The sequence below is a fragment of the Erythrolamprus reginae genome, chromosome 5 (genome assembly GCF_031021105.1).
Source record: "Erythrolamprus reginae isolate rEryReg1 chromosome 5, rEryReg1.hap1, whole genome shotgun sequence".
Lineage (NCBI taxonomy): Eukaryota > Metazoa > Chordata > Lepidosauria > Squamata > Dipsadidae > Erythrolamprus > Erythrolamprus reginae.
In genome coordinates, this window is record NC_091954.1 from 83,573,968 (window position 1) to 83,695,863 (window position 121,896).

General features: G+C 38.5%; 1 protein-coding gene across 2 annotated transcripts; it reads right to left on the minus strand.

The window, feature by feature from the left end:
- Window positions 1–49,951: 49,951 nt before the first annotated feature.
- Window positions 49,952–100,363, minus strand: IRS1 (insulin receptor substrate 1). Of its 2 annotated transcripts, XR_011559222.1 has the most exons (3): window positions 95,573–100,363; window positions 89,967–90,068; window positions 49,952–51,126 (listed from the first exon to the last, which is right to left on the minus strand). XR_011559222.1 is itself a non-coding variant. In XM_070753307.1 (2 exons), the coding sequence occupies exon 1, from the start codon at window positions 99,145–99,147 to the stop codon at window positions 95,587–95,589; it is 3,561 nt and encodes a 1,186-aa protein (XP_070609408.1). In that variant the 5' UTR covers window positions 99,148–100,363; the 3' UTR covers window positions 49,952–51,126; window positions 95,573–95,586. The 2 variants fall into 2 exon arrangements, 1 of the variants encoding a protein (XP_070609408.1); XM_070753307.1 differs by lacking the exon at window positions 89,967–90,068.
- Between the last annotated feature and the right edge of the window lie 21,533 nt (window positions 100,364–121,896).

Below are 121,896 nucleotides of genomic sequence, written 5' to 3' on the forward strand. Positions count from 1 at the left end.
GGAACTGTGCCCTATTTTGATAACGTCCTGGTCTCGGGGAGTTCCGCAGAGGAATTGTTATGGCAGGTTAAGAAAGTTCTGACCAAGTTTCAAGAGGCGGGTTTGAAACTTAAATCTAAAAAATGTGTTTTTGGGGTGCCAGAGGTAGACTTCCTGGGATTCAGGGTGGATGGGAAGGGAATCCATCCCACCCCGGAGAAAACAAAGGCAATCTGGGATGCCCCCAGACCCCAGTCAAAGGTGGAACTACAGGCCTTTTTGGGGCTTCTCAATATTTATGCGGTTTTTATTTCGCACAAGGCGGCGGTGGCAGAACCTTTACATCGGCTGCTTGACAAGCGGTCTCCCTGGCGCTGGGGTGAGTGGGAGGAAGCCGCATTTTGGGCGGTTAAAGGGATACTCACCTCAAATAATGTCCTGGCCCAATATTCCCCTAGTTTGCCGTTAATCCTCACTTGCGATGCTTCCCAATATGGTGTGGGAGCGGTCCTGAGCCACCGGTTGCCCAACGGAGCTGAAGCCCCTTTAGCGTTCTTTTCCTGAACCCTGGCCAAGGCAGAAAGGAACTACGGGCAGATAGATAAGGAGGCATTGGCACTAGTAGCTGGAGTCCGCCGTTTCCATGAGTATTTGTACGGCAGGGAATTTGCGTTAGTAACCGATCACCAGCCTTTATTGGGGTCGTTAGCTGGTAACCGCCAGAGCCCTATAGTGCTGTCCCCGCGCATGACGCGTTGGATCGTTTTCCTGGCCAATTACACTTATACGTTGACATACAAACCTGGTCACCACATCGCTCATGCTGACACTCTCAGCAGATGCCCCGTAGCCGAAGAATTGGCAGACCCCGCTCCCGCTTGCTCCGTTTTAGCGTTGTCTGAAGGACCCTTAGTGTTGGCCGCTCCTGATGTGGCCAGGGAGACTGGGAAGGTTCGGATTTTAGCCCAGGTAAGGCAATGGGTCCTGAGGGGGTGGCCAGTCTCTTCCCCAGCTGATCTTTTCGTTCCTTTTTTCCGTTGTCGCAGTGAGTTCTCAGTTGAGAAGGGAATTCTTTTGAGGGGTGGCATAGTAGTTATACCAGGCAGACTGCGGAACCAGGTGTTGGCTCTTTTGCACAAGGGTCACCCTGGCATTGTAAGAATGAAGGGCCTGGCAAGGGATTACGTATGGTGGCCAGGTATGGATAAGGAGGTGGAACAGCGGGTCGCTGACTGCGCTGTGTGTCAGGAAAGCCGGTCCTTGCCCCCCCCCCGTGCTGAACCCCTGGCATGGGAGCCGCCATCAGGCCCCTGGACTCGTTTACATATAGACTTGGCTGGCCCCTTCATGGGGCAAACCTTTTTGATATCTGTGGATGCCTTTTCCAAGTGGGTGGAGGTGGCCCATTTAAAGTCCACACAGTCTCAGGCTGTTATTGACTCCCTGATGGCTCTTTTCACCACACATGGATTTCCGGACCTATTAGTTTCGGACAATGGCCCGCAATTCACATCTGTCCTCTTCGAGTCGTTCCTAGCAGCAGCAGGCATCAGGCATGCCTTGACCTCACCTTGGCATCCGGCCAGTAATGGTCAGGAGGAACGGGCAGTTCGCTCAGTCAAGGAATCTCTCAAAAAGATGCCCCAGAGTTCTTGGAAAGAGAAATTATCAGATTTGCTATTGGCCCAACACTCTACCCCGTGCGTGACGACAGGTAGGACCCCAGCGGAACTCTTAATGGGTCGGAAGTGAAGAATAATCCTTGATAGGCTGCACCCGGGGTACACAGCGGCCGTACATTGGCCAGAACCTGCGGGACGGAAGGTGTCAGTGGGAGACGCGGTATTTGCCCGCGCCTATTCCGGCCCAAGGACATGGAAAAAAGGTACGGTGTGCAGGGAGCTGGGGCCCCGTTCATTCGAGGTGGAGTTACGGGATGGACGTGTATGGAGACGACACCTGGATCAGTTAAGGCGGGACCAAGGAAGAGGTTGTGGTGAACCGGGGGCCATTGAGGGTAACGGGGAGGTTTTCCTGGAACCGCCCTCTGCAGCCAGGAATTCCGAAAAATCAGTTGTGACAGACAGCCAGGAAGCAGTGGTGGTTCAGGCTCCCCGTGATAGCCAATCGGTACCGGCATTAGAACCAAGATTAGGGCACTCCGTAGAGCCCCGGCGCTCTGAAAGAATAAGCCGCAGACCATCATATTTACAAGATTATGTTTGTGTTAACCAAAGGGGAAGGAGTGCAGTATCGGCATAGAAACAGCCGGCTGTCAGAGCCGCGCTCGCTCGTCCCTCTCCAGGGTGCTGATTGGGCACGTATGCCCCAGTTACATTGTAAGCAGGAACTTTCCACTGTTTGGATTGGTGGCTGCCTCAGGCAGCAAGCTGTATAAAAGCCTGTGTATTCATGATTGCTTTAAGCCTGTACCTGCCTCTGTTGGCACGCTGTTGATTAAACCACTATGTTATAATAAGGCCTCAGTTATTATAAGCGCCTTGTCAGTCAACAAGAGTGCTGATTTTCCATCAACTTATCAAGTAATTAGAAGGCAAGCATTTGACCCTCAACACCCCAATCAACAACTAAAAAGTCAAATACAACCAAGCACCATATAAATACCACTCAGAGAATAGCCCAAAGCACACACTCTGCTACAGAGAAGTTCCTTGAAAATGGACTCCAGCATGAGTCCAAAAGTTCAGAAGACTAAACCCCTGGTCCCAGTGATGACCCAGATTGGATCCTGCAACATTATACTGGTACAGTGGAACATGTGTATTTGCCTTCATTTGTTAAGGATTATCTTCTAGAAGCAGTACAGCCTATGAGAATGTAGGGTAAGCTGTAGCCAATGGTATATAAAATAAATAATTATGATGTTGTTTATATCATCTTCCATTGTAATGATGTTAAGAATTATTGCAGTACAATTTGTTAACCTAGATCAGTGATGGTTAACTTTTTTGGTGTTGAGTGCCCAAAGCATGCAAGCGCGCACATGAATGCAAATATGCGTGGCACAATTCACATGCTTCCGCTCCTGTACATGTGCACATTCCCTGCGTGTTTGGCCCCCATTCATGCCAGCAGGAATCCATGCTAGCTGGATCTGGACTGGGGTGATGGCCGTCATGCCCATGAAGAAGGCTCTGCATGCCACTTTTGGCACACATGCCATAGGTATGCCATCACAGACCACAGAGATGGGCTGCTAAGATGGAATGGTGATGTGTGCTAATCCCCGTGGCTCTGAGTGGTAGCGGAGTCCAGCATGATTTTGCTACTGCACCTGTGCAGGTAGCAACGCAACCGCGCGGAGACGCAGGTGTACCCGTGTTTTGGCATGGTTTCTTGCTTCCATGGGTGCAGAAGCAGAAAACCACACCAAAACATGGGTGCACCTGTGTCTCCATGCATGATTTTGTTATTTGCACAGGTGCAGTAGCAAAATCGCACTGGACTCCGCTACCACTCAGAGCCACAGGGGCAAGGACACGTCACCGTTCCACCTTAGCATCCCACCTCTGACCTAGATGAATCTAAAAGTTTCTTATTCAGGGTCAACACACTTTTAGAGTATCACATTTTTGTAATGGGGAAAAGATAAAACTATACTGTATATTTCCCACCTCCTCCCAGGAGTCATATAATCCCTTTTTGCAATCTTCTGACAAGCAAAGTCAACGGGGAAGCAGAATTCACTTAACAACCATGTTTCTAACTTAACAACTGCAGTGACTCACTTAACAAATGTGGCAAAAATGGTAATACGTACTGAAAAATTCTTGCTTGGAAGCAGAAATGTTGGGTTCAATTGTGGTCATAAGTGGAAGACTACCTGTAGTGCACAGAGATTACTGAAATCTGATTTATTGGCCAGTGGTATCCCATCAGGTTCCAGCTGATCACTGATGCTGTTCTACATAATCATGAAACCATTGAGGAAAATCATCCAGAACCATTGAGTGAGTTGCTATCAACCTGCTAATGATTCCCAGATGTAGTAATACTTGCCATCCAATTCCAAATCAGTCAACATTGTCTAAGTTTGATAAACCAAACAAGATGAAGATGGTCTTGTGTTGTAATCATAGGTTCATAGGCACTGAACTTTGGGATGGAATATTGCTGAAGGGTGATGTTTTAGCCTAATGGGTGCTGTATTAACCTTATTCTTCCTCTATCAAAAGGCAGCAAAGTCCAGGCTGAGTAAGCAAGTTTCAGAATCCATGACCACGTGGAAAATAATTAACTTGATATACAGCATGAAGATAACGTATAGCTAACTTCCATATAAGGAAATATATGCCTTACTCTCATTTCTTTGCTAATCATCAGTAAACACACAATCCAGGAAAAGGCAATGAATGGAGCTTCCATTAATTATCTATAGGGAAGTCACAAGGAGGTTGCCTTATACAGCGCATGACTGAATGGTAGTTGGGGGATGGCTTAATGTATGTGGCGTTTGCTAATTGGTTATTCTGTACCACGTCAGGAAAAGTGAAATACAATAAAAGGAGAGATCTCAACACAATCGAGGTCGTCTCATTGAGAAAATTTTCTCCGTTGCTTCATTTTGATTTGGCAATTATGGCACCCTGTGCCTTCCTAGAGGTCGGCCCACTGGGGGAGGGCTGTTTGCCTTCAGTCTTGGAAAATAAGAAACTAAACATAAAGCCTGAAGTTAAGATTGGCTTGGATGAGATTACATTCCCTCTAAAATAATAGATCTACACTTTGGAGCAGTCTTTGATCTTCAGCTGTTACTGGGTTTACTCAGGCATGCTTTCACATTTAAGTCTGGTGCAAAGCCAGTCAAATTTGACAACCGTGGTTCATCACCCAGAAATTAGAACTGATATAAAATGCAGAAATCAGGCTGTTAAACAAAGCACAATTCTGTACAGGATGTCACATTATGTCTCTACTGGAGGGAAAACTGAAGTAGTTGACAGTCGTTTACTGGATACAGTTTAAACTTGGTTTAAATTTTAAAACCCTAAATAGCTTAAGACTGATATTCTGAGGGACTTCCTTTCCCATTATAAACCTGTTTTGACTCTTAAGATCAGAAGGAGAAACTCTTTTGAATATCCCCCTGCTCAAAGCTCTATCTTCCTGGTATAATTAAAAATGATTAAGAAATTTACTTATGTAAGGATACACTCTTTTGCCAGGCTTGAATTGATTACACTGTTTATTAATTTTATCTTTATACTAGCTGAATGCCTATACTCTGCTACAAAACTATGATTGGGCTTGATAACTTGACACTTATAACTTGAAAATTAATGAGTATTATAATAGGCCTCTCCTCTCCCCTTCTCTCTCTCAGTCTTTCCCCACAGAATCCTCCCCTATCCTCTCCCCTTCTCTCTCTCAGTCGTTCCCCACAGAATCTCCTCTCCCCTTCTCTCTCTCAGTCTTACCCACAGAGGCCTCTCCTAACCTCTCCCCTTCTCTCCCTCAGCCTTGTCCCACAGAATCCTCCCATATTCTCTCCCATTCTGTCTCTCAATCTTTCCCCACAGAAACCTCTCCTAAGCTCTCCCCTTCTTTCCTTCAGCCTTGTCCCACATAATTCTTGCCTATCTTACTCCCTTCTTCCCCTCAGGCTTTTTAGCTACTTCTCTTCCTCAGGCTTGCCCCACAGAGGCCTCTCCTAACCTTTCCCTTTCTCTCCCTCAGTCTTTCTCCACAGAAGGCTTCCCTCTCTTATCCCTCCCTCAGCCTTGCCCCACAGAATCCTCTCCTATGCTATCCCCTTCTCTCCAGAGTTATTTTCAGCTTGGGAGGGAAAATAGAACGCCTAACTAATTAGCATCAGAGCGTGTTAATAATAATAATATAAGAAATACTAATGATCTAATTATTGTTTTGAAAAATCCTTTCCTAGCACACACGAAGAAACCAAAGGGATCATACGTACCAATTTTCATGTTTGGTATGTATGTAGACTTTACAGTTCTGGAAATTTTGTGATTGCGGCATGAGTGGTTTTTGCTTTTATATGTAGAGATACTGAGTTTTATTTTTTAAATTTTATTATACTTATGTTTTTGACTTTGCAGGCTCTTGCTTTATTTATTTTAATATCTTTGCTAAGATCTTACTGAGTAAAAAAAATTGAGAAGGAAACCAAAAAACCCCCATACAGATAGACAGATGACTATATGGAAGACTTTTGATCAAATTTTATAATATAGACTTATCATTTTCCTTCTGTTGGCTATGAGATAAAATGGATAGTTGACACCAGAGATGGTATTCACTTATCTTTCCTACCTGTTCACAAATATGAACTTCTATAGGGTTTATATAGTTTTATGTATGGTATGCATGCGTTGAATGGTTTTAAATTAATGGGTTTTTAGATACTTTTTAAATATTAGATTTGTTTATTGCATACTGTTTTATTATTGTTGTGAGCCGCCCCGGGTTTGTGGAGAGAGGCAGCATACAAATCTAATAGATAGATAGATAGATAGATAGATAGATAGATAGATAGATAGATAGATAGATAGATAAACATGCATGCTAAGACACTGCATCCACACATGCATGCAGCCTTCCCTTCATGTGCTCTGCTCACACACATGGCTTGCACATATTTTATTTATTTATTTATTTATTTATTTATTTATTAGATTTGTATGCCGCCCCTCTCCGAAGACTCGAGGCGGCTAACAACAATAAAGAAGACAATGTAAACAAATCTAATATTAAAAATAATCTAAAAAAAACAAACAAAACAAACCCCCAATTTAAGAAACCAATCATACATACAAGCATACCATGTATAAATTCTATAAGCCTAGGGGGAAGGGAAAAATTTCAATTCCCCCATGCCTGATGACAGAGGTTGGTTTTAAGGAGCTTGCAAAAGGCAAGGAGGGTGGGGGCAACTCTGATATCTGGGGGAATCTGGTTCCAGAGAGTCGGGGCCGCCACAGAGAAGGCTCTTCTCCTGGGTCCTGCCAAATGACATTGTTTAGTCGATGGGACCTGGAGAATGCCAACTCTGTGGGACCTAACTGGTCGCTAGGATTCGTGCAGCAGAAGGCAGTCCCGGAGATATTCTGGTCAGATGCCATGAAGGTCTTTATAGGTCATAACCAACACTTTGAATTGTGACTGGAAATTGATCGGCAACCAATGCAGACTGCGGAGTGTTGGTGTAACATGGGCATGCCTTGGGAAGCCTATGATTGCTCTCACAGCTTCATTCTGCACGATCTGAAGTTTACGAACCCTTTTCAAAAGTAGCCCCTTTGTGCATGGCTTCAAGATGTGCCCAGTTGGATGGCATAGATTAGGACTCAGATGGGAGACTATAAGAAATCTTAGTCTAGACTGGAAAGTTGAAAAAATATTCAGAAGTCATGCTCCAACTAAATACCATAGCAATGAAGTAATCAGCAATCAAAGTGTTCTTTAAATATTAACCATTATTGTAACTTTCATATTTGAACACGTGGTCTGGTTTTTTCATGGTTGAAAATTGTATATCATCACCCAGCAGATATGAGGAATTATGTTTCCTCACAGCTATAATTGAGGATTGATTTCATCATGCTATTGCACAAAATGTTTTAAATTTTAAAGTAAATCTGTTTAACAGAAAAGTGTAAAATTTTGCCATGGAGCTAACTGTATCACCATGTATGGCATAGTGTCATGCATATGAATTATGTGTCTGTGCATATATATGTATACTCCCTTGTGTTGAGATTTAGCCCAAGCTATTCATTTTGTTTGTTTCTCTAGTAGAAAATGTTTCATTGTACATTGGAACTCAAAAGTGCTTGATAGCAGCAACTGAGGCCAGATTGCAGTTTAACCGGGAAACATCACTGAATTCTTGGCTATAGCAATACTCGGGCACATTTAGATATTTTCTGTTCAGTTTTTCAGAACCCTGTTAGCAGCTTCTTTTCCCTTATATGGTCGTTCACACATTTTTAAAAAAGGAACAAAAATATTATATTTTCTACCCTGTAGGTGGGCTCCAGTATTTGACAATGTGTATAGCTTTTAAAAGCCTGCTTGCAAACAGTGAACCAGAATTTTCTAATAAATCGCAAAGGGAATTTGACAGTAAAAACTTAAAACATTTCTTCTTTTTAAATGTTGCAAATCTATTCAATCTAATATCTGACCTTAGTGGCCTTTTTATATTTAAGGTTTACAGCTATAAACAATTTAATCTGACCTTTCCTACCCTCCTTATGTAAAGAGCAATATGGCTCACTAATATGATTTTGCATTTTGTACTTGCAAACTAAAAAGTTAGAAAAGCTATGGAAATATTTTAACCATAAGTAATTTGGTTATGCAATTGGTTTCTGTTGACCATTATTCCATCCATTTTGCATGATGACGACCATTTTCAGATATCATGCTTGTTGCAATTATAGGCATTTGATTTTGACATTCCCTTTTGGTAGAAAGTATTAAAGTAAAAATGCAATTTGTGGCTTGTATCTCAATATTTCCCAGTTCTTCTCTATTATTCATAATGTAAAGCTGCATAAAGGCTTATATTGATTTAAAAAGAAATCTTGAGATAGAATGCCTCATTTTTTTTACAGAATTGATTAAAAGTACATTATGGTGCAGTATATAGTGTAACCGTGATTTTCTTCAAGGTTTTCAAAGAATTTTTGTGAAATAGTTATCATTCTTTCTAAAAGATTCCCTGGTCATCCTCATAAAACAATCCAGATCCCCTGAGAATGCAGAAGCTAGTTTGAGATCTTAAATGCAAACATGCCCTCTTGCTTAATTTGCTGATAAGCAAAAGTTATTTACTATGCTAGTAAGGGTTGGAGTACATAGACTATGTCCTTTAAAATTTAGTATTTGTTTGAAGAGTAAAATGCAATAGAAAGCAATGTATTTTTAATCACAAAAGAAATATGTTTTAGCATTTATGGACAAAATGCAAATATTTAAAAAGTAGCATTTAAAAATGCATTTCTTAAACAGAGGAGAATTTATGCAAACCATAACTTTGTGAACTAAGTATTTGAAATACCTTTGAATATTAGTAGCTCAGGGTGATAGTTATAATGTTGGTTTGGTGGTTTAGTTTGGTGATTTTACTTGCGTTTGGTGATTTGGTTGCAAACATCCCTATTTGAGGGTGAACAACCCAAAACCAGAGCAGGACTCAGGAAGGTATTTAAAGGCCAATGCTCCTCCAGAGAAGCACAATCTGAAGATATCTCCTCAAATGAGAACAAAATGTTTGCAACCAAATCACCAAGCTCAGAGCATGAACTAAATATTGTTTGCTTTCTAAACAATTGTTTAGTTGGGTTTATAAAATGCTTAGAAAGTGTGATTTAGTAGAATCATTTGTGACCCCTTTCTTACTCATTCAATATTTATGAATAGACAATGAGTTTTAAATAAAACATAATATTTTACTTATTGAAAAATATTATCCCATCCAATGTTCTACAAATTATTCTCATTTTAATAAAAGAAAACTTGTTTTCAAGAAAGAATTTGATAGAAGTTTTAAGAAAATTCTGAAGGAATAATAGAAAACATGCTAAAAAAAACTAAGCATCTTTTGCTTAAACATTTGAGAAACTGAAAAGCAGATTGCATTATAACATTATACATATTTTTTTCCAGTTGACGCAATTGGTTAACAACTGACATATACTGTAGACCAATCCTGCCTATATGTTTCTGTGAATAATGAATCACATATTTTCAGGTATTATGTGCGTTATTAATATAGGTTTAATGTGACATTTAGTACCATTTAATATTATATTTCTTTTTTTCTCTCTTTGATTTTATTAGCTGATGAGCTGATATTGATAAGGGCTTCAGCTTAAAACTCATAGTATCTTTCCTAAGAAGACAGCAAAATAACTCAATTATTATTTTTTTAATTATAATTTTCATAAGTCATAGTGAAGATGGTGCATTTTTCATGGAATTTTTATTAAGAATTTTATAGTCTACTTATTCATGGATGGTTTTGACTACAGTAAATTACATGGGTCCAATTTTGATCCAATTTTGGGATGTATTTTGGCACCTAAAATTCTTCACTTATCTGCAAGTACCTAAGGTATAAAACATAGATTTATTAATTAATATACTTTATATTAGACAACAGTTTAAAGAGAGGAATTACATAAAACATGATATTAAACAGAAAAGCCCTGTATCTATAAACAGACTGATAATAAAAAGCTGATCAGCTTTTTAGGAAATTAGACCAAGACAAATAAAAACCAACAACATTTGGACTATATTGCTGAAACAGATATCCAAACCTATATTTTCATTGTTAGCCTAACTTTGTCGTTCCCATCATCAAAAAATCCTGGTATTATTTTGAACTAGGGAAAAATAAAGTAACCTGATAAACCAACCGTTTGCTTTAATGATGCTCTGTTATTGTCTCAGCCTACAGGAAACACTGGCCTGTATATGTCACTCACATAGCTACCATCAAAGGCCTTTTTATCACTTAGGGTAATGGAGTACCCTTGAACTGTGTTTAGTAAAATGAAACTTCTTATACTGAGGGTTGAAACTTGATGTGTTATTTCTGGCAAATTGCCCAAAGGAAATAATTTGAGTGCATATGTTTGTTATATAGGATGTACATAATGACACTTAAAAAAGAAACAGACAAAAAAGAAAAGAAAAGAAAAAAAACTTCACTCTTTCCCTCAAAAGAAGATTGCACTGAAAAATAATTTTCTCCTCTTTTCGAACAAGATTCTTTAGCTTTTATTAATTGGTTAGGGTAAGAGTGAAAGAATATCGGTGACAGAAAACGTACTGTATGACTAAAGCTGTCACCATCACTACCTAATCAAAATAGCTTTATTGATTGCCGATTATATTGTGGAAGTGTGGCATGATACAGGATTTATTTGTTTGTTTGTTTGTTTGTTTATTAAATTTGTATGCCGCCCCTCTCCGCAGACCCGGGGCAGCTCACAACAATAATAAAACAGTATATAATAAACAAATCTAATATTTAAAAAATATCTCAAAACCCATTATTTTAAATATATACAACACAAGCATACCATACATAAAACTATATAAGCCTGGGGGAGATGTCTCAATTCTCCCTTGCCTGACAACAGAGGTGGATTTTAAGAAGTTTGCGAAAGGCAAGGAGGGTGGGGGCAATCCTAAACTCCGGTGGGAGCTGGTTCCAGAGACTCGGGGCCACCACAGAAAAGGCTCTTCCCCTGGGTCCTGCCAGATGACATTGTTTCGTCGACGGGACCCGGAGAAGACCAACTCTGTGGGACCTAACCGGTCACTGGGATTTGTGCGGCAGAAGGCGGTCTCGGAGATATTCTGGTCCGATGCCATGTTGTCAGGCATGGGGGAACTGAGATATCTCCCCCAGGCCTATATAAGTTATGTATGGTATGTTTGTAGGTATGTCTGCTTATAAATGGTTTTTTTTAACTATTTTAAATTATAAATTGTAAATTATTAGATTTGTCAGGAATTGTTTTTATTGTATTGTGAGCCTCCCCGAGTCTACGGAGAGGGGCGGAATACAAATCTAATAAATAAATAAGTAAATAAATAAAGGGCTTTATAGGTCATAACCAACACTTTGAATTGTGACTGGAAACTGATCGGCAACCAATGCAGACTGCGGAGTGTTGGTGTTACATGGGCATACCTAGGGAAGCCCATGATTGCTCTCGCAGCTGCATTTTGCATGATCTGAAGTTTCCGAACACTTTATGTTACAAAAGTTAACAGGATTTAGATTATCTGATAAGTAAAATCATATTGCTAGTTAGTTTTTCGTCTGTATATTGTCATCCAAATCCAAAATTCAAACTTGAATTGATGGATATTTCTTAGTGAAGGAAAAGGAAAAAAAACAACTGGTACCATACCTTTATTTTCTTATGGTCAGAGCCCAATGGTAAATTAATAGGTTTTTCTATTCAGCTACCTGCATTCCCTGAAGAACCAGACTATATGTGGAAAACTATAATATTCACCATTGCGGTTTTTTTTCTGATAAGCTAAAAATATTGTCCTCTAGAACCTATGCAAAACATTTGTAAGAGATGTTTGACACAGAATGGGAATTCAAACAGCATCTCTCCCCAAAAGTGTTGAAGAAATCATGTCTTCTAAAGACTCATACAACTACTTGAAAGCCACACTGGTATAGTTGTTAAGGTGATAGACCAGGAGACATATCCCTAGTCCCTCCCCGCTTCATGCATGGTTTGTATGAGATGTATGATTGTTTTTTATATTAAAGGTTTTAAACTGTCTTTTTTAACTATTGGATTTATATTGTTTTGTTCTTGTAAGCCGCTCCGAGTCTCCAGAGAGGGGCGGTATACAAATCTAATAAATAATAATAAATAATAATAATAATAAATAATAATGTCCCTTAGGCATGAAAAATAGTTGGGTGACTTGGGATCACTCATTTTGTCCCAATTCAACATTTCACTCAGGGTTGTTCCTGGAAGCAGGAGCATTAAGTATATATGATATCTTGAGTTGTATAAGCAAACAGATGGGATATGAACATAATTATTTATTTTATATTTATTGGATTTGTATGCCATCCCTTTCCTTTGTAATATTATAAAGGGTGACCTGTCTCTGTAAATACATATACAGCTGTTTCATTTTGCTGGCAGACTCACTAGAATTGTTTTCTATGTAAAGACACACACATACACACACACACTTCAGATCTGCCAAGTCCTTCAGAGAACAATGGTGTTTCAATACATTCAGGATATATGTTTTACTGCACAACACACATTGGAAAATTATATTTCCTGAATGTATTGCATAACTAAATGGCTTTTCCTGTGTTAATTTCAATCGTCTTCTGAAGGAATGCTAAGACACCAAGCATTTGTTGAATGCAGGAGTGGGAATATCCTGTTTCCTTATCTGTATGTAAGTAAGTATCTCCAAGATTCAGGAGTTGCTTTCTGAATGAAATGCCATGGAATTGTGTTATTCCCATGGGCCAAATAGCAAGATAAATGGCAAAGCAATATTCACTTTGTGTGCCTGGGTGACCATTGCATGCTACAAGGATGCCCAAGGCCATGCAGGATGGCAGTGTCAGAAATCAGAAGCTCACACAACTCTCCTGGGAGGATTCAGGTTCTGATAGCACCTTACATTTTTTTATCTATCACCAGTTGCACAAAAAAGCTTAGTGGCCTACATGCAACCCATGGGCCACTTATTTAAGCCTGGCATTCAACAAAAATTCAAAATAAATTATATTCCATGCAGCCACCCCCAGTCTTCGGAGAAGGGGCGGCATACAAATCTAATTATTATTATTATTAATAATGCTGATGATGATGGTGGTGATGATGTAATTGAATTTGTTTCACAAAGATACCACAAAGATTTTTTGAAATTACAGAATGTATTGAGAATAAAACTTCAGCGTTTACCCCAATTACTATTTGGAAACTGAAAGAGAAGAAGAAATAGTTGTGCTAAAACACGGTGGATCAATACAGAAATAAATGTATTAATAATTTCAATGAATTTTAGTCCATGAGCAAACTTAAGTATTGCTTTTGTCAAGTTTTTATACCTTGAGGAGTGGAATTGGAGACAATATATCAAAATTATAACTGACCATTAAGAATTCTTATTTATTTTGATTATTTATTTATTTATTTTATTTAGATTTATAGGCCGTCCTTCTCCTCGCAGACTCGGGGCGGTTTACAAGAGTAAAAAAGACAAAGTACAATAGAATAAAATCAAAACATTAGAAAAAACATTATAAATGATAGATAAAACCCAATATAAAAAAACCCCAATCAATCATCCCTCATTCATACTAATGGCCAGAGCAGAACTATCACTCACATTCCCCAGGCCTGCCGGCATAAATGTGATTTTAATGCCTTTCAGAAGGCGAGGCGTGGTACAAATCTCGGGGGGGGCTTGCTTCCAGAGGACCGGGGCCACAACAGAGAAGGCTCTCCCTCATGGACCCACCAGTTGGCATTGTTTGATTGACAAGACCTGGAGGAGGCCGACCCTGTGAGACCTAACCAGTCGCTGGGACATGAGGTAGAAGACGGTTCCGTAAATAACATCTCAACTTCCTTCCAGAAACAGTTTGTACTAGCAATTACTATGAGTACAGGCTTTCCTCACTGTAATGTCCTTCATTTCTTCCATCTTCTTGGTCAGTCAACCAGGTCATGTGGAGTTTGCATTTTTACAAACTTTGCTGATAAACTCAGTGGAGAAAGTGCCCAGAGAAATTCTGTGTGGAAGCTCTATGTAAAGCCTTCAATAAACTCAAAGATAAACAATATGGATTGAAAACAGTCTTTCATAGTGAATATTCTCCTACTACTGCTTGGCCTGAACTTGATTTAATTTCTCCCCCTCAGCAAAGAGGAAGAGAGTTAATTAGAAAAGGTTGTCAACTGAAAAACGAGGTAAATTGCCAGAAAAATAGATTAAACAGACACTCTGTACCAAAGTGAATGTTTTATTAATTAAAATACATTTAAACAAACTATCAAGAGAAGTGAGAAAATCCTGATTAATTTATTGCTTGGATTGATGCACAGGAAATACAAAATAAATCACACATTGATGCATTCGGTCCTTGAGGGTCTTGCCCATTTGCCATAATAAGCATAGCTATTGCAGATTATTACTGAGGAAGTAATTATTCAGGGACTGTGTATTAAAAAGATGCTCTTGAAAACATACAATATTTGCTTAGTCGTGGAGGCATATACTTCTACAGATGGAAATCCAGAGGTGCAAAGGTAGCAGATTTAATTCCCACACGATTGTTGTTCATGCACTATAATGGTCAGAACAAGCATATTGTTCTGCCCCAGCTATGGACCACAAAGAATACAGCACACACAAAGTCTGTACAAATCTTAGTTTACTAATTAAGGACAACTAATGAGCTTTCTTAGTAGTCGTCAAACACAAATATAGTTTAAAGCAGTATTTTCTGAGAAATGGCTGTTAATTCAACTTTATTAACAGCCAGCACGAGTCCACAAAATAATACCTCTATTCTGGTAGTGCAAATCGTAAATAATGATACCAAATATGTTATGTATAAAGCAGGATGCTTTAATTGTTTTTTTTTTCTTCTTTTTATTTTCTTTCATTTTCTTTTCCCTTTTCCATTCTTTTCATATCGGTCTTATGTGTACATATTGTCATTGTGTTGTCCCTTGTTGTGTATTTTTAATGTAGATATTTAATAAAACTTTTTTTTTAAAAAAAAAGGACAGTTGGACAGGGGAAGTAGGCACAGCGATGTGCTTATGTATGCCCCTTAAAATAATAAAATAATCTCATTGATTAAAAAAAACAAAAAACCCTCTATTCTGAATAAACAGTCTTGTAGATATTAGCAATCTTATGGTAGTTGGCAAAATGCCCAGAAGAAATTTGCAGGAAAAATGCCAAATGAGAGAATAAGAGACAATCAGATGTTTCTGGAATCAAGAAACGAAGGAATATGAATGACCTTGTGTCCTACAAATTGGCTCCTTTGTCACCATCCCTTAAATAGACTAATGGAGTGGCCAATTAGCCCCAAGCCTTACTCCCGAGGAGACTTCATCCTGAGGAACCATTACTGCCTTTTGGCAGCTCTGCATGCCAGTACCTTGAGAGTAGCTCTTCCTCTTCTTCCTTGTCAATGGAAGCTTCTGGAGGTTCTGAAGGTCCTGGCTGAATCTCCAACTCTGGCATTGAGTCCTCTCCAGCCTTCTCACTGTCTGACTCAGATGCCAGCTGTAGAGGCTGTTGATGCATCATCACATCAGCCTCTTCGCTGTTGGGATCAGCTACCAGATGCAACACATATAATTATTGCCTGATGCATTTTGAGTTCAGTAATCCTACAGGTCAGTCAGCATGGATTCAATCACAATCATCTGAATAGAATAGAATAGAATAGAATAGAATTCTTTATTGGCCAAGTGTGATTGGACACACAAGAAATTTGTCTTTGGTGCATATGCTCTCAGTGTACATAAAAGAAAAGATACATTTGTCAAGAATCATGAGTTACAACACTTAATGATTGTCATAGGGGTCAAATAAGTAATTAAGAAACAATTAATATTAATAAAAATCTTAAGAATACAAGCAACAAATTACAGTCATACAGTCATAAGTGGGAGGAAATGGGTGATAGGAATGATGAGAAAAAACTAATAATAATAGTAGTGCAGACTTAGTAAATAGTTTGAAAGTGTTGGGGGAATTATTTGTTTAGAAGAGTGATGGCGTTCGGGAAAAACAGTTCTTGTGTCTAGTTGTCTTGGTGTGCAGTGCTCTGTCTGTAACAATGTTTTGAGGGTAGGAGTTGAAATAGTTTATGTCCAGGATGCGAGAGTTCAGTAAATATTTTCACAGCGCTCTTTTTGACTCGTTAGTATACAGGTCATTAATAATAATAATAATAATAATAATAATAATAATAATAATATTATTATTATTATTAGTTACTGGATTTGTATGCTGCCCCTCTCCATAGACTCGGGGCGGCTAACAACAATGTAAGGAAGGTTGGCAGCAATTGTTTTTTCTGCAGTCCTCTGAAGTCTGTGTTGGTCTTGTTGGATTGCATAACCAAACCAGACAGTTATAAAGGTGCAGATGACAGACTCAATTATTCCTCCGTAGAACTGTACCATTTATTTATTTATTTATTTAATTAATTAATTGACTTTCATACTGTCCAATCCCAAAGGACTCAGAGCGGCTTAAAACAATATAAAATACAGAAACAATAAAAAGAAGTCAAATATGCAATCTAAAGTCTAAACCTTGATTAAAACCCATAATAGACTAGCTCATCAGCATACATACAGACCATTGATACACTTGGCCATGCTACTTGTTGATTCAAGGACCCCAAGCGTACCGGCAAAGCCAGGTCTTCATGGCCTTACAGAAAGCCCATCAGCAGCTCCTTGGGCAGTTTGAGTTTCCTGAGTTGATGCAGAAAGAACATTCTTTGTTGTGCTTTTTTGATGACGTTGTTGATGTTAAATGTCCATTTTAGGTCTTGAGATATGATAAAACCGAGAAATTTGAAGATCTCTACTGTTGATATGGTAAAGAAGTAAAGAAGTAGAGCTTCAAATGAAGATGAAAATGAGTCTAGGTTCAGTTCAGTTTATAGCAGCCATAGTAGTTTGGCTTGTGACTGTTGTAAGTAAGCCTTGTCAGTCTCAGGACATGCCTGATTCTGAGGATGATGATCCAGGCTCCTCAGGTTATTCTGGGTTAGGGAGGCTGTTAGAGGAATTTGGAAGCCGAGAGTGAAGACGATAGTGATGTAGGAGTATAAGAGGGGACTGATGTGACAATAAGAAGTTGGTCTCTATCAGATAGTGAGGCAAATGTATCAGGAGATGAGTGGTTAGATCCTAGATATTGCAGAATGGCAAAAACAAGAGAAGAGATCCAAAGTAAAAAGTATTAATCCATATGAATAGCTCTGTGGAATGTAAGATGTCATTTCCAGGTTAGAGCAGGAAGTGAAGGCAGATTCTAACAACATTGATAAAAGAGAATGGGGGAGAGTTGTGGCGTTCCTGAAAACAAGATGTGAAAAATCTCTGCTGTGCTTTCCGAAATGAGACAGAAACTGCAATTATTATTATTATTATTATTATTATTATTATTATTATTATTATTATTATTTATTAGATTTGTATGCCGCCCCTTTCCGTAGACTCGGGGCGGCTCATAACAGTTATAAAAACAATACATGGTAACAAATCTAATGATTTAAAATCTAAAATAGCAGTTTTTACATTAAAAAGTCTAAAAAGAAAACCCCAATATATAAAATACATACACACAGTCATATCATGCACAAAACTACATAGGCAAGGGGGAGATGTCTCAGTTCCTCCTAGCCTGACAACAGAGGTGGGTTTTAAGGAGTTTACGAAAGGCAAGGAGGGTGGGGACAGTCCTAATCTTTGGGGGACTTGATTCCAGAGGATCGGAGCCACCACAGAGAAGGCTCTTCCCCTGGGTCCCGCCAGACGACATTGTTTAGTCAACAGGACCCGAAGAAGACCAACTCTGTGGGACCTAACCGGCCGCTGGAATTGGTGCCGCAGAAGGCGATGCTGAGTTTATTGTGAAGCCGGTAAGCCGATGAACTAAAAGTGGTGATTTATAGTTCTCTTATCTCCTAGTCAGCCGAGAATGGAACGTAGGAACGTAGGAATGCTTCTCAGAGCAGTTAAAGTATTTCAAGCTGAGAGAGTATGCTTCAGTCTTTATGCTTTGCATTTTAATTTGCTAAAGTTTCATGTATCAAATCTGGTGTAAACTTAAATAAAAGAGACTATTATTCAAAGGAGTGGATTTTGAGAGTCTTGAAAAAATACTGGAATCGTGCCTAGAACAGTGACAGGTCCACATCTATTGAAATAAAGACCAACAACACAAGGCTTTCTATAAAAGTAAGAAGTCATGTGAATAATCCTCCAAGCAAAGCTACATTAGATATCTTGCCTATAATTCACAGGAAACATTTCTTGGTAAGCAATTACAAAACAAAGAAGCAACTGTTTTTAGACCATCTATTATGATGCAATAAATTGTTTTCCATACACCAGATAAAATTAAAATTATTACCATGACAAAAGCCACTGATTATCCATTACCTTCTAGTTCACTTTATATAATATGATATGCAGAACTATTTTAATATAAGAAAAGCCTTTATGAATCAGGCCATGAATCTATTTAACCGAGCTTTCTTTGCTACAACACTGCCAACCAGATATATTTGGGAAAGCAAATACCTATAACCCTATCCCATGGCAGGACATTTCCAAAATTAATTACATTTTTAAAAAATAGAAGACTGACGGCAGAAAAAGACCTCATGGTCCATCTAGTCTGCCCTTATACTATTTCCTGTATTTTATCTTACAATGGATATATGCTTATCCCAGGCATGTTTAAATTCAGTTACTGTGGATTTACCAACTACGTCTGCTGGAAGTTTGTTCCAAGGATCTACTACTCTTTCAGTGAAATAATATTTTCTCACGTTGCTTTTGATCTTTCCCCCAACTAACTTCAGATTGTGTCCCCTTGTTCTTGTGTTCACTTTCCTATTAAAAACACTTCCCTCCTGAACCTTATTTAACCCTTTAACATATTTAAATGTTTCGATCATGTCCCCCTTTTTCCTTCTGTCCTCCAGACTATACAGATTGAGTTCATTAAGTCTTTCCTGATACGTTTTATGCTTAAGACCTTCCACCATTCTTGTAGCCCGTCTTTGGACCCGTTCAATTTTGTCAATATCTTTTTGTAGGTGAGGTCTCCAGAACTGAACACAGTATTCCAAATGTGGCCTCACCAGCGCTCTATATAAGGGGATCACAATCTCCCTCTTTTATTTTGCCACCTCTAGTTAAAGAAGTTAATTCTAGAGAAATTGGGAATTATCTAAATGGAAATTAATAATGCTTTCAGAAAGATGGGTCCAAGGACTTCAAATCAAGTGAAAATATGCAAGACATCAAACTTTTCTTCTTTAAGCTGTTCTGTTCGGGTCGTATGTGACCCGAAGCCAAGTTTGAGTCCCTGTAAAAAATTTTCCCTGCATATCTGAAACTTGAAATTTCATGTTGGTTCATCATTTCAGGGGTTCTCTCTATGAGAATTTTTTTTTTGGGGGGGGGGGGGGGCTTAGTTTTTGCTGGGCAAAAAAAGTTACAAATCTTATGTTCCTGGGTCACCCTGACCCGGACCGAAAACTCTTCATTTGCAGTGCTTATGTTTGGTCTTTTTGAAAGCTTTTTTCACTTGGAAAGTAGTCTGAACATTTCTGCACACAATGATATGAAAATTGAAATGAAAAAAGTAAATCTTATTGGTTTATTTTGCGGATATAATGCACGCCCCCCCCGTTTTTGTGAAAAACTTTTCAATTTATGGATAGTTTTGCTTGCAAAATGCATTCTATTTTACTAAAGTTGGTGTGGGATTGGTAGCTTGAACATTTCTGAATATAAGAAAAATATAAAGGAACTGAAAAAAATGATTCTTATTGGTTTTTTAACATCAGAAATAAGGCCTCCCCCCCCCTTGGCTGCTTGCAACCATTTTCACTTTTTATTTTTTTATGCTCCAAATCCGAAATATTCTTTAAAATCTTAGGCATTCATTTACTCAATTTAACAATGCTGATCATCAAAAAATATTTTTGGGGTGGTGGCTAATTGTTTTCTGGGCAAAAAAAAATCATAACTTTGAATCTGTTTCTGTTCGTATGTGACCGGACCAAAAATATTTTTTTTAGGTACTTGAATTTGATCTTTTTGAAAACTTTTTCAACTGGAAAACTAGTTTGAACATTTATGAACATAATGATATGAAAATTGAACTGGAAAAATTGAGACTTATATTTTTATTTTGATCAAAAAGCCCCTCCCCCCATCCTTTTTTAATTTCGTGTCAATTTCTATTTTTTAAGGCTACAAATCCCTAAGGAATTTTCCCCCAAAAGGTTTGATATACTAAATTGAACATTTCTGAATATAAGAAAAATATAAATGAACTGAAAAAAATGGTTCTTATTGGTTTATTTTTGCCACAAAAGGGCCACCCCCCCTCGGCCTTGCTGCGTGCCATTATTGTCACTGTTTATACATATTTGTCTAGAAATATTTGGAATATCCTTTTGAAAATCAACCACATTGTAGCCAGAGAACTAATTTTATGAAACAAATCCATTTTACTAAAAAAAAGTATGTAAGTTTGAAATTAACAGCATAATGTTTATATAAATTGAAATAATTGAGGCATACTTTATGTGCAAAATAAACCAATATGCATCAATTTTTCCAGTTCAATTTTCATATCATTATGTTCAGAAATGTTCAAGCTACCAATCCCACACCAACTTTAGTAAAATAGAATGTATTTTGCTAGCAAAACTATCCATAAAGTGAAGACTATTTAAAAAAAACGGGGGGGGGCGTGCATTTCATCAACAAAATAAACCAATATGCATCAATTTTTCCAGTTCAATTTTCATATCATTATGTTCAGAAATGTTCAAGCTACCAATCCCATACCAACTTTAGTAAAATAGAATGCATTTTGCAAGCAAAATTATCCATAAATTGAAAAAAATTTCACAAAAACAGGGGGGGCGTGCATTATATCCGCAAAATAAACCAATAAGATTTACTTTTTTCATTTCAATTTTCATATCATTGTGTGCAGAAATGTTCAGACTACTTTCCAAGTGAAAAAAGCTTTCAAAAAGACCAAACATAAGCACTGCAAATGAAGAGTTTTCGGTCCGGGTCAGGGTGACCCGGGAACATAAGATTTGTTACTTTTCTTAAACAGAACAGCAGGGTTAACAGATTTTTCTCCTTCTTACACAGCAATGTAACAAACAAAGCAGTGATAAACAAGAAGTGTCCCAATCAAAATGTCATCAGAATTCCCTGAATGAAGAGAGGCAATTTGAAAATAAAAATCATATTTGAAAGTCAACCTCTGTTAGTTTCAACAGAACATAAAGGCAAAATATTTGTGCTTAATATTTATCTGGAAATAAATTCAGCATCAGTTAATAGGACTAGACCTTTAAAAGGGAGAAGGGATACAACTTTCACATGATGCTCACCCACAATTTTTGGCACAGAGATGTGCGTTTACATTTCACAGGCCTCATCTAAACTTTGCTGGGTCTTGCCATAATATTTACACTTTGAAAGGACAATTATAGAGCGGAGAACAGCAAAGTGGAACAAAACAAAAGCAGAAGTAATAAGTCTCATTCTATTTTACATTTACATCATTTTTTCAATGATCCATCAGACCACACATGAATTGTCATTTTGCATAGATCCATAAAATGACTTCATTGCTTTGCAATGTTCCCATTTGTAGCAGAGCCTAGATATATAAATTATTATGTAAATATATATTATTGGCAGATAATTGTATATTCCATATCTCCAGCTGTAAACAGCTTCCTTAATGAGCCTGCTTAAAGTTACCATCAGCAAGCAATTCCCCTAGCAGTCCAAAATGTAGATAATATATATTTTTGTTTTCCATTTAGTTAGAGAGAGAGAGAGAGAGAGACAGACAGACAGACAGACAGACAGAAACAGAGAGACAGAGACAGAGACAGAGAGAATGAATTTATAATTTTTATCTACATAGGATCTCATTATGATACCATACCTTTGTAAAATTAAAATGGAAAAGAAAGAAAAACAGTGGATGAATATTCCACTTGCAAGTATTCTTTATTTAGAATTAAAAACAAGGAAAAACTGGCTATAACTAATACTAAATATTTAACAATGATTTGGAACAGAAAGGACTCTTTCCAGCCTTAGTGGCTAGGAATTGATAAAATATTCAGAAGGACTTTTTTCTAAAACAAGCTCTAATATTTGAGCACAGTAATCTAGAGAAACATGTAATGGTGGTGAATATTATTAATAAAGTAATTCAAGGAGAACAAATTGGAGACTTTTCTCAATGGCTCCATTATTGATGGGATTATTTTTATTTTCCTTCCATTTATGGTTGCATTTAAGCTCAAATTTGGATTTTTAGAATATTTATTGTGGTTCTTATATTTGTTATTTATACCTTTTGGTCTCTCTATTATGGTGTGCCTCTCAGAGTTGCCTTGGTGAAATGTATGGCTAGATAAATTTGATTAATAAATATGTTAACATAATTTAATGTTTAATGTGTAATTTTAAATAAAAGACAAATATCGAGTTTGGGGTTTTACTCCTAAGAATATTACAGCAGAAATAGAGAAATATAATTCCTTTCTCCCCTATGTTACTGTATTTTTTGGTGTATAAAATGCACCTTTTTCTAAAAGAGGGTGGAAATGTTGGTTTATCTTACTTACTTACTTACTCACTCACTCACTCACTCACTCACTCACTCACTCACTCACTCTTTCTTTGGTCTTTCCCAAAGCCCCGCTCCACGTCCCATTTTTGTGAAAAATGGGCCCTTTTTCACAAAAATGGGGTGGGTAGAGGGTTTGGGAAGCCTGCAGACAGCTCCTGGGGGCTGAGGAAAGGCAAAAGCTTCCCCGTTTTTGTGAAAAATTGGCAAAAACCGGCCCATTTTTCCCTTAAACTTTTGCCATCTCCCAGCACTGAGGATTTCTCTGCAGGGTTTTTCAGACCTTTTGCCCACCCCATTTTTGCGAGAAAAAAAATGGGTGGAAAATGGCCCGTTTTTCACAAAAATTGGGTTGTTTTGCCTTTGAATTACCCCATTTAGCACGACTGTGGGAGGAATTCTGGGAGTTGAAGTCTTTGAAGACCCCTGGGTTAAGGGTTACGAGTGCAAGGGTCTTCAAACTTGGCAAATTTAAGACTTGTGGAGGTCAACTCTCATTCCTGAGCTAGCATGACTGGAAGAGGTATTCTGCGAGTTGAAGTCCACAGGTCTTAAAGCTGTCAAGTTTAAAGTTGACTTGTTTCTAAAAATTATTCTGCTACACTGGTATTTTATTAAATAATATATATATATATCCATAGTAACTGAATTTAAACATGCCTGGGATAAACATATATCGATCCTAAGATAAAATACAGGAAATAGTATAAGGGCAGACTAGATAGACCATGAAGTCTTTTTCTGCCGTCAGTCTTCTATACTGTATTACTACACCATTTGGTTCAGAATACTTTTTTCCTGTTTTCCACCTGTAAAATCTTGGTGCATCTCATACTCCAGTACATCTTATACTCTGAAAAATACAGAGGTAAAAAAAGAGGTAATTTCCGTCTTTAAATTGTATTTTTATTATGAGGAAACTTATTACTATTGTTATTATTATTTGCTACTAGTAGTCAATAATAGTTTTTCTCCCAAAGGAGACTACTAATCTAAATTCTGCTGTCTTAATGTTATGTTGAATGTGGTCCTAAACATTAGGTAAGATCATTGTACATAGGGGAACCTTATCCTTGATGCTAGATAATCCCTTAGTTGTTAATTTTCAATTTTTGAACAGCAGTAGAAAATGCCAGCAGGTATGTAATAAAAGACAAGATAAAGGGTCTCTAAAACAGACCAATCTTATCCTTTCAAATAATTTACAAGAAGTTAACAGATCGAGCCTACATTAACAAAAAGAGAAAAGTGGTGGCAAAGAATTAAAAAAAAAAACTCTACATACAGAATGTAAAAGTAAGGCTAATAGCAGAAACACATGAATATTAAATGATAAATGATCCTTGATACAATTGATTGAAGACTGGTATATGGCTCATCAGTGAACAATTCCAATTTATTTATTTAACATAAGGCAAGTTTAATTTAATTCAAAAATCCTTACTTCCAAATGTTTGCATGTAAGTGTTGCAGCCATAGTTCAATCTGTCCCAACCTTTGCCAAATTTTCCCAAAAAATCCAAGAGAATTGGGGAAGGGTTTATATTGACAGAATGCAACCATAATTTTTCAATCAGTAGCTAGGCCTATGTATCATAGGAATCAAATACATCATACTGTATTATCATTTTGTAAAATCTACAAATATAGCTTCATTAATTAGATATTGGACAACTGGTTTTGTATGGAAATATTTCATGCTTAGTATTTTGCAGGCCCAAAAGCTCCTGCTTAACAAGTATTTAGAGAATTCTAATTTTTGTGGAAGCTATATCAGAACATCACAGGGACAAAAAGTTTGTTTAATTAATCAAGTCAAATGGCCATCCACTTGCCAAGAATACAACTCTAAGTGGCTAACAAAGGATTTCTCACCTAATCTGAGTATCTTGTATCTGAGGCCTCCACCTCTACTGAGGGAAGGAATTTTCACTTTATCATAAGAAAACCATCCTGGAGAACCTGTTTTGCACTTAACAAATGTGGAAAAAGGCTATAAATTGTGGCAAAACTCCCTTAACTAATTTCTCACAGGCACATAAATTCTAGGCTCAACTGTGGTCGTAGGTCAAGGACTACTTATAGACATGGTTTTTGGTTTTTTCTTTTGTTTTTGTTTTTTTAATACTTTTTCATTGTTTTTCTTTGTTGCATCTCTTCTCTATTCATTTTATTGTCCCCCCCCCCCCTTTCCTTCAATATATTACTAATTGTTTAGGTAAATCTAAACTAATAATGAGCCGGGGTGGTGCAGCAGGCAGAGTGCTGTACTGCAGGCCACTGAAGCTGACTGTAGATCTGAAGGTCAGCGGTTCAAATCTCACCACCAGCTCAAGGTTGACTCAGCCTTCCATCCTTCCGAGGTGGGTAAAATGAGGACTCGGATTGTGGGGGCAATAGCCTAGCTCTGTTAAAAAGTCCTATTGCTAACATATGGTAAGCCGCCCTGAGGGCGGCATAAAAATCAAATAAATAAATAAATAAATAAATAATAAATAAATAAATAAACATCTTTCAAAAGAGAGAAATGTTTAATTCATTTGAGAAATGTGACCAATCATAAACAGTTATAATATTGCTTCTGTAAACAACTTAGCTGTCTAGCTAGTTATATTTTTTTAATGCTAATCTGCATTAAAAAACATGGAAAATAATCTACATTTTGTTGTTATTAGCATTTGCCTGAATGTTGCAATATAAAGTTTAATATACTGGCATTAACATTAGGATTAAGCCCAAAGGGTAGGAAGAAACTAATTGTAATATAATTTACAATTCTTTATTGAAATACCTGTTCATTTGTTCAAGTATTATTTTTGATTCTGGAGATTTCTGACCTTACACTTATCAAGAGATTCATACTGATATAATACTGTATGTCAGCCTTTTTATTGGGGTCTTTGGCCTACCACGTTTTTAAAAAATGTATTCTTAGCTGTGGAAATTGGGGGTGGGGATAATTGAATGAGAGATGTCTGCAGTAGCTATAACAAATTCCTTCTAGATTGTCAAGGTCATTCTTTGCCTCTGCACTTCTACACCTGCATTGAAGGAGATAGGAGTTGCTGCCAAGTTGGCAGAAAAAGATTGGTCAACATGATGGACTTGAAAGTGTGGGTACAAGAGCTTGAACTTTCAATTGGGTGGAGACTTCAGATTTGGGTTTTTCCCAGATGTGCCAACATAGCGCTGCTAATAAATTGAAATTTAAAGAAATACAGTACTTTGCTTCGGACTCTGATTTAATTTTGGATGCTATTTGGAACCCTGACACTGTGAGATTAGTTATATATGAGATTAGTTGTACATACATTTCTCTCAATATACATTATTCGGAAGGCTTTGCCATAATGAAATTGAGACTCTATTATAGTGATAGCATTTAGACTTATATATCGCTTCACAGTGCTTTACAGCCCTCTCTAAGCTGTTTACAGAGAGTAAGAATATTGCCCCCAACAATCTGGGCCCCAATTTTACCAACTATGGAAGGCTGAGTCAACCTTGAGCCCACTGAGATTTGATCTGGCAAACTGTTGGCAGCCGGTGATCAGCAGAAGTAGCTTGCAGTACTGTACTCTAACCATTACACCATCAAGGATATTAGGACATTGAAAAATGAAACCTCTAAAAGGCAGTTTCTAAATAAAATTAAAATCTAAAGACAGTTTTATTTCAGTAGTACAGCATAGAATAGAGTAGAATAGAATAGAATAGAGCAGAACAGAATTCTTTATTTGCCAAGTGTGATTGGACACACAAGGAATTAGTCTTGGTGCATATGCTCTCAATGTACATAAAAGGAAAGATACATTCATCAAGAATCATAACGTACAACACTTAATGATAGTTATATGGTACAAACTATAACTTGAAGGCCACAAGTATTAACATTAAAAATATTCAACTTCTACAAATTACAAAGAACAGCTCTTTGATAAATTACTATTTTATTGTACACTTTAAAAAAAGAGGAAGAAAAGAGAATTAATAATTTGGAGAATAATGCACAATCCTAAACATATTTAAAGAGAAATTCTTAAAATCTATAGTGTAAAAGTTTTAGATCCCCCACAATTCAAACTACATTCTCCTTCATATGAAATTGGTAGAAGCCAGACCAACTCTGAAATCCAGGCAGTGTATGAAAATATAAAGTTTCCAAATAAATGGTTTGCTGATGCACTCTTAAAGAGCTACCATAGCTGTGTCATTCTGTAGAATCACTGGCCCATGAAGTTAAATAGAAGTAGCAGCAGTAGTAAATACCTTCTCTCCAGTGCTTATACATTAACAAGTCTGCTTCCATTTCTGTTGGCGATATTCTAACATTCCAGCAGCCCACATATGCTCCAAAGCAGCTGTCATTCATTAAATATGAACTGCCAAAGGCCAGGGTCCTCCCAGAGAAGTTCACAGTTGGCTTTACAAAGAAAATAAATAATCTCCAGGTCTTGCACATCCATTAGCTATGATGCAAGTTTTGTGCTATACGTAGTGTGTGGTTTCCAGACTGGGCATAAGCAGCCATATTAGATCAGATAATATATATCTTTTGGACAATATGCATCAATTTTGAATGAAAGACCCAGCCATAAATCAGGAAATAAAAAAATGATCTTAATAAATCATAGAGTATTGTGCTATACTCCACTCTTGTGGAGACAAGAGTCCAAAACTGTAAGTTTCAATGTCTTAAACCCAAGAAAGAAAAATGAGAGGGTGCTGTGTTTCGATTATTTAAACATTTATTTTTCCTTGATCACAATCATACTATTATAGTATTTTAAACTGTAATCCAAATAATGAAAAAAAAAGCATGGGTTATATCTGGGAGAAGTTGAACATGAGTCACAGGACAATTAATTCTCTACTATTTTGGGAGATTCACATAGGGTATACTTACAGAGTCTGTTTTGTTAAATATCCTGGTTAATAATATTGCAGAATCCTTAATAGAACAGGGGAGAAGGGGAAATGCCAGATTGGTAGCTTCTATTTCTGGATTGATTTTCAGTCAAATGCATTTAAGAGTTCAGACCAATGGAGATAAATATATTTAAATCAGTCCCACTTCCTGGAGTAGGTTTTGCATTTTATTGTTTTAATGGATCTTATTTTCACCTGCTGTGAATTGATTCTACTCCAGGCTTTTTACAAGAAAATCAACTTGGAACATCATGTTTTACAAAGAACCCAAAATTAGTTTCAGCCTTTAGAGAAGCATGAGATGATCGTTGTATTGCTAGGTTTCTATTTGAGGGTTGCTGCCTCAGGTCAAATCTGACAGGATAAAAGATGCATATTTGTGAGGAACATGTTGAATACATTTCTGCTTCCATGTGATAGCCAGCAAATCCCCTTCTGCTCAAGTTACCATGTGTTGTGTGGAACCTGATGTCTTTTACTGCCCATCCTTAATGAACAGGCTGGTGTTTAGGTCATAATACATTATTACAGGAAAAAGTAGTGCAGGTTTATGCATAAATGAACATGAGGGAGAAAAAATATCATTGGAGTCATAGCAGCCAGAACCACATGCAAAGCATATGCCATGCTCAAATTGAGGCAATCCAAAAATAGAATTAAGCACTTCACATGCCCAGAAAAAAACTGTACCTTAACAACTAATGTCATCAAGATGAAAAGGCAAAGAAAGCAACATCTCCATTACTCGGAACAGAAAGCATTGCTCATATTATCCTTACTAATCCCCGGGTATAAAATAGGCCCTTCATATTTCTTTCAAAATCTTTATGGCATCAGTTCTCATTCCCTTTCGTCCATTTATGTAGGGTTCCTATTACTGCCAATTCTGAGAGTCTCTGTTAATTTCACTAAACAGATACATCATAGTTAGTTGTGGGAAGAGAGGGAGGTCCCAGCTGTCTCTCCCCTGAACCCACCTACATTCTTCTCTCTGTTCCAAGCAAGTTCTCATAACTGAAGTTACATTTTCTAACTCTGACATCATGACTGTCATTGCATTTTTCATTACTCTTACCAAAACAAACTTTCAAGGATGAAGTTTGGTTTATAAAAGCAGTGACCTGAGTTATAGTCAATTCACTAAAATGTAAGGATGGAGAAGGAATAGAACAGGATAGAATTATTTATTGGCCAAGTGGGATTGGACACATGAGGAATTTGTCTTTGATGCATATGCTCTCAGTACACATAATGAGAATAAAAAACATTCATAAAGAATAAAAAGATACAACAGTGATAGTCAAGGTTACTAATAAGTTATCAAATCATACTAGGAAACAAATAAAAACAGTATAATTGAAAGATACAAGCAGCATGGTTATAGTGGGAAGAGATAGATACTAGTAAGGAAGAGAAGAATTGTAATGCAGTCTTGGAAAATTATTTGGGTGTTGTGGGAATTAGTTGTTAAGCAGTGTGATGGCATTTGGGGAAAAACTGTCCTTGTGTCTTGGTGTCCTGGTGGGCAGTGCATCTTTTAAGGGTAGAAGTTGAAACAGGATGTGAGGGTCTGTAAATATTTTCACATCCCTCTTTTTGACTTGTGCAATATACAGATACTCAATGGAAGGCAGGTTGATAGCAATTGTTTTTTCTGCAGTTGTAATTATCCATTGGTCTATGTTTGTCTTGTTTGGTTGCAGAGCCAAACCAGACAGTTATAGAGATGCAGATGACAGACTCAATAATTCCTCTGTAGAACGGAATCAGCAGCTCCTTGGGAAGTTCAGTTTTCTGAGTTGATGCAGACAGAACATTCTTTGTTGTGCTTTTTTGAGGACGTTGTTGATGTTAAATGTCCATTTTAAGTCTTGAGATATGATAGAACCTAGAAACTTGAAGGACTCTACTGTTGATAATGTGTTGTCTAACATTGTAAGAGGTTTACAATGGAGGTTTCTACAGTTTTCAGTGTATTTAGCCGCCCCGAGTCTACGGAGAGGAGTGGCATACAAATCCAATAAATAAATAAATATTGCTCTGGTTGCACACAAGGCTAGTTGTTCAACCTTCCATCTGTATACAGATTCATGGTTGTCTTGAATGAAACCAATCACTGTTTTATCATCTGCAAACTTCTATTTCTTTCTTCAGAACATATCTGGGAAGCCAGTGATGAAGTTGGTGATAAATTAACGGCTTGCCACACTATCTGTAAAAGGCCTGATGTTCATGGCAACTTGGGAGGGGTGAATTTCATGAGGGAACAGATGTGGCCACAAAGCATTCTTTTCAATGGTTCAAGGCTATCCTATGCCCACCTACCTGGGCGGAAGAGGAAGGAGGACTTTCCACGCTGGCACGAGTGGACAATGTGACAAGTTTGTGGGTGGGGGACAAGGAATGTGAACTTTCAACTGGGTTAGGAACTCGGATTCAGGTTTCCCAGTGTAGGTGCCAGGATGGCTCCGGCAATAAATTGGAACTTTGAGGAGTATTTTGACTTGGACTCTGATTTAGTTTGGATGCTACCTGGAACCTTGACATATATATCAGTGATGGCAAACCCTTTTTCCCCTCGAGTGCTGAAAGAGCGGGGGCGTGCACTATCACGCATGTACGAGTGCCCATACCCATAATTCAATGCCCGAGGAGGGCAAAAAGTTTCTCTCGCCCCCCGGAGGCCATTTGAAGGCTGGAAACGGCCTGTTTCTCAACTCCTGGTGGGCTCAATAGGCTCATGTATTGCCTTCCCCAGGCTCCAAAGTCTTCCCCGGAGCCAGGGTAGGATTAAAATATCCTCCTCCATCTCCTCCGGAGGCTCTCTAGAAGCCAAAAACACCCTCTGAGCCTCTGAGTCAAAAATCAGCTGGATAGCACATACATGCACATTGGAACTGAGCTAGAGAAACAGCTCGCATGCCAGCAGATACGGCTCCACGTGCCACCTGTGGCACCCGTGTCATAGGTTCGCCATCACTGGTATACGTATATTTAATTCTGTGAATGTTTCTGTCACAAAAGTTGAACAGATCTGTCGGCCTCAGTATTTGGTTGGTTGATTGTTGGGCTCACAAATTTCATTGCATGATTATTTAGTGAAACAAAATCACATGGTAAAACACTCATGGAATTGAATATATAATATATATGCATTCCGAAGGAAGAAATTGAAGAAAGCAGGATGCTGCAAGAAGAAAGGTGGAAAGTTAACCGCAAAGTAGCTGCACAAGAGATCATCACTAGTTTGTGCCAGTTGATTTTAAATGACACAATTAATTTTGTAGCCAAAATGTCCAGTACCATCAATCTGAATTTAAAATTGGCCAACATATTTCACAGTTGTTAAATTGCGTACATTTATGACAAAAAATGGTGGGTAGGCAATGTTGTAGGAATTTCAATCGAACAAAATGATGCGTTGTTACATTTATGCATTTGCGAGGCCCTGCTTATACATTTTATTGGCCTGAAAGACAAGATGTTTGTTGGGTTCCAGGACCATATCTTATTTGTGTGCTTCCAGCGCCTTCAGTTACACTGTCAGATCAACATTATCAATTCCCAGAAGCAACGCTAAAGAATATGGCGTGTGAATTCAATAATAAATAAGTCATTGTTGGAAATTGGCAGTTCATGTGAACAGTATGGACTTCAGCTTGGGAACCATATCAGGTGCCCACCTTATGCTTGGGAACCTGGGATAAGCTGCCTAACTGTTGGACAGATACCCACACAAGGCTTCAGAAACTCGAGGAAGAAACCAAACTACAGACTTGGGATCTTGAACCAAGAAATCCACCCGTGGCTGGTATTGTATGGCTATCGGGCATGACCTCTATGGTGATGGGGTTGCTGGTTCAAGTGCCTGATCTGGTAGTGACAATGTTACCATGGACCAATGCAATATAATAGTAGTAATGATGTCTATATAAAACAAATAAGGCAAAATAATAATAGAATGCATGTGATGTTGCCATAGCAAAGTACTCAACTTTGTACCTATTTTTAGGGCTTTATACATCAGCGATGAAAAACCAACTTTACTTTTTAGGGGGGCTGAAACATGCTCTTTCTAATGAGAATAATTTAACACAATTTCCAGGAAGTCAACTTTACATTCAATTTGTGAACTATTAGAAAGCAGCAGAATGAAATTTTATATTCAAAAACCTTGTGTTGCTAAATTACGTACAAAATTTTAGGTTTTCCATACCTTTCCTTTTAGAGATATAGAAAGCCAAACTTTAATTGTTATTTTTTTTGAGCCACAGTAATTTTTGGCCAAATTTGCTCCAAATTATCTAGATGGAGATTGCTCTTCAGAATGTTTTTTATTATTTTGTTTGGTAGAGCACAAAAAGTTGTACAATATAGCCAACAAAATATTGCTGGAGATATTATTTTTCAAAGTTGCTGGTACAGTAGTCCCTCACCTATCACGGGAGTTACGTTCCAGACCTTGCCGCGACAGGTGAAATCCGCGATGGGGAATTTATCCTCCTTCCCACCAGCTCCGGATGCCTGGAGGCGAGCAACGGCCGGCTAACCTTCCCCCCCCACTACTACTTACTCTGTTCTTTGCAGAAGTTCGGCCAAATGTTGTGTTTTTTGCCTTGCCCCGGCTGTAAAGTCCCTGGTGAGCTGCCCCGGCTGTTTCTTTTTTTCTCTCTCTCTCTCTTCCGCCCTCGAGCACTTCCTCTTCCGCCCTCGAGCCCAGTCTGGAAATCCCCGCCGCGTCGTGTTCCTTTCTTTTTTTTCCTTTCGGCACTGGCGAGGGGGATTGAACGAGGGGACGGGCCTCCGCCGGAGCTCAGTCCCCGCCCCGCTTATCATTTGGGAGTCCCGCTGGGGGATTCTAGCGCTTGTTTGTGTGGTAAAATCATTCAAATGAAGCTGACTTCAAAACCCGCGATGAAGTGAAGCCGCGGCAGGTGAAGCGCGATAGAGCGAGGGACTACTGTACTCCAGAGTCATACTGTATGGGGTTACACAAATGACTATATCTCCACAAGTATCATCGGCACACGTAACACTTTAGCAATGTTCATTGGGGACCCGTGTGCATGTTACACACAATTTCAGTGAAATCCATGATGGTAGAGCAGGGAGCCACAGACCACTTGACATGTCATGACCCTAAATGCAAATTGGGATATGTTTTAATATGTTTATCAGGGATAGAAAGCTGTATTTGATTTAAAAAGAGAAAGAGAGATCAATAGAAAATACTATTTATTTTAAAAATTATCTTGTATATAATGTTACGAATAAGTTATTTCACCCAGAAATCTTGTATTTTGACTTCTTTACTGGGTGGAAACCTCTGTAAATAGGATCTGTGGGATATTTTCTCTTTCAGCCTGTAAATATATAACTGGTTGGTTGTAGAAAATCCTTGCGGTAATATGTAAAAGATTCATTTGTGCCTTTACAAATCAGGACCTGATTAAAGCCCTGTTTTTGCAATTATTTCGGATCTAGCTTGTCTGGCATCTATTTTTAGCACCAAATTGTTTCCTCAAGAAGAATGTGTCTGCTCATTAACATTAGAGGGATGCACTGGCAGGGCATATCGTAAGGCTCTCTTTTCACTATTACCAAGACTGTCATTTAAGAATAAAACATACAAATTTAATTTTCAGGGGAAAGAACAAGAGGGAATATTCTGCTGAGACATCTTTTTATTTCCCAGAATTAGCGGTTTGAGGAAAGGATGAAATGAAGGCAACAAAATTTATGTATTATAGTGCATTGTAAGTGTTCTAAAGAATAAAGCATTGGAACAATACTTCATTAATATAAACATGAACTAGTCTGAATACTGGCAGATTTAAAGGATTCCTGGAGAAGAGGAGGCTGTTAAGTATTCACTGGGGAATAAAAGGGAAACCTATCATTTTACAACTTTTCATTCTCACCATGATAATGAGGAAGGAGACAACCCAAAATAGTTTAGTATTTGAGGAAGGCTTAAATAATGCCCAATACAGAGGTAGAAAGATAATAATAAACCATACAAAGTTTGTTTGAACATGAATTTATAATGACACCTAATTCAGTTTTTATTTAAGGAAAAGATGGAAAGCAACAGTTGATAGTGTCTCTGGGAACGATCATGGTCTTAAACACAGTGGGCGTGGTGTCACAATCTAAGCCCACCATTATTTAGAGCAGATGAATAGATGTCATCTTCATTTTACCCAACACGCTGTCTTCTCTTTTCTAGTTTTAAAACAGTGTTATCCAGCTCTACAAGCTGTGACATGTGGTCCGTCTATAGTACTCTGTAGTTAGATCAGATAAGAGATGAGGGCCAATTTTGCTCCTGCTGGCAGGAGTCTCTGAGGACATCACCATCTTCTGGTCTCTAGTCACTGCAGATTTGTCAAAGGGAGGTAGGTGTGTAGGAGAACAACTCTGTAAGCATTCTCCCAGATGGAAAGAGTGACTGATCAATTGGGCTAGACAACATTTGACATGTAGGATGATGCTTCCCCATCTGTAGATGAGGTGTGCCACACAGCCTAATCTATGAGGTAGTCCTTGGCTTCATGGGCACACCAGTCTGTAATCTCCTCCTACTCCCCATTTCCATGCATGCTTCTCTTACTATCCTTCAATTGACACAGGTCATTTTGAAATCAGTTTTCCACGCATGGGAGGAAGAGGAGGGGGGGCTCTTCATCCAGGTGGAACTGCACTCTCAGGTGCTAGCCGGATTATATTTCCTCACAGTAGAGTCAGACAATTTACCAAACAAAAAACCTGCTTTCTCTCTTCATTTCTCCCCAGCTTTTCTTGATGGAAGACAGCAAGGGGAAGTAGTAGATACGGAATCATGGGATTAAAGAATTATTTTATTTTTATTTTATTCATTTGTCCAGTACAATGGAAGAAAAATAGACATGTGATAATATAAATGAGGGTGAAAGTGAACTTAGAGGAGAGGATATAAGAAAGGAAGAGAATATATAAGATAGGAGAAAGAAAGGAAAGACAATTGGACAGGGGACGAAAGGCACACCAGTGCACTTATGTATGCCCCTTACTGGCCTCTTAGGAACCTGGAGAGGTCAATTGTGGAGAGTCTAAGGGAGAAGTGTTGGGGGTTAGGGGTTGACACAATTGAGTCCGGTAATGAGTTCCACGCTTCAATAACTCGATTGTTGAAATCATATTTTTTACAGTCAAGTTTGGAGCGGTTCGTATTAAGTTTAAATCTGTTGCGTGCTCTTGTGTTGTTGCGGTTGAAGCTGAAGTAGTCATTGAAAGCAACGACCCCCCCCCCCAAAAAAATCTGTCAGCTTCTTTGCTAGGCAGCAGAATAGGAGTCAGAAGTGGGATCAGCATATTTTTATGCCAGCATACTTTCTCTGGCCTTAAAGAGGAAAATAGATTTTAATGCTACCCTTCAGAAGAGCTCTCTGACATCTTTGTGCATGTATTCTTTGCAAACAATGAAGCAGCCTCTTTTATTTTGGATTGTAAAACAATTGCCTTTTCTTTCTTCCTGTCCAAATTACCTGGTAAATTTCACCTCTTCTCAGTTTGACCTGTAAAATGACGATGTGTTACAACTGTTCACATTCTAATATTTTGTGAACTGAAATGCTATTTTTCTGACCATCTGAAACACTGGCTTTCCACACAGGAGTTCTTTGCAGCTAGATTTAGAAGTTTTAAATACAATACTAAATCCTGGTTTGTAGGGTAAAGCAAATTACTGTTTAGCTGGTTCATCAACAGCCTATAATCCCTTTTGCAGACCAAATTTCTTTACATGAAAAATGTCCCACATTAATATTTTCACTTTCTTCCCCAATGTTAATTTGATTGTGCTGAATCCTGATTAAGCTAAGGGTTGTTATTCTGCAAGGGCAGCCCATCATGCTTTAATTCTGAGAGCATTTTACCTTTATTCTGACTTAATTTTACCTCCTGCACACTATGAATATGAAAACTTTGCTATCTTCAAAAGAAGAAAACATCTTATTATCTTCTAGTCTTTCCTTCCAAACGCAAACCCTTGATTATAGGGCTCAAGGTTTAGGCAAACATCATCTGCCAACCTACCCACTGGCATGAATAAGTTAAGGGCTTCTGGCAAGAAGAAGTACTTGTGTAACAAGGCAGCAACAGAGGCCTAATTTAAGGCAAAATCACAAGGGAAGTGGAAAAAAAACACCCCTGATTTACAATCCAGCAGAAGCTGTAACTTTGGAATGCCTCATAAAAAGAACATTATTTCATTGTTTCATTTTACAGTCAAAACACTTCGAAAGTTTCAAAGGAAAGTTGGAACATTTTTTAACCCATGGGAAAGTTACAGCTGTACCTCAAGAGTGTAGGAAACTGCACATTTGAGAATGTGCCAAAATTGACAATTAGATGCCACATTTTGCTATATTACAGACATTCTCTCTTCCCTGTCTTAAGACCTTTTTTTTTACACCATTTTATTTCCTAGACTTAAGCTTGGAAGTCAGTGAATGAATTCCACATGTACTATAGTTTGTACTTTCACAGACTCCTTAAAAGCCACAGTATCAGATTTCACAGCACTGTGAAAAAGCTGGAAGGACTTCAAAGCACTTCTGAAACATCTATTACTTTACTAGAGAAGGAACAATAGTTTCACCATAGAAGGACGGAATGATTCTTCAGTTCCCAGATGAATAGTGCATGAATCTATGTATATTCACATGTTCTGAACATCACTACAATAATGTATACTAGTTTGAAAGGTTGCAGACAAAAAAAAAAGGTCACCATTGCGCATCTCTGGGCAAAACATCAGAAAATGGCACTTAAAAACAGCCAAAGGTAATTTCCTAATTTAAGATTATTTCATTGGAGTGGAATATTATCATCTTACTGAAGTTAAATATTATGTAAATTTATTGGAAACAAGAAAAAAAAATTGGCTCCATTAACTTTATCCCCAGAGACACTTTCAGTATTACATTGATTCGATGGAGTTAAGGATGGAGCTGATGCAGGAGGGTTTTTTCCCCCATGGTTTGGTTTGAATGGATGAAGTAACTACAGTGGTACCTCTATTTAAGAACACCTCTACTTAAGAACTTTTATAGATAAGAACAGGGTGTTCAGGATTTTTTTGCCTCTTCTCAAGAACCATTTTCTATTTAAGAACCCGAGCCCGGAAAAATTTCCCAGGAAATTTGAGAGCGACATGAAGGCCCGGCCAGTTTCCTGCCATTCCCCCTTTAATCCCGGCCATCTCCGGCTTTTCCTCGGGCTGCCAGAGGAGCCTTTCGGTGGTGCTTAAGAAAGCTTTGGCAGTCCAGAGAGAACAAAGCATTTTCCTTTCTCTGGGCGCTTGGAGAAGGAATAAACCTCTGCCAAGCGTCCTGAAAAAAGAAAAGAAAAGCTCCCTTCCTGGGCAACAACTGTCCTCCCCTGGGAGGAAGCAGGGCCAGAAAAGGCAGGAAGAAGCCTCTGTGGGGCCTCTCTAGGAATCTCCTGGGAGGAAACAGGGCCTCCACCATCCCTGCGTTTCCCCAATCGCACACATTATTTGCTTTTACATTGATTCCTATGGGAAAAAGTGCTTCTTATTACAAACTTTTCTACCTAAGAACCTGGTCACGGAACGAATTAAGTTCATAAGTAGAGGTACCACTGTAATTAATATTCTAGTAGGTAGAAATTTTATGTTAAAAAATTGATCAGTAATGTAACTAGATTATAATATATACTGTTTTGTTTAAGGGTTGTCTGCAGGTTTTAACCAGTTATCTGAAAATACAATTAGTTACTTATATCTATTTTTTATACTTTTTTATTAATATGTGTCTTTATATGATTTACAAGATCTCTGAGAGATACATTCTGACTTAATCTGTCTGCAGGTTTTAGTAACAGTATTAAAGATTATTTCACCATCTTTTGGCATTCACTGGGTTAATATTTTTTTAAAATATTTGTTAAAGGACTTCTGAGATCCACAATGAAAATAAAGTAGTTAGGTGACAAACATACTGCTAAAATTTGGATGATGGATTAATCCACTGAGTATAAGCATATTCTGTTACTTTAGGTCTACAATTAAAAGACTTAATTTCTACCTTGTTAGCACATGAATCATCCCATCGCCTAACAATCTTTTTTAATGACAGTACATGTTCCTCATATTCTCTGATTACTATGAAAAGTCAAAATAGACCTCCTTAACATAATTCAATAATAAACACGAACAGCTTAATAGTGTGCGCTGTAATACAAAAACAGAAATAATTTTATTCTCCTTGGTAGGAACTTTAAAATGTAGTTATTGTATACAGCAAGTAAGTATATTTAATATATATTACCCTTGATTTAAAATGAAATGATAGTAAAGCCTTTATATAGATTTGTGGTTTGACTATATAAAATACTTCATGCAGAGACCAGAATGGCATAAATGTATTAGGCTGGGAGATGTGGGACAGATGAGTAAAGCAAAGCCATGGGTCACCAGCAGCTGGTGGGCAGAGGGCAGAGCCTGGAAAATTAGACGGGTACGATGTACTGAATTAAGGCAGAGTTAGCTAAGCAGATAAAAAAATAGTATCAAACTAACACAGAGACCATATTGCAGTGCTGTTAAACCTTTTTGGCACTGAATGCCGAAATGAGAGCACATGGACACGTGTGGGGGAACACTGGAAACCGGAAGAGAAGCGCCCCAGCACACACATGCAGGACCCCCAGAAACCAGAAGACCAGTTCCCTGCTATGCATGTGCACACCAGGAAGCTGAGCACGTACACCAGTCACCTGGTCTTCTTATGTCTCGCATGCATGCACACGCAAAAAGACCAGCTGGCTGCATGTACACACCAGACTCTGGCACACGTACCATAGGTTTGCCATTACAGCCATGATAGAAGAGGAAGGGGTGATTAACAATTAATCAGTGGAACAGCTTGCCTCCAGAAGTTGTTAATGCTCCAACGCTGGGAGTTTTTAAGATGTTGGATAACCATTTGTCTGAAGTGGTGTACGGTTTCCTGCCCAAGCAGCGGGTTGGACTAGAAGTCATCCAAGGTCCTTTCCAACTCTGCTGTTGTTTGTTCGTTGTTATATTTATTATTATTATTATTATTATTATTATTATTATTATTATTATTATTATTATTATTATTATTTACACCATCTTAGCCTTATTCCATGGAACCTATGGGTGGAATCTCATCTGGATAATCCATTGGAACTAAGGATGAATTTCCTTAAAGCAAAAAAAATTGACCTACCTCTCTCTCTCTCTCTTCCTCTTTCTCTGTCTGTCTGTATGTCTATATGTATGTATGTATGTATACACACTACTAAAAAAAATAAAGGGAACACAATATACAACATAACTCCAGGTAAATCAAACTTCCATGAAATCAAACTGTCCACTTAGGAAGCAACACTGATTGACAATCAATTTCACATGCTGTTGTGCACATTAAACTTTGTATTCAATGAGAATATTTCATTCATTCAGTTCTAGGATGTGTTATTTGAGTGTTCCCTTTATTTTTTTGAGCAGTATGTATATATGTAAGTATGTATGTATGTTTGTAAGTATGTAAGTATGTATATTGCTCAAAAAAATAAAGGGAACACTCAAATAACATCTTAGATCTGAATGAATGAAATATTCTCATTGAATACCTTGTTCTGTACAAAGTTGAATGTGCACAACAGCATGTGAAATTGATTGTCAATCAGTGTTGCTTCCTAAATAGACAGTTTGATTTCAGAGAAGTTTGATTTACTTGCAGTTATATTGTGTTGTCTAAGTGTTCCCTTTATTTTTTTGAGCAGTGTATACACACACATACAGAGAGAGAGAGAGAGAGAGAGAGAGAGAGAGAGAGAGGAATATAAGATGGTATAAGACGCACCTTAGTTTTTGGGGAGAAAAATAGGGGAAAGAATCTACTTACCAGATATTCATCTGGCTAGCGTCCTTAGTATGGTCAGCTTCAGCACATTATTTTATCCCCTAGTTAGGGCTTTAAAAAAACCTCATTCAGAGTAACAATGAAAGCCTGAAAACCAGTAAGATTTAGGAACATCATTAGCATATGGAAAGAAACATTAAGAGCAAGTAGAGCAGTGGTTCTCAACCTTTCTAAGGCCGTGACCCCTTAATACAGTTCCTCGTGTTGTGGTGACCCCCAACCATAAGTCTAGCACCAATTCTCCCAACAGAGCTTTGAGCTGATTGGCAGGAAGGTCAGAGAGATGCCCCCACTGTAAACGCCTGATTGGTCGGATTGTAAAAATATGTTCCAAGATGCCAGAATAGAAGCTTTAGTTCCTAATACCAGGAGAAATTTGTCTTTTCCCAGGGTCTCAGGTGACCCCCGTGAAATGGTCATTCAACCCCCAAAGGGGGCCCAACCCCCAGGTTGAGAACCACTGAAGTAGAGCAATGAAAAAAAATTGAAAAGACTTAGGACTTGGAAAACATTCTTTGGAGAGAGTAACAATGAAAGAGCTTGTAAGCCGGTAAGAGCTGGGAACATTGTTATCACCTGGTTAGAGCTGGAAAGAAACATTTGGAGAAAGTAGAGAATGAAAAATAAATAGAGAATGAAAAAAAACCCCTACAAAGACAGGGTTTGGAAAACATTCGTAGTAAAGAGTAACAATGACAGAGCTTGTAAGCCAGTAATAGCTGGGAACATGGCTAGCACCTGGTTAGAGCTGGAAAGAAACTTATTCAAAGCAAGTTAGAGCAATGAAAAAGTTTCTGCAGCTAGAGAAGCCAACATATGTTTAAAACGATCTGTTTTCTCTGTCTCTTGATAATTCTCTCATGCTGACTTCATACTATGCATATGAATGGCCACTGGCAGAAGCTCAAACACTTTTAATAAAAGTATGTTTCTAATATTCAAACCAACGTCAGAAATAAATCCATTGCTACTTAAGCATGATTCTAAGAGTCGAAATGAATTTACATGTATTTCAAGAATAAACTCCCTCCCCCCATTTTTAGTGCTATAGAAAAATAGTCCTATGAAACTTAAGATTGCTGTTGCATCTAGAATACAGAAAGGGCTGAAATCTCTTTCCAAAAATGTTTAAGATTGCAGCAGAAAGCTTTAGACATTAGCTTTAGACTAACAGTTGGCAGTCAAGAAATAATCATCTGAGTTGTGTTCCTCTGTGCTACAAAGCAATACCCGTTATTTAAATGAAACAGGTACGTAAAGTGGCTCATTCTCACAGCTGCTGTATTTTTTAAAAGAAGCCCTGAAGGGCATATAAAAACTAAAGCCAAAGAGCAAACAGTCAGGTAGAATAAACCAACAGGTTTCTGCTTATATGCTTCTGCAAACATAATCGTTGCTCTACTTGGAAATCCCCTTCATTTTAACCTGACATGTGTTACTGTTGGCAAAGGGAAATCCCACCTACTTCAATGAGACATGGCCTGACTTGCTTGTTTCCTAGCTCTTGGCTAACTGACTGCTAATAAAAGACACTGCATGTTTTGCATGGGAAATATAAAAATAAGCTGTTTTTAGGCAACATTTAGCAACTAAACTTTGGAAAACTTTTATGTAACAGACTGAAAACTGAAAATTTCAGTTTGCAGCCTGTTGCATAAAAGGGTAACGAAGTCCATGGAATGAGATCAAAAGGCATATGTTGTTATTTTATTTATGCTGTCAAATAAAGCATGAAGAAAATGGAACGACATGTAATTACTATCTTGAGTGACATACTGTACAATAATTAACTCATCCAGAATGAATAGTTTAAATCTCTCACTTAAAGCCATTTAAACTCCCCCCTCATCAGCAAATTTCACATAACTGCAGCATTGCGTAGCTGAAACTATTTCCAATCAATAGACATTTGCTACTGTATAGATTGTTTCCTAGTCACTTCTACCTTTATTTCACAGAACACTAAGGCAATAATTTCCAGTCAAATAATCTAGATACTATACAATTAATCGTTATTTCTTATAGTAAAGAAATGTCCAATAATCAACAATTAACATACAAATTGGAGACATACAAATTACTGTATAAGAGAAGCAGAGATTGAAAGTTTAAAGTACAATATAAATATTACATCGTGGTATATTAAATATGAAGTGAAGGAGGTTGGAGGCTCCTATTTTTATTGTAGATTATCAGTGTGTGTATGTGTTTGTGTGTATGTATTCAAACTTACAAAGAACTGATAAAGAAATAAAGGGAGACTACTATAGATCTATTTCAAGCTATTTAGCTCTCATCAGCTAGCCATACCATTCTAGGATTTGAACTTGGGCTGCGTGCCTTATTAGGTAGTAATGGCCTAGGGGGAAGAGCCTTCTCTGTGGCGGCCCTGGCCCTCTGGAACCAACTCCCCCCGGAGATTAGAACTGCCCCCACCCTCCCTGTCTTTCCTAAACTACTTAAGACTCATTTATGCCGCCAGGCATGGGGGAAATAAGATATTCCTTCCCCCTAGGCCATTACAAGTTATGCATGGTATGTTTGTGTGTATGTTTGGTTTTATTATAAGGGTTTTTAGTTGTTTTATTAATCGGATTGCTACATGTTGTTTTTATCATTGTTGTTAGCTGCCCCGAGTCTGCGGAGAGGGGCGGCATACAAATCCAATAAATAAATAAATTAAATAAATTAACCATCTAAACCACAATTTCTCCTCCCTTATCATGAAGCAGTATGCTCCCTCCCATATTTGGGAATACCAGGTAACTCGACATCTCTCTAACTCTATTTCTAAAATCTATCTATTTATCTATCATCTATCTATCATGCTTTTTATTTTGTTCTGCTATATTGTGTCTATATTCATTTAGATGATTTTTTGGGAGTTATTGGGAAATTACACTGATGAATTATGCAGCAACATAAAACAATGATATGTAATTCTAAAGACATTTTATATGAATTCTACAATGTATATGAATTCTACAAAAGACATGTGGAATTAAAAATGGATGGAAGACTTTCCCCTGGTGGAAGGAGGATTCTGTACATCCATGAAAGGATAGATGTAATCAATAACATTCTGAAATAAGACTAAAAAATAGTTATGAGAAAGTTCCAAACTAGTCATTCTTATAAAGAATGGTGCATTATCTTCAACAAAATCCAGGAGCACAGTCTCAGAAAAAACATTCTCAATCTCCCATTTTGTTTCAAAAGTTATAAGGCACTCTGTTGTGGAACCTAATTAGACCAGAACCTAATATAGTAAACATTCAAAAGAATTGATGGAAACCAAATAAGCGTTGCAAATCCAATAAATCTTCAGTCCCCAAAAAGATTATTGTAGGAGAACACTAATGATACTATTTTAGCATCAATACTGGTACAAATCTGCTGATCAGGACTGGGAAAATTTGGTGATAAGACGACAGTTGAGTGCATGATAGCATAGTGTATGGAAATGAATGAGAATGAATGAAAATTGATGGCCATGATAATGGTGAGAACGTTCAATAGGAAAACTTTGGTTTAAGCTTTGTTCTGAAATTGGTCCTGGTATCTGTTCTGTCTGGGTCACTCCGGAAGCTATGACCAACCCAAAAAGATAAGCCAGACACACCGGTTGAAACCCAACACAGTTTTATAATGGTAAAGAGAAAAGAAGCCAACAGAAAATGTCCTTACAGATCAGGAAAACACTGGAACTCCAAATAGATACATGAAGACAATGGTTCATACAGAAACACAGGATCCTTAATACCAGACGAGGCTGTTGAGCCAACAGATACACACCTCCCACCAATCTTCAAGGCTGCTGGCCACGAGCCAGGAACAAAAACGCTGAGAGAAAATGCAGATAACATCAACTCCCCTTTGATAACACTCCACACTGCCGGAATGGTTCTCATGCCTTATAAACACTTCCCTGCTAATGAGGACCACACCCAACCCCCTGGTGTTCCTCATTCAACGCTAATAATATCTACGCAGTTGATTTCTCCTTTGAGCTATGCGTCTCTGCCGCATACTAATGATAGCTTGTGCATCATCATCCAGAGACTCCAGGGAATCACAGCTACTTGCTTGAGATAGCCCTTCCCCAGGGCTCCCAAGCCTTGCCTCACCTTCACTTTTGTGACTGTTGTCTACACTGTCTGACTGCAAAGAATTCTCCTCTCTGCTCTCAGCCTCCCCCGGGCATGGAGCCAGCAGAGACGCAGCTGGTCTTTGATCTGGCTCAGGCTGAACCACAACAGTATCTTTAAAAAATAACCAGTAAGGCTTGCACATTATGATTTTGTGGGACCATCAACCGAGAAACCGGCAAAGTTGGAGTGGACACCTTGTAGCCATTGGATCTGGAATTATGAAGAGTTTCAGCCTTCTTTTTTGTTTTTGTCCATAGTAGTAGTAGTTCAGGGTATGTCTTGAATGCTCAATCAGGAATTTATTCAATGCCAATGAATGATATACCAAATACCTAAGAACAGTTTTCAGATAATGAAGAAATCAATTTATGAGGAATTCATTTAAAGAGCCAGCAAGAAATCTAGGCGATATGGTGGTGTTCTTTGAGAATGTCAATGGTTTTGGGAATCTGCTACAGTTAATATCCTTCTAGTAAACAATTGCAAGGAAAAAGAACTATTATGATTAATATGCTGGGTAAATGGTAGGCTTTATCCATGTCTGTTTATCCATGGAAGGTAAAATCTTACTCTTTTTCTACAAAGAAGGTAAGATGCCTTGGATGAAATCTCTTCATTAAAGGTACAAAGATGCAACAATGGAAATCAAATTCTGACCAAATCTCAAATAAATGTTTATATACCCAACAAAAGACCATCTAAAATATATTCAAACCACAGCTATGTTCATAAATCATGTACTGATTAGGGCAGATCAGAGGTTCATCCTTCTCCTTTCTGTCACATTTGATCATGATCTTTATTTTTGATTTTTTTTTAATTTTACAAAAAGAAAAGGAAGCAATATGTAAACAAGAAGTTGGAAAGAAATATTATAATGCATACTTTAAAATCAGTGCATTTTAAAACATACATTAAACCAGACCTTGACCACACAAAATCTGATCAATCTTTCTATGGCATTGATAGAAGTGGCAATTGCATATATAAAAATAAATATATATAATTAGAAGACAATGAATGAGTATCATTGACCCAAGGAAATGTGGGGGGGGAGGACATTTTGGTTGGCACATCCCATGTTTGATAAATTAGTACAAAAGTTAGTATAAAATTCAAAATCATATTTCAATATTAAACCATGTTATGTTTATCCAAACTGGATTCGTTTTTCGCTGATAAAGTCGCTCGGATCCGAGCCGACCTCGACTCCAATTGTAAAACAGAGTCGACTGACAACGAGTCAGTCGAGGTGACTGGGGCACGTACTTGTCCATCTGTCTAGGAAGAGTTTGATCTGGTGACACCTGATGAAGTGGACAAGGCCATTGGAGCTGTGAGTTCCGCCACCTGTTTACTGGATCCGTGTCCCTCCTGGTTGGTTTCGGCCAGCAGGGAGGTGACACGGAGCTGGGCCCAGGAGATTACCAACGCTTCCTTGGGGAGGGGAGTTTTTCCATCACTCTATAAAGAAGCGCTTGTGCGCCCCCTCCTCAAGAAGCCCTCCCTGGACCCAGCCGTACTTAACAACTATCGTCCAGTCTCCAACCTTCCCTTTATGGGGAAGGTTGTCGAGAAGGTGGTGGCACTCCAGCTCCAGCGGTCCTTGGAAGCCGATTATCTAGGTCCCCAGCAGTCAGGTTTCAGGCCCGGTTACAGCACGGAAACCGCTTTGGTCGCGTTGATGGATGATCTCTGGCGGGCCCGGGACAGGGGTTTATCCTCTGTCCTGGTGCTCCTTGACCTCTCAGCGGCTTTCGATACCATCGACCATGGTATCCTTCTGCACCGGCTGGAGGGGCTGGGGGTGGGAGGCACTGTCCTTCAGTGGTTCTCCTCCTACCTCTCTGGCCGGTCGCAGTCGGTGTTAGTGGGGGGCCAGAGGTCGACTCCTAGGTTTCTCCCTTGTGGGGTGCCTCAGGGGTCGGTCCTCTCCCCCCTGCTATTCAACATCTACATGAAACCGCTGGGCGAGATCATCCAAGGACATGGGGTGAGGTATCATCAATATGCCGATGATACCCAGCTTTACATCTCCACCCCATGCCCAGTCAACGAAGCGGTGGAAGTGATGTGCCGGTGCCTGGAGGCTGTTGGGGCCTGGATGGGTGTCAACAGACTCAAGCTCAACCCGGATAAGACGGAGTGGCTGTGGGTTCTGCCTCCCAAGGACAATCCCATCTGTCCGTCCATCACCCTGGGGGGGGAATTGTTGACCCCCTCAGAGAGGGTCCGCAACTTGGGCGTCCTCCTCGATCCACAGCTCACATTAGAACAACATCTTTCAGCTGTGGCGAGGGGGGCGTTTGCCCAGGTTCGCCTGGTGCACCAGTTGCGGCCCTATCTGGACCGGGACTCATTGCTCACAGTCACTCATGCCCTCATCACCTCAAGGTTCGACTACTGTAATGCTCTCTACATGGGGCTACCTTTGAAAAGTGTTCAGAAACTTCAGATCGTGCAAAATGCAGCTGCGAGAGCAGTCATGGGCCTACCTAGGTATGCCCATGTTTCACCATCACTCCGCAGTCTGCATTGGCTGCCGATCAATTTCCGGTCACAATTCAAAGTGTTGGTTATGACCTTTAAAGCCCTTCATGGCATCGGACCAGAATATCTCCGAGACCGCCTCCTGCCGCACGAATCCCAGCGACCGATTAGGTCCCACAGAGTGGGCCTTCTCCGGGTCCCGTCAACTAAACAATGTCGGTTGGCGGGCCCCAGGGGAAGAGCCTTCTCTGTGGCGGCCCCGGCCTTCTGGAACCAACTCCCCCCGGAGATTAGAACTGCCCCTACTCTTCCTGCCTTCCGTAAACTCCTTAAAACCCACCTTTGCCGTCAGGCATGGGGGAACTGAAACATCTCCCCCTGGGCACGTTTAATTTATGCATGGTATGTCTGTGTGTATGACTGTTAGTATATGGGGTTTTTAAATATTTAAATATTTTAAATTTGTCTGATTGCTTATGATTTGTTTCTACATGTTGTGAGCCGCCCCGAGTCTTCGGAGAGGGGCGGCATACAAATCTAAGTAATAAATAAATAAATAATAAATAAATAATTCACAATCAGTAAATGAAAATGAGGAACAGGAGGGCAAGCTCACAGTATATGTTTAATTCTTCTCTCACTCATTGCCATGATGGTCAGTGCTATCTAAACATTGTGGTCTCCAATAAATGTGGAAAAAATATTTTTCTGAATTATAATTATAAAAACTATATACAGTATATATCATAAAAACATGCTTCCTATATTGAAGACCCATGAGGGATGGTAGAGGACAGGAAGGACTGTAGAAATATTGTCCATGAGGTCGCGATGGATCGGACACGACTCCGCAACTAACAACAAATATTTAAGACTATTAACTATTGATTTATTTAAATGGAATATCCCATTTTTATTGCAAAGTTCGTTCAATTAATTTTATTTGTCTATTAAAATATTGTGGTTTGGAAACTTTAAAAAAAATTAGTTACTGATATTAATCCAAGAATTTTCCTAATAAATCTGGACCTTATTGTGAAATAAAAACAATTTTAATTGAATGTACTGCTATCTGCAGTTTTTTAGATAACCCTAATTCTTTTGGCAATCAATTGCATAATTTAAAATTTTGATTGCAAATATGATAATCTAAACTTTTAATATCCAAAACCATAAAAACATACCTGTAATATTGCTCATCATCATGCTGTGTCAACGTTTTGAGTTCAACAATAGTGTATTTATGAATAGCCCAAAACACACACAAGAAAACTGATTCCCTTTTCTAATGAACAGAATCACCTGACCAAGAAGGCTTTGTAAGATTCTGCTTTTTTAAACTGAAGCACATTATAAGAAAGACAAAATATATTGGGCAGGTATATAATGTTGCAAGTTAATAACGGATTAATGACAAATAAAAGGAACCATGAATAGAAGACAAACTTTATCTTTAAGTGGATAAAATGTAATTTTGCTTGCACACTTTGTATTAAAATTATCCAGATCTTAAAGTTTAAGCCTAATGAACAAAGGGACACTGGAATTAAGAAAGGATATGCTTGACCAGATAATTGATTATCAGGATTTATTCTTTTAACACTGCCGAAAACAATACTTGTTCCCTTTCTTTAATTTAATTAAAATATCTAAAAATTAATAGCTGGAAGGATGATAAAGACTAAATCTTTAAAAGTCAGAGAACTAAAAGACAATATTAAAATAAAAGAAGGAAGCTACAAATGTAGATGTTTGCAACATAGAGAAGGTGGGGGGGCAACTTGTTGTGACTTAAGTACAGTACAAACCCAGGTATAGCTGTAATAATCTGACACAGATTTGAGTCAGTAAGAGATGATCTAGGTATAAATTCATTGAGAAAGTTTTTTTAAAAAAAGTTGTTTAAAATTGCATAAAATGGTATTTTATTAAAATTTCCACTGTCCATTGGATGAAAACTCCCACTGTCATTGAATTGTTAAAATACATTAATCTGGTATTAACAAAAGAAAGCAAACTAGATATTTTCAGCTAATGTCCATGCAACATCTTTCAGCTAATTTTGGAATGGTGAATTCATTCATGCTGAATCTGTTCTTAATATGTATTAAGATGTAAATTGTAGACACAATCTGAGGTTAGTTGGGGGAAAGATCAAGGGCAACATGAGAAAATATTATTTTACTGAAAGAGTAGTAGATCCTTGGAACAAACTTCCAGCAGACGTGGTCGGTAAATCCACAGTAACCGAATTTAAACATGCCTGGGATAAACATATATCCATTGTAAGATAAAATACAGGAAATAGTATAAGGGCAGACTAGATGGACCATGAGGTCTTTTTCTGCCATCAGTCTTCTATGTTTCTATGTTTCTATGTTTTTTGCAGAGTAGAGTACACTAGGTTGTTGTGGTACCACCTGCAGGAAAAAGAACTATTTATATTCTCTGGTTGTGTTATCTGAAGATTATACAGTAATCTTTAGAGGTCCGTTATACCATAGCTTTCTTAAATGATTCAAAATGTTTCTAAGCACTGAAGATTATGTTTTCATGACATGCTACAGCATGATTAATATAGCTCATAGAATTAACACAAGTTTCCTGCATTTGCAAAATATTTTCAACCAAAAGTTAATGACAATTGTTTAGTTCATATGACACAATGGGATAAAAATTGCTTAAGGGCAAATCTGCAGTCAAACTGTCTCAAAAGCTCCTCCATGTCTGCTAGTTTCAACCTTCAATTTGTAAAGAGAGGAAGAACTAAGAGGAAGAATTAATAAGACCTAAAGGTGAATTTACACCCAATTTTAAGGACCTGGTTTGATTAGGCTAGCTTTCTATCAATTTATTTAACACTTTTAAAACAATTGTTTTATTGAAGCAATTGTTTCAAATACATTGTTTATATCTTGCATGTGTCTTCTTTTAGTAATCATATTATATTTTTTTGTGGTGATTAATAATTAAAATGAAGAAATGGTATACTTACCAACAGGTGATGATGCTGTATGCCTGATCTATGTAGATGACTCAATAAAACAAATTTGATGGAAAAAGAAAAATTATCTTGCCTACTTCAATTCATATGCTTGTGCTTTTCTGTACTTTTAGAAGTTATTGTAAAATTCATTGTAGAATAACTTTTAGAAGTTATTGTAAAATTCATTGTAAAATTCTCACTATAATGGCTATGAAGAGGATTCCATTTTATCAGATTGGGAGAATTTATTTTATTTGTTTATTTAATTAGATTTCTATGCCGCCCTATTCAGAAAATGGGAATGTACCAGTAAGTTATCATTAAGGAATGCAACCTATCACTGACCTTTGACAGTAATGTGTTTTTTCAACTGAAACATTTTATTACTCAGTAATATTTGAACTATCATTCCTACTGTAACAAATCAAGAACACCAAATACATTGAGATATTTTGACTGGGTGTAAAGAGAGAACAATGAAGTAGGAGAAATAAAGATAAAACAGTTCCTAGTTTATTATGTATAGAAAGAGATTTCCAGAATTTACAAAGGCCCACATATTTCATTCCAGCAAAAATTTCATTTGAAGTATTTGCCAATATTTCAGATGTTTTTCTTTGTGCCTATATAACTCTTTATGTATTTATATATGTGTGTGTGTATGCATATATACACACATACCTATACACACACATATAATTTTATATATACGCACGCGCACACACACACACATATAGGGGCACGCTGGCGCGCGCACACATACATACATACAATGGAAGACTTAGCTTTATTTTTCCCGATATTGTCTACGTTCCTGTGCAACCAATAATTTCAAATTCACACTTGCAAAAACCATGCACAAATAAGTTTGCCTTTTCATAATGTTTCACAGGAAGAATAAAAAATATTATATTTTCAAAGAATTCAGCTGAATTGTAGTTATTGATGATATCAGTAAATATGACTATACATCCAGGTTCATGGGCCATTGATCCATATAATATATTCTGAATTACAATCTTAAAAAGAATAGTACCCTAAGCTATTCTTAAAATGCTTTTTTTAAGCAATTTCCCCCACCCATCCCACTCTGTTTATAACAGAATATAGTATACCTCAGTTCCACATCAAAAAGGATGTGCTGTAGGAAAAGTTACATTTTAATTAAAAAAGTACATGTATAAATCAAAAACCTATGTTAAATATTTAATACTCTTCAACCAACATTAACAGTTTGTATGTAATAATTTACACTTATGATTTGTCATACAGGTTTTTCAGCAGCAAATTAAAATTTTATGTTTTACATAGATGAGCTAGTAGTATAGCCACTCTCACTATATTATAGTGGTGGGCACATAAGTTTACTGTTGCCAGTTAAATCTCTATGATAAAGGAGGAAGCAATCATAGACTCATTGTCCAGGTGTCACAGTGCTTTTGCATGGCACACACAAACAAAAAAAATATTTAAAAAAAGAAAGAGAATGTGCAGTTCAGTTAATTAACTCCTGAGGTTTGTGTAAAGTAAACAAATTGTACTGGATGCATCGTACCCATCTACTGGGGAAGAAGACTGAGGTCCTAGTTGTGATACACAAAACCAAGTGTGGATACCCATGAGTTCAAAGAAGGTTTTTTTTTCTGAGGTTGTATAGGTCATCATTCTGAGAAAAGAAGAAAGAAATATTATTGATGTACTATGTAACATATAAATGTATATAAATGTATAATTACATTTCTTATAAATATATAGACATACAAGTTTACAATTCCTATAATTATGATAATCATGGAATATTTCTGTGTTAGAAAAAAATACAGCAGATAAAATATAACCATTGTATATGTAACATGGTAAGACAAAACTAAACAAACCATCCTATTGCATAGCTTGATACATGAATCCAGACTCTTTATGAAAACTCACAATAGTCATATAGCCTGTTTAGCATGTTATAAGAATATCTACAATAAATTTATGATTTGCACTTAAAAAGCAAATTCATGCCACATTATGTTACATTACATGATTTAACAATCTAGAGTCCTCTTTGCTGAGGAGATGGGTAGTTTAAAAATGTGAGAAATAAATAAATACTTCAAGTAAGTTGCAGAAACTCTTGAACTTCAAAGTTTCAGATTGACAAGAGGACAGAGGACAAAGACTACATCATATTTACATGGGGGGGGGGGGGGAAATTGAATATATTATTTCTCCAAGGATTAGCATATGGGAAAAAATGAACAAACTATAAATACACCCAAAATTCCTGGACAATACTCAAATTCCACATCTTTTCAAATTCAGCTGAAACCAATCCTGAAGTTTTCCCTTTCCAAAAACACAGTGTCCACATGTCACACTTGGCTATACACACACACACACAGAGAGAGAGAGAGAGAGAGAGAGAGAGAGAGAGAGAGAGAGAGAGAGAGAGACACATTTATATATAAAGGTACTTATCAGAAGACATTTTAAAAAGAGTGACTGGAGGATCAGGAGAAGAATTAATAATTACTCAAATAATTTGCTTGTGGAAAAAGGTGCCATATTTGTAAAATCATCTGGCCTCCATCAGCGTTATTGCTCAGATCCTTGCTCACAGCATGAAAATTATCATAGACTGAAATAGTCAACAAATAAACACACCCAAACCTCTCCAATCATACACATGGGAAAAGATAACAGGGAAAGTAAAGAGAAGTTGAAGACAGCATTGTTAGATGGAGATGAAGGGGAAAAAAAGAAATAGAATCATAGGGTTGAGAGGGATCTTGGAGATCTTCTCGTCTACATGAGGACTAAAATCCTCATATCATCCAAGACAACTGGATTAGATAGCAAATTATATAAAAAGCATTAATAAGAATTATACTTCCTACGCAAGACTTTCTCAAGCACTTGCTAATTAATGAATGCATGAATGGGCAATAAGGTTGGGCCAACCTATACTTTTCTATATCTTTCAATAAATGAGATGCAATCATGGTACTTGCTACCCAGTCCTACAGTAACTAGGACATTCATTAGTGACAAAAATTGTTTGGAAGAAATAATTCTGAGGAGATAAACACTGTTACTAAACATACTTTTTAAGTTTCTGTCTAAAATCCTTAGCAGGTTGTTTCAAGGAGGAATTTGCATGCCAAGATTCAAATCTAAGCATTATGAATGCATAAAACTACTGCAGAAATCATTGTTCCAATAACTGCAGAAGAATCATCAAGATGATAAATGCAAATAAAGATGATAAGCAGGACAAACAATGTGCTGCTGCAGTGTGTAATGATAGAATTCATGTTTTTGTCATTAGTATTTATGCCATTTTTGCCTTGTCTCCATCCTTTTCTTCTCCAAAAACTAATTGCAATTCTGTGTTTCAATATTCACTCCTTGCTGATTTGTTTGGAATATTCCACTGTCATTCTTTAAGTTATCCCTGAATGTGCTAAATCAAAAATCATGTTTAACAAATAATGACTGTAAACATCACATAAAACCAACCACATAATGGACTTCTGTATTTCTTCAAACATTTGCTACTTTAGTTTACTGTACTGTAGGTTACTACAGTGATACCTCTACTTAAGAACTTAATTCGTTCCTTGACCAGGTTCTTAAACAGAGACGTTCTTAAGTAGAAGCAATTTTTCCCATAGGAATCAATGTAAAAGCAAATAATGTGTGCTTTAGGAAAGAAATAAAAGCTCGGAATTTGGGTGGAAGGACAAGGAGGAAGAAGAGGAGGACAGTCGCTGCTGAAGGAAGAAGATGAGGTGAGCGCTCCCTTTTGCCTTTCTGTACCCAGATGCTCCAGGAGGCAACCTTGTGCTGGGTGTATGGGAGGCAGCGCCAGGGAGTCACTACAGCGAAGTAGTTTATTCCCTCTCCAAGCGCCCAGAGAAAGGAAAATGCTGTTTGCTCTGGGCTGCCAAAGCCTTTTTAAGCACCACCAAAAGGCTCCTCTGGCAGTCCAGAAAAGCCCAAGATGGCCAGGATTAAAGGAGAAATAGCAGGAAACTGACCGGGCCTTCATGCCGCTCTCAAATTTCCTGGGAAATTTTTCCTGGCTGAGGTTCTTAAGTAGAAAATGATTCTTAAGTAGAGGCAAAAAAATCTTGAACACGTGGTTCTTATCTAGAAAAGTTCTTAAGTAGAAGCGTTCTTAAGTAGAGGTATGTACATGCGTATGTATGCATGTATTAATATTTGGTAGAATGAGCTCAATTTGAGAATACAAATAATTTCTTTTAGCGAGAAAGCTATTCTGAACTCCTTCATTAAATGAAATAACTAAATTCCTATACATGCCTATTTAGGGAATAGAGTACATGGGGTATGAGGCTGGGATTATTTCAGAGATTTTACACATGTATACTTTACAATATTTGTAGGAATTGTCCACAATCCAGCTTGTTTTTTTACTGTTCTGTTTTGTTATTAATATTTATTTATTTATTTATTTATTTATTTATTTATTTTTTAGATTTGTATGCCGCCCCTCTCCGCGAACTCGGGGCGGCTCACAACAAAAAATATAAACAATCGTACAAATCCAAATAAATTCAATAAATTTAAGTATTTAAAATAGTTTTAAAAAGAACCCCACTATATTAACAAGCACACACACAAACATACCATACATAAATTGTACGTGGCCGGGGGAGGTGTTTCAGTTCCCCTATGCCTGACGACAAAGGTGGGTTTTGAGAGCTTTACAGAAGGCAGGGAGAGTAGGGGCAGTTCTAATCTCCGGGGGGAGTTGGTTCTAGAGGGCCGGGGCCGCCACAGAGAAGGCTCTTCCCCTGGGGCCCGCCAACCGACATTGTTTAGTTGACGGGACCCGGAGAAGGCCCTGTGGGACCTAATCGGTCGCTGGGATTCGTGCGGCAGAAGGCGGTCTCGGAGATATTCTGGTCCGATGCCATGAAGGGCTTTAAAGGTCATAACCAACACTTTGAATTGTGACCGGAAATTGATCGGCAGCCAATGCAGACTGCGGAGTGATGGTGAAACATGGGCATACCTAGGTAAGCCCATGACTGCTCTCGCAGCTGCATTCTGCACGATCTGAAGTTTCCGAACACTTTTCAAAGGTAGCCCCATGTAGAGAGCGTTACAGTAGTCGAATCTCGAGGTGATGAGGGCATGAGTGACTGTGAGCAATGAGTCCCGGTCCCAATAGGGCCGCAACTGGTGCACCAGGCGAACCTGGGCAAACGCCCCCCTCGCCACAGCTGAGAGATGGTTTTCTAATGTGAGCTGTGGATCGAGGACGCCCAAATTGCGGACCCTCTCTGAGGGGGTCAATAATTCCCCCCCAGGGTAATGGACGGACAGATGGAATTGTCCTTGGGAGGCAAAACCCACAGCCACTCCGTCTTATCCGGGTTGAGCTTGAGTCTGTTGACACCCATCCAGGTCCCAACAGCCTCCAGGCACCGGCACATCACTTCCACCGCTTCGTTGACTGGGCATGGGGTGGAGATGTAAAGCTGGGTATCATCGGCATATTGATGATACCTCACCCCATGTCCTTGGATGATCTCACCCAGTGGTTTCATGTAGATGTTAAATAGCAAGGGGGAGAGGACCGACCCCTGAGGCACCCCACAAGGGAGAGACCTCGGAGCCGACCTCTGACCCCCCACTAACACCGACTGCGACCGGCCAGAGAGGTAGGAGGAGAACCACTGAAGAACAGTGCCTCCCACCCCCAACCCCTCCAACCGGTGCAGAAGGATACCATGGTCGATGGTATCGAAAGCTGCTGAGAGATCGAGGAGCACCAGGACAGAGGATAAACCCCTGTCCCGGGCCCGCCAGAGATCATCCATCAACGCGACCAAAGCGGTTTCCGTGCTGTAACCGGGCCTGAAACCCGACTGCTGGGGACCTAGATAATCAGCTTCTTCCAAGGACCGCTGGAGCTGGAGCGCCACCACCTTCTCGACAACCTTCCCCATAAAGGGAAGGTTGGAGACTGGACGATAGTTGTTAAATACGGCTGGGTCCAGGGAGGGCTTCTTGAGGAGGGGGCGCACAAGCGCTTCTTTATAGAGTGATGGAAAAACTCCCCTCCCCAAGGAAGCGTTGGTAATCTCCTGGGTCCAGCTCCGTGTCACCTCCCTGCTGGCCAAGACCAACCAGGAGGGACACGGATCCAGTAGACAGGTGGCGGAACTCACAGCTCCAATGGCCTTGTCCACTTCATCAGGTGTCACCAGATCAAACTCTTCCCAGACAGGTGGACAAGTACGTGCCCCAGTCACCTCGACTGACTCGTTGTCAGTCGACTCTGTTTTACAATTGGAGTCGAGGTCGGCCCGGATCTGAGCGACTTTATCAGCGAAAAACGTGTTAAACTCCTCGGCACTACTCTGCAAGGGCTCCCCAACTCCCCCCTGGTTAAGAAGGGAGCGGGTCACCCTAAACAGAGCGGCCGGGCGGGATTCCGCTGATGCAATCAAGGCGGCATGGTACGCGCATCTTGCCGCCTTGAGCGCCACTTTGTAAGTCTTAATAAAAGCTCTTACAAGTGTTCGATCAGATTCAGACCTACTCTTCCTCCATCGCTTCTCTAGACATCTCTTTTGGCGTTTCAACTCCCGGAGCTCCTCGTTGAACCATGGGGCTCTACGGGGTCTAGCGCCACGGAGAGGTCGCAAAGGCGCAATCCGGTCAAGAGCCTCCGCAGCAGCCGTATTCCAGGCCTTCGCAAGAGACTCCGCCGAACTGTGGATGAGTGCCTCTGGAATAACCCCAAGCGCCGTCTGAAAGCCCTCTGGGTCCATCAGGCGTCTGGGGCAGAACATCTTCATTGGTTCCGCCTCCCTGCGGGGAATATGTTGCCCATTTCAGTAAAAAAATTCTTAGAGATATGCAAGAATTCTGTATGGTGATGGTACACATGTTTTCTGTTTTGTTTTTTGTAAAATCTTTTAAAAATCAATAAAAAATTATATTTTTTTAAAAAAGAGAGAGATATGCAAGAATTGAAAGGACTGCCTGTGCTAAAAATTTGGCCAAGAAATTAAATACATTCTGTGTGGTTCTTTAGATGAACTGGAAATCTGTGTGGCATAATATGAAGGATTTCAAAATAATTTTCTTGAAGATCTTCCCCATGTTCACAACTTTCTTCTGAACCTTCTTATCAATATACAAGGAAGTTCCACTTAGAACAGCTATATGAAACTTAATATGGAGTCACAACTTTAAACTATGTTGATCCTAAAATTAGACAGTGCTGCCATACTTCATTAAAAGGGCCAGTGACAATGAAAGAAATTGCCTCATTTAACGGGGAAGGATTTACTTTTCATATTTAGCTGTTTTCCAGAACTTCTGAATGAAGAGTCTGGTACAAGAATAAGCTGTACACCGCATGTTTTTAACCTGCGATGAATGTTATCAAAGAAATTGAAAGTGAAAGGTAGGGTTCTGCCATACATGTCAAACCCTGTTGCTTTAAAATATTTTGAATAGAAAAAAGCAGTGTTAACTATTAAAGAGAAATAAATTAGGCATTTTGCTTTAATAGCTATCTAATTATGACATGTATATACTGTATTGCATATGTATTATAAATTGTGAATATTGAATGACACAGCTCAAGCCAATCTCTATTATTTCCAGAAAATTAATTTCACATTCATGAACAGCATAACAAAATAAATGTCAAGATCTTAACATTGTTTGATAATTTGCCTTCCTGGAGATAAGATAAACTACACTGCAGAACACAGAAATTAAACCCCATATATTTCTGCGAGTCCCAGAATTTAAATCCAAAGGTTTTTTTTTCCTAAGTCTCTTTTGATTAATAGACTCTTGGCCATTCTTTTCTAAACATTAGAATCTGTCCTCCTATATGGTTTAAGTAGCTTGAGGTCCGAGTTCACTAGCTCCAGCTCTATCACTCAGGATGTTCTGAGCAATAAAGCAACTAATTGTGATCTCTAGTAAGCAGGTACAAGATTTGTTCACAATCACAAACCATCAGTGAAATGATTTACAACTGTAACTTAATTTTTATTTAAATCATGCAAGACTGAAAAACAAAAAAAGGGCAAAGAATTTTATCCCATTATCAAAATGGGATAGTTCAATCTTTTGCAATATTCTCTTACTGTTTCTACATTCAAGTTACCACAATATTATTTATGGTTTTACATACCTTCTTCTTACTGTTCAGCGAAACTGTTACTCATTTATAAAATTATTATTGTATAATACAAGATATCCAGATTACAATAGGATTAATGATGATTGAAATAGGGTTGTTAACCTGTGATATAGCATAAAAACATAGGAGATAGCACTTTAAAACTTTATTCAAATTTATCATTTTCATTGTTACTTATTCAAATTATTTTTTTAAAAAGCCATAATATCTTCAGCCATAAAATTTTTGCAAAGGGCAGTAAAATGGGCTGATGAGTAATATGAAAATATCTATACAGATTATTCATCATCCAGGTCATAGTTACTCAAAGGTGCTTTTTCAAAGGCAACTGAACTATTTTTTTCCTTGAGTAAGAAGAAAAAGCATTTCACTTCTTATCTAAGAAGCTTTATTGCTTCTGGCAGGATGGTGAGGACAATGGAAGGATTAGTTCTGACAGTATTGGAGGGAAGGGGTTGAAAGGACCATATTTCTTTGCAGTCATCTAATTGTTAGCACTCTCCTTGAGAGCTCTTAAGGCCACCTGGGGTATTCTCTATGCTCTGAGGATCACCTGTATCAGAGCGCAAATGGTGGTGGAACATTTTTGGAACTGCTGAAAGGACTATGACAAATGGTGTCTTATCCCTCCCCTAACCCTAACTCCTCTATTGAGAAAGGGAACTGTTCAATTTCTTTAAGAGAGGAGCTCTCTTTCTCTTCAAGTCCACATTCTGGATATATGGGAGAGTTTTTCAAGAAGGCAAGATATATTAGATAGATGACGGAGGGATGCAGGGGTGGGCTACTGCCCGGATGGGGGAAAAACGCAGCAGGGTAGCGAAATGAAGCTCCACCTCAGAGCATCCCATTTGCACTGAAATACTGTATATTGAAAAAAATGCCGGGCATTTATTTACTTATTATTTATTTATTTATTAGATTTGTATGCCGCCCCTCTCCGAAGACTCCTTGTATGGGTAATTGCAATGAGTAGGCAGACAACATAAGCATTATGATTCAAGTTCTGTATCATGTCAGATAACAGAAATTAACTTTTCAAACAAATTTTGTTGTTTGATGAATCACTATCATATGTAATCATTTAAATATTATTTGGTGTAGACGCTGTAAATTCCTAAATGTACGCTTCAATTACATTTTCTTATATATATTTTTTTCCTGAACTTTAAGTTTTTTTAATAACTTGATAATTTATAGGAGATTCCACTACATTACTACTAAAAGTAAAAAAGTAGAACAAGAACAAGGTTAGTAACAACCATAAGTTTGTAATAAAACTAGGATGTAAAATATGATGCAACTCCAGCATTTGTGATAGATGGAATAAATAATTTCCTTGTTTCTCAATCCTCTCTCTAGTTTGAAAATTAATAAAATACTGATACACATATTAGTCAACTACTAAACATAATTGCCATGTTAATAGTGCAGTGGTGGTCAGCATCCTGCATAAGCCACGCCCACAGTGTGGTAGTAAAAGTTTTAGTAGCCCTTCACTGGATGGATGGATGGATGGATGCATGGATGGATGGATGCATGGATTCATGGATGTCACATAGGCATTAATACATTTAATGTGACCATAACTACTTCTCGTGAGTAACTAGATATCTTTCTGCTGATAATTTCATTACATAACTTTGCACTAAAATTCCTTATGAAATTTGCCACAATAACCATTTGTATTCTTCTGGGAAACCTAATAAAGACTAAAGAGAGATTAGTTGTGAAAGAAATTATTTCAGATGAACTTTTCCCAAGCTGGCTCCTTCCATGCATGTGGGAACCGCAAAACTTAAAGTCACCAACAAATCTTGAGCAAACTTAGCAAGAAGGCTTCTAAGAGTGCAATTCCAATATAATGAACATATTAAATATGATCAGTTATTGAAAGACCAATAGTAATTCATATTTATCAGAATATGATACTTGGTTAATAGAAAATTTTGAAAATGCAGCTAGTTTTAATTTGAAATTCTCAGAATTGCTATAGAACGATGTAGACTCAAATTTATTCAGACAAAATACTGCATTCATACATCAGAATATTTATGTCTTGATATGACATTACCATTTAGCGAATGCTTATTGGGAAAGTGATCTGAAATTTAAGGGAATTAAAATGCATTTTTTTAAAAAGTGAAATTTCTTTTCTCATTAAATCTAAATATTAGCCGTGAAAGAAATCATACAGAAATTATTTTTAAGTAAGTTTGAAACAAAGAAAAACAATAAAATTCTACCTTCTACCCCACGTTTTTTTCTACCCCTTTTCTTTCTTCTAGTTTCCCACAATTTTTATTTTCCTTTGTATTTTATAGTCCAATGAACTAATAAAATTTGTAAACCAATACAATTCTCAATTGTTAAGTCATCATTTGGATATCACAATTGTTTCTTATCAACAAAAATCAATGCTAGCTTAACAACAGATAACATCATGTACAAGACAGAACATTTAAGTATATTTTTTTATTCCAATATGTTGTGGTATCATTAAAATGACTGTCATCATTGCTGGCAGCTTCAAAACTGGGCAAACCAATTCCCACTCACCACATAATTTAAACTGGATTCTACAATAATAGGGGCTGGGAATTTACAGAAATAATTGGTAATGCAAGAAAAATGCACTTGAGCAAAAAACTAAAATAAAACCCCCAAAAGTTTAAACCAAATAAAGATGGGAAAATATGTTCTGAAGAGCTTGACTTGCACCCAATCACAAGTACAATTATAATTTATTTTTTTGTTTTTAAATGTTATTATGGGTCTTAAATCTTTGTGAATGTGAAATCAGACAAATCAGCAATACATATTACATTATATGGTATTAATGGAGTTCCTTTTTATAGTTACTGAAGAATAAAGTTTTTAGTGTTTTATGTAAGCTACAATAATAACAATCGTGTTTCAAATTTGGAAGCACACTAATACAGCATTTTGCCTGTCTTGCATTAGTATCCTGGATACAAATTATACTGACAAATGTTGATGAATGATGTTTCAACTGAAAATTCCCTAGGATTTTATAATTATGTTTTAATGTATTTCAGCATCTAAAAAAGTATGGTTTAAAAGATGTCTTTAATTTTAAAGTACACTGTCATAGCATATACAGTATATTGACATCTTTGAGTTACATTTCAAATAGTTTAAATTATATTTTATATTTAATTTATTGATTCAAGCTATGCTAATTAGATTAATTATGAAACCTGCTAGATGTCTTAAATATTTATAGTGTTAAGACATTACATCAATCACAAACTTCAACATTACTTTAACTATCTGCACTTTTATGCTCAAAGCCAAGGCAGATGTATATTTATACCAAAATTAAAGAAAAATACATCCATGACACAATCACGAACAGGTGCCAACTCCCAGCAAAATACATGTACTGTAACTGCATTGCACGTAAATGTTAAAGCTGTTGTAAACCAACACATAATTTATTTTAGAGAAGCAGAATAACCACCACTGCACTATTAACATGACAATTGTGTTTAGTAGTTGACTAATATGTGTATCAGTATTTTATTAATTTTCAAACTAGAGAGAGGATTGAGAAACAAGCAAATTATTTATTCCATCTATCACAAATACTGAAGTTGCATCATATTTTACATCCTAGTTTTATTACAAACTTATGGTTGTTACTAACCTTGTCCTTGTTCTACTTTTTTTTACTTTTAGTAGTAATGTAGTGGAATCTCCTATAAATTATCAAGTTATTAAAAAAACTTTTAAAATTCAGGAAAAAAATTCATATAACAAAATGTAATTGAAGCGTACATTTAGGAGTTTACAGCATCTACAGCAAATGATATTAAATGATTACATATGATAGTGATTCATCAGACAACAAAATTTGTTTGAAAAGTTAGTTTCCATTATCTGACATGATACAGAACTTGAATCATAATGCTTATGTTGTCTGCCTACTCATTGCAAATAGCCATGCAAGAAGAACGATCAAAGGCACAAGCAATTGAGTTCCTATATCAGTGATGGTGAACTTTTTTCCTCTCAGGTGCCGAAAGCACATTTGTGTGCACTATCACACACATGTGAGTGCCCACACCCATAATTCAATGTCTCTGGAGAGGGCAAAAACGGCTTCCCCTGCCCCCTGGAGGCCTTCTGGATGCTGGAAATGGCCCATTTCATGACTTCCAGTGAGCCCAGTAGGCCTGTTTTTCAACCTCTCCAGGCCCCAGAGGCTTTCTTCTTCCTAGAGCCTCGATGTGAGCCGAAAATCAGCTGACCCTAACACACACACTGTAGTGCTAGGGCACTACTATACTAGGGCAATGACTTAGGTGCCAGCATATATGGCTCCAGGTGCCATAGGTTTGCCATAACTGTCGTATATTATGCTAATTTACTTAATTATGGCTCACTGAGTTAACAAATTATCTTTTTACTGTTGTACTTCAGCTAGTACAAAAACTATACAAATTAGAGTATTATGGGAACTGAAACACATTATATAAAAAGAATTCAATATTGGTGAAATCATGTGACATAAACAGTTTTATAAATACTAGTTGGTGTGTGTGGAGTGCTGGCTCAGCTGCTGCAAGCAGGTTGGTTGGCTGTGTCTATTCTCACGCATCGCAGAACACAAGAACGTAGTCAGAAAAGAAGAAAAACTTCCTCCCTTTCCCAACACCTTAAAACAACAAGACATGAAATTGATTTTGAAAGAACTAAATTAATTTCCAAAACCGAATACTCTAACAAAAGAATAATCATGGAAGCCATTGAAATAGAGAAACAACCCCATAATATGAATAAGTGTGATAATATCTCCTGCCTACCAGACATTTGGAAACTAGCCCTAATCAATAAATGAATCCCAGCCACAAAAATTGACATCAGACCCAGAATAACATAAGATGCCACCACCAATCACCCTCACCACTCAAACTTACAGACAAAATACAAACACCACCCAGAAACCAAATCACAGTGGCACCTCCAACTGCTGCACCCCCCTCGACACACACCCAAAGCAAACTGACACATGCCATAAATACATAGCCAGACCACAAACTCAGAGCCAAACCAAAATCTGGGATGTTACACCACAGAAATACATTACAAAACAGCTGACTAATCTGTAGGCATCAACTGTAACAACTAATCAGGATGTCACCCCTAATCTGTAAACATCAACTAATCTGCATACATTAACTGCATCAACTATTCAAGGTGTTACCCCACCAATTCATCAGCAGCTGAGCCAACACTCCACACATCCCCACCAGTATTTATAGAGGAACTGCATTTCAGAGCATCTTTTGTTTGCCCGAGCACGAAGCCGAAAGCACCAACCTGAAGGTGACGAGTGGGACATTGTTGAAACGTCGCCAAGATTATATTAATCTTACACGGGAAAGACCCGAATACATACCTATACCCGTGAAAATCTATGAATACACACACACACACATATATATTGTACATGTGTATGTCCACAGAGAGGGAAGGCATATAATTCCAATTAATAAAATAAATAATAAATATATATTAATTTTTTACATCGGTACTACACATTGGATATAATAAAATAACTTGATAAGCTTCAGATGTACAGTCTGTATCCTGAAAGTCGTGAAAATTTCCTGCTTAATTTATGGTCAGGCATATCACATTAAAGGAGAGAAATAAAAATACATATTTTTGTTTTAGTATCATGTTCCAGACATATCTCAGTCAAGGTAAATACTTTGCAAAGTACCCCTCAACTATTTTGAAATGTGAAATACCCTCACAACAATAGCACACATTACCCTTCCTGGGAACAGACATTCTGTAATTATTAAATAAGTTTTCTTTGCTTTTGTAACATCACAAATTGGCAGCATAAGGTAACCTTCTGAAATTTATTTCATGGTAGAACTTGTTATGGGAATAAATAACCAGGAATGTGTGCATAACTCTCAATATGATTCTACTCTATAATAGTAAATGTCATCTAATTTCTATTACTCCACAGGTAGCAAAGTTTTTGTTGAATTATGGTTTTTGTTGATTTTTGGTTTTTGTTGAATATGGTCTACCCTACAAATGGTTGAATCAGAGATAATAACTCTAACTTCTGGTGAAGAATATTCCTTGCTGTTGTAACTAAGTCCATCCATGTTTCCCTCTCTATATCCTTCCACCTTTTTCAGCATTAGAAAGCTATGTCTTTAAATAAAGTGTATGAAGTATGATGATTTGAGCCTGGTCTTTGTTCTTTTTTCTTTTCTTGTGTGCAGCTGAAGTTGCATTCAGTTTTTGTATATTTATAGTATATTTATAGTTATTAAATTTATAGCCAAACTTCATACCAGTGGCTTAGAGGTAGCCGGAGAGTGACTTCTGGGTAATGTCACAGCTAGATAGTACCTTTGTCAATCCTATATTCCAAGGACTGTACTACACTGGTTTTGTGTGACTGGTTCAGCTTAATTCCTCTCTCAAAGTTGAAGCCAATATCCCTCTCTAACCAATTAGCAGCTAAAAGAATATCAGTCTTTAGGCAGAGCCCGTTAGTATCCAAATGAAGATGGAAAGAAATAAAATTCTTTTTAAAAGCAAGAAGGCAGAAAATTAACAAAAATCAAAGCTGTTAATGATATCTAATAAACACGTACATACTGGGCCATGATTAAGGGAACTGAAAGTAAATAAGTAAGAAGTAAGATGCTGTAGCAAATTACATATGATACCAGTTTTTTGCTTCAAGAACTGGAAGTTGGTAAAGTTGCATTATGGGATATTAGGAAAGATAAATGTATTTTATTCCTTCTGTACCAGGGGTGGGCTGTAACTTATCTCGCTGCTGGTTTGCTTCTTCCTGTGCCATGACGAGAAATATTTTAAAAATTCAAAAAAAACCATCCAAAGATGGTGACCGCATGTACAGTGCAGGAAACTCAGCTTCTGCACAAACTCAGAAAAAAATATATATTCAAAAAAAAGATGGTGGCAGCCACAGACTGGTCCCAACTGAACCGGTTCAGTGACATCATCACGATGTAACCAGTGGGTTGCTACCGGTTTGGGTGAACTGATCCAAACCAGGAAGAACCCACCTCTGTTCTGTACATATCCAACGTTTGTTTTGTAAGATACAGCGCAGTTGCCAGCTGAATAGTTTCTGAGGGATTAGGTAAGGATGGAGCTGTCAGTGGATATGATAATAATGTCCAATATATCTGTAGCAAGAAATTATATCTTTCTGAAAATAAGTTGCTAATAAAGTAAGTAGAAGGATTCTATTATGTTCATATTATGGCTATGGTTTTGTACACACTTAGTTGGGCACTGTGGAAACAAACGTTTTTTGGTAGTAAAACTCATTTATTGCCTTAGTTATCTGGAGGTTAGTTTCCACTTCTAAACCTACCAATGTGAAATCAGCATCTGAAATTAGAATGTTCAAGCCAAGGATGTATTTTGTTTTGTTTTTTGTTAGCATTCAAAGGTAATTCCAAGTTGTCCTAGGCCAATGATGGTGAACCTATGACACAGGTGCCACAGGTGTCACAGTTGGACTACTCAGGATATCACCCCTAATCCACAATCATTAACTAATCAGCATACCTCAGTTAAATCAACGACCCCAGGTGTTACCCCACTGACTCACCAGGAAGTTTCTACACAGCAGGCAATTGCTGAGCCATCAAACCACACCCAACCACACCCAGCCACGCAGCTCAGGTCTCGCTGTGTTCACCCTAGAACAAGGACAGAAGCACCAGCCTGAAGATGACGAGTGGGACCTCGTCGAAACGTCGCCAAAAATTTCTAAATCCTACACGGGAAGAAAACTGAATATACCAAGACCATGATTCCAGTGAATATTTAGCATTAATGAAAATGGTGCTGGGGACAAGAAGCATATACTACATAAAGAAAAAAGGTGCATGTTTTTAAATAGTAAAATTTTTAAAAGCTATAACAGAACCGGTCTTGAGTCTTTTTTCTTAAGGAATCTGATCTACCTGAGTGCTTCTGAAGCTAAGCAGATGAATGTGTGTTTGTTTTCACATTCTGAAACAATCCAAATAAATTTAAAGCATTTCAAACTGCTTTGGGCAGAATAAGAATTGGTTACTTATCATGGTCACTATCCAACAGATGTCTTTGATAACCAACTGAAAACATAAGTTGACTGCAAAACTGTTGGTCACACTCCCAGCCAGAAATGTCTGCTGGTGTTATTATTTTTCTTTAGAATGTTACCCACCAATGTGGAAGATTTTTTCCCCCCATTGTTATGCCGGGCCCTTGGCAATTAGCCCCCAGTGAGTTTGGATTGAAATTCAAACACACACACACATAGAGAGAGTCACGAAAAAATGAAAATCAGTTTATAAAGCAATCTTGAAACTCAAACGCTTAGAGGAGTTAAATGTCTCTCACCCGAAAAAAGTCCTTGAATACATGAGCTTGCCAAAACAATACAGCAGATAAGATAGCTGTAATCTCCACAACCACAAACGCAAAATATCCTCAAGAAATCTTTAACTTTGAGGCATCCAAAAGTCAGTAGAAGTCCTTGAATAATACGAGCTGTATCAATGTTCTTTCTCCAACGGATAAACGCCCACAGCCCATGCTTCCCGACTCCGTAATTTATGAAACACATTAACATACAGTAATTACCCCTTGAACAGGTGTGCTCACTTATCTTCTGCAATGTCTGCTTAACTGCTCCCTTCTTGCCATAAGCCTGCACACACGGGCATCCACAAGTGGGTCCTTCTCTGATTCTGATGACTCACTATTTGGAGCACTGACTGGTGGGCTGGCTGCACCTATCTCCCCGTCTGATTCCTCTCTCCCACTGTCTGTCCCTAATTGTGAGTCAACTTCACTGTCTGATTCTGCTGGTAATAAAACAGATCTCTGATAACCAGAGAATTCCCCTAAACCAACATCCAAATACCCCGCTGCAGGAACTGGCCCAGAGCCAACCACAACACCCATCTAACATAAAGGCCTCTTCCCAATGCAATTCCATAGTAGTTAAGTAGCAGACAAAAGATCTTCAAGTTTAATAATATATTAAAAAGCTATTTAAAATTAGCTAGTTTCAGTTACAACATCTGGGCATCAAGTCAGTTCACTGTGTTTCTTTATAAAGGATGAAATATAATCTGGACATTTGTAATATTATAAGCCATGGTTTCTCATGTACAGCTAAGTTTCCCATTATATTAGAGAACATAAAAATCCTCAAGATTAAAAGCTAATAAAAAACAGTTGCCATTTCCTTTTCCTATTGTTTATATTTCTTTTGAGGCCGCCACTTTATAAAATATTCCCTATACAGATCAAAACATGCTGTGCCTGGATATGTGCTAAACAATGACGCTACTTTTAAGGCATTGCCAATTTAGCAATAGAATGAAGCCACATTTATGAGTATGACCTCAACTGACATTAAATACAATGTAGTAATAAATATAATTGCTTGCAGAAAACTCTGATAGTATATACAAACCAGAATCTGCAATTCACATATTTTGCTATTTTGGTGGTCTAAGCAACAAAAACATAAACTACAAAATTTCCAGAAACAGAGCAAACATTTCTTCAGAATTGTACTAGGCCAACACTTCATATCAGGCTCATGCTGAGTGCCTGAAATGCATCAGCTCATAAAATAATGAATATTAAATTTGGTTCAAGGCAACAACTAGTGATTTATCCTCCCTTCTGAGGAAGGGAGTGTGACCAAAGTCCCAGCGATATGGGTGTCTCCTGCACTCCACAGGGAACCCTGAACCCCAGTGGTTAGGAGACCTGGAACCAAACCAGAACCAGGTCAGATCTGCCCTGCAGGGGCAGTGAAGAAGAGAGGCACCAATCGGAGATCTGAGAGGGCTTGCAAACCCCCAGAGAGCTGGCACCAATCTCTTGGCCAACAGCTGATGGAATGACTCTGTCACCATACATGGGACAGCCATGATCAGATTGACTGAATGAAGAGGTCGTGGATTGCCTGGGTGACAAGATCTAAGCATTTGTGCTGGAGAGAGTTGAAGAAGAACTGAATCAATAAAAATCCAAGTTCAAATGGTTTGAGATATGGACAACTATGCCAACAAACCATCATGAGTGGTGAACTTTCATGGCATCACCACTCACATGACCCATAGCAGAGATTACATTGCAACATCAAGAAACTATAGTACACCCTTGCAAACAATCAAAATAATGAATCTGGTATGTGGGTAGTAATAATAAAATTAAAAAGGAACTAGAAAAGACCTATGAATCAATCAATATCTTGAAAGAATTAAAATTCATCAGGAAAGAAGAAAACAACAACACACTACCCTTTATGAACATTCTCATCAACAGAGCAAACAATGTTGAATGAGAAATGCTTATCAAAAAACAGCAACTCTACACTAAGTGCTCCATTACCAAAGTAACAACCCACCTGTCAAATGGAACTATGTAAGAATATTCTTGTCATGAGTACAAATGCAACCCAAAGCACCCAAAAAAAAAGAAAACAGAACACATAGAAAACATCTTTCAACAAAGTGGATACCCATGCAAATTTATCTGAAAATGTCTGACCACTCAATTCACTATAGCACAACTAATACAAATTATGAGAAGGATAACATTCCTATGTATCAAAAGTATATCAGAAACTTACTAACAATTATTACAATTATTATCAGTATGATCACAGCATATAAACCAACTAAAGTCAACCAAAAGACTTCAAATAAACCAACATTGGTCAACATTTATAACATACAGTGTTATTTTATTGTAACAGCCACTGTGTACAACAGACAGGCAGAAACACAGCACAATATATTTATGAACATCAAACAGCCAGAAGGCACAATGAAAATTCCTTAATCTCACAACACATGGACAGATTCAATCATAGTTCTAACTGGGAAACTCTGAGTATTCTAGATTAAGCTAAATCAAAACACTAGAAAATTTGTGGAAGCTTGGCGTCCAGACAATTCAACCATCAAAAGACCATCAACCATTTGCACACCATTAAAACTAGATAATAAAAAACTAAGAAGGAACTAAAAAGACTAGAACACATCTTGTTTAGCAAACACCTAAATAATTAGGAATTAGCATCAGACAAATAATCAAGCAAGAAAACAATACCCTAATCAAGGAGAAAATTATACCCACCACTGGTGGATTGCTACCAGTTCAGCAAAATGGTAACCGCGGCAGCAGCCCACCCATCCAGACATCATGAAAAATGCCCTGCACATGCGTAGAAGTGCTGCACATGCACAAAGCACCCACGCATGCTCGGGCATTCCTGTTCCCAAACCGGTAGCAAAAGTAAATGAAACCCACTACTGCCCCCACCAACAATTGCAATGCAAGCTAATGAACATAAGCACCTACCCTTACTAGTACTGATAATATTACTAAGTGGGTAATAAAACACCTGCAAGCAAGCAAGCAACCAAGCAAGCTCAATGAGTACCAAAATTCCACAATTTTACCCCATTACAAGACAACCCACAGGATTTACGATCAACGTGTTCCATTCCAAATCTGAATAAAGCAAATCCCATTTTTAAAGAGAATGGTAGGGTGGTGGAACACAAGGTCTGAAAGCATGAGATTACAATCTAGAAAAGGTCATGTGGTCTAATTTCAGTTAAATTAGTATTTGTTCTTCATGTTAAGGCCCATATTGTACAGAAATTTAAAAAGCAAGAAGGAAAATAATTAAATTAGATTAAATTAGTTCACTACTGGATGGATGGATGGATGGATGGATGGATGGGAAAATCTCAAGATGGCAATCACAATAGTGTGATAAAGCTCTGCCTGATTTTTTGTTTGTTTGTTTGCTGTATATTTCTGACCATGCCCTGTGTTCACCTCTGAGGGAGGGCAGCTGGTAAACATTTGTAAGAGCAAATGAATGAATGAAGCTATATCAAAAACACTTTCAAACAATATATTATACAGTGTTCCCTCGATTTTCGCGGGGGGTGCGTTCCGAGACCACCCGCGAAAGTTGAATTTCCGCGAAGTAGAGATGCGGAAGTAAGTACACTATTTTTGGCTATGAACAGTATCACAAGCCTTCCCTTAACACTTTAAACCCCTAAATTGCAATTTCCCATTCCCTTAGCAACCATTTAGATTATTACTCACTATGTTTATTTATTAAAATTTATTTAAAAAAATATTTATTAAAGTCAGATGGAAGTTTGGCAATGACATATGACATCATCGGGTGAGAAAAACCGTGGTATAGTGAAAAAACCCGCGAAGTATTTTTTAATTAATATTTTTGAAAAACCATGGTATAGACTTTTCGCGAAGTTCGAACCCGCGAAAATCGAGGGAACACTGTACTATCATTGGACCAGTTGTACTTTCTAATATTATTGACAGATGGAAAAAATAGCAAAGTTTTTTTTAAAGAATTATTTTATTTCAAAAAAAAACAACCCAAACACATATCTTTTTCTCAGCCATCATTGCATGTATTTTTCCTACAAGAAATGCCAAGTGTGAGCCAAGGCACTGCACTAAAACTACAAGAATCATGTTGAAGGCATCTATACAGAGCAGTCCTTTGAAAGAATTTTGGCATTGCTGACACATGACAGCTAGACATTAGGCTCTTCTTATATAATACGGGGATACTCACATTATTTTCTGATACAAAAAGGAGCCACATTTCTTTCTCATGCGGCAAAACTAATGCAGTAATAGTTCCAATAAACAAACCACAATTCAACCCCTCCCAAGACGGCAATAACAGTAATTAAATTATGGCATAATATATTACCCTTTTTTTTTCAAGTGTCACAAAATGATATCATCTATATAAATTAACAGTGATATTTAATAGTCATGTGAATAATAAACTAAATGATTGCATCTGGATGAATAAAAATATATTAAAATAATATTATTTAACTTGAAGAAAATCAGAACTTTTAATTCCAAACCATTTGATAGAAAGGAAAGGGAGGCTGGAAAACAAAAACTCTTACTGTATTGACTAAAAGTCCTTTGCTCAATTTAGTGCAAAAACATACACAAACAAAATAATAACTTCATACAAATCATTATAAAAACATATTGACTAATCCCTTCAATGCCCGATATAAGTTGCAAATCACAAAAATGGCTGATTTTTTTTTAAAAAAACTGATTTACCTTATCCTGTTTAAATTGCATTTAATTAATAGCATGGTAAAATGCAATATGAGTTCTCTATATAACATTTGAAATCTACTATACTGTTAATATCCATGCACAGATTATTCCAAACTACCTTTTTATAGAATAATGGAATACAGTGGTAACCAAACCAAAGAAAATACTATACATCTGAATTGAAAGAAGGTAATGGAAATCACAGAAATTGGTAATGTCAAATACAATTACATTACTTCACTGTTATAAAAATTTGACTTTAAAGATTTTATTATCTAATTTGAAAGAATTATTGTCTTACCAAAGTTTTTCTGAAAACAATATACCTACTTTATAAAGTACAGTATTGTGATTTAACAGCAAAATACTGCACTTTTACCAGAAATGGTGCAATATAATCTGTACTGTAAACTCATAGATAATTTTATGTGCGTAGTTCTGCCAAGCTGCATGGAGTTACTCTTTTTTTCACTGCTAGTATTTTTGCCAGCTGTTAGAAAACAAGCCCAATAGCTTCATCCAGAAACTGTCAAAATGCCTAAGATATATATGGGTCAGTCAATTTTCTTATAGCAGAAAGTGCATTTCTGTAATGAAACTCCTAGAAGTTGTTTCTCACACTGAGAAAAGGTCTAGGAGTTATTAAAACAATAAATGGATACAAACTGCCAATTCCTCATAGAAGAGAGTTTTTCCAATCTCCAACATAGAAAAAGCAGAACGTGAGCAAGGGTTCAGTTGTCTTTACAGCCTATGTATAGGTAACTAATTGAAAAATTGACCCCATTTTGTGAGCTTTGTGCTATATCCGTTACCTTCTTTTTAATAAACACTAGTACTCAAATGCAAGGATTGTCCAAACAAATCCAAACAACAAGGAAAAATGTGACACCACAACCATTTTCTGTACTATCTACTTTGCTCAAAGAAAATTCTCATCTAACCGGTAACAAATGTGGCACATAAAATGCCACAAGTCTTTTCATACTAGTTGGAAATCAAGAGCATTTTCGTTCTTTCTGGATTATCTAAAAAAAGCCATATTTAGAGAGGCATTAGACTTCCCGATTTCCTTTTTTCATATAAGGTACATTTTATCATAAAATGAAAATGTTTGCATTCAGCAAAGAAGCAAATAAAATTGTTCAGCAGTTCCAAAATGTTATTTATTTAATCAATGGAATTATTTCCTGCACTATCCAAAACCAGATGTCTTGCCTATTTCAATTATAAAACAAAGGCAATGCTAATCTCTTGAAAATACAGAAATTCCACTTCTGATGAGTATTTCCTTTTCTCATAAATTATAAAATATCAATGGAAAATATTTTTGTTCTCGTCAAAGTACAGTTTATAAAACAGTGTAAACTAATTTTATTTTAAATTGTTAAATTATTACACATATCCATCATGCTACTCCTTTTTGCAGTAAAACATGATATACTCACCTATTTATGTATTATCTAGGAATATTTATTTATTTATTTATTAGATTTGTATGCTGCCCCTCTCCGGAGACTCGGAGCGGCTCACAACAAAAAACACAGTACAAATCCAATAGTTAAAAAGCAATTTAAAACCCTTAATATAAAAACAGTCATACATCCCAGACAAAAACCATGCATGAAACGGGAACGGCCCGGGGGAATCAATTTTCCCATGCCTGACAGCAGAGGTGGTTTTTAAGGAGTTTGCAAAAGGCGAGAAGGGGGGGTCCTAATCTCCGGGGGGGAGTTGATTCCAGAGGGTCAGGGCCACCACAGAGAAGGCTCTTCCCCTGGGTCCCACCAGATGACATTGTTTTGTCGATGGGACCCGGAGAAGGCCAACTCTGTGGGACCTAACCGGTTGCTGGGATTCGTGCAGCAGAAGGCGGTCCCGGAGATATTCTGGTCCGATGCCATGAAGGGCTTTATAGGTCATAACCAATACTTTGAATTTTGACCGGAAACTGATCAGCAACCAATGCAGACTGCGGAGTGTTGGTGTGACATGGGCATATCAGGGAAAGCCCATGATTGCTCTTGCAGCTGCATTCTGTATAATCTGCAGTTTCCAAACACTCTTCAAAGGTATCCCCATGTAGAGAGCATTACAGCAATCGAACCTTGAGGTGATGAGTGCATGAGTGACTGTGAGCAGTGACTCCCAGTCCAGGTAAGGCCGCAACTGGTGCACCAGGCGAACCTGGGCAAACTCCCCCCTCGCCACAGCCTTCTCTGTGGCGGCCCCAACCCTCTGGAACCCATTCCCCATGGAGATTAGAACTGCTCCCACCCTTCCTGTCTTTTGTAAACTCCTTAAAACCCACCTCTGCCGCCAGGCATGGGGGACCTGAGACATTTCCCCTGGTCCTATACAGTTTATGCATGGTATGTTTGTGTGTATGTTTTCTTTTTAATAAGGGGTTTTAAGTGATTTTTAATTATTACATTTGTTATATATTGTTTTATTGTTGTTGTGAGCCTCCCCGAGTCTGCGGAGAGGGGCGGCATATAAATATAAATACTGTAATAATAATAATAATAATAATAATAATAATAATAATAATAATAAAAAATAATAAAAGTATCTTCTTTTAAATAGCAGAGAATAGCTATACTTCCAGAAAGCCACATAATCTGAAATGTAACAGTGTCCTGTTTAGTATTAAAAATAGGCAGCTGAGTTAAACCTTGACTTAGTCATGTTTGGAGTAGATCTATTTAAATAATTGGGAGGAGTTAGTGTGACTACATTTGAGAAAATCTCTGGCATTAACATACTGCCATAATGTACATTTCTCCAATTCCTTGTTATTTCTATGGGTCAGGCTCACATGCACAGAAATATACAGCAAACATTATATATCATCTATGCTGTTTGCCGGGAGAAAGAGGCAGAACTTTTTTTCTTGTTTTCCTCCCCCAAAACTAAGGTGTGTCTTATACTCCGGTGTGTCTTATACTCTGAAAAATATGGTATTCATCAAGTCCATTCCATAACATTATGTCATATCCATTCTATTTCCCTCCTTTGTTTCTCAAAACAGAATGTAACTATGTAATTTGATAATTCAATCTATAGTATTTACTTGACATATTCAAAGTTGCAATTTTCCTTATGCCATGGTCTTCAAAAGATAGGCACACTTCAAAAGATAGGCAAAAGATTACTTCACGGTTCATCTTTTGCGGATTCTCTACTTCACGGGTTTTCAAAGGGGGATTAAATCCATAAAATTCATAAATTCATAAAATTCTTCTACAGTACTACTGTACTTTGTTCCAGCTGAGAAACATTATAGAATGACTGTTTAATGCAAAGTTTGGGTTTTAAATGTCCAAATGATCGTTAAATACACATAAACACATTTCTTTCCTCTACTTTACGGGAATTCGTTTTTCATGGATGGTCTTGGAACGCATCCTCTGTGAAAAACGAGGGATCACTGTATATCTCATTTAGCAATCATTGTGGAGAACAGCAGCTCAGCAGTCATTAAGTGGCTAGGGGAAACTACAATTACAATTACAATTTTATTTATTATTTCCATTTGTGGAAGTTGTAAATGTGAGCATTGGTCACAAAGTTTCTTTTTCATCATTGTCATAACTATGAAGAGTCACTTTACAACACGGTCACTAAACAAGGACCACCTGTATCGACTTCTGCTACCCATACAGCTTCAATCTACCAATGCTTTCCAATGATCCTTTTTCATAAGAGAACAAACAAATAAGTTTTCAGTTTTAATCATATGCAATAATATAAAATTTTGGCCAGGATGACATAAATGCAATCATAATCCAGTTTCACTCCAAAGCATCCATGCATTATTTCTGTAGAAATAGGATTCCCCCCTAAAAAATTATCCTTTAAGGGTTATCCTTTAAGGGTTAAATAAGGTTCAGGGGAGAAGTGTTCTTAATAGGAAAGTGAACACAAGAACAAGGGGGCACAATCTGAGGTTAGTTGGTGGAAAGATTAGAAGTAACATGAGAAAATATTGTACTGAAAGAATAGTAGATGCTTGGAACAAAATTCCAGCAGATGTGGTTGATAAATCCACAGTAACTGAATTTAAACATGCCTGGGATAAACATATATCCATCCTAAGATAAAATACAGGAAATAGTATAAGGGCAGATTAGATGGACCATGAGGTCTTTTTCTGCCGTCAATCTTCTATGTTTCTATCCTGCAAATCAGCATATTGTTTCCTGTATATTAATTCCTGGACAAATACCGCCTTTTCAACTTTCTGTAATGAATCTGCATAACAAAGGCTAATTACTCATTTATTTTTGACCATGCCATCAGTTATAACATATATTTTTATTATTTATATTTTGCCTTTATTTTTGTAAGTAACTCAAGGCAGCAAACATATTTAATATTGCTTCTTCCTCTATTTTCCCAACAACAACCCTGTGAGAAAAGCTGGGCTACCTGTCTATGAAGAAATGACATAAATGTAATGACAACATGAATATGCTAAAGAGCGATCACAGATTTAAACTCCAAAACCAACAGTCCTGTGATTTGTATTTATTATCATTGGCTTATTAGTTGGTTTCACTTCAACAAACTTGCACAATTACTCTCCTAGAAATAACCTAAAGCCAAGTCTAACATAAGATTATGAATGGAAATGTTTCACATTTATCTAGGCTTCTATCAAATGTCAACTAGGCTCATTAATTAGCATGTCAATGCTAACATGTTTGATGCTGGGGAACTTGGTCAGAATCTTACATGAATATACGCCAAATAATATGCACTTAGCCCACCATAGTGGGAATGAACAAACTGACCTTTAGCTGGATTTATTTCTTCCCCTTCAATTGGATAGTTGAAAGTTATATGATGTATACACAATAAAGAGAAAAGTAGGCTTAGGTCAGAGCTATATGATGTGTCCTACTGATTCCAATGGTATAAAGATGATTAAATGACATTTACTGGATTTCCTTCAAAACTCTTGAGTTGGCAAAGTCTAGTACTCCAGGGTTGGCATTTACTGTTTCAAAGTGGAATGAGGTCTCTGTGTGTAATCTTATCTTGCACAAGATATTATTTGGGATTCTCCAAGTCAAATCATAGCATTGATGAATATGTATGACATTTTAAATTAATGTGCATTTACCATCTATTTTTAACTATGGTCTCCAAGACCTAAGATCTAAAGACCTAAGATCTAAACGCAGAGCAAAAAGATTGCATGTATAATCTTTATACTTCCAGTTACTGTGTTCCGTTCAATGAACTTCAGGTTTACATAGAATACAATTAAATAAATAGTTCAGTAAAATCAATTATTTTATATGACAATTAATAGCATGGCTGGATCTTTTAGATAACAGTGAGTTTGGTATAATCAGAAGATCGGAAAATTTAGCCAGAAGCTCAAATCAAAGGGTGATCTAATGTTATTGCTGAGTTTTGGACTGCCAAAAACAGCAAAAGACCACACCAAAGTCCAACACAATATAAAGACCCTCTTTCTATAATTCTTTGACATAAGCAGAAGACTTGAAGTAAAGATTTCTCATATTACATGAAATGTTCACATACTGATTCTGCTACACTCAAGGAAAACAACAGAATCTTTAGAGCCCCATTCAGATATTAGCTTAAAACTGAATGGCTTAAAGTAGGGGGAGAAGAGATAGGAAATATGAATTAAATGAATATTAAAGCAATACAGTGATCCCCCGATCATTGCGAGGGTTCCGTTCCAGGACCCCCCGCAATGAGCGGGTTTTCGCGAAGTAGCGCTGCGGAAGTAAAAACACCCTTTTTTCCATGGCCGCGCATGTGCAGATGGTGTTTTTTACTTCCGCACCTGGGAAGACCCACGCCCAACAGCTGAGGAGCCGCCTGCCCGCCCACCTGCCCGCCGCTTGTCCGGCCGCCGCTGGTGCCGCCGCCGCTTGTCCGTCCACTGCTCGTGCCGCCGCCGCTCGTGCCGCCGCCGCTCGTGCCGCTGCTGCTGCAGGAAAAAAGCCGCGGGCGACCGAGCAGATCCTGCCGTTTGGGGCACTCGGCGGTTGGGGCACTCGGCGGGCAGGGGCATGAAGGATCTCCCCGCTGGCCTCGGGAGCGCGTGGGAGGGTGGCGAGCCTAGGAAGACAGCTGATCTGCCCGGCAAACTCCACCATCTACGCATGCGTGGCCATAGAAAGAAAATGGCGCGCATGCGCAGATGGTGTTTTTACTTCCGGGTTGCAAAATCGCCATATAGCCATTTCGCAATGATCGGGGTCGCAATACCCGGGGGATCACTGTACATACTTTAAAAATGAGTAGTTGGATACTCATGTGAGCAGAGGCCTTCTCCATTAAACACTAATAACATACTTTCCAAACAAACTGAAAAAAGTACAATATACAAGGTGATGCAATGCTTAAATGAAAGGAATGCCCTCCAGAATACGGTGGTACTTCTACTTAAGAACTTAATTCGTTCCGTGACCAGGTTCTTAAGTAGAAAAGTTTGTAAGTAGAAGCAATTTTTCCCATAGGAATCAATGTAAAAGCAAATACTAATACGTGCAACCCCATTAGGAAAGAAATAAAAGCTCAGAATTTGGGTGGGAAGAGGAGGAAGAAGAGGAGGAGGACAGTTGCTGCCGAAGGAAGAAAGTGAGGTGAGGGGAATTTTAAAAAATCCAAAACTTTAAGGGTTTTTTAAAAAGAGGGACTCTGAGGTGGCGAGGAGGAGCACGCGCCTCCCATACACCCGGCGTGAGGCTGCCTCCCATACACTGTGCCAAAGAGAGAAAGCCAGAGGAATGGGCTCGGGTTCTTAAGTAGAAAATGGTTCTTAAGAGTTGTGGTTATCTTTGGCCCAGTTCCTGCCCCAAGGAATGTGGAGGTGGATGTGGGGGAAACATCCACATGCCACAGGCCTGTTTTGCCACCGATAGTATCTGCCGATGAAGTCTCCTCTGACCAAGGAAGCGTGAGTGGCAGGGAAGAGGGGAGTTTGGCAGACAGCCCAGGAAGAGATCAATCTTCCTTATCATTCCTGGATTCTGAACAAGAACTTATGACAGACCCACGCATGCGGAGAGTGATGCATAGAAGAGAACAACTGAAGGATTATTACAGGAGATAAGTGAGGCCACCTGTGGTTGGGTGGGCTGCTGTAATTAGTGCTACAGATAAAAAGAGCAGCGTAATGATTTAGCCTTGTGGAAGTTTATCTGATTCATAGTTTCGTCAAGATCATGGTTTTGCTGTTTCCCTGTTCAAGACTGTGTGTGGACTTTCCGGACTTTGGAATTGGACTCAGTTTCCCAGTTACTGGGTGAGGAAATTGGATTGCATTTAACCTGTGCCTTGTGTGTATCAGAAAATCCCTTTGACATTTTAAAAGGGAGTTTTTTCTGCTTTTCTGTTGATAAAGACTTTTGATTTTCCTTCTATTGATGCAAACATCAACTAATCTACAAACATCAAATGCATCAATTACCTATCCACCTATCCACTAATCAGGATGTTACAACACAGCCAACCAACTTGCTTGCAGCTTGTGAACCAGCAATTCACATGCCCCAGCTCAGAGCACACTTTGTTTGCCCTAGCATGAAGCCGAAACCACCAGCCTGAAGATGACAAGTGAGACCTCATTGATATATACAGTATCAATGAGGTACACTCTCTAGGAATCTCCTGGGAGGAAACGGGGCCTTAAAAGGCAGGGAGAAACCTCCGTGGGGCCTCTCTAGGAATATCCTGAGAGAAAACAGGGCTGGAAAAGGTGGGGAGAAGCCTAAGTGGGGCCTCTCTAGGAATCTCCTGGGAGGAAACAGGGCCTCCACCCTCCCTGTGTTTTCCCCAATTGTACACATTATTTGCTTTTACATTGATTCCTATGGGAAAAATTGCTTCTTCTTACAAACTTTTCTACTTAAGAACCCAGTCAGGAAACAGAACGGAACAGAATTAAGTTTGTAAGTACAGTAGAGGTACCACTGTATATTTTTAAATTTTTTAACGTTCCAGAGATCGTGATGTCTAGCACTCCTTCATCTATAACTATACCTGGAACTCAGTTTTTTAGGACAATTCGTAATGTGTATGTGTGTATGTTTATACATGCACACAAACACAAACACACACATGCAAATACACACATTTGTTCACTTTTTCATATTACATTGCTTAATGGAATGATGGAGAATACAACAGATCATTGATAATGAAAGTAAAAACAATATGGGTTTCAAATGCATTAAAATTGCAGGATTAGGACGCTGAAACATCCTACAATGCCTTTGTGAGATCAACAGGAATTGCCATCCCTCTTCTCACAGAACCTCCATAATTCCATGTGACAGTACTACAGAGCTAGAGCAATGACTGAACAGGACTTGAGGGAAAAGGAGTGTAAAGCGGTGAAGCAAAGTAGGAGAAGGGTCACAGAATGCAATGAAAGAAATAGAAACTTGAAGAAACAAAAGCCTGGGAAAACTAGACCTAGCAAATTAAAAATCTATAGGAAGAAAGGGAACACGTCCAAGACTGCTAGATCAGAAAGGAAAACTGAATCAGGGTGCACACTTAAATTCAAATAAATGTTCTCACCATATTTTAATTTGTATTTACTGGTTCCTAATATGATTTGATTGCTTATTTCTACCCATGATGATCGTTAAGTGTTGTACCTCATGATTCTTGATGAACCTATCTTTTCTTTTATGTACACTGAGAGCATATGCACCAAGACACATTCCTTGTGTGTCCAATCACATTTGGCCAATAAAATTCTATGCTATGCTATCCATACCATGCCATACCATGCTATGTTATGCTATTTGTTACTTATAATGTTTGTTATAAGTAACTATTTGTTACTTATAATATACTTTTCAAATAAGCAGCTGTAAAATACCATAAAAGCTCTCTACTTCAGATACAGTTCAATAATACCAAGTGTCTTTTTGACTAACATCAAGGTCTATAATTCCTACTGAATGGAACAAAAGGTCTCAAGATAAATATCAGGTAATTTATATTCTTGCCTATGATGAAGAGGAAATAGTGTAAATGTTTAAGAGATGAAATTCCTCAGTGGTACAGGATCTATTAATACAGGTTTTATCAAGGGAATAAACATATGCTTGTATTACAAGATGCATTTGGTATATATACTCTGGGAATTATACAAGCAGAACTTTGTAAAATGTTAGATTTACTTCCCAACTTTTTTCACCAGGATAAAAAAAATCATAGAAATGGCTCCATTTGATACAGCAAACAGGCAAAGGCTGTTTTGGTTCTGTTTCTAATTTCTGTTTTCTACAGCCCTGCTAATAATAAACTGCCAGATGGCAATTGAAAGGAAGAGTGTGCTATGTGACCTTCACTTGCTAAAGCAGAATGAACTTAAGGGAATCCTGTCATTGAGTGACACAGAAAGATTAGAAGGTGCCAAAATAGTTGATGCAGCCAGAGTCACCTCAGGTAGAGGAAAACTACCACATACAGTGGAATCCTACAAAGGGGGTGGGTGGGTGGGTGGATGCTAAGTTACCCATAGCATTTTCTGATGAAATCAACCTTGCAATTAACCTTCAATTTTATTTCACTAATTTTGTAAATAAAATAGTGACTTTTACACTGAAGACAGCAGGGTGTATTTGATTCAAATCAGTAGCCGATTTAAATCATGATTTAAATCAGTAGTAAAAAGGCCTGATTTAAATCAACTTGATTTAAATCATAATTTTTAAAGAGCAACTGTCATCTCTGTCCCATAGCAGTTCTTCCTCTGAGCTGCTGTTGACTCACCAACAATCCCAATGTTGCCTCATGTTACATAACCTAGCTCCATTTCACGCTGAATAAACTAAATTATTAATGAACCTTAAATAAAAAAACTATATTTAGATAGATTTTTACTCCAAAAGCATTTTATTAAAATAAATTTGATAAAAATAAAAAAATCTGATTCAAATCCAAAAAGATACGATTTAAATTTTAAAAATATGATTTGTTTTTTTTTTTAATCATCTATTTTTATCCATCCTGGAAGACAGCATGTAATATTTATTCTTGTATCAAGGTATATGAACAAAGGAGGCAATAATAACAAAAGTCTATGGATACAAATCTAATAAATAATAATAATAATAATAAAAATAGGACTACATTTATATAATATTAAATTACATTTGAGCATTCCATAATTTGTGGTCGCTGAACTGTCTTGTATAACAATCTCAAAATTCCTCAATTTTCTTTTTTTTTTTTTAGATTAACTTGGAAATTTTGAAGTTCCCATAACTTTAAAGAACCATCATTAACCCTTCTATAATCAGGTTGATAGCTTCCAATTTTTTACAAAAAAAAGTGTATTTTGCTTTTATCTGTAGAACTTTAAAAATAAAGTATCCAAGCTTGTCTCTTCATACCCATTGCAATGTAGTTTTATTGATAAGAACATGGTTTATCACGGCTTATTCTAAAATTATTTTTCGTCTTGATTTATCCTATACAGTGTCCCCTCGATTTTTGCGGGTTCGAACTTCGCGTATAGCCTATACTGCGGTTTTTCAAAAAATATCAATTAAAAAATACTTTGCGGTTTTTTTCCTATAGTACGGTTTTTCCCACCTGATGACGTCAGACATCATCGCCAAACTAATAATTTTTGCAAACAAATAATAATAATAATTGTTAATAAATAATTATGTTTATAAATATCGGGATCACTAAGTGTCTTATTCAATAGTGAGTACCAGTAATAATGGTGAGTAAATGGTTGTTAAGGGAAGGGGAAATGGTAATTTAGGGGTTTAAAGTGTTACGGGATGGTTTGTGATACTGTCCATAGCCAAAAATGGTGTATTTACTTCCGCATCTCTACTTCACGGAAATTCGACTTTCGCGGGTAGTCTCGGAATGCATCCCCCGCGGAAATCGAGGGAACACTGTAGTCCTAGTATTTCAAGGTGGTTTCTTATCCTATCCAAGTACGTAGTAACCAGGCCCAGCCTTGCTTAGCTTTCAAACTCTGACAATGTCAGTGAGTCCTGCCTTTGGCTGAAACTTTAAATGAATAACTATTCAAACACTGAGAATATGTTTCTATACCTGCAAAGTAAACTATTGGCTATAAACTTTCATTCAAAACCTGAAGGAGCTTTGGATCAAGGTAGCTGGTTAATGATTTCCACCAATTCACAAGAGTGACTTTGTTCAAAACATTAGTACCATTTAAATATTTTCCTTCTAGCCATTAAAAATAGTGGCAGACATAACTGAGGACTAATATTAGAAGGCCCATACCACCGCAACAGCATTTTTTTTCAGGATTTAGATATGCTTGTCTAAATACATGTTGATAAAATTGAAACACTATGAGAAAGAGTTAAGGTTTGATACATATATTCCTTCAATTTAATTGTTCAGCTAGGTATTTCTTCAGTCTCCTGAAATGCCTTATAAATTCCACTTACACAAACAGACACACACACACACACATAGAGACATTACTTAATTATTTAGTTAAAAGTCCATTATGAGTAATTAAGTGCTTCTTTTTACTTTTTTTCCTAAACATATTTTTCTCATTTTTGCCTATAACTAAGTATATAGCAATTCTATTCATAGCTTGTGGCACTTTAAGTACTAGTTCTTTAAAATATATTGCAGTGTGGACATTTCTCAATGCCTCAAACATTTTTAATGATATAAAACCTATCTTCACCTACAATATTTCTTGTACTATTCAAGTTCTTTCTTGTACACTGAATTTAGCAATTTTCCATCAAAATGTCTGTGCTACCTGAATGAAAGCAGGCTATTTATAAGAGCTCAATTGTATCAATGACTGTCTATTGTTTACAAAGTGGAAAGAAAAACATGACATTAATAAACTGACAAATATGTTCATGTTTTGATATTATCATGTAGAGGTTCTTCCACTATAATTTTGTGATGGTTGAAATATTTTGCTTACTTACTTGTTTCACTTCACTATCAATATAATTAGTCATTCAATTTTTTTCATCCTACTAGGTGTGAATTTTTTCCATTAATCAAAAATGGTACAATAATTGGTATAGACTTTATTATATTTTACAATTGTTTTTCTTATTTGAAATTTTCACACATTGTTTATTTATTTAAGTATTTATTTATTTGTTTGTTTGTGTTTGACTTTTATGCCGCTCCTCTCCGAGGACTCAGGACGGCTTACAACACATAATAAAACAATGTATAACATTTTAGATCTAATTAATTAAATATAAAATCTATAAATCCAAGCCATAAAAAGCAGTCATTCCCATTCAATCAACTTTCTCTGAGCACATTCATTGGCCAGGAGGCAAGAATCCAATAGCCCCAAGCCTGGCGGCATAAATAAGTCTTAAAACTCTTGCAGAAGGCAAGGAGCATGGGAGCAGTACGAATCTCCGGGGGGGAGTTGATTCCCGAGGGCTGGGCCCCCCACAGAGAAGGCTATTCCCCTACAACCTACGAACTGATACTGTCTAGTTGACAGGACCTGGAGAAGGCCAACTCTGTGGGACTTGACCGGTCGCTGGGATTCGTGCGGCAGAAGGCAGTCCTGTAGGTATTCTTGCCCACTGCCATGTATGGCGTTATAAGTCATAACCAACACTTTGAATTGCACCCAGAAACCAATTGGCAGACAATGTAGTCCGCAGAATGTTGGAGAGATACGTACATGTCTGGGCAAGCCCATGACTGCTCACGCGGCTGCATTCTGCACAATTTGCATTTTCCAAACACTCTTCAGAGGTAGCCCCATGTAGAGAGCATTGCAGTAGTCGAACCTCGAGGTGATAAGGGCATGAGTGACTGTGAGTAAAGACTCCCTGTCCAAATAGGGCTACAATTGGTGCACCAGGCGAACCTGGGCAAACGCCCCCCCTCGCCACAGCCGAAAGATGATGTTCTGAAGTCAGCTGTGGATTGAAGAGGACACCAAGTTGTGAACCCTCTCTGAGGGAGTCAGAGGTTTCCACCCCCCACCCCCCAGGGTGATGGACGTACAGATGGAAGTGTTCTTTGGAGACAGCACCCACAGACACTCCATCTTGTTGGGATTGAGTTTGAGCCTGTTAGCAACCATCCAGACTCTAACAACCTCCAGACACGGGCACATTGCTTCCACTGCTTCATTGAGTGGACATGGGGTGGAGATGTATAGCTGAGTGTCATCAGCATATTGATGGTAACTCACCCCCTCGCCACATGACATGAAAATGCCATGACTAAAAAGTTTCTAATATTTCCCTTTCTTTCTTTTTCTTTCCTTTTCTTTCCTTTTTTAATGCAACAATATACATTATCACAATGTGGTGTGTATATTTTTTGCATTAACATGATCTGTAATTTTAATCCAAGAAAGAAAATATGATTTCCAAATCTTTACACATTATACTAAGTAAAAAAAAAAGAAATCATATTATGCTTTGTCTCAATGTATTAACCAGTTTTAACTTAATTCCTGTGCCCTATTTGCTCGATAATAATAAACCATTCTTAGTAAGCTTTTATTTTCAGAGTGAATCAGAAACTAAGCACAGAACTATCTAGAAACAAGAGCTGACAGAAATTCAACCATCCCTTCAAGTGGTGGTGGGGGGTTTCAGAGTAGTGGAAATGGCAATGATATCATGACATCTCTAGTTAACACAGCAACGATATGCACTATCCTCTCTCTGCCAGTGACACTTGTTAGTCATGAAAAAGTTATTAGATCACACTGAGGTATCAATTCTGTTTACCAAACTGCAATTGAAATATTGAGTATACTCAGTCAAAATATTGCTAAAAGCCTTTCATCCATTTGGAGATTTTGACAAGGCATAAAACACATACACATATGCAAACAGACATAAGCCTAAGAGAGTTGGTACCTGCAAGTTCTTCATTAGTATCTGATAAACTAACCCCTTCTCAGAAGTGGGTTCTAAATCCCGTTGCTACCAGTTTGCGAGCAGATTGTGCAGAATGCAGCTGCGAGAGCTATCATGGGCCTTCCTAAATATGCCCATGTCACACCAACACTCTGCAGTCTGCATTGGTTGCCGTTCGGTTTCCGGTCACAATTCAAAGTGTTGGTTATGACCTATAAAGCCCTTCATGGCATCGGACCAGAATATCTCCGAGACCGTCTTCTGCCGCACGAATCCCAGCAACCAGTTAGGTCCCACAGAGTTGGCCTTCTCCGGGTCCCATCAACTAAACAATGTCGTTTGGCGGACCTAGGGGAAGAGCCTTCTCTGTGGCGGCCCCGACCCTCTGGAACCAACTCCCCCCAGACATCAGAGTTGCCCCTACCCTCCTTGCCTTTCGTAAGCTCCTTAAAACCCACCTCTGTCGTCAGGCATGGGGGAATTGAGATATTCCCTTCCCCCTAGGCTTATAAAATTTATGCATGGTATGTCTGTATGTATGATTGGTTTCTGAAATTGGGGTTTTTTACATTACTTTTAATATTAGATTTGTTCATATTGTCTTTTTACTGTTGTTAGCCGCCCCGAGTCTACGGAGAGGGGCGGCATACAAATCTAATAAATAAATAAATAATAAATAAATGCATGCCAGGATGGTGGGCGGAGCCTCCCACCACCGCTGCTAGTTGTGAGTTATAAGTGAGTTATAAACTCAGTCAGCCAACCAAAAAATACTGACTAGTTAATTCATATTTAACGGGACTTAAAACTAGTATCAACATTTTGAGACAATGTTAGAAATCCTTTTTTACATTTGCCATAATATCCTAAGATGAAGGCAGGTTATATAAAATTTATGAATGAATTCTATATCCATAAACCTTGTCCCACTTCAGCTTACTGAGTAAATTTGGACTAGACAATTATTCTCAGCCAAATCTGTCTCACTTGGTTATTGATGTGGGGTGCGGGGAATGAAAAAAGGACTGTTGTGTATCTTGAGTTCCTATAGGAATATAATAGTTATGCATTTCATAAATATTATTTAATTAAAAATAAATAATGCCGAAGAATTTTGAAGATGATGAGAAAGCAAATAAGGAATCAAACATTAGATAAAATATTATCTTCGTACCAAGCCAAATTCAGGTAGGGTTAGGGCTAGGGATTGGATACTGTAGCCTAGAGGATAATTCTCTGCCTTACAAGGCAAAGGTTGCAGGTTCAAGTCCCAGTGGGTATGGCTAGCTGTTGAGGCCAAAATAAGGCCGAAATAGATCTATCCTAGTCTCCCTTAATTTTCAAATTCAGCAAAAAAAACAACAACATGTGACATATATATATATATATATATATATATATATATATATATATATATATATATGTAGATTTTCACAGATACAGGTATGACGGGCTTGGTATATTCGGGTTTCGTCGCCAGAAATTTCTAAATCCTACACGGGAAGAAACTCGAATATACCAAGACCATCATATATAATCAAAATGTAATAATGCCATAATTATAACTTAGAATATTCTGTCACTAATATAAATATTGCTCAGTTGATTCATATTTTACACTTGATATTTCAGTAGTAATTACATCCCCAAAAATACAAGCTACTTTTTGTCCGTTCATTAATATTATAGATTATTAACAATTATTCATTATCAAGCATAAAATAATTTCATATTGAATTCTGATATCAACTTAATCATAGCAAATGTATTGGGAAAAAGTGATGGTGTATCCATAGTGATATTAGCAACAAATTTATTTGTGCTATTCTAATAATGTGAACTTAATTTTCTCATAGTAATTAAATTTTTAAAAGATTAAATTTAGAATTTGCACACATCCTTCACTTTCCCAACATCCTCATTCAGTGAACATGCTTTGGAAAGATTTTTTTTTTGTTATTAAAAAGAGTTTGATAATAATAAAGACTTTATGCAGGATCTTGTTCAAAGAGGTTTGTGAAACAGGACATGAATACACAATAACATTTCCTTTTAGTTTTAAACCCTTAGGCAAAATGCACCATCCAACCATTCATTCTTCCATCTTGGGAAACATTCCTTACTAGTTCAAAAGCCTGGGAAATCATATACCTCGGACACATGCCTGCACATCTTTTCTCTTGTAGAAACATGCAAGACACAAGTGGGACAAAAGAAATGTTTGTAACACTTATTTGTGGATGTTTAAATAGCTAACATTATTAGAACTATCATATTAATTTATAACAAACTTTTAATATTTCACCCATTTATCATCCACACTATATTACAACATAAAAGTCTTAGCTTTTCTTTTTCAACCTAACTGGATATTGGGACTATGCATGCTTTGAAAACATTTGTGAAAAAAAATGCTTCAGACCTCATATAAACACAGCATCTCTACTCTGACTACTATTATTAAAGTAATCTTTTCTGTGGCAAAGTGTTTGTTTAGCCAAAACTTTAGTGTAAATACCACAATTGAGTTTCTATCTGATCAAAAGTAATTTATTTATAAGATTGGCAGCATAACTTTTACCTCTATTTATTTATTTTTTCGATTTTTATACTGCCCTTCTCCTTAGACTCAGGGTGGCTTACAACATGTTAGCAATAGTACTTTTTTTAAAACAGAGCCAGCATATTGCCCCCCACAATCCGGGTCCTCATTTTACCCAGGATGGAAGGCTGAGTCAACCTTGAGCCGGTGGTGAGATTTGAACCACTGACCTACAGATATTTGTTGTCCTGTCCATCATTTCATCGTGTACAATAAATGATGCAAAAAAATATATTAAAAGATCGTACCATTTTTTTACTATTAAAAAGGCAAGGTGTGATGATATCTTATAATTCTCCATTTTATTTTACAAAAATAAAAGTTGTTATTAGAATCTATTTTTGAATTTCAAGAAATTATACTACATATATAAATGGTTTTGATCTAATCCCAAATAATGTTCTTGAAGCATTCTGGCTCTGAATGTTGATTACTTTTAAAAGCTATATTTCCAACCAATTAGGCAACTGGTGTATCCAAAAGTGTGCATATACTCAGTAACACGCTGACTGCTATATCTAAAAGAAATTCAGTACAGGATCAATTCACATTGATTATCTTTCTCTAGGGATGCGTATAAATGTTTTCAAAAGGCAAGGACCATGGTTAATGCTACGTTTCATATAACAGCATAATTAAGAAAAATAAATGCTAGATAGCAATAGAAGTTAGCAAAAAGAAGTTGGCAAAACAACTTTTTAAAAATGGTTAATATTATCTGTGATAAAGAAATTATAAGATTAATGTAACAGAGGTTTCCATCCTTCCAAGAGTACAATATCACTATTCACCACCATGTAGGAGATGGGCTACTCTCTTTCAAAAAGTTTAGATTGATTTTCATTCCCAAACATCAACAAATTGGTATACGTCTCAAGAATAAAATGGCAAAATAAACATTAATGTAATAATTTCAACCCAACCTACTGATGGCAGATAGCTATGTGAGTAAAAAGTATCTCTATTCAGGTAAGGATAAGATACTGCCAATTTCCTTCCATTTGTAGCCACAAAACATTTTTTTAAAATTTATTTTTGGAGAATCCTAAATTTGTTCAGGAATGCACATAATGCAAGTTAAGTCATGAAAACTCTGCACACTTAGTGCAAATGGACTGTGTTCCATTCAAGCAGCAAAATTCTGAGTGGCTGACATTTAATTACTTGTCACTGTATGTTGTTTCTCAAATATTTCTGACAAGCATATTCTACCTTATACTTATATGCGCAATTTGCTCTTCTCTTTAAACTCAAACGTTATTGAACATGACTACACAAATGTTAAACTAAATATATTTATAGTACTTAAAATGCAAGTTATTCAATGTAAATGTTTTGTTGCAAATGGTTTTCCTGGAGGAAATCCAAATGTTTGATTATAATGCACAACATTGCATTCTATACATAATATATTATTCCATAATATAAATTAATGATAACATGGCAAGTTTCTCCAAATTTTGTATAATTGCAAATTAGCTGCTTCTTTGGTCTTAAATGACATCAACCTAATATAAAATGCAATGAACAGCGAATTTTTAACATGAAAATATACACTGTACATCAGGGGAATTAAAACCTAACCATATTACCCTTTCTGCATTTTGGAACAAAAGCTAAGGTTCTAATTACATCAGAAGGCAGGAACACAAAATGAACATTATCTTTATCTACATGTTGCTTAAAATAAAACGATTTTTCCACCTGATTTATAAGTAAAGGCAGAAAGCAAGCAAGCATAGTACTCTCATCAAACTTCCTTATTCTTAGAAATTCATTCTTAAATTTATTTGCAGAATAAGGGTGAGCTGGAGCTGAAAGGGTTATCATTATTTTCCAGTACTTACTTAAATCATAATGTTCATCACAGGACTATATATGTGATACAGAGTTACCCTGTGGTAGGATGGGTAACCAATACATTTTACAAACAAACAAATTTGTTTGTTATAAGCCGCCTGAGTCTTCAGCAAAGGGCGGCATAGTAATCTGACCAAATAAATAAATATATATCTGACTACTTACCTTAATAATAATTTGCTGAATAAAAAATTTGCTAAATATCCCTGCTAACAGGATTCCAATTTTAGCAGTCTTGCCTTAATCTTATTCTTAATTGAAAACCTAGACTCGATCTGAAATAGGGTTCAAGATCTAAATCTAAACTTCAAATATTCTAATAGCACTTTGCAGATATATTTTTGTCTATATCATGGCAGAAAAACAAACCAGCAGGAAGCTTACAATATATCAGAAGTTCAAAAATAAAGAATTTAATCAGAATCTAAAATGTAAAGATAATGTTTTCTCCTGCTTTGTCGTTTCCAATTCTAGGGGATGATGGTCATCTCCATTTCTCAGCCAGTATTATCAAAAAACATCACAGGTCCAGGGGTGGGTTCTAACTTACCTTGCTGCCAGTTTGCTTTCTCACGCGCCACCCTGCTGCGCATGTGCAGAAGCAAAAAACAGCAGTGAAAAACAAGATAGTGGTGCCTATGACACTGCAGAGCCAGTCTGGGGGCACAACCAGCAGGTTTGGCAAGTGAAGGGAAATTCCCACTACCGGTTCTATAGAACCGGTCTGAACTGGCTGGAATCCACCTCTGATTAGTTCCACGCTATGCTCTCACCTTCTTTATAGAAAAAGCAGCTTTCAATAGGATGCCAACCATGCTATTTTTCTGGACTGGCACCAGGGATGGAGAATCAGGGCACCACTTTACAGTAATTTCCTTTAAAAAAAAATACATTGACTCATTACAGGACAAAATTGTCAAGCACCTAAATACATTAAAAAAACTATCCATAGATGTACTATATAATTAAGAAAATAATCTTTAAAGGAAAAAAAAACAATAGCAATGGAACAAGAGAAAAAATAGAGGAAAAATTAGAAGAAAAACAAATTGTGTATTATACTTATCAATTGTCATTGCTTTACTAACAAGCATCTTATACTACTATAATATTTTTATTTATTTATTTTATTTATTTATTTTGTCCAATACACAATACATATTGAAGAGGATAGACATGAGGTATTATATATAAAGAAAATATATAAAAGTAGAGGAGAAGATATATGAAAGGAAGAAAAGATATATGATATATGAGATAAGGAGAGACAATTGGACAGGGGACGAAAGGCAGGCTAGTGCACTTATGTACGCTCCTTAGGAACCTGGAGAGGTCAATCGTGGGTAGTATGATCATTTAAAAAATATTGTTGTTCAAATATAACAAAGAATCTTTACCATAGTAATACATGTGTTTGTTTGGAGCAGGAATCAGTCAGTGGAAGTTATGGAGAAGGGTTACTTACTATTGGGGTACCCGAGAACCCTAACTCTAACTCTCTCTTCCTATTAACATAAACATGAAATATATACATATGCCAGTTTGGGATCCACTATCATCAAAGTTATTAAATCCTGTCCAGTGCTAGAGGCTATGAAAGTTTGAATACAAAAAAACTGTCTTCTGTAGAATCCAATGAAGATTAAGTGGCTAAGGATCAGTGGTGGGCTTGTACAGGTACAGTCAGGTACACAGTACCGGTAGGAACATTTTGGTCAGGTACACAATACCGGTAGCAAAATTTGGGGGGGGTTTCTCTTTTTTTCCCTTCTGGGCTCTGGGTATGTTTTTCCTATCACAAATGAGGTTGAATGTGTATAATTTCAGAAGAGCTGTGCGCGTGTGTGTGTACCTACACTTTATATAGTAGATAATCGGGGTGGGCTACTGCCCGGATGGGGGGAAACGCAGTGGGGTAGCAAAAATGGAGCTCCACCCCAGGACACCCAATTTGCACTGAAATATGTTGAAACAAAGAAAAAGTCATGCCCACAGTGTGGTAGTAAAAATTTTGGTAGCCCATCACTGCTAAGGATATTAGACCATCTACCGTGTTTCCCCGATAGTAAGACACCCCCAATTGTAAGACGTATCGGGGGTTTCAGGGGGGTCGGCTAATATAAGCCGTACCCCAAAAGTAAGACATATGTCTTACTTTCGGGGAAACACGGGGGTATTGCCACCTCCTTCTCATCTAGCTGGACCTGGAGAGCGAGAAGGCGGCGGCGAGGGCGAGGAAGCCGCTTGGGAGCGGAGCGGCGGGGAAAGCAGCAGGGGCGGGGGCCGCCTCCCTCCTTCCTTCCTTCCTTCCCAACTGGCAGCGCACTCCGGGCCTCGCCGGCCAGCCGGCTCCCTCCCCATCTGTCTATGTCTTTTTCTGACTCCAGCGCTACCTTCCTGCTCAACGAGGTAACTTAACGGGCACCACGCAGCCGCCGCCGTTGCCATCGCCTCTCATCTAGCTGGACCTGGAGAGCGAGAAGGCGGCGGCTTGGAAGCGGCGCGGCGGGGAAAGCAGCGGGGGCGGGGGCCACCTCCCTCCCTCCTTCCTTCCTTCCCAGCTGGCAGCGCACTCCAGGCCTCGCCGGCCGGCTCCCTCCCCATCTGTCTATGTCTTTTTCTCACTCCAGCGCTACCTTCCTGCTCAACGAGGTAACTTAACGGGCACCGTTTTTTCCAATATAAGACATACCCCGAAAGTAAGACATAGTGGGGCTTTTGGGGATAAAAAGAAAGTAAGACACTGTCTTACTTTCGGGGAAACACGGTAGTTGTGGGGAGATTTCATCTTTAAACTTCGCCGCTATTGGACTTCACCTTTCAAGAGTGGTATACAATTTGATTGCCTTCTTAGATGCACAGCTGAGATGGCAGCTATGGTCTAGAAGCCCTTTGCATAGCTTCATCTGGTAAACTAGTTTTTCCTTGTCTTGGATTAGGAGACTTTAGAAAGGAGAACTTTCACTCATGTTTTAATCACTTTATGGCTCCATTAAAGTACTTTATATTGGGCTGCCTTTGAAAATTATTGAGAATTGTCAACTGGTCCAGAGGGCAGCTATGGGCATGTCTCACACTATGCATGTGACAATCCCGCTTGGCATGCAGTGCTCACAGATCACTTGCCCTTCAAATTGACATAATGTGTTGCTTTATATTAGATTGTCTTTATGGTATAGATAAGCATACTTTGTTTCCTAATAGACTGGTCCTAGTGAAAAGAGCAGATTGACATGAATGGGTTAAATATCTTGTTCTATAGCACTGGAAGTATAGACTTAGGTTTGTTTGGATTCATTAAATTAAATATAATTAATAACCTTTTGTCAATTTCTCTCTCCCTCTATTTAGTAAAGTCAGTATTCCATATGTATGGATGACAAATACTGAAGAATATGTAGAAATGCTAGATGTTTATTTCTTGATTCCCGATCATTAAGTATATGTGTACACACATATGTACACAAACACACACACACACAAACACACAGACACATACAAACAAACACACAGTAGCAGAGATGAGGTCTGATCAAGCAGCTTTCTCTCATATACAAACAATGGCACTAGAATGAAGAATAAAATGACTGTTGGATAATTTTCAACAATTAGGACTATTGATTTGATTTTTTTTTTTAAACCACAAATGGATTGCTTTGCAACAATGTAGAGAGTTCCAAGCTTTCCTTCAAATAATGCAAACATTTGCTACAAAAATGAAACTGTTTCTAGATAAAATGCTAGAAATTAGAATGCATTACTGTATTGGGGGAAGAGACCTGCCTAGTAAAAGTTCAGTATATCATTTTATTAGTGATTTTCATTTGAATTGTAATCTACTACAACCATTATCATACTACAATCACTACCTTAAACTACTGCACTAAAAATTATGTTGGTTTTGAAATTAAAACAATGCACACATGCAAATTACATCTCTAATACAACACTGAGTAAAAACATTAAAGAATAAAAGGAATGCTAATATTCCCATAATGTTACCTATAAGATATTCCTTTCTGCTAGCTGATTAGTGCAAATTCTATGACTAACTAAATATTGGCACACTGAATGAACAGTTAAAACAAGTAACTGCATATAGTTCTGCAGCGTAAATGCTATACAGTAATATCCGTAGCAGTTCTGTGACTTGGATCAGTTGCCTCTCATTAAGAACAAAAACAAAATGGGAGAAACAATTCTGTTGTAGCAAAATGAAACATAGAGAATGATGCAAGCAAATAATTTAAACTATTTCTGAAAAGATGTTAAACTAACAAGAATTGCTAGATACAGCAATTTTGTTATTATTTCTCAGATATTGGAACATATGTGTCAAAGTTGTGTTGATACTATTTTTGTTTTAATTTTTTCTTTAATTTTTCCCCCCAATGCCATCCATTCTCTGCTTTTTGCTCTTCTCATGCTAAAATTTTAGAAATGCCTTGGGGCACATACAGTAAAAGGAACCATACTTTCTTCATATTCCACATACGGTAATATGTGGTTAATTGCTTAGTTGAAAACAGTAATAAGATGCTTGATTTGTTTTTCACAATGAAAAGTGTTCTGTTGATGTTGTTTATTCAAAGGGTTTAGTATTCATCTGTAGGTCTCCCAAGTTCAGCTGCAGGAAACCTATCCCAGGATTTTTTTTTAAAGCCATTACTCTTGCCATCCTTCAACACTGTTTATACTTGGAACCAGCAAACAAGCAATTAAAACACGTCACAGAAGAATTGTGTTATGACATTTTAAGATCAAAAAGCATACTGCTGAATTCGTTCCCATCTGTACCAGTATAAACATTTTTTATGGCTCACCAGTGATTATTATGGATCAAAGATAATGTGGGAGGGCAAAGGAAGTAAATTCCAGTCAAGACAACTGTGATAGTAACAAAGCTTAGAACAGAGTAATCGTTGTGATTTTGACAAAATATGCAATAGAAGAAATATTTTTAAAAAGTGGTTGCTACAATCACATCCCCTAAAACCCAGACTTCAAAAAGGTCCGATATAGGGGAGGGGGAACCTTGGTTTTCTGTTTTGCCCTGCAGACTTGAGCTATAAACAACCCCGCCTCTACATTTAATGCTTTAGTTGTAGTGCAACAGGTTTATAAAAATTCTACCTAGCTTATGACTTAGGAATTACTGGTTCTGCAATCTTTCTTGGTGCAAAGTTTTTTAGCAGTGACACGCACACACAAACACACACACACCAGGTTAGCAGAGCGTCATTTGTTTCATGTCCACAGTGCTTTTCAAACATTATCTAATTAATCCTCATAGCCATCCTTTGAGGTATTACATATATGTAAGGAAACTTGCCCAGAGCCACAAAACTTTTCACTAGCACACTCAGAATTAAGACTGCAGAGGTTTCCATTCTCAGTTCCTAAATGTAAGGCCACACCTCTTTTTCATATGCAGCATACACGCTAGTGCAGCCACACACAGAGGGGACTTCTTTCTTTGCAGCTGCAATTGTCTGAAGGTTAAACAAGTAGGGCAGTAGAGCACTAACAGACACTTCTCAAAATTCCAGCCAGAAGTAGATTAAGAGATTTCATAGAGAAAACACCCACACTGCAACAAGCAAAATAACAACAACAAAAACATCTAGCCTGGACATGTTGCAGACTTAAAAAGAGACTATGCTTCAGGGTGCTCCATATTTCCAAAGGAAATTTTAAATTATAAAACCAAGACATGTAACAATCCACTCAGTGTCCCATTAGCGGGACTTTTAACTGGCCACAATGTTTTGCAATTGTTCTTTGGGTAACTGGCACCATAATCAAGATCAAATATTTTTCAAAGGTTACTGCACAGCAAAATGTGAAGCAAGTGATGTATTATGGGCTATTATGTGCTCATGAGCACACACACTTTTATGTAATTAACAATCAGAGCCTAAAATCAAAAACAATTTCTCCCCCTACAAATAACATCAGTGTTATAACATCCCCTTACAAATAACATCCCCCTACAAATAACATCAGTGTTCACTTTTTGAACTATGCTTGTAGCCTAACAGTAAGCAGAAGGCTGTTGCCTAATCCTTACTTTCTTTAACTAGAATGAACACTTTTCCTCATCCTTCATTTAAACCAAGTGACACATGCTGATTCATTACCAACCCATTAATTAAGGTGCTATCAAATAAAAGGATAGTAGACAGCAAACAGGGCAGACGAAAGGCAAAATGGGTAACATCATCATATAATCTGTGCTGTCAGAAAATGACCTGGTCAGTTAGGTGTGACTGCCATTAGGTGTAACACAAGTGATTCAACTCATCCTAGATGGTGATACAAAACATCATGCTTCCCACCCCAAAGCTAATAACTAGTGATTAACTTATGATATGCTCACCTTGTCTCCGGTTTTTACTGGATGTCCTCCTGCTTGTGGAAGCTAATGCTGGCATATCCACTTAATTCGTCACTCAAGTGGTTACTCCCACAAGGCTGCTTTGGAGATTTAGGTGGCTGATGTTGCTGGGAAGGTTGCTTGTCTCCTAGCAGACTAGTACTCTCCTGAAGGTGGAGGTTGCAATGGTGATGTTGGCTGTGGTTAAAATCCTTCACTAAGTCCAGGTCAATGTAATTGAGCCCATTCTCAAAGCCTCCCCCAGTCCCACTAGCTGCTTGCTCCCTCCGCGATGCACCAAAACCCAAAGAAGCAACTCCCAGAGCCCCAGATGCAGGCTTGAGCCAGACGTTTTCAAAGGAGGCTGAACTGTGACGTTTTGGATCATCAGGCCCTCCTCCTGGTCCATGGAGTACTGCTGAGGCTCCAAGGCTACTACTGGGAGTGACAGAAGAAGCAAATGTCTCAGAACTATGGCGCCGCCGACCTCCTTGGGGGTCAGCACGGATCACTTTGGCACTCTGGATGCTGCGACTGGGACCAATACTGACATGTGTAAAGGCGCTGTTCGCACCTGGGCCCCCAATCATAGACGAGGAGCAGGAATGGGGTAAAATCTCAACCAGTTTGCTTGGCTGAGCCTGAGAAGGTGGAGAAGGCAGCTGCATAGGTGGTGAGCTTTTCTCAGAATAACTCAGCAGGAGGGCCGGGGAGGAAGGTGATGGGGTGTGGGCACAAACCACATACGGTGCTCCACCACTCAGTTGCATGCTCATATAGTCCCGGTTGCCACTGTGGGTGGTCCCACTCCGGCCTGACTGCATGGAGGCCAAGCTGGTTGGGCAAGCAGTTCCCCAATCCATATTCATATACTCCTCTGAACAGGAGCCAGTCTCTCCATAGGATAACGGTGAGGGGAAGACTGGTTGCTTAAACTCAATGTTCACATACTCTCCGGGGCTCTTGGGTTCTGGGAGCTGTTCCCGAGTGCGAGGCAAGGTGCTGGCCTTTGGGCCATCCAGGGACAAGCGAGTAGGTCTGGCCAGAGGATTCTTGGTCCGCACAGCTGTGTCCATAGTACAAGCAGCAGGCTGCAATGGCTGTGTTTTAACGGGAAGAGAATACCCACCACCCTCTTGTCCCCCAGGGCAGCCAAGACTATCACTACTAGTAGAGGAAGAAGAATCCTCAGCAGCGGCATAAAGCAAGCGGCCAGAACTGAAGGACATATGCATCGGGGTGTTTTCTTCTTTGCCTGTCTTGCGTTGGTTGTGCTTGAAAGAACGTGGCAAGGAGAAATAGGAATAGATGGGTTTATGCTGGGACTGGGTAGAACCATGCACTAGTGGTTCTTCTGGGCCTGGAGGTCCTGGGCTGGTAAAGTAACAGTCTGGAGGGGTGCTGGTAGCAGAACCACTGGCTGGAGACATATTAATATAATCGCTGCCTCCACTTGGCAGCTTGCCCTCATTACTCTCGACTGAAAGTTTTGTATGATTGTTAGTCCCGTTTATCCATAGCTTGCTGTAGCCAGTGGGACCACTGTCTGGAGAACAACTGCCACTGGGAGACATCATCATGTAGCCATTTGAGTCCACCATGGCCTGCACATGGCGACCTCCTCTCCCAGGATTGATGATCTGTTGCGGGGCAGACACACTCTTGGGGCTCATGGGCATGTAATCCCCCCCTTTGGGTGTACTACCTCCACTGGGCATGGGTGCCACTCCTGGCAACATTGGCATGTAGCCATCATCAGAGTTGGTCGGGTGGTGGTTTCCCTCCACCTGGTGCATCTCTACACACTCCTCGGGGTAAGACTGGGTTGGCACAAAGGCAGAATGTCGATAAGAAGAAAACTTGTTGCTACTACAAGAATATGAGGGAAGCATCTCAGTATACTCTTCAATGGAGGTCACTGAGGACTGGGAAGGAGTCTTCTGGTGGGAGATGGTAGGAGAGGTTCCAGCAGAATGCGTCCGCTTTCTGAAGCCTTTTTCCAAATCACCTACATCCTCATTTCCAAGCCGGAGGCAACATGGGACAGCAGGGTAGCGACTTTGCTGCTGCAGATGGCAGTTGCGGGGGGCAAAATGACCATTAGGGGTTGTGATACTGCAGCAGGATGAGGCAGCCTTGCCCCCCATACATATATAGTTGCTAAGTTCCTCGTCTCCCCGGGCAGGAGGGGTGTGTCCCAGGGAATCAGGGGTAACACTACGAAATGAGCTGCGAAAGTCACAGGGGCTCGATTCATACTCGTCAGAGGAGATGAAACCTCCATCACTGGGAGAGCCAGAGACTGATGCGCTGGAGCGACGTGGGAAGAGACAGTCTGAAGTGGACCCATGGCCACTGGTACTGCTGGATGACAGGCTGACTGGACTAGTGGCTGAAGGGGAACAGCGTGAGGAAGGCATTGGGATGGAGCGACTGTGATTGAGAGGGGGATGGAGCCTGGAGCTGCCACGATGCCTGTGTGAGTGAGTTCGGTTGGCACTCGGACTCATCGGACTGCCATCCACCGAAGCTGGTCTGGACATGGTACCTTCTCCATCGCTGGAGGCTCTGACACGGAAAGAGCTGGGTCTGCCTCCAATCCCTCCTCCCACACCACTGCCAGCAGGAGAAGTGGCAGTGATGCTCTCAGTCCTGGACCTACGAGTAAGTCCCACCTGGCTGGGGGGCGGGTTGCTGACATGATGCCTACTGCGGAGAGGCACAGATATGGGATTGGAGCAATTGGAAGACGACTGGCTTTTGCTCCGAGGCCGAAATTCCTCACTCATTGCCCGCATAGCCTCCAAGATGGTCTCATGCATATTCTGTGCTACTACCGAGTCGTCTACCTGCATCCAGAACTCACCTGGTCCCGTGACAGCAGAACGCCCCACCTCAATGAAAAAAAAGTTCTCCGAATGGCCACACCGCCGGATGTTGAGCAGCTGCAACACAACAGCTGCCGCATCGGAATTTAGCTTGACAAAACTGATGGTCTTGTTGGTTAGGCACAGGCGGTAGATTCCAATCAGGTTCTTGGTTTGCCCCAGGCCCTTTGGCTTCAGGATCACTTGCCAGACCTCTTTGAACGCTGGGCCAGGAGCCATATCACCATAACTATCCTCCCCCACCTCTCCCATTCCCAAAGTCCCACCTCCCCCTGTGACATCTCGGTGGTGGTGGTGGTGGTGGTGGTGGTGCTGATGGTGGTGGTGATGGCTCTTGGCACGGTTGTGCAACTGCAGCAGTGCCTGGTACCAGCTTTCTTGCTCCAGCTCATTGTCGGCAGCAATGGCAAAGTGCTCGTCCTTGGTGTAGAGAGCCACCAGATGCTTATTTTTGGAATCTGCCCTCTTGTTTATGTTGAAGCAGCTCTCCAGAGGAATGGAGCGCTTGGGGGCCCCTGATTTGTGTCTCCATTTCTTTTCATTCTCATAGTACTCCAGCCGGGCGGGTCCCAACTCACTGGCTGCTCTCAGCACGAAGAAGCGTTTATGCATGCTCTTGGGTTTGCGCAAGTAACCCACCTTCCTGACATCGGAGAAGAAGCCCTCATTATTATCCGTGGGGCTAGCCATGCTGGGGAAAAAAAAAATCAAGGTACAGCAGTTCCTGCTGCAAAGAGCAGCTTCGGGAAAGAAACAACAAACCCAAAATCCACGCAGCAGCAGCAGCAACAGCAGCAGCAAATCCCCTCCTTTGCTCCAAAATAAAAATTAAAAAAAACCAAAACGACGCAGAAAGATAGTTCTGGAAACCTTTTCCAAAAACAAGAGGGGCGGAGGAAAGAGTGGCAGGGGGAGAACAGCTGTTCAGTGGCCACAGCCTCCTCCCAAACTCCAGGAGCAGGGCTTGGGTGGCAGTTTTTATTCCCAAACCACCCTCCGCAGGAGAAATGCAGCTTTCAAAAGTCTAGTTTCGACGTCGCCCCGGGAGAAACCGCTCCGAGAAGCCGCCGACGAGCAGGGGAAAGCGGGCATCGTTTCATCCATGCGGGGTGGAAAAATCCCTCCAGCGCCAGAAGCAGGATGGGGTTCCCCCGTCTTTTTTTTCTCTCTCTCCTCCCAAACAGCCCTTTTTTCCTTTTGCTCAAAGTGATCCCTCCGAGAGATTTCCGATTAAAATCTACTCACCAGCAGGAGAGACGCGGGGCAGGGCAGGGGGCGAAGCGAGCTTGTTTTGCAAGAGAGGAAGGGTGGTGGTGCGTGGGGGGAGAGAACGTGGGACGCCTGAGGGGCACCAGCAAGCCCTCTTGCAATAGCAACCAACGATATGATGGCAATATCACGATGGCAGCAAGAGAAGAAACCAGCCAGTCAACAACCGGGGAAGCCACCGGGTTTTCTTCCTCGCCCCCAAACGCCAAATAAAAAATATCCTTCGCGGGAACCACGGCTGCGGGGTGGAGAACTCCAGCGAGCAAACAAACACATCAATATCCCCAAATCAGCGTCGCGGCTGCAGGGCGCTTCTTCTGATCCGGCCAGCGCGGGAGGGGAAGAGAGCGAGCCCCCTCATTCAAGCCCCGTCTGGTTTAGGCAGAGGGGGAAAAGTGTCCTTTCCACACCAAACGCACGCAGGCGGCTGCCGCAGCAGGGTCGAGCGCAAAGCAGACGGAGCGGAGAGAAGCTGCTGGCCGAGGAGCGAAGGAGGCGGAGGCACATTTTCGCGGCGGCGGCGGCGACTTCCACCTCCTCCTCCTCCTCTTCATTCCAGTCGGAGAAGTCTGGGAAGGCGAGAGCGGCGGCGTCCCTCCGTCCTGCACCACCTTGCCCTCCTCGTGCGCGCCACAACTGAGGAGGCAATAAAAAAATAATAAAAAAAAAAAAAAAAGCGCAGCCGAGGTAGGAACGGGCACCGCCGGATGGCTAGACTCGAGTCTTTTAGCGCTCCTTTGAACCGTGGATACGGCGAGGTGCTTCTGCCGCAGCACTAGCGACTTTTTATTGAAAAGCCCCCCGAAAAACCAAAACAATCGGCTGCGTCTGCGTTTACGAGGCCAGCCCCCTCCAGCCCCCTCCGACGCTCCGTCTCACTCTGAGGAGAAAAAAACACGTGACGGCGCCAATGCGCGGACCATCCCCATCTCCAGCCTCGGCGGCGGCGGCAATATAAGCGCGAGGAAAGGGCTCCCCGGCAGCCTAGCTTAGTAGTGCGGCATTCCAACCCGCCCCCTCTCGCCTGCCTGCCGCGGCTTTCATTCAGCACCGCGAGCGAAGGCGCTTACCTTTGGGCGTCGATCCGTTCAAAGCCCCGAGGGGGTCGTTCTCCGATTGGAGTACCTACCTGTCCTTCAAACCATCGAAAGCTGTGGGAAAGCTCACCCATGCTTGGTTGAAGAGCACGGGCTGTAGTATTTTTTTTATATATTATTATTATTTTACCAAAGAGGGAGGGAAGGAGGAGAAGACGGCATTCAGTCGTGTTATTTACAAACGAAAGGGGTTGCGAATCGCTCGACTGCTCTCTGCCGAGCAGTCGCTGTGATTTAGGCAGAGGCCTCTGCGTTTGCTATTCCTCCCGTTCTTGCCTCAGCCTCTTTACCGTTTGGCACGAGGAAGAAATCGTACAAATCTCTGACGTGCATGGTTTTAAGCCGCTCTTTTTTATCTTGACGGGGAGCAGAATGGTGCACAAAAGGCTTGGACAAAATACAGCAATACAAAACCGTTTAAAATAAGTTGGGCAAGCAATGGGGAAACAAGGAGACAAATCCATAATCCAAAACTGTCCAAATATTTTATTAGGACCAATTACATGCTACAGAAGAATAACAAGCTTTCGAGTTGAAGAATACCTTCTAACAACAGAAATAATGATTTTCGACAAATGTATCTTTTCTTTTATGTACACTGAGAGCATATGCAGCAAGACAAATTCCTTGTGTATCCAATCACACTTGGCCAATAAAGAATTCTATTCTATGTCAAACTGAGTAAAACAAAAGATCCAGCAGTCATTTACCATATATAATAATCTATTTTAAATGTCTGCTGGATATCTAAATAAACCACCACCACCATCTATAAATTAAAGCACTTTTAACAAGCCTTCATCAATTTTAGGTTTTACTTCTTATTTCTAACCATAGGAAAGACAGACTTCAAAATGTATTGAAGTCGGTAAGTCTTCCCTGGCTGGAAATAAATTTCACAGGTCTCATTTCTAAATACAGTACATGTGTTTAGGATTAAGCTGGTTATTTCAAGAAACAGGACTAGAAAAGATCAACAGAAAGGGAATCATGGATCATGATTGTTAAAATACTAATCTCAAGAGGGGGGGGAGCAAATATCTTCATTTTTGGATCATACAATCTAAAACTGAACCAAAACTGGCTATTTCATTTGTAGTAAATTATACATGAATTAATGAAGTGCTTTGTTTTCCTTCTACTTGCTTATTTCTATATAACTATTTCTTTCTTTATTAATAAACCTATTAAAAAGTTATTTCCAGATGTATTTTTAATCAACATGTAAAACGAATAGATATCCAGATAACTTTCCATTTACAGTTGTTGTTTTTTAACATTTCCCCTCTTTTCCCACACTTTTTTTCTTTCCAGAAACTTTCAGTTACAGAAATTACAATGTTTCACAATGTATTTTCATTGGTACTGCTGGGAAACCAACTGTTTGGACGCACCTTAAATACAATGTGTTCCTGTTGTTCAGTTATGTCTGACTTTATGACCTGATATATAACATTTTGCAAGAACTGTGTCTGTAACTGTTCCTTGAGTTCTTGTTGCAGGTTCATGCGATTGCTATTAGTGAGACTACTTTGTACTATCTAGATATCTCACAATATTTAGTTGTGACGCTCTTAATACTGGCTAAAATGAATCAAATAAGCACAGAGCTCAGGTCTGCTAACATTATTTTTAGATAAGTAAAATTTTAATACTCTACAATCTAGTATTCTCTCTGTGAGATGAAGCTACATTTTGTGAAGACCAAACCACTAGGCTGGCTGTGAGCTCTGGCTATGAGCTCTGGTTTGAGGAAGCACCAGGTTCAAGAAAGCTATGGATATTGAGACCTGCTTCCAGGAACACTGGGACAGCAATTGATTTTTGCCCCAAAGTTTACCATGTTCTTCTGCAAATATGCTTGAACAGAACCCATCAGAAATAAAATAAACTATAACAACTACAAGTTTGGAGGATATCTCCCAACAGTTACAATTGTTGTAACTGTTGATTTGCTGAAATCAGAGAATATTTCAGTAGGTTATTTAGCTAAGTAGTAAGTAAGTTAAGGTGCGCAGTTTCTCCAATTTCACTCTTCACTTTCACTTTTAATATCAGAAGAAGAAAAATACCATAGTAAAGTGAAAGACCTATTTGTTTCTTTCATTGCTACATATGCTTATGGAGGTGTTTTGTAACCAACTGCCTTTACTAATACTTTTTTTTTTCAGATCACTATATCCTTCAGGAAAATATCTTCATTAGATATTTTTCCATATGGCAAAAACACAATTCTTAATTCTGAGTATTGAGTACAGTAGTTGATCCATAGCTGGAAAAAGTGGGTTCAGGACCAATTAGCAGAGTTTGTTACATCTACAAGAATTAATATACAATTCACTTCTTTGTGAAAGGTTTGAAACAAGAATATGATTTATATGTAGTCCATTACTGAAATGTCATCATTACTAATTTACATGCCATAGTTTGTTGTAATATCTTTAAAGCTAAATTGTTTCATTGAGTGGTGTGGTGATTATCATAAGATTATCACTAATGACAATAACTAATTTAGTTGACAAAACATTAATGAATGGGATAAAAATGTTAGGAATTAATCTAGAAGCAAAAATGCATTCATATATTTTTAAATTATGAGTCTATTATATCAGAGAGCAAGGTGGTGTGAAAAGTTGTTTTCCTTGAGAAATATGTACAGTAGTAATACCTATATTTTTCCTCAGTGAAATTACATTATGGAAACATTATATTTCATGTATTTTAAAAAAATAATAGACTGAATTAAGAAGTATCAAAAGATTATTATATTTTAATAATAATCAAAATATTAAAAAGCATTTGTTTTCTGTATATGCATTCCAAAATTCTCTACATTCCCCTGTACATGTGAAACATGTAATATAAATTAAATTTAAGAACATAGTAATTAATACAGATAAACTGTCAAAAACCATAGCATATATTCTCAAATAGCTTTTCTCAGTAGCTCTTGATGAATGAAACTAGTTCACTGGCATATTTGATCTCTAATTACCACTTGATAGACTCATTTCTTTGGTCATTTTGTAGAAAGTTCCATTTATGTCTACAGAAATAAATATTGTGCCATTCATTAATACAAAAGACATAGAGTCCAAGTTAACCCAATTTAACATATTATATTACCTTTAAAGAAATTTAGCATCAAGAATCTTTTAAATTGTATTGTATCTTTTTCTCAAAGGCTTAGGATGGTGCTCACAGTTCTTTCTACTCTAGCTTGATTCCTATAATAATAGATCTGTGAAATTCCATTATTATAGAGACAATGGTTGATCTGAAGTTAATCAAAGCTAGGAGTTCTCGTTTTCTTAATTAACCAATTCTTAATTAACTTTACAAACATAGCAGTCTAGGAATTATCCAAGTATTTTACAGACTTGCATATTTAGCATTATATTATACTACAGACTTGCATATTTATATTGTACTACAGATTTGTATAATTATATTATAATACTGTACAAATAGTTTGTTTCTAAATTGAGACATTAAACTGGCACTGGTGTGTGTGTGTGTATGTGTGTGTGTGTGTGTGTGTGTGTGTGTACAACTCACTCTCACTCCCCCCCTCCCTCCCTCCCTCCATATATGATTAGACATTCTGTAGCACAAAACAGAACTGAAATTCTTTCATGTTTGTGTATAAAGGATTCAGAATGAATCACAATAGAGAAGGAAAAATATATTTTTTACAGTGCTGTTTACAGCCATTGCTTTATTCCTTCACTTTAAATAACTCTATTATGAAATAATCTCAGGTAGTCAGGGACAATGTAAGCAGTGTAATGACACTCCTGAGAACAAATGTAGTTGAGTTATAGAGAGGGTAATGTTTCCAAGTCAGGTATGAGGCCTTTCCCTTGATAAAGTGGGACCATATTACAAACAGATCTCCCACTCCCACTCCAAGGAATTTGTTTGTTAAATGCCTGCAAACCACTGTGATGTTAAAAACTGGAAGATTATGAACTTTTCCCCTCTATTATAAGCTTTTTGTATGTGTATATACTGATATTTGCCCCACCATTTCATAAGAAATGAAGTCGCACTAATATGTTTTAAAATAAAAATAAGATACATTATTTTAAATGTGGAACATAATTCTTTGGTACGCATCTATATCAAGAATCCAAAAATGGGGCAAAATATTGCTCAATTCTGCCATCTATAGGACATTTGAAGTTTTCGAATGCAGTATTTGTACTGCAAAGGTTCTTAATCATAGGAAAACAAAATGTTTGTTCACATATTTTGTACAATGTGATAAGTTATTCTGTGTTATCCCTCTGAATTAAAGAAATAAAGACTATAGGTTTTAATCAGTTTATTTCTATCTACTGTAATTTTCTGCGCAATAACAATAACAATAGACAAAGTCACCCTTTTCAGTCACTTTTATCATTGTGTACAAGACGATAGATCAGATATGGCTGTGTTTTGGTAACTATGAATAAGAATTGAAGGAAAACACACACACACACACACACTGATTTGATAGATGCAAGTCTTTCATATATTTCCTTTTGTTGGTCACATTACTAATCCAAGGAGTTTACCTTTTTACCTTTTTTTTTTTTACCTCAATTTACAACATTTCATTTAGTGACTCTTCAAAGTTGCAACAGTACTGAAAAAGGTTGGTCATTTTTCACATTTGTAACTGTTGCAGCATCCCTATGGTAACATGCTTTGGATGCTTGACAGCTGGTTCTTATGATGGTTACTGGATCTGGACTGGGATCTGGCTGGCTGCTCCAATAATACGAGCTTCACAAGTTGTAATTTTCAAAACAACACTCCTTTTATTTTTCCTTCCACATTGGATCTCGTCATTTCAGCTCCGGCATGTAAAAATGCATTTCCATCTCACAGACTAAGCTACGAAGTTATAATTCTTTCTAAAACAACAGGCTGTCTACTTCAAAACATCTTCTTATCTCTGAGTCAGGTTCACGCTATTAAAAAGCTGTTTATCATGCAATATAAAACTTACCTCTCCAGAGAGATGACATACGCCATCATTTTTGTTTCTGGCACTTTGAAGAAGGCATCAATCTCTTCCGTTAAATTCCGGAAGTGATGTAATTAATTAATTAATTAATTTACACACTCTGAATAACATTACAACCTCTTTCCCTCAATTTTGTCTCTTCTTTTCTGTAACCTTCGGAACTTTGCATTTAACCAAGAACTTCCTTCTATACTTCCATTATCAGAAGAAACATGACTCTGCATGCATTCATCAAATGCCTGTTCTATTTCATTTTCATCCTCACTAGCTTGTTCCACACCTCTTAAATCAGGCTAATTAAGAGCTTGTACATCATCTCCGTGTTCTGAATCTGACAATTCTAAAGGCTGACAGGGAACATTCATAAGAGTTACAGTGTCCTGGGGTCATATGATCACCCTTTGCAACCTTCTGACAAGCAAAGTCAATGGGGAAACCAGATTCACTTAACAACTATGTTACTAATTTAACAACTTTAGTGGTTCACTTAACAAATGTAGCAAGAAAAGTCGTAAAATGGGGCAAAGCTCACTTAACAAATTTCTCACTTAGCAACATAAATTTTGGATTCAATTGTGAACATAAATTAAGGAATACCTGTATTTGCATCCATTGGAAATGTATCCATCCATAATGTCCATCCTACTATAACATGTTTTCCTTCTTTCTATTGAAAGACATGGCTGTACTATTAAAAATGCAGTAAATATAATTTCAATTAACAACCATGTCTATAACCCTAAAATCTACTAGCAATTATCTTTAGATTTTTTTCAGATAATAAATTACAGAAAAGTAAATACCATTAATATGTTACTGTCACTAACACATGTTATATATTCTGAAATTATCTATCTAGAAAGAATTTGAATTGCAATAATAAATTATCATCAGCAATCAGGATAAGTGAACCGATATACTTAAAAACATATCAGTAAACAAATAAAATAATGTCCAAATGTATATAAAAATAAAAGTTTAGAAGGCAACTCTAAAATTTGGTTGTATCTATTTTTATTTTCAATTACATAAAATTTTGGTAAGTCAAGATAATGGAAGGAATTCTTTGGGACTTTGAAAGGAATTATAATTAGAGGTGAAAAATGCTTTTTTCTTCCTTAAAAAAAGATAAATTTAAAAGGTAGAGCATACATTTTACTATTTTTTAACAATAAGCATATTTTAATAGATCTTGGAGTGTAACATATTTACTCATTAATAACTTTTATATATCTATTAAGTAATATGCAAGAACAGTTAAAGAAATGAATGGAAAATTGGATTACTGAGCACAATCTACCTATTATTTTGAAGAGATAAGAATCCTATTAATGTCTTTCCAACAAAATGTCTATTTTTCACTTTCATTTGATTTGCGCAATAGTGAATATTATTGAATGCAAGATGCATCAGGATCTCATATGTAGTTTCCATCCCATGGCCTAACTTCAAAAGCCTAATTTCAGGGTCTGTTTAGAGTTCCCTCTCTCTTCTTGGCAGCCTGTTTCTTAGGAGAGAGATGTTGGTATTGAAAAGGAAGGTGTCTTACAACGTTTAGCCGTAATTACCACCAGCAATGTAGTTTTCTGTATCCTGAGTTTATCCTGAGAAAATGAAAATGTTGATAAGGGGACGATATATGTCTACACCCTCATAATTCAATATTAGTGTACACTGTGGTTTAGACATGTGTATTGTGCATAGTTCTTATGAACTGCCCACTTTCATGTTTGTACAAAAAAAATCACTTTTCATTTATGTTTGTTTGCTGGCATGGTAACATAACCAGATGGCGAGGAATATTAGTTCAACTGAAGAACATCTCCTTCATGACAAAATACGACAGTTACTAACAATTTTCAATTTTTCATGGATACCACATTGGCAAATAATATGGCAATAAATTCATAATTTGGAATGTTATTTTGTTTTGTTTCCCTGATTATAACTTCCTGAATTTGGGAATTAAATCTTAGTCTACAAATTGTTTGCACTTATGATAAATACAATTAATTTCTTGGGTAAGGCAAGGAATCAATTGCTTCATTTTTGCAGAAATTTCTTTGGCAGACATATGCCGCACGAATCCCAGCGACCGATTAGATCCCACAGAGTTGCCCTTCTCCGGGTCCCGTCGACTAAACAATGTCGTCTGGCGGATCCCAGGGGAAGAGCCTTCTCTGTGGTGGCCCCGATCCTCTGGAACCAGCTCCCCCCTGAGATTAGAATTGCCCCCACCCTCCTTGCCTTTCGTAAAGTCCTTAAAACCCACCTCTGCCGTCAGGCATGGGGAAACTGAAATAACCTCCCCAGGCCTATATTGTTTATGTATGGTGTGTTGTGTGCATGTTTTTAAATTATGGGTTTTTAGTTTAAATTATTACATATTGTTTTGCTATTATTGTTGTGAGCCACCACAAGTCTACGGAGAAGGGCAGCATACAAATTTAATAAATAATAATAATAATAATTAAACCATTCAGTGAAAGTCCTTGAACACACGTTGACAGTGTGTCAATGTATAATTACCATACATATTTTTTTAAAAAATTCTAACATAAGTAATTGTTCAAAGTAACTTTGCACATGCTTCCTTTCATACGGCACCTCAGCGAAGACCATGGCTTTGTATGCAGAACAGCTTAAGTTTAATTGCTGGCATCTACATTAAGGAATAGATGGTAGATGATGAAGTACAAGGTCTGAGAAGCTGAGAGCCAATGGCAATAATGCTATAGTCTTAGTATAAATCAGCCAAGTCTTCTAATATTAAATGAGGGTGAATTAACAGGGTGGAGGAGTGCGTGCTTTCCAGTTTAATCATTGACATATCTACTTAAACAAAATATTGTTCATGATATTAACAAAGTAATATTACAATTCTCTTAAGAGTCTTTGCCAATCTGAGCAGACAATACGGTACTTCCTGGATGAATAGTATGATATGGTATAAGGAAGGTTTGTGTGTCCATAAATTATGCTTAGTGATTAATAAAATGGGTTTAAAGGAAACAGATGGCAGGATCTCTCAAGTATCATTCATTGAGAAGAATATTGTATGCCCATTTTCATAATTCAAAAATTGTCATCTCTTTTCAGCTTGGCTTGTCATGGGGATTAGGGAAAGAAGCCCACAAATTTCTAATTGCAGATTGCCATATGAATTCTGCTACAAAAAGATTCATAGGCTTAACTTATGAGCAAATGTTCATGTCATGCATGGCTAATGTCATTATGTATTCATAATCTACAGTTCACTGAATGATAGGGTTAAGTGCAATGGATTCTATTAGTTTCTTGTTTATTACTAGTCTTTTCATATATGGAAATGAAAAAAGGGAAAATTGCCATCAACATACCATTCCAAACTGTATAGAAACATAGAAACATAGAAGATTGATGGCAGAAAAAGACCTCATGGTCCATCTAGTCTGCCCTTATACTATTTCCTGTATTTTATCTTACAATGGATATATGTTTATCCCAGGCATGTTTAAATTCAGTTACTGTGGGTTTACCAACCACGTCTGCTGGAAGTTTGTTCCAAGGATCTACTACTCTTTCAGTAAAATAATATTTTCTCGTGTTGCCTTTGATCATTCCCCCAACTAACTTCAGATTGTATCCCCTTGTTCTTGTGTTCACTTTCCTATCAAAAACACTTCCCTTCTGAACCTTATTTAACCCATTAACATATTTAAATGTTCCTTCTGTCCTCCAGACAGAATGTGTACAGCAGAAATAACTACAGTATATGCAGAAGCACATACACATTTACATATAGTGTGTCCTCAGAGAGGGGTGGCATATAAATCCAGTAAATAAATAAATAAAATATGAATTTTGGCAGTTAAGGAAATGGATAAATATGGCCAACTCTAATAAATTCACAATTGAATGAAACCTAGATTCAAATTAACTGTTGAACTGAAACATAGATACATCACTAGGCTTACTAACACTGGATAGAATATGGGTCCCCAGTATGGTGCCTGGAATGGCAATGTGTCTGCTGTTTAATTCTTACCAAGTCCCCGTCTAACCTAATTTTATTGTTTTAATAGTTTTTAATTAAACACACTGGGAAGCCAGCATGATGCAAAACAAGGTACTACCTTCAAATCTAACCTACCTTCCCAGCAATGCTCCACCAACTGGTTTCAAGTCCCAAAGACAAAGAATGACTGATTTAATGACATTCACTCAAAAAGTCAAATGGCAAGGTCTGGGGTTCTTTGTGCAAAAAAAAATCACCCTCATTTTTATATCTTCAATATAATTTGAACATTGCAGACAATTATGTGTTAATCTATTCTTTAAGACAGCAGATAGATGTTCTTTCAACTTTATCTCCCTCTTGCGATACTTTCCTCTGTTTTCTTATACATACAGATTCTTAGTGGATTCAGTATAATAGCAACTTTGTTAAGATTAGTTCTAAGCAGATTTATTTATTTATTTTTTACTTAGATTTGTATGCCGCCCCTCTCCGAAGACTCGAGGCGGCTCACAACACGTGGAAACAAATCATAAATAATCTAACAAATTTAAAATTAAAAGATTTAAAAGACCCCATATACTAACAGACATACCCACAAGCATACCATATATAAATTAAACATGCCCAGGGGAAGATGTTTCAGTTCCCCCATGCCTGACGGCAAAGGTGGGTTTTAAGGAGTTTACGGAAGGCAGGAAGAGTAGGGGCAGTTCTAATCTCCGGGGGGAGTTGGTTCCAGAGGGCCGGTGCCGCCACAGAGAAGGCTCTTCCCCTGGGGCCCGCCAACCGACATTGTTTAGTTGATGGGACCCGGAGAAGGCCCACTCTGTGGGACCTGATCGGTCGCTGGGATTCGTGCGGCAGGAGGCGGTCTCGGAGATATTCTGGTCCGATGCCATGAAGGGCTTTAAAGGTCATAACCAACACTTTGAATTGTGACCGGAAGTTGATCGGCAACCAATGCAGACTGTGGAGTGTTGGTGAAACATGGGCTCTCGCAGCTGCATTCTGCACGATCTGAAGTTTCCAAACACTTTTCAAAGGTAGCCCCATGTAGAGAGCATTACAGTAGTCGAACCTTGAGGTGATGAGGGCATGAGTGACTGTGAGTAATGAGTCCCGGTCCAGATAGGGCTGCAACTGGTGCACCAGGCAAACCTGGGCAAACGCCCCCCTCGCCACAGCTGAGAGATGTTTTTCTAATGTGAGCTGTGGATCGAGGAGGACGCCCAAGTTGCGGACCCTCTCTGAGGGGGTCAATAATTCCCCCCCCCAGGGTAATGGACGGACAGATGGAATTGTCCTTGGGAGGCAAAACCCACAGCCACTCCGTCTTATCCGGGTTGAGCTTGAGTCTGTTGACACCCATCCAGGCCCCAACAGCCTCCAGGCACCGCCACATCACTTCCACCGCTTCGTTGACTGGGCATGGGGTGGAGATGTAAAGCTGGGTATCATCCGCATATTGATGATACCTCACCCCATGTCCTTGGATGATCTCGCCCAGCGGTTTCATGTAGATGTTGAATAGCAGGGGGGAGAGGACCGACCTCTGAGGCACCCCCAAGGGAGAGACCTAGGAGTCGACCTCTGTCCCCCCACTAACACCGACTGCGACCGGCCAGAGAGGTAGGAGGAGAACCACTGAAGAACAGTGCCTCCCACCCCCAACCCCTCCAGCCGGTGCAGATGGATACCATGGTCGATGGTATCGAAAGCCGCTGAGAGATCAAGGAGCACCAGGACAGAGGATAAACCCCTGTCCCGGGCCCGCCAGAGATCATCCATCAACGCGACCAAAGTGGTTTCCGTGCTGTAACCGGGCCTGAAACCCGACTGCTGGGGACCTAGGTAATCGGCTTCTTCCAAGGACCGCTGGAGCTGGAGCTCCACCACCTTCTCGACAACCTTCCCCATAAAGGGAAGGTTGGAGACTGGACGATAGTTGTTAAGCACAGCTGGGTCCAGGGAGGGCTTCTTGAGGAGGGGGCGCACGAGCGCTTCTTTATAGAGTGATGGAAAAACTCCCCTCCCCAAGGAAGCATTGGTAATCTCCTGGGCCCAGCTCCGCGTCACCTCCCTGCTGGCCGAAACCAGCCAGGAGGGACACGGATCCAGTAAACAGGTGGCGGAACTCACAGCTCCAATGGCCTTGTCCACTTCATCAGGTCATACACAAGATATAGACTTGATAGAAAAAGCAAGCATACATCCCTTCAATGACTGGAAAAGCATTGGGTATCATCAGGACATTTGGTTGACAGGTCTTGGTCTACACTAAGTTAGGAAAAAGAATTGTCTGTTTCTGCCTTTTATATCTTTTCATTTCATACAATATTTACATTCCATTTTCCAGCCTGGAAAATGCCTGGTGTAAAACATTAGTGCCTATGTACTACAGCAACTATGTCAAATTTTGTACAGTGGTACATCTACTTAAGAACTTAATTCGTTCCTTGACCAGGTTTTTAAGTAGAAATGTTTGTAAAAGGAAGCAATTTTTCCCATAGGAATCAATGTAAAAGCAAATAATGTGTGCAAACCCATTAGGAAAGAAATAAAAGCTCAGAATTTGGGTGGGAGGAGGAAGAGGAAAAACAGGAGGAGGACAGTCGCTGCCGAAGAAAGAAGGTGAGGTGAGGGTAATAAAAAAAATGCCCAGGGCAAAGGGAGCATTTCTTTTCTCTGGGTGATGGCAGAGGTTTATTCCCTCTCCAAGCGCCCAGAGAAAGGAAAATGCTTTGTTCGCTCTGGACTGCCAAAACCTCCTTAAGTGTCGCCAAAATGCTCCTCTGGCAGCCCAGAAAAGCCCGAGATGGCTGGGATTAAAGGGGGAATGGCAGGAAACTGGCCAGGCCTTCGTGCCACTCTCAAAGTTCCTGGGAAATTTTCCCCGGCTCAGGATTCTTAAGTAGAAAATGGTTCTTAAGAAGAGGCAAAAAAAATCTTGAATACCCAGTTCTTATCTAGAAAAGTTCTTAAGTAGAGGCTTTCTTAAGTAGAGGTACCACTGTATATACAAAAGATGTAAGAAGCTTCTGCAGCTTCACAAAAACTGTCCAATTTATAATAACATACAATTTCCCAATCTGGTTGAAATAGTTTTAGAATATTAATATGGACTGAGGAATAAGGAATAAATATGTTTATATATTTAATTGGAATTTTTAAGAAATCTTGATTTGAGATTGAATTGAAAAAATTGAAAAAATGGGCTTTTCACAACTGAATATTTGAACATATTCAGTTGAAAAAGAATCTTGTTCCTCAGCAGCATATATTGCTGAAAAGTACACTACAAAATACTTACCTAGAAGTGCATAAATATGAAGTAGCTGTTCATTCAGCACTCCTTGACTCCTCTAACAGATAATGTAATCATGTCATTATTTATGGAGACTCTCAGTCATCCAGGTCATGATTATCCCAAAGCTGCTTTTTCACAAGGCAACTGGATTTTCTGGTTTTTTTTTTATTTGAAGACATTTCGCTTCTCATCCAAGACGCTTTTTCGTCTCAGGCTGGATGGTGGGGAATAGAAGGGTTTATACTCTTGGCAGACAGCTGGTCATTTGCATTCTTTTAGAGAGACCTTCTGGCTACCTGGAGGTTTATCTGTATCATCAGGATCACCTGAGTGGTGCAAATGAGTGTGGAGCCTTCTTGGAACTGTTGACAAGACTTCGTTGTAGATTGGAGATAGATGGTGTGGTATCCCTCCAGGTGGCCTCAATGACTCTCTAAAAGAATGCAAATGACCACTGTCTGCAAGGAGTATCCATTCTCCACCATCCATCCAGAGCTGAAGTTCTTGGATGAGAAGCAAAGGTCTTCAAAGAAAAACCAGAAATGCTTCTTATTTCCTTTTTATCATTTTATTGCAGCAATGCTGGTTCATATCTCTGTCTGTGCATTTGTATCTGAGCATTTATTGTTAGACATCACTATAGACATGTTGTGATTCCGTCTGAGGCCCCTCAGGGAACGGCTGATCCTCTGCCGGCTTCCTGCTCAGAGGGGGAGGATGAGGAACAGGAGGTTCAGGCAGACGGGGAGGAGGAATCTCAGGCTGAGGGAGAGGGAGGACAGCCAGAGTCCCCCGAGAGGGAGCTCTCCCCAGCAAGCAGCCTGGATTCCTTAGATGAAAATGCACAAGCAATAATCGATCTCCGGCAGAGAAGAGCAACACAACGAAGGGGACAATTAGCCAGGTACTTTCAGCACTAAAGAGGCAACAGCTGGTTTTGGGTGTGGTGCTCTCTGGAAAGGCTGAAAAGGCAGACCCACCCTTCCTGGCTTGTGGAGTATTATCTTTGGGAGTCCTGGGACCTGGCTGTGATCTTTGGCGTCTTGGAATTCTGGTTTGTGACTTTGAATACTGAAACCTTGGGGGGAAAAGGTGTGGGTCTTATTCTCTACAGTGGTGGGTGTGCCAGCAAGAAGTCTGCTGTATTGTCTGGCCATCAGGACTCTGCTGTGAAGTCTCATAGCCTGCCTGTTGGGAAGAACAGGTTTTTCTCTGTGTTTATTTTTCAAACTATAAAGTGCTTTTGCTTTTACCAGCGTGTCTGGCTGCTTTTTCCAGTTGGTGTTGAAGTCTGGGGGCACCCAGACAGAACAAGACATATAAATTCGTATGTACATAACTACTACTTCTGCCTGCATGACAGATTTTCAGGGAAAACCAAGGTATAACATTATTTGGATTAATTCACTTTCTGTTAATCTTTCCTTCTCTGAAGACTCCATGTCTTATTACATGGAAAAAGCAGCAGGAAAACCCTGTAATAAGTATCTCATATTAACTACAATAGCATTATTATTATTATTATTATTATTATTATTATTATTATTATTATTATTACTATTATTATTATTACTATTATTATTATTTATTAGATTTGTATGCCACCCCTCTCCGTAGACTCGGGGCGGCTCACAACAATAATGAAACAATATACAACAAATCTAATATTTAAAAGTAACTAAAACCCCTTATTAAAAGCGAGACATACACACAAACATACCATGCATAAACTGTATAGGCCTGGGGGAGATGTCTCAATTCCCCCATGCCTGATGGCAGAGGTGGGTTTTAAGGAGTTTACGAAAGGCAAGGAGGGTGGGGGCAATTCTAATCTCCGGGGGGAGCTGGTTCCAGAGGGTCGGGGCCACCACAGAGAAGGCTTTTCCCCTGGGTCCCGCCAAACCACATTGTTTAGTCGGCGGGACCCGGAGAAGGCCAACTCTGTGGGACCTAACTGGTTGCTGGGATTCATGCCGCATTGCTCTGCAGCATCTGTCAGCTCTTAGAGAGATGTCTAATAACCTCTTCCCTGTTGTCCTATAAATGTTTAGCTTCATCTCAGATCTGCCTATGTCACATTCTTAGGAAGGCAACCAGCATTCTAGAGCTCTGGTGATGGAGTGGTTAATGTGCAATATTTCAGACAAACTCTGCCCATAGCCTGGAGTTCGATCCTGACAGGTCTCAAGGTTGACTAAGCTTCCCATCCTTCCAAAGTTGGTGAAATGAGGACCTACTGTAGATTGTTAGGGGCAATATGCAAAATATTTACATTGTAAACCACCCAAAGAGTGCTGTAAAGTGCTATGGGGCAGTATATAAGCCTTAATGGAATTGATAAATGCTATTCTCCAGCTGCTGGGTCTTAAAAAGGGAATTTCAGTTATGCTGGATAGCCACAGTTGAAGAGCTAAATCTTAATGGACTTTGAATGGCCTTCCTGGATTTTCCTTACCAGTGTGAAATCTTTGTTGTCTTTATAGTCTGTGAATGAAACAGCTTCCTATCCTGAACTTCTTCAACCTCAGTACCAGATGGCTCCTAGACGTACGTTAAATACATTTCCAGCAATGGAGAAGGAGCCATTTAATGAGTGCTTAGAAATTAAGCCCTGATATACATTGGAAGCATGACCATGTACTTTTTGAAATTCAGCTTTATTTTAAGTGTAAAAAAAAATAAAAATTTTAGACTTAAAAAAACCCCCTTTTTATTAAATCACTACTAAGGAGTAATTATTTTCAGTGTAATTTGGGAATTAAATGGATGAGTAAAGAGAGCAGAACCTTTTAAAAAGAACCCTCTTTCATCCCCATTGAACTCATTTAATCTACAAAATGATTCAAAATCTGAACGTAAGCATTCAAACAATGGAAAGCTTTTTTCTTTTTCTTTTACAATTTAGTGCCCTTTATTTGTGAATGTGTTTTGCAGCAAAGAAGTAAGTCTTCTTTGCTCCAAAATACTTCTATAAAATACAGGAAATAGTATAACGGCAGACTAGATGGACCATGAGGTCTTTTTCTGCCATTAATCTTCTATCTTTAAAAAATTGGTGTGAGTCTCCTATATGTGAAGTGTGTAAGTACTGTAGGCTCAGAATGTGGGTGAGACTATAGATTCCAAAGAGAATGCTTGTGTTTCTAGCCTCAAAGACTCAATTTGTCATAGATGGGAGTTCTTTTGGAAGGTTCTTCTGGAAGTTATACTTTGCAGCAGCATCTGTTTGTCTTTCCACTGTTTACATACTTGTTATTATGTCATTAAGGCAAGTCCAAGCACAGTTACTTTTTAGGTTTGGCATCTCTTACATTCTGCAATTCAGTTCTTGCATGCTAAAATATATTGTAAGATAAAATCTGTTTAAAATACATAGTTTTAAAATAAAATACATTCAGAATTGTGCATTTTGTGTGGGTAATTTAAATATATTTTTCTTGTTTTGATTCTGAGACAATCTAGAAATAACTTGAAACATATGCAAAATTGATTTAGGGCACTTCTTCCATGCAATGGGCCAGTTCTAAGCTGCCTCAGATCTCTGTGACCACTGACCCTGTGCTTCACTTATCCTATCATTTTCTCTACGGGGAGTACTGACTTATCAGGGGAGATACCCCTTTTTTGTTATAGTCATGGAAAATGTTGAGCAAATCCACTTTGAAAGAGGATGAACACAAATGCCCTCTTGCAGAAGTGTCTATAATCTGGACAGACTACTTCCTATACATGTTTTTTACAGAGCAAAAATAACAGTATTGTTTTGGTTATTGTAGATTTACAGTTTTGTCATACAGAAGATGACCCCTACATACATTACACTGAGTTTTCTGGGTCACATATTTTAAGATATAAATATGACAGTTAATCTAATGCATATAGGTAACACAGAATTGATTTTTAAAAATCCTTGGAGAAACAGAACACTTGCAATGGTAGTTTCCTGCTTATGATGAAAATCCTGACAATGCATGCTAGTGGAGTTATAGTATAGCACAGTGTTTTTCAACCTGTGTGCCGTGGCACACTAGTGTGCCGCGAGACATGGTCAGGTGTGCCGCGAAGCTGAGAAAGAGAAAGAGAGAGAGTGAAAGAAAGCAAGAGAGAGAGAGGAGAAAGAGAGAAAGAGAGAGAAAGAGAGAGAGAGAAAGCAAGAGAGAGAGAGAGAGAGGGAGGGAAGGAGGGAGAGAAAGAGAGCAAAAAAGAGAGGAAGGAAGGAAGAGAGAAAGAAAGAGGGATGGAGAGAGGAAGGAAGGGAGAGAAAGAGGGAGAGAAATAGAGTGAAAGGGAGGAAGAGAGAATTTTTTTGTCCTAACTTTTTTTATCCCCCCCATTCCTCCCCTCACTCAATGTGTCCCATGATTTTGTATATGTAAAAAATGTGCCGCAGTTCAAAAAAGGTTGAAAATCACTGGTATAGCATAGAATCTATACCAGTGACGGCGTATCTATGGCACGGGTGCCACTGGTGGCAAATGGAGCCATATCTGCTGGCACATGAGCCGTTGCCCTAGCTCAGCTCCAATATCCATGTGTATACCAGCCAGCTGATTTTTGGCTTGCATAGATGCTCTAGGAGGGTATTTTTGGCTTCCAGGGAGCCTCCGCGAGATGGAGGAGGGTGTTTTTACCTTCCTCTGGCTCCAGGGAAGCCTTGGGAGGGCAAAACATGAGCCTACTGGGCCCACCAGAAGTTGGGAAACAAGCGTTTTCAGCCTCCAGAAGGCATCTGGTGGATGGGAGAAGCTGTTTTCACCCACCTCAGACATTGAATTATGGGTGTCGGCACTCGCACATGTGCGATAGTGCACATACACGCTCTTTTGGCACCCGAGGAAAAAATGGTTCACCATCACTGATCTATAGTATAATTTCTTCTAACAATCTTAAATATATTTTTGTGGGTGATACCAAACTTCAAGTTTGCAACATTGCTCCTGGGCCTCCAAAAATTATAACCCAAGATATCTCTTTTTGTATAAGTTAGATATAACCTTCTCTTTTGTAGAACATTTCATGTGAGATCTGTCCTGCACAGAAAATAGGTACCAGTGTTGAATAGTAAGGGCCTGATTACAAAAGGATCACTATTAGCAAATGCTCTTGTGTCCTGTCTTTGTGAGTGGAAGCTCCCTGCAGTACCCCAGTTTGTCTGGGCTGCAGCTCAGCTTGCTACCATGAGCCAGTGGATGGAGGCACTCCTCTCCCCAGTCAAATATTTCTGGATGAGATTTGGAGGAAAGCGCAGTTCATGGCTGATACAATTCACTGTGCTGCACAAAGTTTCCCAGCAAAAACTGTGAAGGGAAAGAAATAGGCAGTGGAGAGCACGCAGCACTTCTGCAGTCCATGTGTTTTCCAGGTCTGTGGCTGTTTCTCTTCTTCATTGTTCTTTATGGGAAAGTTTCCCAGAAAAAATAGTGAAGGGGAAGAAACATTGTTGTAATCACAGGTTCTTAGGCACTGAACATTGGAATAGAATATTGCTGAAGGGTGATGTTTTAGCCTAATGGGTGCTGTATAAACCTTATTCTTCCTCTATGGAAAGGCAGCAAAGTCCAGGCTGAGTAAGCAAGCTGCAGAATCCATGACCATGTGGAAAATAATTAACTTGATATGCAGCATGAAGATAACGTATAGCTAACTTCCATATAAGGAAATATATGCCTTATTCTCATTCCTTTGCTAATCATCAGTAAACACACAATCCAGGGAAAGGCAATGAATGGAGCTTCCATTAATTATCTATAGGGAAGCCACGAGGAGGTTGCCTTATACAGTGCATGAGTGAATGGTAGTTGGGGGATGGCTTAATGTATGTGGCGTTTGCGGATTGGTTATTCTGTACCACATGTCAGGAAAAGTAAAATACAATAAAAGGAGCGATCTTGATTCAATCGAGGTCGTCTCATTGAGAAAATTTTCTCCGTTGCTTCATTTTGATGTGGCAATTATGGCTTCCTGTGCCTTCCTAGAGGTCGGCCCACTGGGGGAGGGCAGTTTCCCTTCAAAACATCCAGTGGAGGGCACCCTGAGTTGCCCCTTCTTCGCAACAAATGAGGACCTCTTCTGCTTGGAGCTCCAAGCTGTGGAGAAGGGGGGCCTGGTTTACCTCTAGGTGGCTCCGTGCCTTTTGATCTTTCCTGGGCACAGAGAAAAGAGACCTGTGAAGGACCAAGCCTGCTTATCTCACCGTCAATTCGTTTCCTTCTTGCGTATATGCAGTGCTGGAAGCTTGGCTTGTGTGCATGCATAGAAGAAAAAAATACCAGGAAAAATTTCCCCAAAAAATTGCCAAAAAAAGATGGCGGCACCCATGGACTGGCACTGACAGAACTGGTTCCGTGATGTCATTGTGACATCATCAGTAGGTCACTACTGGTTTGGGCAAACCGGTTCGAATAGGGAGGAACCTACCTCTGGAATCCAAGGGACATGACTCAATGGTGAGCTTCACATATGAGGAGTTCACTGGTTGGCTATTTCTGATTGGAGTCCACCAATGAGTTGGTAAATTAAATCTATAGGAGGTAGAGAGCAGAATGTCTTTGTTGTGTTCATATGGAGGGAAGGACTGTTCTTTAACAGGTCTTAAAGAATTTGGCTATCTGTTTGACTAAAGAAGAAGAAAGCATTGGGGAAAATGCTTAAAATAAGAGTACTTCTGCACCACTACCATTTTAGTTTCCTAAGCAGTTAGAACGTAATCTGTGATTGTCTTCTCTTGAAATGCTGAGAACTGAGAAGAAAAATCACTGATTTCTCCTGAGGCAAAGGTGAAGAATTTCTCTACACAAAAGTGTCAGCCCCACTAGGGAGGCCTGACTGGAAAATCAACTTCACAGGAAGGTAGAAACTATACTTTATTAAGATCAGGCAAGGTAACAGAATTTTGCAAGTGTAACTATAATTTACTTCCCCTACATAGTCCAGTGAATAGGAAGACATTTGCCCAAAATGTTTTCAAATCCTACTTCCCAGAAGTTTAACAATGTTTCACATCCTTTGCTTAGGTGGTCTTTTGCATATTTCCGACAAGGTCATATCCCTTTCTACAAAAAGTGTTTCAAAAAATGAAGAAACAGAGCTGGCATACTTCAAACATTATTCAAAAAAGGGCAATCAATCTAATAAAAATGTATTTTATTTATTAAACTTTTTTTTCAGAAATACTCTTTTAAGAAGTCCATTCTTTTAAGTTAATGTATTATTATTATTATTATTATTATTATTATTATTATTATTATTATTATTATTATTTATTAGATTTGTATGCCGCCCCTCTCTGAAGACTCGGGGCGGCTCACAACAATGATGTAAATCTTGAAGCACACACATCATTTCTTTTTGGTTGATGCAGAACCTCAAAAAGAAAGCTGCGTTAAGTAATAGCAGAAAGGTGCTTTCTTAGTACCATGTTTGTAGCACTTATTCCAAATTTCAGAAGCTTTAATAAAAATGCAGACGCAGCCTGCCATTTTGCACAGCCCAGGCTCTGGGGAAGCTGATAAGATACTTGTGTATTTTATCCGGGCAGCTACAAAGCTGGTATTAGACTTTTCATTCAAAATATATTTACTAACTGATTACAGAGTTTTTGAGTAGTTTACAGATGCAAAATATTAATATCAATACATATAGAGATAATACGAATAATAGCAGAGCACTGCTGGCTGAAATCTGATGCACCTTTATTGCACAATAAATAAATTCAGGTATATTTATTCAAAGGATTATATTTTAAGTGAACTTGTCTGACCCAAAAGGACATTTTATACAGTATGTGCTTCAGAATGAGATTGCTACATACTGGTGAATTAGTTGAAATAGTGAAAAAGTAGAGTGGATCCAGACTCCTAAACAATGATTTTGATGTATCATATAATGAACATAGAAAATAATATAATATATGAAGTGACTCCTTTGTTAAATGAACTAGAGACAGTAAGAGGTTCAAACTGCATATTATATTATTGTGACATATAGTATAAGACTAACAGGATTACAATTCTAAAATTATGAAGGTTAGAGGAAGAGATAGGAATAAAAACACATGTTCTTTCTTAAACTAAAAGCAATTGATTACAACATATACAGTATCTACATGATTCCTCTAAAGCAGTGGTGCTCAACCTTTCTAATGCTGTGACCCCTTAATACAGTTCCTCATGTTGTGGTGATCCCCAACCATAAGGCTAGCACCAATTCACCCAACAGAGCTTTAAGCTGATTGGCAAGAAAGTCAGAGGGAGACTCCCACTGTAAATGCTGGATTGATTGTATTCAGTGAAGGCCTGCCGTCTTTGGTGCTACCGGTGTGCTCTCATAGGCCGCCGCGGGTGTGCACTCATCCAATGGGTGCACATGCACCCGTTAGCGGAAGATTTGGCTTATGCATATGCACAGCAAGGAAAATCTTATGTGAGGATGCATGCATGAGCGAGATTTCGGCTATTTTTACTGATATTTTTGTTTCCACGTATGCACAGAAACAGAAAATCGGCAAAAATAGCCAAAATCTCACTCGCAAGAGCATCTTCGCACAAGATTTTGCTTGCTCTGCATGTACAGAAGCTAAATCCCATGCATGCATGTGTCAGGGATGCACAGCGATGTGCGCATCCCAAAAATTGCTACCAGAACGTAGCACCTTACCATTCCAATAGCAGGCCATCACTGGTCGGATTGTAAAAATATGTTCCAGGGTGCCATACTAGAAGCTTTAGTTCCTAACACTGTATTCACTGTGGAG

Coding starts and splice junctions, on each gene's coding strand:
- IRS1 (XM_070753307.1), bottom strand. CDS start 99,147: ATGGCTAGCCCCACGGATAATAATGAGGGCTTCTTCTCCGATGTCAGG.